This window comes from Aethalodelphis obliquidens, unplaced genomic scaffold, assembly GCF_003676395.1.
Source record: "Aethalodelphis obliquidens isolate GAN/ISIS:26980383/991018 unplaced genomic scaffold, ASM367639v1 scaffold23, whole genome shotgun sequence".
Classification (NCBI taxonomy): Eukaryota; Metazoa; Chordata; class Mammalia; order Artiodactyla; family Delphinidae; genus Aethalodelphis; species Aethalodelphis obliquidens.
This window is the reverse complement of record NW_020837967.1, coordinates 4,063,963-4,208,141: the sequence shown is the minus strand read 5'-3', so window position 1 is coordinate 4,208,141 and position 144,179 is coordinate 4,063,963. Positions and strand designations below refer to the sequence as shown.

The 144,179-nt window shown below is 39.5% G+C and overlaps 1 long non-coding RNA gene across 3 annotated transcripts; it reads left to right on the top strand.

Annotated features, from left to right (window-relative positions):
- Positions 1-69,980: 69,980 nt before the first annotated feature.
- Positions 69,981-141,822, top strand: LOC113628264 (uncharacterized). 3 transcript variants are annotated; one of them, XR_003435957.1, is made up of 6 exons: positions 69,981-70,202; positions 70,614-70,759; positions 74,151-74,280; positions 122,523-122,610; positions 123,434-123,543; positions 139,905-141,822. It is a non-coding gene; the product is annotated as an uncharacterized LOC113628264 (long non-coding RNA). The 3 variants fall into 3 exon arrangements; XR_003435958.1 differs by lacking the exons at positions 122,523-122,610; positions 123,434-123,543; positions 139,905-141,822 and adding exons at positions 74,680-74,681; positions 92,545-92,553; positions 93,048-93,058 and having other exon boundaries at positions 69,999-70,202; XR_003435956.1 differs by lacking the exons at positions 122,523-122,610; positions 123,434-123,543; positions 139,905-141,822 and adding an exon at positions 105,817-106,485 and having other exon boundaries at positions 70,001-70,202.
- The last annotated feature ends 2,357 nt before the right edge of the window (positions 141,823-144,179 follow it).

The window sequence follows — 144,179 nt, the reverse complement described above, 5'->3', positions numbered from 1 at the left end:
AGCAAAAGGTAAAGAGATACTTTCAATATTGCTGCAAAGCAGATGATAAAAGTATTCAGGGGAAAACAAGCCTTTATTTTAGGTCATTTGCAAGTTCCTTGAAGGCATGTGCTTTTTTAAAAAAAATGTTTTATTTTATATTGGAGTACAGTTGATTGGCAATGTTGTGATAGTTTCAGGTGTACAGCAAAGTGATTCAGTTATATATATACACGTATCCATTCTTTTTCAAATTCTTTTCCCATTTAAGTTGTTACATAACATTGAGCAGAGTTCCCTGCGCTATACAGCAGGTCCGTGTTGGTTGTCCATTTTAGATCTAGCAGTGTGTACGTGTGCTTTTTTAACGGTGGTTATAGAGTTCTTGATCTGTGCCGGACCGTTTGCATGAGCTCTTAAGTGTGTCCAAGGATTGGACAGAAGTTCGGGAAAGGGATGATGTGTTCACAAAATAAGCCCCCAAGTGTGTTAACTATTGATAATTATGTGCTACGAGCAACTGCAGTTCAACACGTCACTTTTGTCAGAACGTCTTCATTTGGACTGGTGGCAACATGGGACCAACTGTGCCCGACACCCGGAGTGGGTGACACTGACACACCTCCTGGCTGTACTTGTGCTCACTGCACCTCCTAGAAAATTAGGTTGTTCTTAGTTAACTAAGGAAAAAAATGTTTCTTTTTTGACAGTTGACAGACTTCCATACCCCCAAATACCAGTCAAAACGTATGCCTAATTATTTTATAAATTATGTTGTGCTGTCACAGACCCCTTCTGGGAGTCAAAACACTTCTACCTGTCTTCACTCCTCCCCTGCCTGGGGCTGAGGGAAACTCACCAACTGCTACCTGTCCTGTCTTGTTCATCTATCCTTGCTCCTGTGGGAGTTCTGTTTATCTTCCCATCAGCGGGTGGTCCCTCTCTAACTGCCTTGGATCGGTATAATGGGACACCCAGTTTACCTTCCACGATCTATGAAGGTATTTCTTAAAATGCCCTCTTCCTGGGAAGGTGTTCACCTTCATGGGTTTTCTGTTCTGCTCTCTTTCTGCCACAGCAACAGGGAAAATCATTCTTCAAACACCTGCAATTATTTTTTATTTTCAATATGAAATATTACAAGCAGTTTTGTGCACTGGCAATATGAGCTTCTGCTCGAGCCCTCGATGTAGAATTCATCCCTGAAAATTCTTAGCGCAGGGTAACACCTCTAGAACTGTCTGAAGAGCCCTCAACAAGTTCCACTCCCCACACACAGGGACACATACAGTCACTACACTGTCATCTTCCCTGTTCTGTTCTGATGCTTCAAATTCCTACGTCAGAGCACATGTATTTCATTCACAGAGGACGTAAAATACAGATGCTCTTGAAAGAGTTAATAATTGCCCTAAAATCATGCTGGAAACTAAATAGAGACTAATAGATCCTTCCTCTGATCACGTGTAACAGTTATCATGCTTTTGGCTGCAATTAACAGAAAACCTGACTCAGGGAGATTAAACAATATGGAAAATGTCTCAGCTCACACAAGGAGACATCCAGAGACACGGAGCTACCAGAGTTGGTAAAGCCGGTAGCTGAGCAGCGTTGATCAAGAGCACAATTCCCTCCACCCCGTTGCTCTGTGACCCTCACTTTGCCCCCTGTACCCTGGAGCTTGTCCTCTTGTCAACAGATAAATCCCTGCAGCCACTTACGTGGTCAAACAACACTTTCAAATTCAAGAAAGGGATATGAGGGCATATCCAGTCAGATTCCCACTTTAGGAGTGAAAAGAATTGTAGAACAGCCCTCTGGAGAATTGCCTCCGGATTTTACTCGCCAGAATTGTGTCATATGGGCCTCCTACACCAATAGTGGACAGGGAGAATGGAGTTGTTGTGGTTTTCTTAGACCAGTGGTTCTCAGACTTTGACTCTCATCACAGTACCTGGAGGGCTTATTACAGCGCAGATCGCCAGACTTCACCTCCTCAGGTGACTTAGTGAGTCCAAGATGAGGCTCAAGAATTTCCATCATGAGATGCTGGTGTTGCTGGTCTTGGGACCCACAGTTTGAGAACAAGTATCTAAGCTTATTGAAATGATGAAAGTGGACCAATTGAAATGGTATATAAGATAATAGATATTAAAATATACTGTGAATACTTAAGTATAAACTATTAGCAACATTCTAATCAAAATTTGTTCCCATTTCTCTGGTTAAGATGCAAGAATTAGGGAATTCTGGATCAAATAAAAATTCAGGTTGGTAACATTGTCTCAAATTGTATTCTTGGTTACCATCCTTTAAATAATAAGTGTACTATGAAATATACAACTTTAAAACTATTTTACACATCTACCGTAAAGGTATTTTCGGTATACTATTTCTTAAAGCAGATCACTTTATAAGGTATGCATATTCATGAATGCTGTGTAATACTGCATTTCACTTTGTCATTGAATTTCACTTTCAGACATATTCTTTTTAATTGCCATAGATAAGTATTCTTTTTTTTTTTTTTTTTGTGGTACGCGGGCCTCTCACCGCTGTGGCCTCTCCCGTTGCGGAGCACAGGCTCCGGACGCGCAGGCTCAGCGGCCATGGCTCACGGTCCCAGCCGCTCCGCGGCATGTGGGATCTTCCCGGACCGGGGCACGAACCCGTGTCCCCTGCATCGGCAGGCGGACTCTCAACCACTGCGCCACCAGGGAAGCCCATAAGTATTCTTTTATATGTATAAATGCTCCTCATGCTTCAGAACCAAGTAAAAATGAGGAAATTATATAGGTTATTTTTTAAAGTCACATAAACTTGAATTTTAATAACTTCTATACTCCACAATCCTTTAAAAGAATTTTTCTCCTCAGATTCCCTCGAGAATTGTTTTGTAAGATGGGCAAATCCAGACTTGAGAAAAACATTACAAGTACAAAGGTTTGTGCATCTCATTAAATGTTGACACTTCATCAAGAGCTCTCTATGTTCAGCTGCTGGAGGTATAAGAAAGTGAAGTGGAGACACAAGGCAATTCGTGAAACAAATCAAAGTTCCCCACAAATCATTTTCCATTGAATCTTTCTTTTAAAAGCCAAAAAATGATATCCCTCACTAAACGACATGGACAATTGTGACAATTCTTAATTCTATTTTTAACATAAACAGACACAAGTTATTGAATGCTGCATAGTCATTGAATGACAAGGGTCTTTGAAGCCAGAGCACCTCAGCCACCTTCACAACCCCACCAAGAATGTTCAGGTTTTCCATTAACCAAAGACACATGGGAAAATGTCTCTAAACACAAAATAGGAAGAAAGAAGTGGCAAGTATATATATTTTTTTACTTCCTTCTTCCCACTACAAAGTTTAGCTCTCCACCCTCACCTTGTGAATTCACTACAGAGAAGCTAAGTGATTATTTTATTGCATCTCTAGATCTGAAAGATGACAATGTGGTTGCAAACAATATATTCATAAAAAAAAAAAGCTTCTTTATAACAGCAAGTGTTTAACAGTGCTTCTCTGCATCAGTTACCCAGTTCCATGGGCACGCTCTCAGAATTACCTGCTTTTATTCTGGGGGTTTGGTATGTGGAGTTATTTTAATGTATTTTAAAAAAAATAACGTATAGGCCAAAGATAAGAAAAATTTAACCAGAAAGGCCAAAATCGCTTACAAATATTTTTAAAAGATGCTAAAATAAAGTTTTCTTTTTAAAGGACTGGTTTTATACCAAGTGCTTTCTTTTACTATTTTATTTTGGGGATAAACTTTGGCGTTTTTGAGACACTTAAATATTGGAAAATCCTATCAACATACTCTAGCAACTGCCCTCACATTCATATAAAATAGTTAACTGAAGAAGTGTCTCCTTAATGGAAATATTTCCTGTAACAGCTACTAAAACAGAAAAGAAAAAAACATAAAAATTTGATCCTCAAGTACAAGCTTTTTTCTGTGGCTTTCAAGACACTCTACTACATTAGAATAGTCTCTAAAACAAGTTTTATCTCCTACAAATCCTCTTCTGTTTCGGCCATACAATATCTTTAACATTCCTAATAAATTATCCTTCTTAAACAGCTGCTCTCTATTCTAACTGTACAGTCACCAGTGAATTTAGATACCGTACCACTTCCCTCCATAAATGCTTGCCTTTGATCACCTAGAAAAACAGAAATATAATGCAGGCCACATAGGTGATTTCAAATTTCTAGTAGCCACATTTTTTAAAGTTAAAAAAATAATAATAAAAATAATTTTCTATAATAGCTTTCTCAAGATATAATTTGCATACCATAACATTCACCTTTTTAAAGTGCACAGTTTGATCGTTTTTGGTCCATACACCAAGGTTTGTAACCACCACCCTGAGCTAATTTTAAAACATTTTCATCTCCCAGAAGAAACCCTGTATTCATTAGTGGTCACAGCTCAGTTCCTCCGCCCCCCCAAACTCTGGTAACAACTAGACTCTACTTTCTATCTCTATGGATTTGTCTATTCCAAAATATTTCATATAAATCAAATCATAAAATATGTGGCCTTTTGTGTCTGGCTTTCCAACATAATGTTTTCAAGGTTCATCCATGTTTCAGCATGTATCAGTCTTTCTTTCTTTTGTATTGATGAATAACATTTCATTTTATAGATAGACCCATTTTGTTTATCCATTTATTAATCTATGGATATTTGGATTGTCTCCACTTTTGACTATTATGAACAATGCTGCTATAAACATTTGTGTAGAAGTTTTTGTCTGGACATGCGTATTAGTCAACTTGGGCTACCATAACAAACTGCCAAAGTCTGGGTGACTTAAACAGCAGAAATTGACTCTCACTGTTCTGGAGGCTAGAAGTTCAAAACCAAGGTGCCAGCATGGTTGGTTTCTGCCGAAAGGTCTCTTCCTGGCTTGTAGATGGCCACCTTCTTGGAGTAGTCCTCACATGGCTGGGAGAAAGAAAGCAAGCTCTCAGGTAGCTCTTCTTATAAAGGCACTAATCCCATCAGGAGGGCTCTACTTTCATGACCTCATCTAAACCTAATCATCTCAAAAAGACCTCATTCAAAATACCATCACATGGGTGTTAAGTCTTCAACATATGAATTTGGGCAGGAGGACACAAATGCTCAGTCCATAGCAACATGCTTTCATTTGTCTTGAGTATATACCAAAGAGAAGAACTACTGTGTCATATGGTAACTCTGTTTAACATTTGAAGACTGACAGCCTCTTTTTCAAAGCAGCTGTGCCATTTTACATGTTCACTAGCAATGTATGAAGGTTCCAATTTCTCCATATTCTCAAAAACACTTGTAATTGTCTATGTTTTTTACTTTACCATCCTGGTGGGTGTGAAGTGGTATCAAATAGTGGTTTTGATTTGCTTTTCCCTAATATCTAACGGTATTGAGCATCTCCTCATGTGCTTGCCAGATATTTGCATGTCTTTTTTGGAGAAATACCTTTTTAAAACTTTGCCCACTTTTAGTTGGGTTATGTCTTTATCACTGGATTGAGTTGTAAGAGTACCTTATATATTCAGGATACAAGTTACTTACCAGACATATGATTTGCAAATATTTTCTCCCAACCTGTGGCTTGTCTTATTACTTTCTTGGTGGTGTTTTTCGAAGCACAAACATTTTTGCTTCTGAAGATGTCCAGTTTATGTATCTATTTTTGGATGTTTGTGTTTTGGGTGTCACATCTAAGAACGCATTGGGTAAAATTAATTTTAATAAATATCTTATTTAACACAATTTAATCAAAATATCATCATTCAATGTAAAATGAATAATTATAAAATATATAAATTTTAATTCAATATAAAATATAAATCAATATAAAAATTATTAATGGATACTTTTCTTTCTTTTTTTCATGCTAAGTCTTTAAAATCTGCTGTGTATTTGAAAAAACAGAAGCCAGTGTTATGTGGTGGCAGAAAAATTAGTGAAACTGCCACCCATAGTAACACAGAAGATGGAAAAAGCACCTCAAAACTTGTAGATTTGGCCAAGGAGATTCCAGAAAGGAATGTTGGAGGTGTAATTTATCTTCTTTCAACTGTGTATAAGGTAATTCTTATGTACTTCTTTTAACTGTATATATGAGAGAAATAAGATATGAACGATATAAAACTGTTTAGTTTTTAATGAGTTTAATGGAAATATAGAGTGCCCAGGGAAATGTCTCTAGTCAGCAAAATATCCTCAAAATTAAAAATGTTCTTAAGGAAAAAAGCAATTACAAGGCTGCCAATAGATCTTGCCCTCAGAGTCAGACTAATTCAAGAATTCTTTCAGGATCAAGGAAGTTTTCTGGTAAAGACCTCAGAATGACAGAAGTCAGTGAATCATAGGTTCTGCCATCTGAACAAAAGGGCTTCTAAGAGTCTTAAGGGCATTGTTTCATCCCATCCTACTCACAGGCCAAAGTAGAGAAAGACCTGTCTTGAAGAGGTCTGTAAGGATGGCTTTTCTTTAATGTATTTGACTATTATCTGATACACAGGAAACCCACAAAATTTTAAAGGAGATTTTAGCTGATAAACTAGGTAATTCCAAGATTCAATTAAAAAAAAAAGAGTATAAGAGAATTAAAAATTTCATGTGTGAACATTTTAACTTACCAAATTATCATAAAAGATAAAATCACATAGCCAAATTTGGAAGCATATTACAAATATATTTTTCCTTATGTTTAAGTTTGTAAAGAGCCTTCTGGCTCTTTTAAGGAATTAAATTTACTATGAACAACCTATGCATGTTTAACAGCTCTCTGCACATATCTATGTGTATTTATATGTATATGTGTACATATGTGTGTGATAGCTAAATTGGCCTGTCTGTTGTCATCATGAAGCTTCCCGTGCTTTGTATGATGGCAAGGAAAGTAACTGACCTAGTTAAAATGAAGATTTAATTTATCCAAAGCAACTGCTTTAGTAATCCCATGCTAGCAACTTACATTCATTGTCCTGTTTTTCTCTCTGATTGCCATAACTTGCTCTATAAGAGACAAAGCATCATTTAGAAGAGTATAGGTTTATACCAAGTAAACAGAAAGTAAGAAGTTGATATAAAGGTCATCCATTATGAACATTACCTGTTGAGCCCTTTGTGGTTTATACTTGACATTGTCAAAACATAGCTGGAATGTTATGCCTATAACATGATCCCTTATCTGTCATCTATTTCACATAGGCCCACTGATTTTAAATAATATCTTCAGCTTTACTAAAAAATAAATAAACCAAAAATTTCAATGACTGTGTCTAATTTTTTAAAAAATGGCATTTCTGTTTTATTTGACAATTCCCTTAATCTCATTGCTGCAGCTACAAAACAGCATTTAAAATTTCCAAGATGCAGACATACCTCCTTTGCTTTCACTTGCTTGTACACTCACGCCCACATTAAATGACATTATAAAGTATTTCCTTTCAATTCTTGTTATACATAAATACACGTTACATGGATGTGTTGGATTTTCTTTCGGATTCAATAACTGGAGGTTCATTTTTTGGTGACATCTTTAGGCATCCTTCCAAAAATAGCAGCACTGTTCAGCCTCTACAGATGTATGGCAGTCTGTGCGTTGTGGTTGGGGGCACTGTGTGTAAGTGTGCACACATTTGTGGAAAGAGAAAAGTGGTTGGGGGAATGAAGAAGAGATATTTTCTATTAGATGGTCATTATACTGTACCGATTTTGTAAGCTATTCCACACCATATTGGAACCAAATCAGCCCCAACTTTAGAGGTTCATCTTCGTCACTCATCTCCTTAGGGCACATTAAAGTGCCAAAATCTGGTAGATTCCTTTCTGTACGAGGCCACTGTTGCTGCCTTATAAGAATCTTCTTTCTTGTCAGAAACATTCAGTCGCCTAACTGGAACACCCTCTCATTCTAAGTCAACTAAAAATTCTCAGCTTATATTCCAATCCCACTTCTAGGCAAGCCTCTGCTAGCCCCTAGCTTCCTCCTCTTCTAGGAACACATGATTTTTTTCTTTCTGAAGCATGTGGCTGCCATTAGAGCTTGCCCCGCAGGGGAGGATAATTTGCTCATTGTGGATTAGTTGCCTTCAGCAGGTAAGTCTCACCTGGGTCACATCCTTTAAGGGTATATCCGTGGACAGGACTGCCTAAAAACTTTCACTGGAATGTGCGAAATTCTGCCCTGGCTTGTCTTGCTTTCTGTTGCACTATCCAGGGCTAACTTTTTCTCAAAAGCTAACACCATTATGACTGAATCAGTAACTTTTTCTGCATTTTATTGCATCCTTTTTTGGTTTTCCATGCTGCATGTCAGACAAGTTGTACCTGAAGGAATGCAAACTGGCATTCTGGAAATTTCTGACTCAGCTATTACACAAAACCTCTAAAGAAGTTTGCCTTAATCTATTCAGCCTAGTTTCTACATGAGTTGAATAAACTGATAGTTAGTAAATATATGTGTATGTTGGGGTAGGAGGAGTGTTCTTTTGCGGTACGCGGGACTCTCACTGCTGTGGCCTCTCCCGTTGCGGAGCACAGGCTCCGGACGCGCAGGCTCAGCGGCCATGGCTCACGGGCCCAGCCGCTCCGCGGCATGTGGCATCTTCCCGGACCGAGGCACGAACCCGGGTCCCCTGCATTGGCAGGCGGACTCTCACCAGTGCGCCACCAGGGAAGTCTAGGAGGAGTGTTCTTGATGTCACATACAGCATGTGCACCTAAAATAAGAAATTGGGACTGTCTGGCCAACAAAATATAAAATTCTTGATATCCCATAATCTGCTCTGTTTAATATCATGTATTTCATGTAAAGGCTAAATTTTGTTGTAAAGAATCTTATTGTATTCTTGCTCATTTTGACGCTGAAAAAATATCTCTCTGAACCAGCAGCATCATTAAGAAATGGGTGTTACCATAAACGACCCTCCTTACACTCAATTAATAATTTTAATCCTGTAGCCTATGGTATATTGAAGTTCAATTTATTCTACTTACAGCTTCAGGAGATCCACAAATTTCATGAATTGCATATATATGCATTCGGGAGGGAAAGAGTGGTCGTAACTTTTATGGTATTCTCAAAAGAAACGTACTCCTCCAAAAAAATGTTAGTAACTGGTGCTCTAGGTTAATTGATATTTTGGAAGATATTGAAAATACACGTGCAAGATGGTGGTTTAAATGATTAAAGATCATAGTGTTTTTAAAAATTATATTTACATGACTGTCTACAGCTTTCCCTCTGTATTAATTTCCCATACTCATTCATCATTCCATTATTCATCATCACATGGAACCCACATTCAACTGCATCTAATGTGCTGTGCTTTTTCAAGCACACTAAAAATGATGGTCATTGTCTTCTGGATGGAATAATTTGAAAGAGAATACAGAAGGGAAAAAAATTGTGCAACTATAGACTTTTTGCTGCGTGAGTTGGGAGTAGTTTGTAAATGATGGGGGAGTAAAAATAGTTTTTGACAGGAAAATACTTTACAATAAATTAAAACTAAGGAGTATATGAAAGAAGGAAACTTCTTTCTTAATAAATTTATTTATTTTATTTTATTTATTTTTGGCTGTGTTCGGTCTTCGTTGCTGTGCGCGGGTTTTCTCTAGCTGCGGTGAGCGAGGGCTACTCTTCCTTGCGATGCGCAGGCTTCTCATCGCGGTGGCTTCTCTTGTTGCGGAGCACGGGCTCTAGGCACGCAAGCTTCAGTAGTTGTGGCACCTGGCTCAGTAGTTGTGGCTTTCATGCTCTAGAGCGCAGGCTCAACAGTTGTGGTGCACGGGCTTAGTTGCTCCGCAGCATGTGGGATCTTCCCGGACCAGGGCTCGAACCCGTGTTCCCTGCATTGGCAGGCGGATTCTTAACCACTGCGCCACCAGGGAGGCCCAAGAAGGAAACTTTTAAAACTCACAGCAATAAATTAGAAGCAACAAATATGTGTGTGTAAATGAGCCAGATTAACTAATTTCTAAAATTCATTAATACTTTTCTTGATAGTTTTATTTCATATAGTGCTTATAACTCCTAACATCACAATATGTCTTTCTTGTGCCAGCTGTATCATTATGTTTCTTGCGTAGTTATGAAATTCCCATTATAAATCATGTAAAAAATACTGCATATACACTTACAAAGCTTTTTTTTTTTTCAAAATAGGAGGCAAGCTCATTTCAGCTGTAATCTTGTGATTGCTGTTTCGTTGGATGAATATTCACAATTTCTTTAAAAATGATAAAGAGAAAAAAGGGTTTTTTCCAAGACACTGTATGATAGCCATAATCCAAGATGTCCTCTGATGATCTCTGTCTCCTTGGATGCAAACACTTGTAGAAAGGATTCAAAGGATGAGAAGAACTGAATGGATCATGGCTGACTTGGAAGATAGAAGAAGCAGAATGTGGGCCAAAGAATTTGGGCAGCCTGTAGAATTTGTGAAGGGTTACCTGATAGCTAACAAGGAATCAGGAACAGCAGTCCTATAACCACAAAGAACTGAATTTGCCAACAACTTGAATAAGCAAAGAAATGGATTCTCCCCTATAGTCTTCAAAGAGGAGCACAGCTCTGCTGCTGTCTTGATCTCAGCTTTGTGTGACCCATGTCAGACTCCTGACCTACAGAATTGTATGATGAATTTGTGATATCCAGGCCCCTGAGTGTGTGGTAATTTATAATAGCAGTGACAGAAGACTAACACAGGTGCATTTTGCATGTGGGAGGGATGTGAATGATTGAGTACCAGAGGGTAGAGTGCGGTAACCAGCCTCCAAGATGGCCACCAATGACTACTGCCTCCTGAAATTCACATCCTGGTGTAATCCCCTCCCAGGGTGTGCCAGAGATAGCCCGTGTGACTGTTAAATATGGCAGAAGTGATGGTATATTACTGTGCTATTGCTTTATTGCCTCAACTTCACCTTTTTTGCCTGTTCAGTGAAGATGAGCCGTTCACATACTCTGCCTTTGCCACCTGACACTATGCTAAACTTTGTCAATAGAGGGTGCTGTAGAGGCTGCAGGAAGAAAAGGTTTTCCCTTCTGGTTCCAGTGGGCTCACCTGTCCAGCTCCTGAAGCACCTGCGGTTCTCTAGCTTCTGTTTCCTGCAATAACACCAGCTCCTCCAGCACAAGCTCCCAAGGAGCAGGTGGCTTCTAAGTGTCCTTAGTGAGACGCAACCCAGAACCTTCGAGGGCAGGTTTCCAGCAAGTTGCAGAAACCTGATTTCTGGCAAGGTCCACAGGTGCAACACCATGGAGATTCCTCCCACATTCAGTGAGTCACGGTCACACCTGCAACAGGGTGTGGCTCTCAGTCTTGGGGAGGGGTCTCTTCCTTGAGTGTTCTATCAGTCCTAGAGGTTCCTAATTTTTTCTATTCCTACATTCTTTAGAGTTTTTTTTACATATTAGCTAATCCTTCATTATTCCAACCCCCTGCTTGGTTAATGATTCTTTATAGTAAACTTTCCCTATCCAAGTTGCCATGTAGTTTCTCTCTCCTGATTGGACTCAGACCCAGTCGCTTCTGGATTTGGTTATAAAAGGCACAGTAGATTCTGTCTTGTCACACATTCTCTGCCCATGTGCTTTGGGGGGAGATAGCAGCCATGACGTACTCAGCAACTGGCGAGGTCCACGCAGTGAGGCTCTGAAGCTACTGGCCGGCAGCCACGTGAGGGAGCTTGGACGTGGACACTCCCGCACCATCAGGCCTTCGGGCGAGTCTGCAGCCTTGGCTGACATCGTGATTGTAGCCTTGAGAAACCCAGACCCAGAGCCACCTGGCTAAGCTGCTCACAGATTCCCTGCCTCAGAAACTAAGTGAGATAATAAAAGTTTGTGGTTTTAAGACACTAAGTTTTGAGATAATGTGTTAATGTAGCAATCAATAATGAATACACTTGGCTTAAAGTTTATTCTAAAAATTTGAATTATTTTTGTACAAAATCTTTACACTGAAACCTCTTTGTAATCAAGAATTTTGATCAGTCAATAGAACATTCTTATTCCACAAGATGCTAAAATCGATGCAGAAATCTTATGTAACGTAGTGTGAAGATCACAGGTTCTGTCAGCTGCCAAAGTATGACCGGGGGAACTATTGTACCTGCTGAGCATGAGTCTCTCAGAATATGACTAATAGCACCTGTTTCAAACAGCCATTGGTGTGAATTAAATGGGTGAGTGAATGCAAAAGACTTAATAAGGTGCTTGGCAAAGAGTAGACTCTGTTACAATTAATACAATAAAACTTAAATCCACATAGAGAATTAGAACAAGTCATAACAGTTTATTTAAAAATAATTTAATCTGAAGCATATATTTTTATGGACTCAGCTTCCAAGCATGCTATGCCAGAACCTCATCACTGTATTGTACTAACTGCTCATTTATTTCTCTACAATTTCCACTAGACTATAAGCTTCAGGAAGGCAGATATTATGTTCCTCTTTTTCATGATTGTAGCCACAATACCTGGGATAATATCTAATGTTATAGTCAAATAATAGTATCTGTTAAATAAAGAAGGGCTCAATGTCATACAATAAGATTTCTGAAGAAATTTTAGCTACAACTAAATCTTTGGTAGTGTTGTACTGAATTTAAAATATCTTAGCTTTTAAAATGATATTACTATTAAATGTTTGTGATAACATCAGATTCTTTAATAGCAAATGCCACTACAATTATGCTTTATAATCTTTATGGAAATAAAATGCAAGAATACTACATCCTTTAACAATATTTCAAACCTCTTCCCATAGTAATCAATAGTTTAAGAAAACTACACTGCTTATATTTTGTAATTCTTTAGCCCTTAATAACAAGATTGAAGTTTTTTACTAATAATTTTCATTGTAACAATTACTGATATTCTAGAACAATACTCTATTTTTGGTTGACAATTTCTCTCCTCACTACTAGCCAGTGATGTCACCTCTTTCATCATATGGAATTCAATACATTCCAAGTCAAGGACAACGTGTTCCATATTTACAATGAAATTATGGTTTCCTCATCAAAAGGCAAATCCTTCATTTCAAAAATTTGAATGATTCTTAAAATAGAATGCCAGATGGCTAAATTTAGGTTCTGAAGAAAGTCTAATTCAGGAACACTTTATGGCATCAGTCCCAAACATTTTCATTTGATTATGGATTGAATATATTTTCATTCATTTTAAACTCATGCGTCTCTGTATGTTGTTCTGAGATAGGAGAACGCATGTTGGTAGACAAATTGACCTAAAAAAAAAATGCCACTCTGCTTAAAGGACCTATTTCTGTTGACATATTGGAAAGATGGACTTATGCTTGGTGACAGGTTTTTCAGGTATCCAGGTCATATAGGTTAATGGTCAAATGTACATAGGTAGCATTCTGCTTCATAATGAATGGACATCGCTGAAATACAACAGGTAAACTGCAATCCACAGAGTTTGCAAAGGCTGGAAAATACAGACCACATAGAACTCTCTACTATGCCTTGATATGTTCCACTATTTTCATCTGTATTTTTTGTTTATTTGTTTGTTTGTTTTTGCAGTACGCGGGCCTCTCACCGCTGTGGCCTCTCCCATTGCGGAGCACAGGCTCTGGACGCGCAGGCTCAGCGGCCATGACTCACGGGCCTAGCCGCTCCGCGGCATGTGGGATCTTCCCGGACCGGGGCACGAACCCGTGTCCCCTGCATCGGCAGGCGGACTCTCAACCACTGCGCCACCAGGGAAGCCCTATTTGTTTTGTTTTTGTCACCTTTGTCTTACCTTTGTTAATCTTCCTTATGCAGCTTCATCCTAGCTTTAGGTTGAAAATAATTGTTAAAAGTGTATTTCTTTACTAATCATTATCATAAATTCATGAATTATTTCAGGTTGTATGCAGGCTTTTTAAAAAATTCATTGCTTCCCATTTTTGGATGAATTTTGGTTCCTTCGGTCGTTCTCCCTGCAATGCTCTTCCTGTTTAGGCCAATGCACTGTGGCATTCCCCTTGCTATAACTTAGCTATTGTAGTAAGCCAGAGGAGGTCAAGTACATCTGTTTGAGGTTCAACACCAGCTCTTACGGTGAATTTCCGAGCTGCACTTTGCACATCTGTAAAATTGTGTAATAACAACTGTCCCACTTATACCACTGTGTTGTGGTGAGAATTGTATGAGATAAGGCTTGTGAAAATGTTCCAGAAGCTGCAATGTCTTCTAAAGCCACGAGGGATACTCTGCTTATGTTTGCCCTCTTCCTTAGAATTGCATCTTTGTACATAAACATCCTCTCCCCAACCTGCTGCAACTGATTCATCCTTAAAGACCAACTCAGACTCAACTTTCTCCCAGTAACCCTCTCTCACCCCTCAAGTGAGTCTTCCAACTCTGAGCTTCTGTAACTTATTAATTGTATTCATTGATTTCAAATTTGTCATTATGTCCTACATTGTAGGATATTTTTACTCACTGGGGTTCCTCATGGTAAACCCCATACCCTCCTGATGATTGCATCTCCGGTCCACTTTTCGCTGGTCTCCTGCACACACCTGTGTGAGGTACGTTATAAGTTACATTTCATCTCACACAGCCTCTCCCTTTACATTGTCACTCATAGCTCATAATCCTCTTTCCTCTCTCCCTCTCCAAACCTCTTGGCCTGAGATGCTTCCATGAAAATATTGCAAAATGACTTCAGAAATTTAAATTTTCATTTAAATTTTATATTAAAATATTTACATTAAATTTTTCACTTTAGATTTTTAAGTTACAGTTTCAATTTTTATTTCTCAGACTTTGTCTATAGCTACTCAGGATGAATACCTCCCTCTAGCCAATGAACAGAAAAGAATAAAACTTGCCATACAATTGATTAACTGAATCATCTCTTTAAAAAATGCCATTCAACTGGAACAGCAAACCCCAACCCAAATTTAGATGCTGATTCTGCTTAGAATGATGCTTGTCAACAAATGCAATTAATTTTCCCCCAGGTACTTGTAAACATTTTTCAGGCCAAATATTTTGATTGACAGTGAAAGGGTATCTGGCTTACTCTGTCCTGTCTTTAGCATCATTGAGAGCTCCACTGAGACAAAAAGTAGATTGAGAAATTTGACAATGTTTTCCTAGGACTCATCTTCATTTACTGGCTTTTCAAAAATTACCTGGGAATGAGCCTAGGCACAGAGCATCATGAAAATTCAAGAACCTGTTGTTGAACTATTCATTATCTTCCAAGAATATATTTTGTAGCCAAAGAAAAATATGTTACAATATTTTTTATTCCCCTCGTAAATAGCTTATGAACAAGTATGTTGATTTTGACATTTAAGAATTGAATAGGCATCCTGTACCTCACCTTCCCATAATAAGACTTTTTGCTAAACAGAATATAATGCTAGGAGTTTTCTCATGGTAATTTATCTATCTGCTCTCCAAGTGATATGTTCTCAAAATATTCCATTAAACATAAGTTTTTTAAATGTGCCTTGTCTAAGTTTGTACAATCCAAGCAAAGTTCACAAAACACTTTGCAAACTTTGTTTAATTAAACACAATACCACACCTTTGCTTTAAATGTAATGATCATAATTTCTTACAGACAATTTTTAATGAGTTTGCTCTTTGCTATACCCCTCATATATTTTCTTCTCCTTCCAGCCACAGGTGATGAAATTGTGATCAACATTATGAAACTGGATCACAATTATTTCTTTAATCAAAACGAACCAAGCCTTTTGCCATAGGTGTGGAAAACCATATTGCTATGCTATCTAATTGCAGTCATATTTTGTAATCAGCACTTTTGGCCAAACACATGGTGTAAATTATGTGGAAAATGAGAAGGCATGTTCTGTCTCATGCCGTTGCCAGGTATGTTTCATATTTAGATATAAACAATGAGAGACATTCAAATTTCACAACAGTTGAGTCATTTCTGCCACTGTGGATGCTTGTAGCTTATTAATAGCAAAGCTGTTTTCTTGTTTGAGATTTTTTTTGCACTTAAATTAGTATGTTCCCACCATGCTACTCATGCTTATTTCATTAATTGCTAAGCAATAATTCAATAAAAGCTTCTCTCAGAGAGAAACTCAAACCTCAGATACTTATCAAATGCCCTTCATGCCTGAAGCAAGGAGTGGGCTGAGGAAAAAAATACACTATAAGACATAATCACAAGGTTGCTAATATCTCACGCACATCACATCTAAAATCTAGGATTCCTCCGAGTTAATACCCATGAAGTATACTTTAAATACTCCCAACAGAAACATCGTTTATAGCTTTTTTGCAGAGGTGTCTATGAAAAAAATCAGAAACAAGCCAAATTGTTTCTCCTTCCCTTACAATTATATTAAGGGGTTGAGATCTTTAAGATGGCCTTAGGATGGCACCTAGCTGAGTGGAAGAATTGCCTTACAGTCCAACAGAATTTTCTGATTTCCACGTAAAGTACTAGAACACATTGCAGAAAAGTCTCCACTTCCATACAATGAGAACAATATAGAGAAACTGCTTTAAGAATATATTCACCTTGGCCATTCCCAGTTTTTTAGCCTTTGTTTCAAACACTAATTTATTGCTCTCCAAATCTTTGAGAAAGACGAGTTCCATGAGATTAAATGATTGAATATCATAAAATAATGATCAACATTTTTATTCTGCATTTGCAGTTGAAATTCCAGTGTGAGTAAATACATACTCTGGACACCATTATAAAAGCAATGAATCAGGGGTACTCATAAAAAAGGCAGAAATTTTTTATGAGTATCTCTCCTGCCTTTTTCTCTAGCTCTTTTCTAGTCTAGAAAATATATCTATTACTGTACAATCTTTCAAATTACATTCTGATTTTAATAATAATCACAAATTAATGATGTGTGGTCACGTGTCCATTTTCTCAGAGGAAAATAGCCATATGCTTCAATAGCTAAAACTTCTATTTCCACAAACTAATTAAAAGGCCTTTTGGTACAGTAATCAGAAAAACAGGTGTTTCATTTAGTTTCTCTCCCTTCAAGGTTGAATAGTTGCAATTCAAACTTCCCTGCGATTCCTTCAAAGTCAAGGGATGTCACATAGCCCCACATCGCCTGTCACACAACAATATCCTTCTGTCCCACCCCAGGATTTTGACAGAATGCAAATCAAAGGAAGAAAACTGTTTTTAGAGTACAATATGCTAAATTATGAGTGGGATTTTTCACAATAGATTTTGGAGATTTTAACTCAGCAAAAGGAAAAAAGACTCGAATCCTGTTTACTTTTCTCTTTGATAGATTGAGTACATACACATATTTTTTCATCTTTGAAAAGATGAGACCCGCTATAGGAGAGCTATTCCATTCTTCTTTCTCCAAATGTAATCATCGTATCATAACCACATCTCTAGGACATGTTCTTGTGAGTACAGGGTGCATTACGTACGATTTTATAACACACACAGTAACTTTGGAAAGCTTCGGCCTTATTCCTGTTGTTAATTATTTGGACTCTGACATATTGCAATAAAACATTTCATCAAGCACTCCAGTCCAGGGAACGATAGGCATCAAAACTGTATTGGTAATGCAAAATAAATGGATCGGGGTTGAAAATAATGAGTTTGGTGGATTACATCTGTCACTGTGAATTATTATTGTTGAACATAATAGGGCAAAGCACTACAAAAATAAAGCTTGTCTTCTCCAGTTAAAGGTGAGACAACTACCTCTAATGAGATACAGAAATTCAAGTGTGAGTTATTAATGATACACACAAAAGGTGTATCTGCTTACCCAATCTTACATTTCTGTATGTATATCACTATAGAACAAAAAGTCCCCATTGCTAAAGCTGGTGATAGCTCACAGTGGCTCTTGCCAGAAAGTGGAGAAGACATTCCATTTGGCCACATTTGACCATGCAAGAGGGAAAAAACAAAGCAAAACTAGAACGCTTGAGTGAGCCATAGCAGATCCAGATTCTGGCACTGATGCTTCTAATTTGCTCTGTGATACACGTGACTTACCTCTGGAACTCAGGTTCATCATCTGTAAAAGTAGGGCCTTGAATGAAACGGTCTTTAAATTCAATTCTAGCTTCAAAACATTCCTTGATTCTTTATACATAAAATGGAATTTTTAAAAATTAAGTGAACCTGGTAGCTTTTTGCTTCTAGAGGCAGAAAGCTTGGCAGAGAACTTACTGGAAGAAGAATCCAAGTTGCCTCTCTTGGAATGCAAACATGAGGGAAGTGGATGCCCATTATTCAGGAGAAAGTGCGTAATAGAACACTTTATTACACTAGGCAACGTTGCCCAACCAGAGTAGGAGGAGAGAAAAGTTGGGATTGCGTCCATTTGCACAGAGGTTTCTGGAAAGGGAAGAATAATAACCCACAGGTTTCAATCCCACAGATTTTGAAATCATCCCAAGCTGGTTGAGTAGAGTTTAAGGATACCCTCTCCTAAGTTCCCCCGATGGAAATGGACACCAAAGTCCCTGGAGGGAGAGGGAGTCTGGGCGGCTGATCTGGGCTCAACATGCGTAAGTCTGTGGGGAGCTGGCTCCCTCAGACTGTCTTGACAGTGGTGGAGAGGAAGCCTCTCTGGACCTCTTCCTCCTGACTCCTTGCTGTGCTCTCGTCCACAGTCACCACCAGGAGAGGGGGAACTGCAAGAGGGCTTTCTGTACTACTGGGAGGAATGGAGACTGTGGAAGCATCACCTCAGCTGCTGTACAGCATCTCCCTGAGGGAGCTGGGTGAGTCTCAGAGTTGCATTCAAAAAATGGTCCCAGAGGACCACCCAGAACTTTCAGTTCTCTCCTCCACCAGACATGTGAAAGTGCACCAGCCTTTTTGAACCCAGTTGGGGTTTTAGAAGAGGCTGAGATAATGAACTTCCTGTTGGTAAGCTCAAGTGGCATTTCAAAAAGTTAATTGGAAAAAAAAATTTAATGTGAAGAATTTGTAACCAAAGTTGGTGAACGAAGTCAATTGGTTTCATTTTTTATTAACTTTTTTAGAAATACAAAGCAATGTATTTTCAGTGCATAAAACTTAGAGACCCTAGATAAATATTGAATAAATAGAAAAATCAACAGTAATGTCTCCATTCAGAAATAATGACTACTAGTTATAGAAAACAAACTTGTGGTTACTAAAGGGGAGAGGGACAAATTAGGGGTAAGGGATTAACAGATATAAACTACTATAGATAAAATAGATAAGCGACAAGGATTTACTGTATAGCACAGGGAATTATACCTAATACCTTGTAATAACCTATAATGGGATGTAATCTGTAAAGATATTGAATCACTATGCTGTAGTGCCTGAAACTAACACAACATATGCTGTATGCCTGAAACTAACACAACATTGTAAAGCAACTACACTTCAGTTTTACAAAAAGTCAGAGCTTAAATCTCCCATCAACAAGAAATAATGACTGCTAAAATTTTGAGTCATCCGTGCTAGACACAGCTATATCTTTTATAAAAATGGAATCAAATAGCTTTGTTTCCTTAGCAAAATATTGTAAACATTTTACCATGTACTTAACAATTCTGTGATATGACTTTAATGGGTATATGATTGGGTGAGCACATTTTATTGTTGAAATTCAAATGATTTCCAGTTTTTAAAATAATTCTAAAGTGAATATCCTTAAGCATGCCTCTTTATCGATATCTCTGATTATAAATACATAGGTGATAGAGCTCTGAAATATCTCATATTTCATTAATATGGAACTGTCGGATTAAGACATAATAGTTTATAACTTTTGACACAAAAATGTAGTCAATATTTTCTCTCTACTAATACGAGGCCCTGTGGCATAATGAATTTGCATTTTGAACCTACTCAAAGGGGCACTAGAAAAGTACAACAGCAATTGAAAAAAGAATATGGTCCCTTTGAAAGAAACCAGGGTGTGAAGCTTACAAGGAAAGCAGAGAGTATTTGAAGAGTTTATATATGAACCACAAATAACATCGAGGAGCTGTCAGCATGATAGAAGAAAATTTTTATAGGAAATAAGCATGGAGGTAAAAGAAGAAGTGATCATGTAGAAAGTAGAAATATTCACACCTTAGTAGAAAACGTCAAATGATGGAGATTTACATTGCTTACGTCTAATCTAAGAATGTAATATTTCTCTTTCTGCTTCTTCTCACAGAAGAAAAAGCATGAAAACAATTAAATTTAAGGAGTTAGAATGAAGGTCAATGTCATCATTTTTAAAAAACCTCAGACATCAAGCCTGGAAAGAGATTGCTGGTGATTGATATGAAGAGAAATTATTGGCATGTGAGAAAAGCTTTGGGGGAGAGTTTTTGATGCCACGGTTCTCTGAAGGAGCAAGGCCCTGTATGGCCTTATCCATTTCCCAATATGATGTGATACCAGATAACACGTGGTGTAATTTTTCTCAAATCACAGAGAAAAGCTGGACTCTATTAAGAATTAGTGGGCAAGTATAAAGTAGCAAGTAAACAATGTATCAATAATTGTATAATACCTCTGTCTACAATACCTCTGTCTACCTCTGTCTCTTTTCACGGTAAATTCCTTTTCTTCTTGGTGTACTTCTCAAAGTGGCTTTTCTATCCCTTTTACCTTGAGACTCTTTTCCTCTTGTCACCTGGAAAAAGTGACACATAGTATCTTTATTGTGTCTCCCGGGAGACCTATAGGGTCCTCAGACATATAGAGTCTCCCATGGCCTCACCTAATTTCCCAGAGTTCCTGAGTGGTATGCAAATTAGCACCCCTGCATGAAACTAATTATAACCCCTACCATATTTTGTTTTATGTCTTATTTCTCCCTCTCTCCAAACCAAATTATAAGTTACTTGAGGACAAGGCTATTTTCTTCCTTATAGCATCTATGCCCCTATGGGTTCTAAGTAAATGTTTGTTACTTGACTTTCAAGACTGAGGCAAAAAAATATCCAATATGTCAGCTTTTCACTATAAGGAATTTATAGATCTTTTGATATTACTTGCAGGTACTACCATATTTATTTTAACTGTTTATTTCAAAACATAAATAGTATTTTTTTGTGTGGTAAACATCCTTAAATGTTAATGAAATCAGGAGGTAAATAACGGCTGTAGGCTTTTCATCAGACACATTTTTCTCTTGAATAATATATATTTTGCTGAAGCTGTGGAAACAGAACTACGGGGACTCCTATGAGGCCAGGCTGAGATTCTTGGTTTTACACAGTGTTAGCAGACAGTGTCATCTACTTCCTGATATAGCATATGCAGTATCATACTGCCTTGTATCTAGAGAAATTGTTATTTGATTGCCAGGAATAGGTGTAATTTAAGGTACTTCTTATTCATAGGGGAAGACTGGTAAGTTCTCTTGGAACTCTGCCTTCTCAAGTGGCATGTCTAATTTCAACACTAATTTAATAACAAGCTATCCCCATTAATCACCTCTTTAGTTCTTGTAAAGTATCTTTTTCTAGATTTGGGCCAACGATTACATTAAATTTGCTACAAAGACAATCTACTCAGTGTACAACTGAAGACTAGAGAAGGAAAGAAGCCAATGCTTTTCTAGAAAGATTTATCACAAGAAAGATCAGCTCAGGGGTTTGACGTTAGGAACGTGCTGTGTTCTCTAGTGGGAAGGTTGCAATCATCAGTGAGGTCATGCATTTATTTAGAACTGCATACTTACCAAACGGTTTTCACATAGAGGATTTCATTCCATTAATTTGTGGAAAGGCCAAATGGAATCCAAATAGTCCTCCGGCTATGTGCATCTCACGTTCTTTATGTTCTGCATACGCACAAGACAGCTTTCCTGAGCCCCGCCTGCCGAAAAAGGGAAGTGAGCTGGCAGGTAAGAAACACAAAATTGACTTCAAGCCAGTTTCTCCTTAAAGATATCATTTCCCTCAAGTCATTATGTAAAATACCCCCAATAGGCCAGGCAACCCAATTATTCCCTTGGAATAAAGAGATCAATTATTGATTAATAAATGTATCTTTTCTCTTGACTACAAGGTGTTTGAATTAGAGACTCTATGGAACGATTCCACTTGGACACTCAACTCCACCAAAGGGCTCAACATTTATATTTTAAACAATTTTTATTAGGTTGTGTTTATGTAATTGTAGACACAGTACTTCACAAAGACTATTCCAGTCTTCAAGGAGCTTAGCTGCCATCGTTCTCAGAATAAATCTCTGTATTTCTTCACATATAATCATATATTTTAAAAAGATATGAAATTATTTATGTGTGTTTAACCTGTTAAATTCCAAGACTTTGGGAGGAGAAGTTTCCTGAATGACAAGATCTTTTTCAGAAAGTACTTATTTGCACTCCATGTTGAATGGAAAGTACCATCGAGAGAAATGCCACCAAGAATGTTCAGGCCAATTATTTATGCTATGAAGGAACACTATTTGGCGTACTGCATATTTACAGGGAGTTCTTCACTGGTGATGTAAAGGTGGGATTGCAAAATCGGCCCCCAGATGCTGGGCTCGGGCTTCAGGTCTGATGGAGGGGGAATATTATGTCAAATCCCTGTACTGAACATAGTCGTGAAACCACACATATGTGGCACAGTTGAGGTATTCTTTAAAAACAAAACAAAAAACTCTGAACACCAAGCCCCGTGGCACCTGGACAGTCTTCAGGTGCTCTGAGCCCCTCCCCTGGGTGTGCACCCCTGGCTTCGTGCCTCTCTGAGCTATCTCTTCATCTCCAGCTCATCTTTCATCAGCGCCTGTCAGTGGAATATCACAATTCCAGGTTGGGAAAACAATTCTGACGGGGTTAGGGAAACGAAAAAAGTTTCTGTTAATGGAAATCCCCTCCACTTTAAACCAATATTTTATTCATGTTTGGGAAATACCACTTCGTGCTGTTTCCATTTTAATCTGCTTCAGCATTTCCTGTTTTAATTCAGAAACCAAATGTGTGACACGCCAGGAGGGTCTTGGGCCAATTCCCGATCAATGAAATCAGAGAGGAATAGCCAACTCACCAAAGCTGCTGTTCTTGCCAGATTCTATGCAAAATTTTTAAAAGCGGATACAAGTTGCATAAGGTTATGGAACTCAGAGTTTCAGATATGATTGGTATAAAAATCAAGCAAAGAGAATCAGTGGTCAGCCACATTTCTTTCTGTAATGGTCAGCCACATTTAAATGTGATCTGAGGAAGAAACATGAGTGAAGCATAGAAAAATATCTCGTTGATTTTGTCACTTAAAAGATGAATTGCCTTTTGACTTACACATCCGATTTTCCTTTCCTTATTTCTTTCCCCTGCTTTGATTGTCAGCCTTTCATTAGTATACCCCGAAATTCATTCTGTACTTCAGATTCTGTATTTCTGTAATAATGATCATCACAGAGGATTTTGGAGATAGAAGGAAACTGAATCTAGCATTCGTTTATTCGGCACTTATTCTGAGGCACTAGGGTAACCCCATCTTACATACACATGACGTCAACGTGTAGATTTAATGACTGTCTGAACCGAGGTCACTCAGTCAATTAGTATCAGAACCCGGCTTACAGGTATCTGGGACTCTTGAATCCAAAGCAATTCTTTCCCTCTGGGCCGTGCTGGTTATTCCCCACACTTGCTGAGCCATATTGCACCCCCAGACAATGTGCCAACGAGACCACACGTTGTCTCCACTCGATACACAATTTGATATTCATTTCGGGAAAGTTTGTAAATAAATGAACAAATTGCCTAATTGCTAACCTGGACTAAGGACTAAACGAAATCTTAAAAAGAAAATTATGAACCACAAGCAATAAAAATGTTTTTTAAATGAAAACAAGGAAACATGACCCATTGAACTGTTAATCAAAGGAAAAAAATCATCACATCAAGTGACAAGATCTTTGTCTGCAAGCCACTATGGGGAAAAGGATGGAAGAGAAATTCTGATAAGTTTGTGGTCTTAAGGCAATTGATAAGTAGGCCCTCAAGTGATGAGAATTTTCAAAGGCTCTTTAAGGGAAATAGAATGCCCTTTTCATACCCTTCTTTAGATTCGTAAAGACCCCCAGCTTCTGATGAAGAGTCACAATATCACCAGTAATACACCAAATGCATTTCTGCAGAATGAATGTGTCAATAATTGCATTTAACTTTCCGGGAGGGGTACTGAATTTTGTTATTAAACATCTTAAGCATTTCTTATATTTCTATTTATAAATTACTTTCCCAAATAACATATCATGTTTCTCTTATTATTTTTTTCAAAACTCAGCATTACCATCTCATTTTTTCTCATTTTCAACAGTTAAAATTAAGAAAAGTTCATCAGTGGCAGAGGTTCTGCAATCTGTAGCAACCCACAGAGCCGTCCGCTGAGACAAATTGCCCCCCTTTAGTATCCTGGTGTGCACAGCAAGAAAAATAGAGTCAACATCCACTTCTCTCAATGGCTTAAATAATTTATCAATCACCTAAAAGCTAGTTTTTAACCCAAACCATATCTTCTACCATGCCTACTTTCCTTCTATCAGTTATATCTATTCAGAAATGCAAGCTCATGTTAATGTGTGTCCAATTATGAAAGGTAAATGAGTTACTAAAATCATCCTAATACATTTAAAGTCTAAGCGGAAAGTCTTTCTCTTTAATCATCCACAAAGATATTCCATTGATAGGCGTGGCTATTGAAGAATTTATTGAAGCATCAGAATACTCAGAACAAACTCATTGAATGCATCACAAATTACAGCAGTTTGGTAAAACATGGAGAATGGCAGTCAGATTTTGCCAATACAGATTTACCGTGGGGTTCCACATCTATATCTAATGACAGGGCAAGTTTCCGCAGATTAGTTTGAGGCATAGAAATGGGGAAAGAGAAGATGATGGTAATTAAATTATTTATGTGACTGCTTTCTGTATGTCTTTGTCTTCAACTGTCTTCAAACCCTTGAGCTGGTGACTGAACCATCCAATCTGGACACCAGGAACACTGCTGTTGTGGATCCCTACAACCACATCTTGAATTACGCCAACTAGCCTACAAGTGGCATAGCAGAATCCATTAGTCATAATAAAAATGCTGTTCTACCTTCAACTTTAGTAAAGTTAATTAACTCATTTTAATAATAATGTCTTGGCAAGCCCAGATGAAAAAATCTTATATTAATGCAGTCAACTACTTTTCTCCAGATAATTGCCATTTGGGCTGAGAAATTGAAAGCATGCCAACCTAAAATGCTTTTAAAGACTTCAATCAACATTCTCTCCAAAAAGGAAGAAATAAAAAGCCAGAGGGCAGAACCATGGGTCTCACACTCCATTCTTAACATTGCCCAGCAACACATATTTATATTACTGGGACTTGTCCTCCAAATTTGACCTGGGGTTGGCCTCTGAATTTGTACAGCAAAACGAAAGGACGGGGGCTGTATAGTCCTGGAAACTAGAAACAAACTGTCTTATTAAATTACCCATATTTGCGACCAAGCTTAAAATAACACAGATCTGCCAGTCTTCAGACCTAAGGTCTGTAGCTTTCTTTCAAATATAACAAAAGGACGCTATCGTTTTTGCCCCCATTTATTTTATTTCTCTGACTCTTTATGAACTTCCCAACAAATGGATAAAAGGTTTTAGTTCCTCTCTTAATTTGTTATAAAATCTTGTTTTAAAGCTAATGGATACTTCCCAGATAACAACGGGTAAAGATTTTCTTTTTAGAAGCAGTATTTGAATAGGTTCTACTCACTCATAGAAGAATTTTTAGTTATTAAAAAAAAAAAAACTAAGCATATATTTATTTTCAGGAATGAATTTTCAGGAAATTTTAAGTCTTTTGAATTATAAAATACAAAAGAGGTGTGGAGAGGTGAGGTTTCTCCATTTTCACCATAAGTAGCTTTAGTCTGTATTACTGCATCACTCAAGACCTGGGTATATGAATAGTCTAACTGAATTGGGTCATTCAGTTAAACAACATATAAAATATACATAGCTCGACAAATCTGTTCATTCCATATAAATATATCTTTATTCTGATTATTTTTGTTGAATCCATTACATCAGTCTTGTTAATATCTCTTATTACAAGGAGAGTGAGATCAAAGCTACATTACACTGGAGGCTTTGTATTATGCTGTCCAGGGTGCTTGGTGACCTTAAGTGGTAGAGAGTACACCTTTACACCTTAGATAGTAAAGAGTACATTTAATGACACCATTTTTGTACTTGAGAACTAAATCCCCTTGGATGAGGTCCAGCAGAGATGAACCTTAAGACAAGTTCCATTTTATGAAAAGTATAATAAAAAATATATTAGAAAAAAACTAGGGCTAAAAATGTTACTAGTAGATGCTATATAATAAAACCTTTTAACTGAATCACTTAATAATCACACATTATCTTTATTATCTTGTAATAATTGAATACTTCATAGAAATAAATATTTTGAACTGTGATTATGCTATTTGGCTCATATGTAGGAAGTTACCCTCAAGTTAAAAAAAATCATCTTAAAGCTATGTTATAACAAAATTTATGAAGAATCTTTTGGTCTGTAAAAAATGTGATCTCCTATTAAGAAGCCTAGGAGGGGAGAATTTTTCCCATTTTACAATCCCTGTGTTTAAGTAAACTTCTCAAGCTCACACAGCTAGCAAGAAAGTCTTTCCCAAGTTGTAGCTGTGTCTCTGTACTTTTGAGATCTGTTCTCATGATTATTTTTAAGTTTGGGGATAACTTTTAATGATCCTAAATGGTTTTCATTTCCATCTTTAGACATGCAAACACTTCAGTGATAGACACCCAATCAGAGGGGCTCACCCCCATCCCCACCCCCTGCCCAAGGCCAGCTCCCCGGCTTGCTTACCTGGGGAAATTACCTACTTTATCTGTGTTTCAGATTCCTCCTCTATAAACTGAAGCTAATAATAAAGCCTACTTTCTATGATAGATGCAAAAATTAAACCGGATAACATATATTAAGAACATAGTAAGTCAGTAAGGATTTTCTCCATTAGTAATGGAGTAAATAGTCAACTTCAAATTTTTCCAACTTCATCCAATTTATTCCTGGGCTAAGTAAGCCCCTTACTTGCTTTGCTTGTAGCACCTGCTAAGAGAAGTTACCCAAGGTTGACTTTGAGGTGTCCATTAGTTGATCCAGAAGTGGTAACTTTATTTAGGGACAGCCAATCCTTGAGGTGGGTTGGTGTCCAACGATGTAGTTTTGCTAGATCATAATGACATACTCTTTAGACCAACTGGACGCTGCAATTTTAATGACGAAATGGGGGTGAATAAGACAATGGAAGAGTGGACTATTGGAGATAAAATCATGGGTTTTCAAGTCAAAGAGACCCGCAATCAAATCTGGTTCTGCCCACCTGAGATCTTTGGGGAAATTGCTTCATTCAACTGAGACTCAGTTTCCTCTTTCATTCCCACATCCCCTGCCCTCGTTCAAACCATTCATTGCACACCCAACTGGTTTCCATGCCTCTTGCCTAAGTTCCCCCAAACCCACCATCCACGTGGTCACCAGGCTGGGGTTGCCAGCTAAAACAAACGAAAAAAAACAGTTAAGTTTGGGCTTCCCTGGTGGCGCAGTGGTTGAGAGTCCGCCTGCCAATGCAGGGGAAACGGGTTCGTGCCCCGGTCCGGGAAGATCCCACATGCTGCGGAGCAACTAAGGCCCGTGAGCTATGACCGCTGAGCCTGCGCGTCCGGAGCCTGTGCTCCGCAACGGGAGAGGCCACAGCAGTGAGAGGTCCGCGTACAACAACAACAACAAAAAAAAAAAACAGTTAAATTTGAATTTCAGATAAACAACAAATAATGTTTTAGTATAGTTATGTTCCATGCCAAAACACTATTCTCTGTTACCTAAAATTCAGGATTAACTGGGCTTCCTGCTCTTTTGTTTTTTCTCTAAGTTCGGCAACTGTACATCAGAGTCACTACCAAAACCATAAATCCCACCATGGTATCCCTGTCTTTAAATGGTCAAATGGCACCCTAAAGTGAAGTGTTTGGTTACAATGTTAATCCATTTTTAAATGTTTTCACAAGTCTTTTCATAATATAACTACTTTCGATCTCTCCAACATCATTTTCTACCACCTCCCACTGGGTTTCCTCTTCTTTTGTTTTTGTTTTTTTTTTCCCTAAGTCTGGCAACCATCTACCAGAGTTACTTACCAAAAACACAATCATATATACATACATATGTATCTAATGATGATAGAAATTTTCCGGAAAATGTTTTAGCAACGTTCAGCAAACAGTTGCCCTGTATTCATGCACAAAAGTCCTTCTGCATTTAGAAATCTCTTTGTGTTATTCAGTTGTTCCTTCAAAAATCAGTTATTCAGTGACTATAAGGCATTATATAACATGTGGGTGAGACAGAGTATGAATGTACAGCAGAGATGAAGCCATCTCTGTGTTCAGCTGGGCCAACAAAGTACCCAGAGCGTACTTCCTTCTCTACCCAATTCCCCTTTTTTCCAACACATGAGGTACTTTGGAGGAATCGCCCCTAGAAATGCCACAGCAGCATGCTGGTAGGAGATTGTCACTGAATTAAATTGTATTATAGTGACTACTATTTATCATTTGAGACTCATCAAAAAGGAGCATCATAAAGAAAGTTCTTGTTGAATTGGGACTCTCAGTGGGAACAGCTGGTAGAGAAGCATCAGTAAAGGATTCCTCAAGCTTTAATGCACACAAGGGACTGAGCCCAAGGTAACAGATGTGCACTGACCTACACCGAAAAGAGTGGGGGGCAGCACGAGTTACTGGAGAGCTGTTTAGACTCTAGGAAGATTCCTGCAGGTCCAAAGCTGATAGAATGAGAGTTAAAGTCGCATGATCCCCGTCCTTGGGCAGAATGTCTTCATTGGGCAGGAGTATCAATCTCCCCACCCCAGTGTCACCAGCATTCATTTTTAGAGAAGTAAAGCCGTCTGTGCTTACAGAGGGCCCCCCATTTTGAACCCTATTCTGAAGTACTCCTCCCTGGAGTGGTCTGTCATGAAATTTCATTATTCCTAGACACTGGTAGGTAGAGCTTCCTCTTCCATGGAGATTTGCATGATGACCAGGACACTTTGGACAAATCAAGAGAACTGGTCGTGGCTATGCGTTTGTATTTCTCAATGAATGTGCAATTCATATACAATATGTGTCCTAGAGTTAGTGCCCTCCTACGCCCCCAGCCTTACTTACAACGTGACTAAGTTCGCTGCGGTGCTTCATCCCACATGACTTCATTTTTGCTGCCCTGTCTTTCAGTGCTGCTGCCTGTTTCTGTCGTCGTCCGCAGACACTCCTGTCACTAGGCCAATTACCAGCATCTATTGAGCTTTTCCTCCTAATCCAATGGACTCCTTGTTCTCCACCGATGACAGTCTTAGAAGGTGACAGCCAAACTGGCCGTTAGCTTCTGACCTCTCTGTAGTCGATCTTATTATGGTAATTGCCAGGCTGGAAGGAGCAGACACTAGGCCAATTACACCTGTCCCTGTCCCAGTTCAGCCTGGGCTTAAATTCCTCCGCGAAAGCATGGTTTGCCTTTACTGAACAACAACTTTTTCTCTATTCTTGTGAAATTTGGAGACAGACATTCCTAATTATGCTTGTCAGTGGGACATAATGACCCAGTATTTCTTTAAATGGCATCATTCTTTATCAGGGAAGCCGATGCACTCCATTAATAGATAACTTGACTGGGGTATTTTTAAGCAAACAAATCTTTAAAATGTGACTCTTTGATATACAAGCAAGCGTAAACTGAAAACCACACAGCCGACCCTTCACGGTTATTTTAATATTAATGCTATACATAGATGTATGTGTGTGTTGAATATTAATTAGTCTATAAATATTTTATTTGTATGGACTTAAATCTATAAAACTATACATAGGTAATTCTATAAATGGATACCCGTGTGGCATATATACATAATTATATTAGAATATGTGCCCATTACGGCTACATGAATTCATTTTTTAACTGCATTATATAAAACATTAGGAGGAGGAACCTTTTACATTCATTTGAAAATTAAACGTTGCTCTTGTTGAGCACTCTAGAATGTATAATAATATGAATAATATTGTATGTATACAATATATGTATAATATGTACAATGTATAATAATATGCCCCTATAAATCTAAATTGAAATTAACTACACATTCTTTTTATTCGAGTTAATTATTAAAGAATGCCTTATTTACTTTCAAGTCTTATATTTCCAGAAGTGCTTACCTACTCATAAGAAATTATTCATGAAAAATAATTTAAGAAGGAAAAATATCAGAGTTCCCAACTGGTTTGGTAATTTGTGAGTTCTTATAGAAGTCTTTGAGGATGGACCTTGTTTGAAGCAAGTTCCTCCAAGCATAGAAATCCCTGAGACCCTACATCGAAAAGCTCCTCTGTCTTCAATCCCAGTGTCATTGTAGGTTCCCCCTTCAGTCTTTTTTTATTGGAAGCAGCCACTTAGGACACAGCAGGACTGGGCTCTATAGACAGCCTGCTGCCTGGAATGGAAGAGTTTATTCTGCATTTATTCTCTTCTCCATCATCCCCATGAGACATTAAAGGCAGTGTCCTTCTCTGGACTCCAGAAGCCTAACCAGGATAATTTACGGTCTCCCCAGCTCATACCATAAAGTGTCCTCATTCAATTCGTCATTCCCCCTTCACTGAATCCGGCATTGCTTTTACATCTACTGGAGGTCTGCTTTCCCCCAACAAGCCATAGTCGAAGATGTAAGCTGCAGGGCTCTGTTCCAGTAACCCCAGTACCGCTAATGAAATTGCTTCCTCTCTCTCAGCCTATTTCTTACACAGGGGTGATAATCACCACCAAAAAGAGGATATCGTGAGATTTACAATTCTCAGCTGGTTGCTTCACAGGTAGTGGGAATTTAGCCACGTTCATCTTCCAAGGGTGTGCGGTCAGCTCCCGTGTTTACAAACTGTAGAAACCTTGAGCCAGTCACTGACGTTCTCCAAGTGTGACTGCTCCACAGGATAATGTACACCAAGGTGTTAGCACTCTCTTGACTTGCCCCCCAAGATCTCATTGGTCCTTGAACTTTTCTTTCTTTTCTTTTCTCTTCCCTTTCATTCTTTCCGGGGATAACCAAGTCATAAATCTATACATTGCATAAGGACCACACATGGTCACATCATTGCATTTCGATTTCTCTGGAGGAGTATTAAATTCTTCCTATTTCTCCTGATTGGTCTTGCTCATGTGATGCCTTGGTCATCTCCTCTTTTTCCATGGCTGAGACCTCCAGTTTTGCAATTGCTGGCATCAGGGACTGATAGACAATCTTCTCCTCCCTCTGAGATCATTTCCACTCAGAATGTCTTCATTGAAGGATCCTATTGTCAGTCACTGGGGTTGATGCCCTTGCAGTGGCTATTGTACGAGGTCCCTGATGGAACCCCAAAGACACTGCAGAAAGTAACTGAGGTTCTGTCCCTGTGCTTTCCCTCAGATTCTTCAAAAGTAAACTGGTACCCACCCAAGGAATCATTTCCTTCAGAAACCCTCTTTGATCTCTTTCCCCAGCAAAAATTTCCAGGGTCTTTTTTTGTTGTTGTTAAAGTCCTAAGTTGTCTTACCTTGAAATTATAGAGACATCTTTCCAACTCCAATCAAACAACAATTTAGGAGAGTCTCTGCTTTGGGGTTTTTACACTAGTTGGCAGCAAATAGGGCTAACAACAGAGTTGCCTCAAAACCCTTTTGATAGTTGAGCACAGAAAGCAGAGATTCTCCAGTGGAATGTGCCTCAGTCATCTGCAGCGTTTGTGAAAGCCCAGGCTGTTGGTCCCCTCGGAGGTGCTGATTCCATTGGTCTGGGTTGGGGCCAGAGGATTTGCATTGCTAAGAAGTTCCCAAGTGATGCTTGTCCAGGAACCCATCTTTGAGAACGACTGATACAAAGCATAAGGGGCGTATGTGAACCCCTCTTCATCACAGTGTTTCTCGGCTGACCTTCCCCACTACCTTGGTGATTCATAAAGATCACTTCCTTGGTGAACATAAGGAAGGCCTTGAACCTTGTTGCTTCTAAAAAGGCTACTCCTTGGAGACTAATTGTTGCTGCTGTAAATGGCATTAGGTGAAGCCTGAGCCCTGGGGGTGTATATGGAAAGGAGGGAGAGGACAAGAAAAATTACAAAGTGTGCCTCCAATTTCATCATTCTTGGATAAGACCTCAGTGATAGCAACATCTACCCCAATCAAAGCTATTTTCTTAAACCCAGACTGAAATAAACACAAAGGATGTGGAGAGAGGGGAAAAGTCTTTTTTTTTTTTAACCCAATAAAGCACACTATCTTTTTCTCTCTCCGTTAGATGAACAAAATGGGGTTGCCTGGCTTGAGCTCGTCATCTGTGTTTATCTCATCTGGTTGTCTCTAATTAGATTGCAGGCCCCTTTGGGCAGTAGCTGTGCAGTTGTAATCCGATTTTGTACAGTGCCTGGCACAGTCTCTTAACCATAAAGAGGGTGCTCGATAAATATTTATTGGCGATGGTTATCTCTAATTCCTCAGGAAGTCTAGGCAATTCTAGGCCACTCCACTTAGCTGAATGATAATGGAAATTGATAAACTATCATAGGGGGAAACACACATATAGTAGGTTTTTCAAAACCAACCCACCATCAAATATTCAAAATGAGGATGTAGCCTTTAGTAGCCTATGGGTATTGAAGGTTGAACATATTACTTTGTGCCAAACTCATAGGAGTGATCCAGTGTAGCACTGGAAGAGGCAAGCTTTATAGACCAGTGAACCTTCTGACACTTTCCTTAGGTGATGCCGAAGTTTGTACTATGGTTTTTCTCTCCACCCACCACATTTTCTAATAAGTCACATAAATTGGTCTATAAAGTCAGCAGTATTTTAATTATTGGCAAGTGTATTCATCAACCCCCAGATGGTTTTTCTTTGCTAAAAATCATGGAACTGACATCACTGGAAACATGATACACGTTTTTGGCTGATATAGTCTCTTCCATCTACAAAATATTTCTAACCTCGACGGATAAAGCCTAACACAAGAAGTGAAGTAATTGGGGATTTTTTTTCCCCAACGTCTGAAAAAAAATATATTTACTCCGGAAATGCCTCCAAACACGTATGTCTAATGAAAGGCACACTTACAGCCAGAAAAAGAGCGGGTGCCGTGTCATTTATAGGGGAGAACGAGACAAGAAATTCCAGGACACAGGAAAACCTGGAGAGACTTTATTTCTAGGCATGCTTAGGTACAAAGAGAAGGCTGTGCCTCGATGGGGTGCTCGGGAATCTAATAGCTGCATCGGGTAATGCACCGCTGGCCGCCCAGCCACTCATGGTATTTGGCCGTCCTTCTCATACACTAACGGCAAGAATTTGGGGAAACCATAGACTTTGTGAGCCTTTCCCCTACACTTCCGTGCAAATATGAGGTTAAAGAAATGCATTGTGTAAGAGGTAAAAGGGTGAGCAGCAGAGACGGAAAACAAGGAGTTCAAGAAGAAAGCAGTGAGATCGCTCAACGTGAGTTTGTCCTTTGGGAACACTGTTTGAAGAAGACGTAACCCATTGTTTCTTGCGAATGATTTCTTTGGAATTCTTTTCTTGGCTTCTGAGACTTGTTCACCTTGTGACCTTAAATATTTTCCTTGCTGCCTGGTTCTTTCGCCTTTGTGTCTCCCTCCTCTCTTCTGTACAGGGAGCTTCTGTTGATTGAAAAATGGATAGAAAATAGATGGATTCTGCAGCCGCGCAGAGAATGAAGACACTTCACCCAGATCTCTCTCACCAGACCTAAGGTTAGAGCGTCTGTCACCTTTCATCTATTCAGCTCTGAGAAAGGTTGCCTCTTCATAGTTAGGGACGTGATTTTGGGGGTATTTTCTCTTGTTTTTGATCTGCAAAATGTTTGGGGTATGAGCAGTATAGTACATTTGGAAGTGGAGAGTCAAAAGTCCATTTCATGACTTACAAGGGATTGGAATTTTGGCTTTCAGACGCTGCCTTCAGTTTCTTGGAATTGGAGTTTCACATGCTAGAGGCTGAACTGCACTTTTCCTGGTATTTCCTACCGTATGAAAAAAGTAAGTAAAACCTGAGAATTTGTGTGTGTGTCACTGAAGATGACCAGAGAAAATGAGGTGGGGAATGATGTTGAGGGACTAGAAGAATATAGTTTCCTTCAAAGAAACTGCCCAGTGTTCAGAAACGTCATTTCCAACGGGAGCCCTTCTCAATGGAGTGAATTCCGTGCTGCTGAACAGGATGCCAGGGTGTTGATCATGGCCCTTAATCAATTCTATCTCCTTCTACTTGTCTCGGATTCTTAGTTGTCCCTTCTATATAATAAGCAATTTGGGGGAAATGACTGGTCCGACAGTTCAGAAAAGTAGTCCATGTTCATCAAGGTGCCCAACAGGAAAGATTCTTCTCCAAAGGTGTGTTTTAACCCCAGGGTCCCTGCTGACTAGCCGTGTAAATGTGGTCTTGGGCAAGTGTGTCATCTCTCTAAGCCCCAGTTTCCTCATCTTAAAAATGGGGATAATGATGGCTGTCTACCTGAATGCTTACTGAGGGGATTAACGAAGAAGACGCTGCTCATAGGGTGCTTGGCACAAAGTAAGGGCTAAGTAGTAACTCTCAGGCGTCCTCCTGCTGCTGTCGTCAGCACTGCGTTTATTCCAGGATCGCAGAAGCACATTATCAGAGAGTATTGTTAGTCGCAAGGGATTAAGAGCACAGCGTGTGGCCAGACTGCAGAGGGTGGGTCTCATATTGGTCACTGAGATGACCACACAACGCCTGGCATTCAATTCACAATTCCCATTACTAGATTGGTCTCTTATCTCTAAAGGTTCTGTTGCCCTTGAGGGTGAAGTCCGGGGCTTGGGTAATTTTCTTTTCACCTTTATGCTTTTCTGTGCATTCCAAATTTTCTACAATGAGTAGAAATTAATTTTAAAACAGAAAAAATTAAAAAAGCCCTTTTCTTGTGTGTTTTAAATATAATATCAAGATAAGGGTAGGGGATTAAGAGATACAAACTACTATGTATACACTGCAGCCATCACTTTTAATAACTTTAATTGTAGTATAATCTATAAAAATATTGAATCACTATGTTGTACACCTGAAACTAAAATAATGTAGTAAACCAACTATACTTAAATTTAAAAAAAAGAGAGATGATGAATGTAAAGTATTTAGCACAGTTCCTGGCATATAATAAACAATAAATATTGGCTATCATTATTTTCCAGAAAGAACTATATCCTATCAACCCGATCTTAGACTAACCATTCACGAATGCATAAACTGCTATCTTATGGGTACAAATCATTTCTTTGTTCAGAGTAAGTTTGCTTCATCCTCATTCAAATTGTTGTAATGGGGAGCGAGTCTGCCTTTATGAATCAGCCTGTCAGACATCCGCGGAAATATTCTGAAGACTCCAGGTTTCCAACTGTTTTCTCCCAGCAACCTGAAATTTCTCCCCAGAGCTTGATTGCTATAGGGTAAGACCTTGTGACACAGACGAACACAAACAAGTTTCTGGAATAGTCCACAGGGGGAGACTTTTAAAATTGTGAGTTCAGCAGGGACACAAAGAGACTCTGGGAAGGATGCGGTGACCGCAGAGACAACTGACCCTATTTGTGGCAAGGGCAAACTCCTCTTCCTGCCACAGAGGCAGGAAAAAGCCCTCAAATAATGCCTTTCTTCGCTCTAGATTATTAACTACAATGGAGGCTTCTTAGACAAGAAGGAAAAAAGAAAACATTAGGAAGATAGTCAGAAAGAAAACATTTTCAAGGGGATGAGGGAAGGAGTGTGGCGGGAATATATAACACAGTAAAATGGAAGAAGAAACAATTTCCTGTGATACTTATGAATAAGGAAGATAGTCATATGAATTTATACACGTACAACACTGCAGTTTATTAAAAATGTTGTGCTTATCAAGGCTTATCAAAGTTTCCCACTAACGTGTGACTACAGGCAAAGTGACCACGTGTGACCCTTGTGTGCATCGAGAGGCACGTGGCAAGAGAAGGAAGAACAGGCATAGCCTGTACTAGACCCCAGAAAGCTTGAAGTTTCTTTCAAGACCTGGGATTTAGTCTTAAAACGATATTGATTTCTCATTGCTCTAGAATAAAAGAATGGGACCAAACCCTGGTTGTCTGATTCTTGGGCCCACTATCTTTCTAATTTATCACACTGCCTCTTCTTCATGGCTAGCTGTAACACTCTGAAGAAATCCCATCCTTTGTTCCACTGAACACTCGACTCCACAGTTGCTAGCAATTATGAAAAAGGATGGAAAAAGTAGGACTGTAGGTGGTAACACCCTCCTGAGTGGATAGGGAGATAAATATAAATAGTTCTGAGAAGGAAATTGGGAGGACTGCTATCTTCCTGGGGCACGTATGCAAGCTGGGACTGAAAACCTGCCAGGAATAATCAGACAGTGATCACTCCCCAATTCTGCTGACTAAGGTAGGAACAAATGATATAGTCATTAAAGATCTGCAGTACACCTCGTAGGACTTTGAAGTTCAGGTCAGGAAACAGAGACCTGAGGGCACAGGTAGTATCTTTATTTGTCTTTCATCATTTGTCTGAGCCTGACCTCAGAAGCGAAGCTAGTTGTTAACCATCAGTTAAATCGATGGTAGAGCAATAATCAATATTTTGTTTTCTAAATTAAGCCCTTCTAACTTACTAAAATAAAAAATTCCAATATATATAGTAAGAGGGTCCTTTCCCATGTTAATGTTATGGGGGTTTTTCTGTTGTTTTTGTTGTTATGGTTTGATGATAGCATTCTGACTGGCAAGCGGAGTTTATTTTACAAAGAACAGGTGGGAAATGCCTTGCCAGTGGCTCAGAGATGCCATCCCCAAACAAATTTAAATTGAATTTGAGGAGTAGACAGTAAGAAATCCAGAAAAAAAAAACCCACAGGTTTTATGGACAATGTGACTGATTTGGATTAAAAAAACAACAACAAAGTGGAAAAGATGCTTCTAAAGAGATAATTATCTTAGGAAGATCGTTAGGAACAGTTTATGAATATGATATGTAGAATCAGAAAACAAAGTCAATACGGGTTTTTTTGTTTTTTCAAATGGAAACTAAATGATATTACTTGTTTAAAAGGAAACTATCTACCAGAACGAAAAGCATGGTGAGTTTATACATGATGAAGGTGTATACTTGTGTGGAAATTTACCATCTAGAAAGTGAAAGCATCATGAAGGCCATTGAGATTAGGATTAAAAATTATAGAAATATCACTGAGGGAGAATAATAGAGGCAACTCAGATCAATGAAGGCCCTGTATCGTGTTTTCTTTATTTTATTTTTAATTATGAGATCTTTGAAACATATGTAAGTGTATAAAATAAAGAAATCCTTTTAACCTATCACCCCAGTGAAAAAGATATTAACATTTTGCATGTTTGCATTAGCTTTCATTCTTTAATTACTTTCTTTTTAATTTTCTTCAGTTTTTTTAGATAAAAAAATTACAAACAATAGCAAAAGCCCCACATACCATGCATTTTCCTCTCTCTAAGTAGAAATAATCACAACAGAGGGCTATCTCTTCCATTCTTCAGATTTTTACCCAGGTGTAAATTCACAAACAGTACACTACGTGGTTTACTAGGTTAAAAAACTTATCTGAAAGCATCCCATCATATATATCTTTTTACAAAACTTGCTTTTTTTCACTTGACATAGTGTATTTTACAACTATCCCTATTAATTCACATAGATCTAGTGTAGTTATTTTAACCCTGTGTAGCAGTGCAAAGCAAAGCTTCCACCACTGATGGACAATTGGTGTTTCCACTTTTTTTTTTTTCTGCTATTACTTATAATTCTGTTACATACAAGATTTTACATATCTCCTCTGCACATTCCTAGAATTTCTCTTTGGGAGAAAACTAGCAGTAGAATTTGAGGTAAAAAAAAAAATACACATCTTCCATTTAACTAGGTAACAAAATTGTTCTCCAAAGTGGTTTCACCAATGTACGTTACATGCAAATATTTTTTCGCCACATACTCAGTAATACTTGGAGTCCTCAGATGTCTACAGGGTTGCCAAGGTAGTGTGTGTGTGAAAGAGCATCGTGTCGTTTTAGTTTACATTTTCCTGGTTAATATAGAGGTTGAGCATCATTTCACGTGTTTATTGCCCTTCCCTCTATGTTTACTCAGCTTCCCTCATCTTTAAATCATTGCTTATATTTTTAAATTGGTCACATGTAGAATGTTCCAAATGTTTCCATATTTAAAAAATTTTTTTGCTTGTTGAGTCTTGCTTGAGAAATTGTTCCTTCACAAAATATCATAAACATTTCCTAACCTAAGTTTTAAAAAAGCTTTGTTTTTCATATTTAGGTCTTTATATATGAAGTGGAGATTTTTCATCTATTTGGAGAGTTGATTATCCCAGAACTAGTTATTATTGATAACTAGTCTATCCATTCGTCAATAGTTTTTAATGGCCTTTGGGCCATATACCAAATATATATATATATTCGTATATATGTTATATATAGGCTATAACTTTTATATGTTGGCTTTATATATATATATATATATTACATATATGCGTGTGTGTGTATATATATGCACACACTGGTTCTAGCATCTCTTCTTTTTTACATTGATTATTAGTCTTTTTCTTATTTTTAACCTTTAACCACCTGCAATTAGTCATTATTCCTGTTATTGCTGCCGCTATGTTGTTGTTATCTTATGGTATTGTTATTATCATTATTGGCTTTATATAGTCAATGCTTATTTAAATTTACCCATCCAACCGCCAATTTCTTTGATCAAAACTACTTACTGCATGCCAACCCACAGCTACTTTTTCAGTTACATCTCCTCCCCAAATCATTCTTAACAGGTCTTCCAGGTGAGGCTGCATACAGTCTCTTAGCCAGAGAAAGTCCTTTCCCCCCCACTCTTGAATAATCCAACAGCCGGATATAGACTTTTCAACTAACAGTAATGTTCCCTCAACTTGACCAAGAGTTCATTCTGTTGTTTCTGGACTGGTGTTTTAAGATGTTTGCTGTCGGTACAATTGTCCCTTTTTTAGAGAAGTCTTTTCCCTCAAATTGCTTTTAAAATCTGGTTTTTTGGTGTTTTACAGCTTAACCTATAGATGGCTATAGGGGCATTTTATGTGTCTTTCTGGAAATTGATGTGTTCCTTTATTCTAACAATTTGTACCTCCCATCACTTTTGAAAAATCATCAGCCATTACCTGCTTTAATGTTTCCTCTTCTCCATTCTCTATTCTTCCTGTTTGAACTGTTTTCCTATAGACGTATGTCTGAGTTTTTTCTCTTCTCAGGTCTCAACTTCTTAAGATTTTCTAACTCTTTATGCTGCATTCTAGGTGATTTATTTATAATTTATTCTCTTCTAGTTATTTCCTTTCTTCAGCTGCATCTAAGTCACTGTTCATTGTGCCTATTGGGCATTCGTTTCTATGATGGTATATTTTGTTTTTCATTGCAAAATTCGACTTGGTTCTTCTTCAAATCTGCTTCTCTCCTTCAGTAACTTTCCTTTCCTTGTGCTTTCTTGTCTTCTTTGCTCTCTCCCCCTTTTCACTTTATGTATTTCTCTTTCTAGTTTGGACTCTTAGGCTCAGAGAATTGAATTAACCATATGTCTCAGATAATGCTAATAGCAGCTGCTGCGTGCTTGGGTTCCTGGGAAGCAGACAGTGACAGTCACAGGGCGAGCGCTGTGCACTTACCCCACACTCCTGTGAGACGGGGACTGTGGTGAATGGTCACTGAGAAATGAGGCACAGAGTGATGAAGAAACTTGCCTGACCAAAGTGACCTAGTCGACTAGGATGTAAATGAGGCCCTTGGGCTCCAAAGCCTGGGCACATCCTACTATGCTTCAGTGCCTTCGTTCATAACCTGCTGTCATATTCCCTTCACAAATCAGCCTGTTCCTATTTTATTTTATTGTTTTTTCTATCTTAATTCTCACTCCTGTTCCTCTCTCTATACATAAATGGTATTGTGTTAGAGAGATCACATTCATCTTATAATAGTTTTTAGTTCAACACTCTTTTTAAGGTCTATCAGTGTTAGTATATATGCCTCTACTTCATGTCTTTAACCTGCCTAATGACCCATCTCTTTAAAAATCTTTGTTTTAGAATCTCTTTCGGATTTGACTTTACTATGTCAAGTTCTGGGGGTAAAGCGGTAATAGTCTTGGTTGTTGAATGTGTAGACCCTGGACTGTGATGGATTTGTTCTTTGTGTCTCTTTCAATGTTCGATTGTGAGCTCATCTTCAGGATTTCATTCTGTGCTAAATACCTACTGCCTGGATTAGGGAAGGTTCCTCTGGACCTACGTTGGGTTCGATTCTTCCACGTGTCCCACGAATTCCTCCACTGGCTTTGGACCAATTTTATGCTAATTTCTCCACTGGAAATGCAAACTCCTACCCTATTTCAGGCATAAGACCAGCATTCTGATTCCTTATCAGAGAACTTGGCTCTGTCTAGGAACCAACAAGAAATAAGATTTTTTTTTGTCTCCTATGTTGGTGAGGAGATTTTTTTTCTAGTCCCCTTTTGCTATGTGTGTAGCCCTTCATAAATCTGGTTTTAAAACTGGGGTTTCTGTTGTAGCTCCCTCTTTACAAGGTCTTATCTGCCACTTAGGCATGGGCAGTAAAACCCAGCCCCGAGGCTGTGACCAGAAACAAACTCCTCACCTCTCAAGTTGCTCAAAAAGCTTTCACAGTACTCACATCTGGCCCCTAGGGAAGCCCTCTTTCCTGTTAGCTCAGCTGACATCTTTAAAATAATGTGTTACATTTCATTTAGCATTTCTCAATATTGTAACTGGAATGTTGGTCTATTAACACAGACCGTCATGTTGCGAAAAGAAACCCCCCTCCCCTGAATCACCTGTTCTTTCTGCCTGAGCTACAGAGGCTTCAAACTAGCTCTGCCCCGTCAAACCACCATTTTCAGAGTATAATTACTTATCATCTAATTCAGTCACAACATTTGCAGGGCAAATTTTATGATTCTTATTTGACCAATGATGCAACTTAGTCTAACAATGATTTCTTAGTGAAGAGATCTAACCAAAGTTATACCAATGCTAAGGGAAGCAGCCTGACCTCACAGCCAGGTCCTGATTCTAGGACACTTAGGGCCCCCCAGCCTCTTTCCCAGTACTAAGCATCGCTGTACCTGAGCTGTTTCAACTCCTGAATCTCATTAGAGTCTCTCTTACTTCAGGTCCTTCCAACCCTATTCCCACTCACTTTGCTTGTAACACTCTCTCCATTTTCTTGATTAGTATTTGACTTTCCACACAAGTTTTTGTTTAATCATGTGCAGTCTTGCGCTTTTTAACAGTCTTCTGCCAGGACGCCTCATCTGGATGAGGACCGCCCACAACTTTTGCACAATGCCAGAGAGGAATGCAATGATTACTGCTTGGTTGACTGATAGATTCTTCCCCTAGCTGCCTTTTAACCTTTATCCATAAGAGTTCCCTATAAAACACAAACACCATGTATTGTCTTATGTCAGAATAGTTTTACATTTCTATTCTTGCCACATTACAATATACTAGTACCTTGTATTATTGGATATGTCAGGATCTGGGGCCTTGAAACATACCACTTATCATTATTATGCATATATTTATATTTGGAAATCAAGAACTATGTATTTTTCCTCGATGCCTGTAATTTAGGGTAAAAGAAAAGGATGGTATTCTGACAACTAATCGTAGCTGCAGTTAAGGTATCTACTCTGAGTTCACTCTCAGCTTTGCCAACTCCTGGAATAGACAATTCTTGACTTTCTTTAATAAACTTCTTGTCCTGGTGTCCTTTGACAGTATCTTACATCTCACTGGAGTGTAAATCATAGGTGAAACTTCTCATTTCGTCAGTCACTGCTTTTCTATTAGTTTCTATAAGACTTTTATTTGTGCTAAGTGCACAAATCCTTTGGGGCTTTATTAGCTCCCTTTCACAAAAGCCCCATGAACTAGATAGCAAAGTTGATCAACCTTTTATAGATAATAAAAATAGTAAACTATTCATCTACCATCAAATTGCAATTAGAACTCACAGCTCCCAAAGCCTGTCCATTGTTCAATTTGTTATACTTTTATGCTATATGTGTTTTCTCCTTTTTTGACTGCCTTTTTGTTATCAGTATGCTATTTAAGGTTGGAATCTCCTCCCAAACAGTAACTAAAACATACATTCAAGAAATGCAGTGGAGTTCATTAAATATAAGTCACTACTAAATCTTTAAAACAGGTATAAGTTAAAAGTAATATAGGAATGTTGATTATTTCAGGAAGTTGATATCCTGAAATTCTGTGTAATATAATTGAGCTGTAACAGAATTTACTCATAGGCATTTCAAATGATGCAGAACATAAGGTCTGAGCTAGTTTATTCTCTGCTTTGAAATATGCAAAAAATCTTGAAACTGAGCCCATTTATTCTCTGCTTTGGAATATGAAAAAATCACCTGGACCTGCCATCACACCTGACACATTCTTGCTTATAGTATGGGCCAAATATCATCTGATTGATTGGCATACCAAATATAGGTACTACAAATACAGATAACTGCGTGAATGTTAAAAGGATGTTTCTAGTTAGTTGCTCAACTTCAGTTGAACAGTGACAATCATACGTTAACTTGAAAACTATTTTAAGATAATGCAACCTTTGTAGACAGCTATCTAATTTAAGTTACCTGATCACTGAATCTTAACTTTCAAATGGGTCCTTGGTTTCCCATTTTGTGTCACTTTAAAAAACTCCTTTCACTACCAAGACTTAATGGAGAAATCTCATGATGTTTTGATCTGTGGAAGATTTACAAGAAATGCTCAGAAACACCTGTGTTCACACACACACACACACACACACACACACACACACACACACACACACCCTCAATTCATCATTGTCTAATGATTGCCTCCAAGCAATTCTCTTACCCAAGAACTAATAGCATTAGTGTGTCAGGAGGAACTCATATCTTCACGAAACAGCTATGTTGCCTCCAGAATTTTAATTTAAAAAAAGTAGGCTTTGTGATTATGTGCATATTCAACAGGTGACATTGGAAAATGTGAAGCACTTTCGCCAAGGAAGTCCTTTGCAGTTAAGTCCCTTGGTTTTTTCCAGCTGCAAAAATACAAATGTTGTTCTGACTTGTCCGCATGTTGAGAAGCATCCTTTGGTACTTGTTCCAGCTGGGATTTTAACGCAACATTGAGCTGCTGAATCAGGTGACTCGATCTAGAACAGTGCCGCCCCATAGAAGCAGAATGCTAGCCTCAAGTGTGAGGAACGTGTGCGATTTAAAATTTTCTAGTATCTACATTTAAAAAGAAATATGACACTAGTTTCAATAACACATTTTATTTAATACGATATAGCCAAAATATTATCATCTCAACATGCAATAAATATAAAAATAATTGAAATATCTTCCATACTCGGTCTATGAAATTTTGCATGTAATAGAAACTTAAAACACATGTCAGTTCGGACCAGCCACATTTCACGTGTTCAGTGGCCGCCTGATGGTATTGGGTATCTCAGATCTAGAGATCATCCTTCTCTTATCATCCTTCCAAATGGCAGCCCCCAAAAGCACTCTCGGATTAAGACTGGCTTCATATTTAATTTGCCAACAGTTCGCATTGCAAAGAGATGCCCAGCCGTGAATCAATCTCAATACCAAACCAAAAGGTAAAAAAGAAAAAATGAAAAGAAACAAAAGAAAAAGAAAAATCTAGTCTCTCAGTTTGGTTTCAGTAGTAAGGCTTAATCTTCCATGCTAGCAAAAATACTCGGTTAAGGGCTTCCGTGGTGGCGCAGTGGTTAATAGTCCGCCTGACGATGCAGGGGACGCGGGTTCGTGCCCCGGTCTGGGAAGATCCCACGTGCCGCGGAGCGGCTGGGCCCGTGAGCCGTGGCCACTGAGCCTGCGCGTCCGGAGCCTGTGCTCCGCAACGGGAGAGGCCACAACAGTGAGAGGCCCGCGTACCACAAAAAAAAAAAAACTTAGTTAAAAGGATAGCCATCAAACTCTAATCATCAAATCACATTCCATCATTTCCTTCCCTCTCAAGCCAGTAAACAACAACAACAAAACCTAAGTTGTCTCGTAACCACGGCCTGGGTGTTTCCATATTGCTATAGAGACACATGTCAACAACTTAAATGATAGCCACACAGGAGAAATGGGAAGGAGTTGGGTGTGGCGCCTCTGTCTCAGCACCAACGGCAGAGACTGTGAACCCATGCCATGCACAAATGCAGAAATCATAATTGGAAGGTGGATGGAATTTACTGCAGTCCATGTGTTCTACTTTCCATCCTCTCCTGCATGGAAGCATTGCTCCCCAAATACGCCTAACACGCAATACAAGATTCTGTGCAGGGAAAAATACTTCCTGATTTCATGCTCCACAGCATTAAGATTGATAGGTCTGTAATTTTACCCAAAGTGCAGCAACCACAAATGTTCTCTTTTTCACACATAAATATTTAATCCCTGTTAAAAACATGCTATGCTACATGCCAGAGTAATATCTTAGTGTCGTGGGTTTCACAGATTAATTGTAAATTGGCAGGATTGCAGTAGAGCCGAGCTCATTAGGTTGTGGATATAAGACATCACCAAGAAAACCTGTTTTCTATACTCCTGAGCAAGGAGAAAATGAAAACCTTTGGAACAGAAGTATTTGGGAGGTTGTGAAGAGACACAGATTTGGGGTGTGGTACAGTTTTCACACAAGTGGGTAGCTTTATCTGATTTGAGTTAAAGTCTTAGACAAGTAATTTATCTTCACTCATCTCATCTCTCTAAACGTATAAGAGAGACAAGAGGAAGAGGAATTGGAGAAAGAAATTGGAAGAGAAACTTTTGAGTTAAAAAATCGGTCATACCCGATTGGAGGGCTAATAAAATGACATGGTGGAATTCGGTTTGTTCCTGTTGTTTTTGTACTTGTACTGATTTAGGAAAAAGCCCATTAGCTACTCTTCCTTGAGTGGCAATACATCTGTTTGTAGTCCATTCTGATGAAAAGTAGAAGTATAGTCTCAGATATTTTTGTAATATTAAAAAATGACCATAGTGTGCCCATACTTCCTTGAATAATGCAATAGTGCAATGCATAATGTTTAGGTGAAACTTTAGGTGATTTTAATTATATCTAAGCCTTTGATCCTTTTCATCTTAGTACAAGAGATGAAAACAAAACCAACTTTCATAGAGAAAGATGTCTTGATAAGTCTGAACTCAGAGTTGAGATACTTGGTTTGACAAAGGATTAGTCTCTGATTAGAAATGTATTTTGTGAAAACAGAACTGAAATTAGGATTGTTCTAGAAATAAGAGCAAACATTTATATAAGCACATGCATCAGGTACTGATTATTCTAAGTGATTTGCATTATATTGGCTTTGATTCTTACAACAACCATCTGATGTAGGTACCCTTGTTTTCTTTTAGAGATTAGAAAATGTAGGCACAGAGAGGTTAAGTAATTTGTTCAAGGTCACTCAGCTTGAAAGTTGGAGCTGGGGTATAAAATCCAGGCAGACTGGAACCAGAGCCTGACCCCAGCTATCTCTGTGATGTGTGATCAACATGCCCGTGGGTGGGCGGAACCGTGTTTCCACAAAGTCCTTACACTTAACATCCTATTGGACTTTAAAGTAACTTCCCCAATGCATCCCAAATTTCTGTCAATATAGAACCCCCCCAAAAAAATCCCCATAATTTTCAAGAGGCCCTAATTAAGTGCAAATATTATCAGAAAAACATAAAACCTATTATAGCTTACTTAGTAGCACAAAATGTTTGGCTGCTTTGATGACAATTTTTTTAAAATCCCTTAGCTATAAGGGATAGAATGGTGAAGAAACTGAACACAGGACAGATAAGAATTCCAGAAAAATATGAAATCAATGTGAGGTTATCTGAGAAGAAAAGGATAATGAAGAAATACAGCATGTAAGCAGACTTAAGATCTGTCATCTATATATTTAGCCAAACCCAGCAAGGCATTAAAAACTCAAACCTGGGCTTCCCTGGTGGTGCAGTGGTTGAGAGTCCGCCTGCCGATGCAGGGGACACGGGTTCGTGCCCTGGTCCGGGAAGATCCCACATGCCGCGGAGCGGCTAGGCCCGTGAGCCATGGCTGCTGAGCCTGCGCGTCCGGAGCCTGTGCTCCGCAACGGGAGAGGCCACAACAGTGAGAGGCCGGCGTACCGCAAAAAAAAAAAGAAAGTGAAAAGATAAGCCACAACACATACATTTGAGAGAGGACTTGTATCTATGGGGAAAAAAAGACAATTAAAAAAAAAGGACAACTAAAAAAAAAAAGATGACAATGGCACTCCATAAAAGGCCAATAAACATATGAAAAGGCACTCAACTCATTATGTATCAAGAAAATGCAACTTAAAACTATAATAACTACACTCCACCAGGATGTAGTGTAAAATTTAAAAGACTGTACTATATACCCTTTAGAATGGCTAAAATAAAAACCCTACATCATCAAAGATCTCATTCTAGGGCTTCCCTGGTGGCGCAGTGGTTGAGAGTCCGCCTGCCGATGCAGGGGACACGGGTTCGTGCCCCGGTCTGGGAAGATCCCACATGCCGCGGAGCAGCTAGGCCCGTGAGCCATGGTCGCTGAGCCTGCGTGTCCGGAGCCTGTGCTCCGCAACGGGAGAGGCCACAACAGTGAGAAGCCTGCGTATCGCAAAAAAATAAAAAATAAAAACTCAGACCTAATGAACATTAAACAAAAAGTGAAAGATAACTTCATCGAAGCATCTCAGTTTTGCATTTCTCAATTTTTTATTCAGCAGATATTATGATATAATCATGGCAAACTTTGAACATATATAGACAAAGCTCTGTTCCAAACATTGTGTTTGGATTATTTTATTGAATCCTCACATAAATCCTGTGCAAAACAGAGTATCATTATTCCCACTTTAGAGATGAGAAAGCTGAAGCACTTGATTTTATAGAGCATGCAAGCTGACTTTCTTAAGGTGAAACTTAGTAGACTCATCGAGTAAATAATAATGAAATTAAGTTGAGATCATTCAGATCTCCCATTTCTCTTCAATCCATCCAAAATTTGTTGCCTTTATGCAAGGGCCATTAACCTGCCCTTTTGACTATAGTATGATTTTAAAAATAAAGAATCCACATGTGTATGTATAGCTGATTCACTTTGTTATAAAGCAGGAACTACTAACACACCATTGTAAAGCAATTATATTCCAATAAAGGTGTTAAAAAAAAAGAGAACAGAAGTAAAAGAAAATAAAAAATCCCTGAATACAGTACATTTAATATTACTATATGAATAAATGCCATTATTCCATTCAAAAACTTTTGTTTTAATTTAAAAAATAAAGAATCCTTACATCAGAAAGTTTTATGGGATTGGAGAGGGGTAGGAGACATTTTTATATGTTTTGTCTTTCTACTATCCACTTTCTCCTTCCCCCTCCTTAAAAACTGACCGAGTCAGAAAGCACTTAAAAAGTTTTACTTTAAAGTGGAGTGTGAGAGTTAATTACCATTGAACACCCTGCAATTGGTTCGTGTGGGTGATCACAGACCACTCCACAGAATCTAATGCAGAGACAGACGCCCCCTCAGGCTCAGGGGGTGGGGATCACCTTGCAGTTCCTGCTCAAATAAGAGTTTTGAGGAGGAAGAAACTTCCCTTTTAAGTTTAGCTTCCTATGGAAATTAACTCCGAGTCTCCTTGAAAAATACTACTATTGCAACTCAGGATTAACTTTTTATAGACCAGCATGTTAAGATGTATCATCAATGGCTCTTAATCTTCTTGGTGTCGTGGAGAAGACAGAGAGAAAGCTCATGGAATTTAAGAAAAATCACCTCCTCAAAAAGGCACATATATACACATATGCAAATTTCAGGACTTTTTTTAGATGAAGGCTACCTGTGCTATGTCCTCTGTAAAATATCATATACACAGATCAAGACCCATTGAGTTAAACCAAAGGCTAGGCTAGGAGGTACTAAATGTAAGGGGGTGGGGAGGTATCTTTGGAACATCTAAATTCATGGAACAGGAGAGTTCCTCACTCCTAGTTGGATGTTGGACCATATCATGAGAAACGTTGATTTTTAAAACCTCCGAGAACAATGAAGAGGAATTCTCCTTCAAGCACCTCACTAACGGCCAACTCTTCATTTTGTGATGAAACGTCCTTTTTCAGTGACTCTCTCTCTTAGGAATATAGACAAGAGAATGAAACACGTTCACCAGTAATAGAAGGGGAAAGGGATGTTGCTAATTAAGAGCAGGGCAATTCAAACTTCTCCTTAGCCCTGGGGAGGAATACCCAGGTGTGCTGAGATAGATATGCCTGGAAAAAGAAAAAGAGACGCCCTATAGTAAACGCACCGCGCTCGGCCTTCTTTCGTGAATTGATTTTCCCACTGGGTGACATCTTGGCAATTTCTGTTACCCAACCAATGATATAACTAAGTAGATGAAGCTGAAAGCTGGGTCAGATAAAAAAAGACTGTTTACTCTAACAAAAGCAGCCTCAGTCTTTGCCATGAAGGGAAGCAGATTTAACAGGCAGTAGCAGATTAAATAGGAAGCTGAAACAGGGGAGAAAACTCATATTAAACCATTAAAAAATGAAGATAGTAGAATGTCACAATGCCAATTATTTGGAGCGAAAGCACAACACTACCGTAGAACTTTCAACAATAAGATAAATTATATCTGCTTTAGATGTACAGAAATAGGTCTTTTGTTCTCTGTATATATTTTAATTTAAATGCTATTGTTTAATTAATAGACTGTAACTTCCTGCGTTACAGAAAAGCGTGTAAGGTCATATGAGTATTTTAGGCCTCGGAGTCACTTTTGAATATCGAAAGCCGGGACAGCCAATGCGTTTCCAAGTTTGGAACATAAGTCCATATTTGAATTACCTGGGGTATTTTTTAAAATTCAGATTCTTAGGCCCCACTGAACCCGTTGAATCAGAAACATAAGGAGGAAGCTTGGGAATCCTCATTTTAGCAACCTCCTAGTAATTAACCTACTAAAATATGAGAACTATTCACTCACACCCTTACTTGGAATGCTTACTCCTGCCCTGTTCCGAGTCCCTACATTCACCCCACTCTTCACCCTACTGACAGCCCAGAGTGCAGCCAAGAGCACAGGTGAGGGTGGCCAGAACAGGGAGGGGGCGGGGAGAGCTCTTCCTCCCCGAATCTCACTACAGCTACTTCCACTTAACAAGATGCTCCGTCCTGACACCCCAGCCCAGCTCCCACACTCTCACAGCAGTGCTGCGTCTCACCCCCAACGTGGAAACGCCCAGATAAAGACACCAAAACAAAAAGGATGTTTTATGTCCAGAGACCCACCCATCTCTCCTCCACAAAGGCAGGCAAACGTTTACCACATCGATGTGGAAAAAGGAAAAGGGAAGGGGCAGCATCGTAGAAACAGATCTTTTGAAGATCCCTGTCTGCTTCACCATTATTAAGACTGTAGTCAAATTCCCAAGGGAAGGAAAAAAAGACTGTCGGGAGGCAACAGGATAGAAAAGAAAAGAAAAACAAGAAGTCCAAGTCTGTCCACTCCGAATAAAGAGGTGGCCTTAGAAGACAAGCTTGACCAGGAAGGGTCATCAGGGGTTCCATTGGGAAGAGGTCCCACCCTGCCCCACCCCCAATTTCGTGCTCCACAGTGCAAACCCTCAGTTCCAGCTAATCACGTTGCACCCGCACCATGCTGCACACTTCAGCTGGCAAGGTGACTTGGAAGAACCTGGAGACCGTCCAGCTCATTGCTCAGTGGGGAGTGGCAAGTTCAGAGTGGGCAGAAGCCTTCGACCAGGGTGGAAATATTCTGCTGTCACAAGAGGAATTCTGTGCCTTTTCTTGTACAGCCCCTCCCACCATCAGGATTCTAGAATTCCTAGAATTCTAGAATTAGTATTGTCACAGATCAGATGCAATCTGCGTTTTCAAGTCTTTGGTTAACCCGAAATAGAGCCATCACTGATTCCTTCACTCATTTAAATTACCTCTGTGAAATGAGTATCAGTTTTCTGAAGAATCGAACTGCTTTATCGTGACCAATTTTTGTGTGTCCAGCTGCCTCTAAACTCAGAGGTTAGTGGAGGTGTCGTGCAAACCAGTGGGCTTTGGATGCAAAGAAATCTGAGTTTCAATCAGAGTCTTGCCATGTACTAACTGCATGATTTAGAACAAGTTATTTAGTCTCACCAAGCTTAAGTTTTCACATCCATAAAATGAGGACGATAATATCTATCTGACATGGGTTCTTTTGAGCATTTAATTGACAAATATTTATTGAACTCTTCTATGTAGACTGTGCCACGGCGGGGCAGACCCACAGGCAATAAAAGTTATGTTACCATGTGCCCAGTGCTCTGATGGGGGCTGGGGGTGAATACAGAGCTACAGGACGCAGTGAGGAAGGTGGAGCATGGGTGGGAGAAATGGGTGAGCAGGGTCCAAAGGTACAAAATTCCTGTTATAAGATGAATACGTCCCGGGGATGTATGTACAGCGTGGTGACCATAGTTAACAGTAGCGTATTGTATATTTGACAGAGAGGAGATCTTAAAGTTCTCATCCCAAGAAAAAGTGGACCGATGTGTGACCATGGATGTTCACTAAACTTATTCCGGTAATCATTTTGCAATATGTCCAAATATCAAATCATTATGCTCTACACCTAAAACTAGTACAATGTGAGATGTCAATTATATCTCAAAGGAATAAAAGAGCTACAGGGACATGGGGAAGGAAAACCTCAACTGTTCTTCAAAAGAAGGAATGTACAGGGAAGACTTTGCAGAGGTGAGGGCGTCTAAAAAAGAAGTCTGCCTCAGGAAGGAGGGATGGGTCCAGGGAAGAGCAGAGAGGACATCAGAACATGGCAGGGAGGCAAGTCAGAACAGGGCACAGGGGTGGCTGGCAAGGGATCAGCAGACAGGAGAGAGGTCAGGGGTGAGGGTGGAGTGAGTGGGCGGGAGGAGACTGAGTTCCAGATGGTGGAGAGGTGAGAAGCATTCGGATCCAGGGGGGCATTTCCCACCAGGCTGAGTTAGGTTCATGTCCTGAAGACAATGAGAAGCCATGGAATGGTGACACCACCAGACTCTCCATTTAGGAGCGTGGCTCTATAGTGACGATCGGCTGTCCCGTAAAGTATCTGGCACATAGCAGCTTCCAGTAAGTGATGGCTGGTATTATTTCTGAAATCGTTTGGCCTTTTATTGATTAGAAAAACCCATGTGTTCTGTTTAGGGGGTATTTGTCATGTGAGTTCTTTCTCACTGAGGTATTATGTGTGTTGTTTTTAACTTGTCATAAATTACGTTATTGGCGTCCTACACATCGACAGGAACGGTGGAAGCAATTCTGCATAATATAACAATTTAACGTGGGAAAGACAGCTCTCCAACTATTGATGTTCTTCAAACACACCCAGGATTGAATGCACAGTGGTTTCTGGTTCTTGTACGTCTACCATTGTAAGAACCCCCTGCAATTCAGATTGATATTTTAAATACTTGACTGTTTTCAGTAACAGCCAGGAGAATTGACTGATCACCTCATTACTCATTATTGTAACCTAAACTTGTCCCTTCCTTCTGCCGTTCACAGGTGGAGTAAAACCTCAGGCGTAAGCCTTAAGCAGAACAAACCCACAGGCACCCAAGTGCAGGTGGAAACTGAAGGCTGAGAAATTCCAAAGCTATTTTCTCGTCTTCTTGCGATGCTGGGTAGTTTTGCTTTTGAGTCAAAACAGAATCACTTTGGGCTGTAACCTTTTTTAAAATGTTGAGTCTGAAATTGAAATCCATCTACAAGGTACCACTCATAGTATACACAGGGGAGAAGTGTGCTTAGGTCATTTATTTTGTCCAGTAAAGTTCTCAAGGGATGGGTTTGCATCATTGAGCATCTTGATCCTTGGGGAAATGTTTGAGAATCATCTATTAGCTTGGAAACATTAGTCACAAACTAGAATCACCCCAAGAGAGACATACGTGAGTCACTGACTAACTCCAATAGATAAGCCAGCTTATCAACGGAGTCCTACCTGTTTCCTGGTGAATCACTCCACGATGAAGTAACTGCTCGTTTGAAAAGACTGCAACGCTCAAAAATCACCCCTTCTCCCTCCCCACACCTATTGTTATTAATTTGCACAGGTCTGCCTCAATTTTTCAACTCATCAGTGTTCCAATACCAACCAGAAAGTTATACTGAAAATTCCCATTTTCTTTCTTTTTTTTTTTTTTTAGCTTTTATTTGAGTATAGCTGCTTTACAATGTTGTATTAGTTTCCACTGCACAGCAAAGTGAATCAGCTATATGTATACATATATCCCCTCCTTTTTGGATTTCCTTTCTATTTAGGTCACCACAGAGCATTGAGTAGAGTTCCCTGTTCTATACAGTAAGTTTTCAATTTTAGACATAGTATCAATAGTGTATATATGTCAATCCCCATCTCCCAATTCATCCCACCCACCCTTCCCCCCTTGGTATCCATACATTTGTCCTCTACTTCTGTGTCTCTATTTCTGCTTTGCCAATAAGATCATCTAAACCATTTTTTTAAGATTCCACATATATGTGTTAATATAGGATATTAGATTTTCTCTTTCAGACTTACTTTACTCTGTATGACAGACTCTAGGTCCATCCACGTCTCTACAAGTGACCCAATTTCATTCCTTTTTATGGCTGAGTAATATTCCATTGTATATATGTACCACATCTTCTTTATCCATTCCTCTGTTGATGGACATTTTGGCGGTCCAGTGGTTAAGACTCTGAACTTCCAATGCAGGGGATGTGGGTTCAATCCCTGGTCCGGGAACTAAGATCCCACATGCTGCATGGTGCAGCTAAAAGATTAAAAAAAGAAAGAGAAAAAATTCCCATTTTCTGTTTTTTTTTTTTTTTTTCTCTTACTTTGGTTACTCTTTGAGAGTAGCCACATTATTCACATGCATTTTGCAAATATGTAGCAAATGCTTTTTAAACTTTTAGCACTGTGTTAAGTAACATGGCTATACAGGCCATTGTAAATTAGTTTTTGAATAAGACAAAGAGACCTATGCACATTGAAAAGATCTAAAGAGATAAGGAAAGATTTGTGGGTTGTTTTGTTTACTCTCTTATTATTATATAGTTTCCTATATTCTTTTTTTTTTTGGCTAATAAGAATATTACCATTAGTGATGATGATGATACTAATAATATTTAAGGGGTGCTTTCAATGTCTCATGAATGCTTCACATTTACTATGTTGTTTCATCCTCCCAACTCATCTATGAAGTGGTCGGTATTATTAGCTGCAGTTTACAGATGAGGAAACTACAATGTTGAGAAATGAAATCACTTGTTCAAGACCACACAGTTAAAAAGTGTTGGATCCACTGACTTCCAGACTCCAGGTTCTGTTCTCTTAACCTTTACGCTGTGCCACGATAAATGCAAAAATAAATGAAATGTGTAAACCTGACTCAAAAAGAGAAAATTCTAGCTGTAGAGAGAAACATTTATACATAAAATATTGAATAATGATATGAAAAAATGCAAAAGCCCCAAAAAAGCAGATGCCCAGTGAATAGTAGAGTCATCAAAAATTCAAAGGGAGGCACGATTCCAGCAAACTGGAGAGGTCTGGGAATGTTTATGGCTTCGGAGACTTTGAGTTGGCTGGACGAGGATGAAAAGCAGGGAGGACACTGCAGATGATGCAGGAAAGGGGGCTGAGCAGGAGAAAGAATACGGGTAGAGAAGGGGAAATAAGGTAAGAATGAGGTTAGCTGGGGTCAGGCTATAAGAGGCGTCCAATGTCAGGGCGTTTGCCTTTAGCCAATGGGGAGCCTGAGCGGACACCAAAAGTGGCTTTCTGGTGTCACTGAAAGACCACGGGCTTCAGAGTCAAAGGTCATCAATCCCAGATACCACGGTGTGACCTCAGGCAAGTCACTTCATCTTTCTACCCTTCAGTTTCTGTAAAATGGAAATTAAAATTAAAGTATTCACCTTGTAAGGTATTTTCTAGATAAGAGATCATTTGCATGCAGCATAGAACAATGTACTTGGAATGTGGTAGCTTTCTAATAAACAACAGCTATCTTTATCCTAGTTTTAAGAAATTTGCGCAATGATGTTTCCATTGCCTAAAATAGTTTTGATCTTGCTTATAATTTCCCTCAGGCAGAGATTTGTATTAATTGCCAAAGGTAATGCTATATTATTTTTCTCTAAACGTGAATTGATTTTTTTCTAATAAATGTATAATAATTTGTTCATAATCCCATTGTTCTAATATTAACATTTTGGTGAGTTTTCTTTGATTGGTTTTTCCCCGAGTGTGATATTCTTTTATTTACCATGATCATGATATATATCTATATATAGAGAGAGAAAGATATAGATATATCTCCATTATTTTTTATTTATGTGTTACTTTTGCTAAACAATATTACAAAGATTGATCATTTATTTTACCAGACTCTATTCCAATACTTTTAATCTGTTTTCCAAAAGTAAAGTTTCACTCACAAGTTAGAGATTTTTCCATATTAATGCAGAAAACACTTAAAAAAATTCGATTAAAGTCCAATTCATTGTTCTATTCCTGAAAGGAAATTTCTAGACTAACAAGGTACAATTCCTGCCCTCACCCTCACAGAGCTTCCTAGGGCAGAATATATAAGGTTATAAATGGTATAAATGATGCACCACAGGATGTGAATGCAATTTCAGTGGGTGTCCAAAGCTATTTTTGCCCCACGTTGCACACTTTTGGATGTCTTGCAGGAAGCATCCCTGGGTTTTCTTAAGTGAGGGTTCCTACTCAACTGGATGGATAAATCCACGTGAATATGTGACCAGTGTTACCTTACTCTAGAGTCTTTCTTCGCCCAGGAGAAAATGTGTGCACTGCTCCACTCATCCACTTCGTCTGTCATTTCTGGTCATTCAAGTGAACATCCTGCGAAAGAAAGCAAGGCTTTGAAAACAGAACAGAGTTCTTTTTTGGGGGATATACCACACTGACAGAAATATACTCCAGAGAAATTGAATGAAGCTTTTTTTGGTTCCTGGCACAGCTTCTTTAGTGCATCAGTAAGTGAAAAATGAGCAGGAAAACTCCTGACAGTAGAACGGGGGCGAGGAGAGCCTTCGCCTCCAAGCCAGTGATTAGATTCTACTGTACAAACAGGGAACCGTCTATGAACTCCTCACCTTTGAAAGGTAAACACCGAGAAGGAAATACTCCTCCCACGTGCTTTGAAGCATTCACCTTGTAAAAGGAAAAAGGACCTCTTTAAAGAGTTCTTCATGCAGAGAGAAGAGGAAGTCCTTTGAAGTCCAGGATAATTTTGGGTCACCACGAAACCAACTGTGCTTCTATCTACAAGCCATCCTGACCTTTGGGACCCACGACAATAGAACCACAACCGGGTTATTTCTTTGCCAGTGTGAGCGAAACCAGAAAATAAAAACCTCCAGGAAAGATGCAAAAACTATAACCACCCAAGAGGCAGCTCTCTATACCCTCTCCCAGCTCCCTCTCATTCCTTAGCTAAAAAATAAACTATCCACCGTGCAGAGAGTAATCAATACATCGAGATTTTTTTTCTCATATAAAAAAATTATTATATGGTAGAAAAGATACACCTTTGTGGATTTAAGGGATCTAGATAATATAACATGTCTTGGCTTTCGATTAATTAAGTCCTCAAAGTCAGGACCCGACCCAAGAGTTAAGTACCCCTCTGATTTAAATTTAAATAGTAAATTAAATAACCGATTGAAAGATCTCTAGGAAGAGCTCCGTAAAGACAGCTGGAAAATTCCTGGGAGGATGGACCACTTGGGAAATCTTCTATTGATCCTTCTATTTGTCCAAATGGTTCTCAGGACCAGAGCCCCAAAGCCTACGTAGCTAATTCAATCTTTGATACTATCTCTCCTTCAGAGATTCTAAGCCACAGTGTATGGTCACCTTTCCTTTGCCCACTCACAGCAAGGAGAAGAGCGTCTTAAACCATCTCAAAGATCTATGCATGGGTTTAGATGCTTTGCACCAGAAACTGTGAAACAGAAATTTTAGAGAAATGGAAAAGCTAAATATTTGTATTTTAATTTCACATAATTATACAGCTACTGCTCTTGCTAGAAAGGGTAAGTTTTATTTTGACAAAGTATCCGTGTGGCCCCCAGTCCTCTCCAGCTTCTGAATGTCTGTGGCACTGCCAGTGGCTTTGTTGCCACTGAGATAAGGGGGACAAGGTCATGGAATTATTTGCCTCAGTGGCCAGAAAGCTTTGACTTGTGTGAAGTGATTATCAACACACAGTGCATCTCCTCATCCTGGCTAGGAGTCACCCAGTGTCCCGGGGATGGCAATAAAATGGGCAAATAGAACCAAATTAGACATGACATTTTTTTATCATACCATAGGGGCTTAGGACTTTATAAAGTCTATGATCATTCAATAAGTATCGTCTCTATTTTTAAAAATACCAAGCACTGTATGTAAATAAGTCAGGAGATATATGTAGCCTCTTGCTTGAGGACTTCAGAGAAAAATTCTCAAAACCTTCCTTAATGGCCAGTATGGCTTCAAATGATGTGGGTCACTTTTCTTATATCCTATTTCTAGGGAGAGTAGCCTAAATCCATACAAGGTGGTTATAGGACACATAAAAGTACACACTTTAGTTAGCAGATAGGACTTAGATCATTCCATCTCAAGATGTTGTTCAGGTTGTAGATATAAAGAGGTTCAAGAAGAGTTGTTTTTTTTTTAACAAATTCCACAAATATTTGGGATTGATTATTCGCCAGGCACTATCTTTTCACTCGTGGAAATTACAGATTAGGAATTCAGCTGAAAACATAGATGATCGATTCATAAAGGTTTACACAAGTGACGTGAGAAATACTCCACGGATATTTTCTGAGACTTTGAGAATAATAGAGGGATTTAATGAAGAGGCTGTTGCTCAAAATACTGACAGTGTGAGAGGTGGAATACCAGCTAAATGGAGTAATGGTTTAGTCTTATGTGACATTTTTATTAGTCTGTTTTATCTGTTACATCCAATTGTATTCCTACTGTTATGAATTTAAATCTTTATTTCTCACCTTTATATAGTGTCTTCTCTCATCTGAGCCCCATAACATCTTTGGGGATAGCTATGTATACCCACATTTTACAAAGGAGGGAACTGAGTCTCATAAATGCATAACAATTTTCTCAGAGTAAAAGTAGCTAATAATTTGTAGAAATAAAACTTTAGTCCAGTTAATCCAAATTCAAATCCTATCAATTCTCCTTTACATGCATTCTCCAAATGACAGATAGATCATATTCCAATACTTTGTTTTGGAATTTAAATCTGAATTTAATCTCTACAGAAACAATATTATAAATGACAGCTAAGTCCCTGTTTAGTTCAGGAAATTTATCCTGTACATTTATACAATTTATCCTGTAAAATGAAAATGAATCATTGTAAGCTTGTTAGGCAGAATTCTGGGATCTGGAAATAAGAGACTTGTGATGACAGCCCTTCAAACTACCAGAGGTATTTGCATTTTTACAAAAGATACTTAGTATTCCAGAATAAAGCTGTAATTGGTGAAATTACATGTAATATTTCAGAAGGAGGTGGAAAGCAAACAGCTGGTGTGGGGAGAAGATAGTTTAGGGCTTACTTAGAAATCTACCACCAAGGTCACTTCCACTTAAGATACTCCTGATTTTTTGTAGCTTCCTTCCTCCCACCACTTAAAAAAAAAAGTTAATTGCAAAATATAACACATATATAGAAAACACACAAAATACAAACATACCACTCAAGGAATTACCATAAATTGAAAAAACGTGTAAACTCTTTTTAATTTGTTGCTAAATGCTATAAGTTTCCCTCTAAATTCCAGTTGGCTCCATCTCACAAACTTATCCTGAGTTTTCATTTGAATTCAATTCAAAACATCTATTTTCTTTTTGATTACTCCATCGACTTGGAGGACAATCTTAAGTAGATCTATCTTGCTGTTTTATTGATGATGAATTATCCCCACTTTTGTCTGAAAATATGTTTTACTCCTGAAAGATACTTTCAGAGGGTATAGATGCCTGGGTTGCCAGTTATATTTTTTTCAGCACTTTAAATATATCATTCTATTGTCTTTCGGGTTTTTTTTCTATTGAGAACTCAGTTGTGAATCTAATTGTTATTCTTTTAAAGGCAACCTGTCTCCTTTCTGTCCCCTCTGGCTGCGACTGGCTGTAAGATTTTTATGATATACCTAAGTGAGGTTTTCCTTTTAGTTATCTTACTTCAAGTTCATAGGGCTTCTTGAATCTGCATCATGATCCTTTTTATCTTTTTTCAGCTGTATCTTACCACTATTTAACCTAAAAATAAGTTGCTATTAAAACCATATATGAGCATCTTCAGATACTTTAGTTTGAGTCTAGAATTTTTATTTGAATTCTTGCTACATTTCCCAGTTTTCTATCAAAGTTCTCAATTATCTTTTATCTCTTTGAACAAAGAAGGTAAAGCTCCACTAACGTCTACCTTTCAACACTCCAGGATCTGCAGCACCCACGGTTTATTTCTGTTATCTGATGCCTCTGCTGGTTTTCCTTCATGTTGTCTTATCTCCTCATGTTCGGATTGTTCTAGAAAAAACTTAAGACCAAGATTGATGTCATCTTTCTCCAGAAAGGATCTATTTGTTCAAGTCTGAAAGATGCCCAGAAGCACTAATACTCCAGGAAACTCTTAATCTGGTATTGTGGACTGAGATGGTACAAAGCTGAGCTTCTCTGGTTATAGAACCTACTCCTGATTCATCCATATTCCCAGGATGCAGCCCTCAGGATCTTCAATAGTGTAAGAGTTGTTCACAGGTGTCCATATCTGTTCATCAATTCCTGTTTCTGAGCCTCGCAAGACTGTCAAAAGTGTTACTTGCTCCCTTGATATTTGGGAGAGAAAGAAGGGAAAACAGTAGGGTTAAAAACAACCCCCAATATTGAGGTTATTACCCTAAATTTTCATCCTCTCCCAAATCCTGGCTTAGTAATCCATCTCCTATTTCTCTCTCCAGTGCATTCAAGCAGACTTTTAAAACTGTTTTTTCCAACTAGCAGGGGGGTTGGTTTGAACTATTTATCATTAGCAGAACAAAAAAATAACCCTTTTCGTACTTGCCTTTGTCTTTTTCTTTTCAGTTGCTGCTGTGGCAATGGAGACTAAGAACATTGGCAAACTAAGTTTGCGGCTGGGAGTGAACAATTGTAGGAATACAGTATCATTTATAATTTGAATGTGTGCTGTTTGGAACCTTCCCAAATAATTGAAGTCAGAGTTACTTCTTACTTTATCTTAATTTAAATAAAATAGGTCAACCCAAGCTCAAGATTGCTCTTTCTGAAATCCCAGTGACTCCTCTGAGAGACCTATTGAGCCCTTCCTTAAATGACTTAACATTGTATTTTAATTGTATTGTGTCTATAAGTACTTACTCTTTGAGTAATTTTCAAGGTACTCTAGGAGTGAGACTATACCCTAAAATTTTGTTCTATCTCCTTCTGGTACTTAAGACCATCCATGTTATTAAAACGATAGGCACTCTTTTAAAAGTTCACTGAATGAGGCTTGAATACCCTCCCTGGCTCTCGGGAAGAATCCCAAGCTGACTTTGTTGCCTTTCAAGATCTACATGTCTGCCAGCTCCACCCTCTTCACCTCCATCACAGACCTGCTTCGCCAGTACCTAGCAGCAGAGAGTCTCTGTTCTAATCCTACTGAACTGCCATGCCATGAGTCCCCAAACTCACTACATCCTCACAGCTTATCTTTGTAAATTTGATTCCCTCTGCCTAGAATCCCTTTCTGTCTGTCCTACTCTTTCTCTTCCTATCACTTTCCCTAACACCTACGAATTCCAGCTCAGCCATGAGAACTCAGTTTAGACACTACCTCCTCTGGGAAGCTTCCCTGATTTATTGGAGTAAATGCCTATTGTAGGTGTTCTGTCTTACTCACCCCTATTACACTGCTTCCAGCACTGTATTATAATAATCTCTTTATCCGTATGTCTCCTGCGCTTGACTATAAATTTCTCAAGGGGCTTATAAATTCATTGTTGATATATTTATTGCTTTCTCAGGTCCTAGATTCTCAATAAACATTGAGTAAGTGACTCAATAGAGTAATAGATGGAATGAATTAATATAGGCTGAATTAATAGTCAATTGTTGAAAATTACGCAAATGACAGATTGTAACAATATATGAACCAATGTTTTAGAATATGTTGTCGGACCTCAACTGGCCGTGATTTTTTTTTAAATGTATACATGTCAAGGAAACTACTTGAAGAAGAGAAAAAGGTAAATGCAAGTCCATTTTTAAAAGAAGGAGAAAGAAATATTGGTCAGCTTAAAACACAGTGCCAGGGGAGTTACTAAGATAAATCACCAAAATGATCAATTTGCAATCACCTAGGAGAACATAACGGACTGGGTAGCAACCACCATGGCTTTTAGAGGAACAAATCATGGCAAACCAATTTAATTTCCTTCTATGATAGAGTGACAGGCCTTGTAGATAAAAAGGATGCAATAGATGTAATCTCTCTAGACTTCTGTAAGCCTTTGATTCTGTCCTACCTGACATTCTCATCAACAAACTGGGGAGATCTAATCTAAACCACACAACTGTTCAGTGGGTGCACAGCTGACTGGACAGAGGCATCCAGAAAACATTCGTCAGTGGCTTAACATTAACCCAGAGAACAGTATTAGCAATAAGCCTTGCTGTGGGACCCGGGATCATTTGAAATTTTTACAGTTAAAATGAAAGGTAAAATTATAAATGTAGACAGGTAAAATTATAAATATAGGCATGTGTGTAACAAAGAATATGTTTACACAGGAACTTCTGCAAATGTATGTGGAGTGAAAAGAACGCTTCTGCATAGAATTACTTGGCATAGAACACATGGATCAGCAAACAAATAAATACTTTGCGAGTGACCTATCTTCAAGCTAAAGAGATTGCTTTAGAGATGAATTATAGTCCCAAATCTGTAACAGTAACCGCAGGTGTTATAACCCTACCACCACCACTGCCTAAATTACTTTCCCAAATGAAATCTCTGCTAATCAGTACCCTGACGTCTGCTTCTATCATCTGTTTGTTCTGTGTCTCCGTGGACTGCTGGTTCCATCTTTTATTCCTTTTCTCAGATTCCACACTGTTGAAATGATCATTTCAGCCCAATCTTTCTTCTTCTTGTTCTGTCTCATGATATCTGACCACTTGGTCTATCCATGTTTTCCTCCCTTGCCCAATAACTGGAAGGTGCAGGTAAATGAAATACAGGGAGTGGAAACTCATGGTAATAAAGAAGATCGGGAACAACACTGAAAGATGAGGTGATCATCAGAGTCATCTAAGATTTTTTTTAAAGGACAGTTTCAGTAGGTTTGGGGGTGGGTCCTGAAAAGTGATGGTTGAGAGAGTGGGCTAGATGGAGTGGGCAACTGAAAAGAATGAGCAGAAAATAGAATAATGTTAGGAATCCTGTTTTTGAATTAAGACAAGAACTGGCCAGCCACCATCATCAAAAAGACAAGCAATAACAAACAGTGGCATGGAAGTGGAGAAAAGGGAACGCTTGTGTATTGTTGGTGGGAATGTAAATTGGTGCAGCCACTATGGGAAACAGTATGGAGGTTCCTCAAAAAAATTAAAAACAGAACTACCCTATGATCCAGCAATTCCACTTCTGGGAATATATCCGAAGGATACAAAAACATTAACTTGAAAAGGTATCTGCACCCCTGTGTTCATAGCAGCACTATTTACAGTAGCCAAGATATGGAAACAGTCTAAGTGTCCATCTATGGATGAATGGATAAAGAAGTTGTGATATATATACATACAATGGAATTTTATTTAGTCATAATTGGGGGACAGATGACCTTCACACCTAGTCCCCAAATTCCTGTTCATTGCACATAAATTGAAATTATCTTGTCAAAATTGATTCTATTGAGCAGAGTTCTCTGTGCTATTTATTGAATTTGGTGAGTCTTGTTCTTTCTTCTTCCCTACCACTCCCCCTTTTTAAAAAATTACTTTGCTTAAAAAAATAAAATTAAAAGGATTTTACACATTTTCAGAGTTGACAGAAGTATCCACTTTGTTTCCAATATCCCTAACAAGAATAAGCTTTTAAAAACTTAAGAAGGAACATGATTAAGATCTTTCTTGTCTTGGTACAAGGTTCTCTGATATTGAAGTTTCCAAAATCTTGGATACAAACAGATTTCCTGAGTAGGGAGTTTCCACATCCTGTCCTCTGGTGGCCTTTCTGTCTGGATAAGACTACACCAACATTCAGAGAGGACAGTCCTTTAGGGGAGCGTGAAAGGCCTCCCAGCAGCTGTACTGCCACTATTTTTATGCAAACTCATGGACTAGAGATAAGGAGAGGTCTGCTCTCCTCTCTGGGGAAAGAATCTTCACTCTAAAATGGCCAATTAGATTGAACGTCCCTTCTGGAAAGAACAAACTAACAACTAAATGGAATTTATATTATGTAAAGAAGAACAAGTTAGATTTTGTTGAAGATAACTTCGGAATTCATTTATAGGACTCTTTCTTCCTGGAAATAGTTGAGCAAGACTCCAGAAGTAAATATTTCAGGTACTGATAGAACATAAGACCCGAAATAGAGAATTGAGGTTTTATTGAGAAAGTACAAGCCAAAAATATTTTTAAAGCACTCTGTCCTAGATATCTGATCAATATCTCAGTTGGTAGCATGACAGGAAAAAAAGGGGATGGGTGGGTAATTCATTCAGATCTTCAATTTGCTTTGTACATATAGATTACAGTAGATGGTCCTAATTGTACTTGTGATAGGCTTAGTCATTTGTGAGTTACAACATTTCACCCACATACTTTACGTTAATGAATTGTCACACTATTCCTATAAAGATACTAAAAGTGATATTATCACTTCTAGTATCATCAACACAAGGTCACCTAATTGAATATTGGGTGAACTGTACCTAAACCCAGGCCTGTGCTTCCTAAGAGAGAGCTCTCCCATATCGTAACAGTTTTTATAACTGTTGATATATGTTGAATATAAGTTCTCTGTAAAGGTTGTAAATATCATTCTCATGAGGCTGCCTTGTAAATCCTAAATGTGCATTGGTAATGAATTTGATATTTATATGCTCTTAACAATATAAATTTGAGGGTGTGGGAAAAAAGTGGCTCTCTGTCCTTCAATTAGATGACTCAACAAACCCATGGCTGGTAAAGTCTGAGCAAGTGAAGCCTGGAGATGGTGAAAAGGTGAGATGGGGCCTGAGGAGTTATGTAGATAAAGCCAGTGATCTGGAATTACTACCTATGAATTAACCTGCTTTGGAGAAAGAATTATGTTCCAAGTTGTAAAATATGGTGACAGTTTTACTCAAAGTGGCCTTTAAGTATTCCAGTTGAATTCAATTCACTTTATAGACCTGAATTAATTCATTTTAAACACATTCCACAATAAAGTGTTATTGTACCATTTTGCTCCAAGGAAAACTGAGTTTCAAAAAAGGTAAGTAGATTAAAATATAATGTAAAGAATTGGATTTTAAAATGTATGAATTATAGTTATTAATTGGTAACAGTATTCAAAAGACAGAAGCAAAGTTTAACTCTTGGCTTAAACTTTGGTTAAAGACACAAAGAGATTCTAACCTCAAAATAAACTAAGGAAAATATCTAATGAGGTTTCTTTTTCTTCACTTTATAAAAGAGGCGGGGGGACCTAACTTGGAGAAGAAAGAGGAAATAGCAGATATTGATGACGAAGAATAGATGAAGGAAAGTGATGGTAAAGCAATGTTAGTGGTTACCATTGTATTTCACACATTCAAAATTGAGCAGAAAAATCTCAGTTAAAGACAGGAAGTTAAAAACCTACCATCACCTTTGAATGCACTTTGATATTTTAAATTTCTTCTCCACCCCTGACATCCTCCCTGGTGCTTCCTTGGAATGCTGGCCACACTGGTAACGCTTGAAGGCGTCTACTGATTGCAAACTCAGCTCATTGCTTGGACCCAAACAGAAAACAGAGCATTGGAGTGGTGAGAGGTACCAGACCAAGGTGTTATAAAAATGCAAGTGTATTATACTGATGAGAAGGGAGGAAACGAGAAACTGGTGAAAGGAAAAACTGAACAGAGCTCAGACTCTTGATAGAAGGGAGAAAAAATGTTAAGCAGGAGACTGCATGGAGGATGCTGTCAGTATTTTAAAGGTTAAAGAAAAATAAAATTCAGGATACGAACTTGCAACTAGTAGATAAACAAGTTCTGGAGCTCTAATGCGCAACAAGACAATACAGTAACTATAAACTTCACAGTTGCTAAGAGAAGAAATCTTAATTGTTCTCACCACAAAAAAAAGAAATGGTAGGTGATGGAGGTGTTAGCTAATGCTAAGGTGGTAATCATGTTGCAATACATAAATGTACCAAATCAACATACCATACACCTTAACTTACACAATGTTGTCTGTCAATTATGTCTCAATTTTAAAAAAGAAGGAACATCACTTGGTCAAGAATCAATGAGGTTGTGAGAATGAGGCAGGGATGCCTTAACAAAACACTCATAATCACTAACAAGAATTTACTCAATGTCCAGCTCTGCACTGAGCCTTTTCCATGCGTTACCTCCATTCAATCTTCACCAGAAGCCCGTGTTTTTACAGCTTTGGTGCTGAGGAAAAAGAGGCCCAGAAGCATCACACAGCTATCCCAGAAGCACACAGCCACTCAACAGAAAACCCCTTCTGGAGGAAAAGGAGTAAAAATAGATAATAATCATAGCTAAAATTTATTGAACGCTACTACGTGCCAAGCATCATTCTAAGCATTTGATTGGTCTTATCTCATTTAGGACAACAACATGATGAGGCAGCCACTATTTTATCAATGGAGAGACTGAGGCACAGAGAGGGTGAGTTGCCCATGGTCTCCCAGCTGATGTACAGCTGAACCAGGGTTTACCCTGACTGAAGGCCCTTCAAATAGTTTTCGCTATAATACCAACCTCACAGACCTGTGAGTATCTCAATGATTTGACATATGTAAAATGTTTAGAAATGTGCCTAGCACATAATAAGCATTGAATAAATATTAACTAATTGTATTATTATGAGTAAGATCATACTCTGCTGCCTCTTCAAAATGCAGAATACAAAGCCGGTGATGAATAAAACCAGGACAAATCAATGTTCTAGAAAAAATTCATTAGAAGAGAATGGGCAACATCTATAAAAAAGTGGAATATTCAAGGATAATGCAATTGAGATTTGAGCACCAGAGGGTTTGAAAGCTCAGGAAAATGTATACAGTATACTGGAACATGAAATTAAAGAGACTGATTGGCCAGGAGGAAACTGAACCAAAAGTTGCTTGGGACAGAGCCTGTGGTTGGAAATCTAGCCTAGGAAGATCAGCTTATGCAAGGATGTTGGATTTTGAGGAAAGGAAAGCAGTGTAGCATATTCCTAGATCTCCCTTCTTCTCCATACCACAGGGTCCTCCTCATCTTGTCCTCTGAGTTCTCAGGAAAAAGAGACAGGAGACCTTCACTCTTTCCTTACCCTATTGTTACCAAGGAGGAAAATTCAAGCCATCCAGGGCGAAAAACCTAGAGGATGGACAGGAGGGTCAAATCTGTGTGTGCACACCTAGCTGGTCTCCTGCTCAAGTCCGTCTTAATAAATGTTGGCCATGATTTATCTTTCCTTTTGAATAATCAGTGTGTATTCCTGGTTTGGATTTTTGCAAGATAAAGGATGGTTGATCTCTCAGCCTAAGAGTCAAAGAGCAGAGAATTCCTATTTGATCTTTTGACCTTGCTTTGTTGTCCAAGATGAAATTGTGTTGACAGGAAAGCTACGGTCATGGGTTGGCAAAGCTGTACCTTCACCCCAGCCTCATGCTCAGAAGGACCCTGTGCTTGGTTACAGGCTCTGCTGTCGCTTTCTTGAAATCTTAATAATTTTGTCTTGGAAGGGGTGTTTTGTAAGTGGCATCCAATGAGACAATGGAGAATATATGTGAGCAGAGGTTTCCTCCATCCCTTGTCACCTCAAAAGGTAGCAAATTTGTGGCCCATGATGTATGGAATTCAGAGAGACTGAAGGAGAGTACAAGGTAAGCAAGTTATGTTGCTAGAATGTGTACGTGTCAAAAAGTAAAATAGAAACAGTAAGCTACATACGCATATGTGAGTGATGAAATATTCATTATGTAATTTGGTGCATACTGGTCAAATGCTCTTATACTTGCACTGAAAACTGGCATTGCACAATATAAAGACGAATGGTAAAATTCATGCTAATAATTTAAATTTTTTATGTTCTCTTTACCTAGAATGACATTAAATAGCAAATAACAACATGACCAGTGGAGAGAGAGAGTCTGTAGAAGAAAGGGAAAAAGCTTTATATTTTATGCCTTTAATGACACTTTTTTCCTGATTTTTGAACGAGGCTCTTCGTGTTTATTTTGCACTGGATCTGCCCAGTAGCAGCCCTAGTTGACAACTTGCACGTGCCCGAGAGCGAGAGGGTTTCTGAGGCATCCCCCTTTCTTTTCTTTTCTTTTCTTTTTTTTTTTTGCGGTACGCGGGCCTCTCACTGTTGTGGCCTCTCCCGTTGCGGAGCACAGGCTACGGACGCGCAGGCTCAGCGGCCGTGGCTCACAGGCCGAGCCGCTCCACGGCATGTGGGATCTTCCCGGACCAGGGCACAAACCCGTGTGCCCTGCATTGGCAGGCGGACTCTCAACCACTGCGCCGCCAGGGAAGCCCCCCCTTTCTTGTTTGAGTTCACTCCCATGTGTCCTGAGTCACACTCAGCCCAGGGAACTCCTGGTGTGTTTGGGAAAGCAAGACCAATTATCCTCCCACTGCTTTGAAGCAACTGGATCCATCATACCTGTTACTTCATTCCCTACACCTCCCTCACCTTGGCTGGACTAAATCACCTTCCTCTGTATTCCGGGAGTCCTCAGTGAGCTTCACTACATCACTTCTTATTCAACGTTGGCTTGGTTCCTGCATTTTCCCTTCCTCACTGGACCATTAGTAGCTCTTGGATGATGAAGTCGAGGAACTGGTGTCATTCATCTTGTCACGTCCAGACCCTGAACCTGGGGCCTTGCAGACGGCAGCCGATCACCGACATCAGTAAACTAATTTACATCTCGTCCTCCCAATGCCCACCTGCTCACCCACCTGCATGCACTTCCCCCAACATACATAATAAAACCTATTCTTCCTTAGTCCGTAATTGTAGAGGAGAGAACTATATTCTTGTCTTTTCCTTATTCTGTTGAACTAAATACAAGGGCAAATAATTTGATTCTACCTAAGAAACATGTCCTAGCAACAAACAACAAACCCCTTCTTCCTTCCCATGACACTTCTCAGTCTATCATGCCACTTATGTCAGAGGGAAATGGAAGACATAAATGACAGTATAGACTTCTACAGACCAGATTCCTAGATTGGCTTCTAGCAAATGCCTCTAGCCAAAGCACTCAAGTTTTCTGAGCCTCAGTTTCCTCCTTGTGTTAAATACATGTGATAATACTACCCCGCAGAGAGCGCATGGCGTTTCTATAATATTAGCCAATATTTTTTAGATTCATAATGAGTAACTGATATGTATTGCTATTCCTGTCTTCAAGGAGTTTATTAGTTTCCAAATCAGTGTTGCATCCTTTGACTGTCTAGTTAAGAGCACATAAAGACTAGAGAAGGCTGTTCCTTGAAGTGGCTAAGCGCTATGACTATCCACCTTGTTTCTCTTATTGAGAAGATTTCATGGAAGAGCTGGAGCCTGAAATAAGTTGTTCTAGTCTATGATGAGAAGTAAAGGGTGGACATTCAAGGCTGGGAGGAAGATGTAGGCAAAGTATGCACATGACAGTGTTCTTATTCACAGTTAAACCAATCTATGTGCGTAGAGTGGGCGGTGGGCAAAAGGGTGGGTAACCCAAGAGCATTTTGTGTTGGATGCTGGCCTAGACTGCTCCAGGCTCCTATTGCTTTGAAACTGTACGAACCAGTCACTCCTAAGCCTTGGCCAATGACTACTGCTCAATGTGCACATGAGTCAATAGAGAAATTGGCATATATTTACTTAGAATCTGTGGTCTGGGGCTTCCCTGGTGGCGCAGTGGTTGAGAGTCCGCCTGCTGATGCAGGGGACATGGGTTCGTGCCCCGGTCCGGGAGGATCCCACATGCCGCAGAGCGGCTGGGCCCGTGAGCCATGGCCACTGAGCCTGCGCGTCCGGAGCCTGTGCTCCGCAACGGGAGGGGCCACAGCAGTGAGAGGCCCGCGTACCGCCAAAAACAAAACAAAACAAAACAAAACAAAAAAAGAATCTGTGGTCTGCATCTGAACATAGGATATTTATAGGTAGGGACTGCATTTTCTTATTTATTGCATTTTTAAAAAATTCTATGTTTCCCTTCTAACAGGCCAAGAGCTGCTTGCCTGATTACATCAAGGAGTGGTAAGCATCAGCGTCCAGCAGCGCTCCTGAGACCCTGATGGCCAGGTACTCATTGTCTCTTAAAATTCTACTTCTCCGAGGAAGGCATTTCGGGGAAGAATCCTTTATTCCTCAATATTTAGTGAGCATCTACTTTGAGGCAGAAGGATCATAAGTCCATGTCCTGCCCTTAAGAAAACTCAGTCTTTCCTAGAATATCAGCCCAAGGTACCAATTTACAGTTCTTTCCTCCTCTAAGGGGAGGATGGGCTTCTTACACTCAGCCTTTGGATTCATGTTGCAAACTGTGTGAAATTAATATTTTAAGCTGTGTGTGTGTGTGTGTGTGTATGTGTGTGTGTGTGTTCATGAGAGCTGATGAGAGAAGAAGGAGCAGAGATTGGGAAGAGATAAGGTGACAGTGACCGTTAATGAGTCAGCAGCTGTTGGTGGCAATACCTTCAAGAACTGGATACAGAAGCAGATGCTATTTTTAGGTTACACTTTCTTTTATTGCCAACTCTTTGCAGAAAAGCATCAATTTTTCTTCACGAACCATGGGCCTTCTTTTCAGGCTTTTGTCTTCCTTATCTGTAAGTCATCTCTGGAACAACAAATATTTAAGACTCATCTCAAAATGTTTTCCAAGGTCTCACTTCGCTGTGATTGGTCTGCTCCTTATTTTATCAGTTATTTATTTGGTTTTCTTTCTTAGCCCTCTCCAGGACAGCTCTAAGAAGGACAGAGTATTCCTGAAGGCCTTTTTTGGCCATATGAAGAGAAACTTCTTGACAGACTCTGTTCTGTGTACACTCACCATTCCTATAATGGAATGCCAGCTATGTTGCCTGGAGCGACCTGACACATGCAACAATATGCGTATTCACTGGAATATGAAACAGTTCTACAGCCCAGGCTTTGTGGTCTCTTGATCCCAAGAACTTAGAGTCTACCTCCATCCCTCTCCCCACATCACCCTCTACTCCCGGAAAATGCATTTGATAGCGCATTTTGTGGCAAGATTTATGACAATTATCGCCCAAATCCGTAATTAGCAAGTGGTAACAGATAAGCAGATACATCCACTTATAGTGACATCTCTGACAGATTGACATTCCCCCCCCCCCAACCCCTTGAAAAACACCTGAAGGCTTCTCCTTTTCAATGTGACCCTGCTCAAACACAGGGCCGGCAAGCCTCGTCTCGTGCTCCTGGAGGGGGGAGGGGGCTATAAAAGCGACATGTTCTCACAAGCATGGCAGAGCCCATGCATAAACCATTTGGCTTTGCAATTAAAAACAGGTTTGGCTTCCCTCTGCATCAATAAGGCAACGTCAAAGCAACATTCATCCCGAAAATGTTCCCTTGTGAATTCAAATGAACTGTGAGTCTTGGGTTTCTCTTTGTTTTCATGTGCATGCCTTGAGAGTGAATTTTTGGGAGGGTTCGGTGTGTTTTGGTCCGGGGCGATGAGTGGATATGTATGCGTTGAATCACTGCTACCAGATTGGTCTCGGTGACACTTTCCATTTTGTGTCCTTGTCCACGACGTGGTTCGCATTTCGGATTCATTCCGTCAGGCTTATGACTACAGGTTAATTAGTTCTCCAAGTCCGACCCTTTCGCCTTGGGAAATGATCGCTTATTCTAAAGATCTGCCTGAGGAATTGACTCTCACAGACTGGACCTGAGTTTCAAAGATACTGAAAAATATAAATAGGTTTACTACTAGGAAGGGTAGTAAAGTTGGCTACAATGATGCCAAATTATATCTTTATCGTTGTCTTTCTCGTAGGATGCATTAAACTATTAGATCCCACGATGTTGGGAGAAATAACTGCTTTGCAGCTAAAATCCTTCCCCTCACCGTACAATGAAGAGCTTAGAAGGATCCTATGAAAGTCAATCCCAGCTGCAGTGAAATCATCCAATTTCTACAAGGTAGTTTGATTCAATTTTCCTTTTTGTCATTCTTTTCCCCGTTCGATTGAATGGAAAGAAATAGTGTCCTTATTTCAATGTTAACTGTTAAAAGGTAAGTTCCGAAGTTCTGCCACAGAAGAAATTGAAGAATAGTCAGACCTGAATCACTAGTCATGAGGCAAAAACTGTCAGAGTCCAGGCCACACTGACATGAAGAGGTCTTCGCAATAGAACAGGTCACCAGCACTCAGGCCCATCCCCTGATGTACAAGGAAAGTTCTGTAAAAGGTCACGTATTAGGAACGTCAATTTTTCAATAATAATGGTGATGATCAGTATTAATTAAAAGAGGAACAGACAAAAAAGAAAAATTCATCTCAGTGCGGTATCCTGGATCTAAAAGTCAACATAGAAGGATTCTGTCCCTATTTAATTTTAAAAAGTCTCACCAAACCTCACGTAAGAAATTTTACTTTATTCACGTTTCTTTGGATGAAATGATCTTATCTTACACTATTCCCCCAAAAGTCGTTCAAAAGAGAGTAATTACTAAAATATAGATTGACTTTTTATTGCATCATTTCAAATCCGTAACTTGAGGCAAATATAAAACAGTTTTTACAATGTGTAAAGTAAAAATATTATCAGTACGAAGTAAATAAATATATACTAATTTACATGACAGCACGTGTAGTAGCACTGAAAAATTCAAAAGTTTGTTTAACCTGTTTTGTCATATATTGTACCTTTATATAAGAATATGGATGCAGGCACATAATTTGATATTTCTCAAAAATATATGTCTTGCTTGCTTTTGATCTGTGCAGTCAGAGAAAGTACATTTTTCTAAATATGAATTTTTATTTTTGCCTTGATAAAGGAAATCAGTTCCCTCAGTTAACAAGTTATTAAGCATAAATAAACATTTTCCGTTTTCATTCATTCTAGGTATTGGGTATTTTTCAGTGACTTGGTCTCCCATTTGCTGGACTATGTGTTTTATAACCTTATACAGAAAAGGCAAAGCAGAAGGAACAACTTTAAGTTCAGTTCCACGAGGGCAGAAAGAAATTCAACTCTAAATGTCACAAAGTAGCACTACAGTTTTGTTTTAAAAACTCATACACATAAAAATAAAGTAAAAATATATATGCATGATAAAAATAATTTAGCAAATCTTTATGTAACTTGAGTCTTCCCCTCCCTTTGTCAAAATATGGCTTCTTATTGAAAACATTGTTTAATGAGCAAGGAACCGATTAATTTAAATATTGATTGGAGGGGGGAGAAAGTCTATGCTTTTTATAAGCTTATAAAGCTTATAAAAGAGAAGCTACTTCATATGAGTCTATTCTTTATTAATTCGGCCTTAATAGCTTTATTTCCTTACGGTTACGTATCTGAAGTGTTGTCAAAGAGAAAAAGGTACAAAGGGGGTTATTAGGTCTTTAAACTCAACTTTTCAAATGCCCAGTAAATGATGCAATTAAGCGATTAGCGGATGTTTTGAGTTAGAGAAGGGTTAAATAATGACATATTCGGAACTCATTTGGAACTGTGATAATTAGTTTTTGCGAGAGCTCCAGCGGGCCAAAGGTAAGGGATTGCTTCTAGAAGTGGGTTGAAGAATCAGAAAGTTATTAATGAAAAGTCTTAGATCTTAATCACGAGCTTACATTTCAGTAAATTAAACACCCTCCACGCAAAGAAAAGATGTATACAAATCATTATATCATTATACTAATTTGTCATGTGCCTGCACACAAAAATCCCAGTGCCCAATCTATTCTCAGCAACTAGAATTCCATAGTCATTTCTAAACAGTTTTGCAAAGTTTGTTGTTGTTTCATTTTGTTTTTTGAAGTCATGCAATCCTTCTTATGACTTGGAGAATTTACTTTCCCAGGTTTACCATAAACCGTATTTCTGAGGAGGCTTTCTGTATGGAAACAAAATGACATTAAAGCACCTGCATGTTGGAACCACATTACTTCGACAACTTATATAACCCCAAACAGGAAGAAACAGGCAAGGCCTCCTGTTTTCTCCCTGTGGTTTAGAGCCAGGAAAAAAGTGAAATGCTGTCTCTCCTCGTTGCATCTTTGGTTACACATCTCCTGCAAAAACATGGCTGAGAGCACAGACTTCGAACATGGGTGTGTTTTGGAAGTCGCTAGTAAAAATGATTTTAAAACACGCAGAAACTGACAAGCTCTGAGAAAATGCTTATTAAAGACTCATAAAATTGTGAAAATTGAGAAGAAAACAGCCAGTCAACTTTTTCTGTGCGCTTTAAGGAAGTCGGTTTAATCTCTCCACGTGGGCTTGGCTGTGGTGAACTTAGGCAGGAAAAACAAGCTTGGCCACGATTTCACAATAGAGGGCTAAGGAGAGAGAAACAGCAGCTCAGTATAGGTCACCCAGGAAGGCAGAGCCATTTCTATTCTTCACCGTAGTAATTCTAGATTTTCACAAGGGATTAAAAATTATGCAAACAAATCTCCCAGTGTCCATGCTTTTGATGATAAACTAAGCATAATAGTATCAAATAAAACTTAAAATCACCATTGAGTCTGTTTCTGCCAAGATGTCTGGACCGCGAGGCAAATGACTGAGGGAATTTGGTCATTTTAACATCCAGTCTGGGACTGTTTCGACTATAGTAACTGTAGGCAGAATCAGTTGTGTGGTTGTATAGTTCCTGATGCTGTCAGTGGATATCCTTCCAAGAACTTATGGTTTTGCAAAGATCAAAAGGAAAGAATTTTTTCCCCAATTTTATGACACGTGTAGAATGTTTAATTTTTTTATTTAAAAATTATTTTAAGCTAACTCAATTAATCAGCTAAATTCTGTGTGACTATCTCATTTCTGAGGATATAAGGACTCTGGTCTTTACTCAGTAGCACTGTTTTCAAACCTGCTTAAGCCTAAGAACCTCCTAGGATGCTTTTTAAAAATATATATTCCTGAGCACTGCCCTTAGACCTATGGAATCAAAATCTCTAAAGAAAACTCCTAAGCATAGGCATTTTTTAAGGTTTCCCAGGTGATGCTTATGTTGGGCAAGTTTGGGAAACCCAGCTTAATTTCAATAGATTTCATATTGAAAAACAAAATGTCCAAGAAGAATAGAGAGAGGAATCTGTACCATAGCACCCCCAAAACACGGTGATCCCTTTCCTTAGAAACCTTCTGAGGTCTGGTATATAGGTTTAGAGAACCAGTAGTTGGCGTCCAATTTGAATATACTCAAACATACATACAGCAATATTTTTAAAAATTATCTCAAAAGCTTTAGGGAGGTAGATAGGATCAAAATTTTCAAACGTAGCAGTCAAAAAATTGTTCAATAATGTGAAATGAAAGAGAAAAATTATTCAACACCTAACGGTATCTAATTATCCAGGAGCTCCTTGGCATTTTCTTAGAATCCATCCCAATGCAGTGAATTTAATATGTCATAAAGATGTGAACCTAAGAAGACTATGTCTTTGTGCAGCTATCCGGGTAGACATGCAAGAATACAACTTCTAAAGGTAAAAGCTGGTAATTTACTTTGAGTAAGATGGATTCGTGCAGTCACAAAAACATAGTGCTTTCTCTTCTTCTGTGCTGAAAATAATATTCATTTGAAGCCACAAAATGTCAATAAATATAGTAACATGAAAGTTGCGTTAGTTTTACCTTTTGATTGAGAAAACTGCACCCAACTTCCCCACACACCTCAATGGTTAATAACTCTGAGTTTTTATAGAGAATATGAAGTCATCCAGGCCGCCTATGTACTAGTTTAAAAAACAAACAAGTGGGGGGAAAAAAAGCGTTAGTTCAGTTGGGCCAGTTGATTCAAACTCTGTGTAATACAAGCTGCTCTAATGTAATAGAGGAGGTTTATTCCCATCCCCTGTCTCCACCAAGTACACCTAAAGTTGAAGTAGTGGGGTGGAGATAAACAAGCTTTTATCGCATCATGCAATTACTATTCTAAATATTTTTCCCAGCGTATTCTTCTGAATAAGTTGCTACTACCACTAATCATCATAAAACTCTGTTTTCTGCACCAAAAAGATAATAATATTAAATAAATCAGTGACTTCATATCACCTTATTACGAAGAAAGAAATTGAGGCACAGTTGGCCGACTTGCACATGCCCACGGGTGCTGGAAAAGGTTGTATAGGATCAGTGAGGCTGGTGGATAGCCCGGAAAGACCCAGTAGCCATCAGGGAGAGAAGAGTAATGACTATAATTATTAGTTTTATCTGTATATCCAATTAAATAATTGTCATTTCCATAAAACTGCACAAGTGAAAAGCCATAATGAATAATTTAATGCGAAAGTAACAAAATGAAATTTCCACCTCCAGAAATTTTAGTGACTTTGACTGCAGTGGCAATCGGTACCACAGATCTTTGCTTGCCCTTTCACTTAGCTTAAATGCCTCTAGGGGATCCTAATAGCTAGATGATATGTTTGCTTTGGAATCAGATACCTGGAACGGTTAGCAGATGACCTGAACACTCAGTGATAAATTCAACCTTGTCTGTTTGCTTATTCGTTAGCTCTGTGTTTGATTGAACATTCCCACTCAAAGATTGGCTTTAAAATTAAAAGCTAGAGTCTGGAAAATTGTCCGGATGGTGTGCATAGGTTGAAGTCAAGGGTAGTATCTTAATTCTGTTTCCAAAAAGAGATAAAAAGAAGCTGTAGTTGCCTCTCTAGCTTTTTTCTTTCCCTCTAGACAGAAAGAATACTTGAAGACCTCCAGAGAGCCTCAGTGTGAGAATAAGGTTTAACCCTCCAGCTATGTCTGCCTCTGTCTCATTTCCCCGGATTCGGCTGCAGGAGAGTGGGAAGCAGGTCAGACAGGAGCCCAAGGAGCTTAGTCTTCATCTGCTCACACTTGCCAATCCCCACCCCGACCAGGCCACTGGTGTGAGCCAGGCAATGTTGTAAAAGCCAGCGAGAATTTATAGGCAAGAACGTAATTTCTCCTGGACTCCCAAGTAAAACAAACTGGGAATTGCTCCGACTGTAAACAGTGCTGTCTACGGAGACATCACATCACTAGGACGAGAGAAGTTTGACTCAAACGGGGGACCCAGCATCTCACACCACTAGGAGAGAGGAGGGTTGAATCAGACTCAGCATCTCATCCTCCTTTTGTGGAGAACAGAAAAGTCCAGTAAGTGGCAACCATGCAGCCCCCAGAAAAGAACTCCATCCTGAGTTCAAACCCACACAAAAAAGGTCTAAATGTACCACCACTCAAGCATCAAACCCCATTGAGGACTGATCATTGTATGTAGGTGATTGCCAGGAGTACAAAAATCAGTATAAGGTACCACCCATCCTTCAAGGTGTTTAAAATCTCCATGAACAGATGAGATTTCAAATGAGACTTTGAGAAAGACTCACCAAAAAAAGTGACACATGAAAGGTCTACAATTTAAGTGTAACTAAAATGATAAGTACATCCTGCAGGATTCTGAGAAAAGTGAGATCACAGGCTCCTGAGATCGCTGGGAAAGAAAGAAATCATAGCTTGTGAGCATTTGAAGATCTGAAGGACTTTGGAGGTGGGACAATAATTATTTCTGATGTTAAGAATTTACCCAGCATCTTTTTGCTCCTGACTCTCCTTAATTCATTTAAAATACTCTCTAACCAATGAAAAGCTTTCGAGATGAGGTCATCACCATAGAGGAAGTGGCAACAGAAACAAACATTAAAAGGTGTTTATTTTTCCTTTTGTTGGGTTTTTAATTTGTTTAGTTTGATTTACTCCTTTCCTGTAAAAATGTTTGGGGATGAATTTGCTGACTTCTATCTGAAGCATAAGGCGGGGGTGTTTAAGAAATCTCTGAGCACACTGAATAATTATGCTCTGTTTTTCTTTGTATACCATTCCCATATTACCGTAATGGTAGTTCTAACAAGTCAGTGCAGATTCGCAAAAACAAAGCTAATGAAGAAGTGAAGACTACATTCGACCTGTCATTTTTTTTTAAACTTCCTTTGTTATGTCTAGCCATTTTAGCCCAAACTTTCTGCACAATTCGACGCTTGTTATAACACTGATTTAATGTGTTCCGACAATTTATCCGCCATACGTTTTTCACAATTCGGTGCTGACAGGAATGTCTCTTTAATCCTGCAGCAGATAGAAACCTATGCTTTTGGAGCTGCCTACAATGCATGGGTTACCAAGGTCGTTTCTGCGGCCTTCACCAATGCAGGAGAGCAGACTTCCCATGATAAAAACAGGAACAAGAGAAAAGGAGGGACAAAGCAGTGAAGGATGGAGAGAGAAAGAGAGGGTGAGGGAGAGGGCGGGAAGGAGGAAGGAAAGAAAAAGAGAGAAAGAGAGAGAGAGAAAAGAACAATAAGCACGTATTGTTTCAGAGCTCTATCTTGGCTTGTCCCAGAGCTCTTTCCCTTCACTGAAATAATAGTGCAATAAAGTTAGAACACCAGTTACTTCACAAGCTTCCCACCCACACAACCTTGCCACTCAAATGCCTTGCTCATTTTTCTTGTTACATTATGATGGTCGGTCTCTGAGTTAAGTCTCCATTTGACTAACCTATTGCCATAGGCTACTAGCTGGTCAACCTCCATCCCACTGAACAAAAGCAATGAAATGGCCCTGACCACTCCGGTGGCTTTCACTGCTCTCCCAGGCTCCGCCAGGCAAGCCAGCTGATTGGCTCTCTGAGACTGAGGGGCCCTGTAGGACCACGAACACTTTTTCTTTAGTCCTTGGATGATGAAAGTGCTGCTTGGGATATGTTCTCAATTTAGCATTCCATCTCTTAAGACATGTATGAAAATATATGTTATTTTTTTCCTTCTTCACATTTACATTTGGAAGCAGGACATTCCAGTAACTTGTAAAGAAATGAGGAACCAAAACTGTGACTGAAAATAAAAATAGTAATAACTGACCTTAATATTTTGCTTACTATATGTCAAGCACAGTTCTGAGAATCTCGCCCAGATGGACTTGTCATAAATCCATAAGCTGGGTGCTATAATTACTCCCATTTTATAGAACAGTACATTAAGGCACAGAAAAGTTTATTGTTTTGCCCAAGGTCACACAGCAGGTAAGTGGCAAAGTCAGAATTGGGATCCAGGCAGCTTGATTCCAGCTCTACATTCTTAATTCCTATTGTTCCACTGAAAACAATACAGGAGCATTGCTTAATAAAGTCCCATTCAGTCAACACACTTGTAAAATCTGGTCCAGGTAAAAAGTGTAAATACAAAGAGTTATGGAAAAGGTGGCAGATTGAGTTGAGGAGTGATTTCCCAAAATCCATAATTAAAGTCTGCGAATGTAAATTCATGGATCGAATTTTGTACATCTGAAGCCACCTATGAATAACTATGCTATATATCCAAGAAGTATGGAGAGCCCCAGTTTCCTCATCCACGTCATGGAAATAGCTACCCTGCCTTGTAGGGTTGTTGTGAGGATTAAGATAATGGTGTAAAACTCCTGGCACAGAGGCCGATACAGGATAGATGATGGATAAGGGGAAGCTACTATTTATAACTGTTATTGGGTATTTTCCCTGTCTTCCTTACTATCAGATCTATCTTGCCCTTAGATATCTACTCTCACTTCAGAAAGGAAATCCAAGTTCCCACTCACCCATCAAAACAAACCACGATGCTATGACATGATACCTTGAACAGAACTCCAGATGAGAAATAGCAAATGCATAAACTAATACTCCCTGGACATAATCATCAGCTTTCAAAGGAAGTATTTATGGGTGATGGTGAAAGTTGTTTTAGAAAGATCTGTTAGAGCAGATACAAAGATGGAAACTCGGATAGGCACGCTCATTGAAAGAAGAAAGTTACAGCCATGTAGCTATAATTAGATAAGGCCCATCCAAATACATTTACGATTCAGTAACCTAAGTCCGTGTGTCTTGAGAACGTTGAGAGCACATTTTACTGTGTATTCTTCCTCTCATCCTCTCTCCCCTCCCCCCCCCCCCCCCTCCCCCCCCGTCAGAGAAGGAATGTGGTTACAAGATTTGCATAGACAGAAGCTGGGGGTAGGGCAACCGCTCACTCTCCAGGTGTTTGTCTCATTGCTCTGGCCCTTAGTTTCTCTGTGCTGCTCCTGAAACAAAGCTGGAGTTCTGCTCTGCATGATCACAGAGGTCACTGGCTTCCAGGAGCAATCCTAGAGGCTGGTATTTCTCATACCATGGTATGGAGAATGCAAATGGTAAAGGGTTACACCTGACCTAATTCATACATCCTGATTTCTGACTACTACTACCATTTCTAACACTGAGAGCAATGAGTTTCACTGAGTAGTTGTGACCAACATAGAATTAATAGGTAGGGCATACACATGTGTGTCTTTGTCTTTATTTGTGTATTTGTTTGTCTAAATTTGTATGTGTCTGTATATGCATGTGTCCAAATATATGTGTCCATCTGTAGGTATGTCAGTGTCTGTCAGAGGATGTATCTATCTGAGGATGTGTCTGTCTATACCTATAGGTCTGTGTAGCTCTTCATAAGTTGTGTCTGTATGTGTCCATGTATGTGGCACAATGTGACTCTGTCCGTGTCTGTATGTTTGTGTGTTGGCATGCTTGAACGGATCTGTGTGTCTGTACATGCATGCGTGTCTGTGGGGCATGCATAGGAGTTATAAGGAAATGAACACAAACGCATTCTAGAAGGCAATGTTTCCTTTTAAGGAACCAGCCCCTGATGCACATTTGAACCGTGTGTTGGGTGCAAATGTCACCTGAACAAGGTAGAAAAAGAGGGGAAAGAAGAGTAAATGGGCCACAAATGAAACAACCAAGGACCGGTTCTCTAATGCTCCTGTGACTGTGCGTGATCTAGGCTACTACCAGCCACACTGAATCGACCACTTTTTTGCAAACTTTTGAAGTGATGGGCAAAAGAGAGCATATCACTGGGGCCACAGGAGTTCCCATTTAAGAAAGGCAATATACTCCAGCAGGACAGAAGAAAATCTTTCCGTCTCCCTCCTATAACATATAATATATGACAGCCCATAAGCCCAAAAAAAGAACTATATGCATTAATTCACTAGGTGATTTCAATAGATGTTTCACTGACCTTTTTATCCCCGAAGCTGGTATGGTTTGCTTAATCAGACTAACATTTTCTAATACAAACAATGATATTTGAGACCAGAAATACCAAACACGAGTCCTGCATACATCCTAAAACTGACCAAAGAAATATTCTACTGGAAACCCTGGCAAAATTTTAACACTATTAAATGAAAAGTAAATGCACAATGCAAATGCAAATATTGATTTGACAGAATGACACCTTGCAGAGTTGCTAACTTAAGTGTAATTTTCTTCAAGAGTGGTAACCATCCTATGCAATAAGGATCTTCCAAGCTATGAATAAAAGCTCCTAAAGAAATGTGAATGGTGGTTAACTGCCAGTTACTCTGACAAATAAGCTTTAACCTGGCACAATAAGCCTGATGACACATACGACACCGCTGACCATCTCGGAGGAGGAAGACGACCCTGAATACTGCCTTTCGTTTTGGGAATGTGATCAAAGAAATAAGGTGACATCTTGAGAGACTTCTGATCAAGCTCTGGGAAAGACTGGAAGAGTTTAATTAGCTGCTGATTGACTTTGGGTTGGAAAGAACTTCTTAAAAAATATTTGAATTTACTAGCTTGATGAAAACTTTTACAGGCTGATTTTGGTCCCTCGTGAAACTGATACTCAGGGTGGTTTCTCCAGTTTTGTTTTTTTTTTTCTTCCAAAGTTTTGTTTTTTTTTTTTCTTCCCTAATCATTATCCTCAGGGTAATTCTGCCAAAGAGCAGAGTCCTAAACAGCCCAAATCCCTATCCCAGCCCTACACCCGCGCTGAGAATTATCACAGGATGATATGAAGAGGGGATGAGGGAAAAGAAAGCAGTGATATGAAAAAGCACCCTGGAAAGATCTGTAAGCCAGCATGACCATGTGTGTGTGTGTGTGTGTGTGTGTGTGTGTGTGTCTGTGTGTGTGTGTGTGTGTGTGTGTAGTTACACGTAGTTACACTTGACTTAGATATCCGGGCACAGTGTACACACCCCGTGCTGATATCCGAAGACCCTAATCCTAATCTTTTCCCTTCGCTGATTTCCTGATTGAGCTCAGACCAGTCACTTCAAGTGTCCCCATCATCTCAAGGGCTCTTCTTGGCCAAGTTGCATTGACTTGAATCCTTTCTCAATCACTTAATAGCTGTGTAACTTTGGGCAAGTTACTTAACCTTCTTACCTTTGTATTCTTATCTGGAAAAGGAGGATAATCATAGTTTCAGGTTCATAGGACTATGGTGAAAGATAAGAATGTAAAATACTGTTTGGACCATAGGAAGTCCTCCATAAATATGAACCATTGTTATTAGCTCTGATTCACTGTTTCCTCGTGTAGAACAGGAGAGGGTCAGAGGAGGTGACCTAATGAATTCTTTCAGTACATCCTCAGGAAAACCATCATTTAGGGTGCAGCTAATAACCCAGCCTCCCCAAATCTCTGTAGCTACAAAGAGTCCCCGTCAGAACTTATTTTCATCCACCCTGCTGCTGGTCAGTCACTTGGGCCTTATTGCTTTCTATTTTACATGCAGTTCTAACAACCATGTTTATCTGATTTCTCAGAGTACAGCAAGTTGGAAGCCCAAATTAGGAAGGAGAAAGAATATTGGCAGAAAAACACCTTGTATGCAAGGGTGATTGCAAACAATCTGACATCAGGAGTAAACCATTATATGGGGCTTCCCTGGTGGCGCAGTGGTTGGGAGTCCGCCAGCTGATGCAAGGGCCGCGGGTTCGTGCCCCGGTCCGGGAAGATCCCACATGCCGCGGAGCGGCTGGGCTCGTGAGCCATGGCCGCTGAGCCTGCAGGTCCGGAGCCTGTGCTCCGCAACGGGAGAGGCCACAGCAGTGAGAGGCCCGCGTACCGCAAAAAAAAAAAAAAAAGAAGAGTAAACCATTATGATCACAGAATGAAGTACACTAACGCCACCAAGATTTCAAGTCATTTAAAATGTTTGGATCACATTTAGTGAACTGGTCAAGGTAGCCACCAATTTTAGAACTATTTCTAGCCAAATTATTAGCATTTTCCAGGCTTGGGGATGAGCAGTTTTCTGATCATTTTCCTTCTGGGCAGAAGGTCACTGGTTATCGTTGAAGCCTTGCCCCAGCTTTTCTGGCCCTCTTGCATCTCTCCTGGTCTGGCAGCTCCAGAACCACGGTGGAGGTGGTATGGCTGTCCAGAACTGTTTTTGTCTCCCAACGGGGAGTTGGACTAAGGGTGAGAGCGTTTGGGGCCAGGTGATCAGCACAAGCTTTCCTGTGAAGCCTGACTTCAAACTCCAGTCACATGTGCTTTCCTACATTTTCATCTACAGTAGTGATTTCTTCCCTTGGCTCTCACATCCTCTGGCTCTTTTTCCAACCAAGAAAGTAATGGGTTCAGAAATTAGGACTCAAGCAGACCTCAATGAGGTTTCAATCCTGCCTCTGCCACCTGCCAGCTATGCAACTTTGGGCAAAACATTTTCACTTCTCTGCACATCTTCATCAAATCTATAAAATGTGAAGAATAATAAGAACCCCAGGGATGTTGAAGAGAATAAGTGAGGTCCTAGAGGCAGAGCACAGGACCTGGTACAGCTTGAGGTGCGTCAGCCATTCTGATGCCCGTTTCAACTGCATCTAGGACTTTAATGGCTCTTACTCAACCATAATTTATCACATCCCATTGGAGCATAATAGGTGAAGTATAGGTTTGGAGCCAGAGAGACCTGGATTGGAATCCCCTTCCCTCATCTGCCATCTGTGTGACCGTGGGTGGATTATGAAGGCTTTCCAAGGTTTGCCTCCCCTGCCCTGACCTATATATTGGGGATACCACCACTTACCCACAAGATTTTTTGATGAGATTCAGATAACATATTTAATTATATTATCTTACTTCATAATGGCCCCAAAGCCCAAGAGTAGCAATGTTGGCAATTTGGATATGCCAAAGAGAAGCTGGAAAGTGTTTCCTTTAAGTGAAAAGATGAAAGCTCTCAATAAGGAAAGAAAAATATACACTGAGGTCAACCATAAGAATGAATCTTCTATCTGTGAAATTGTGAAAAGGGAAAGAGAAATTTCTGTTGGTTTTGCCATCCCATCCCAAACTGCAAAAGTTATGACCACAGGGCATGATGCGCTTAGTAAATAGGAAAAAGGCATTACATTTGTACACGAAGATATTTTGAGAGAGAGACCACATTTACATAATTTTATTACAGTGTGTTGTTATACTCGTTCTATTTTATTATGTTACTGTTGTTCATGTCTTACTGTGCCTAATTTATAAATTTAACTTTATCATAGGTATATATGTAAGAAAGAAACATAGTATATAAAGGATTTGGTACTACCCACAGTCTCAGGCATCCACGGAGTCTTGGAACTTACCCCTACCGTGGAGAAGGGGGGGGCCACTGCACATGAAAATATGCTTAGAACTTATCCCCACAGCCAATAAAGATTCATCATATTATCAACATATCAAGAAATAAATGTCTTTCTTCAGAATTACTACTTGCCAGCTACAGTCGAAAGACTTTATATAACTCAAGTCAAAAATCTTTTATTACCCTGTATTATGTGACCCAGATCTGTTAGAAGAAAAAAAAATAGAGTAGTGTTTTAAAGGAACAATTCCTCAAATTGGCTATTCTCAGATTTTAATTTCACTTCATGCTGGAGTTGAAAGAAATCCTTCCTTCTTTAGAGTCTGCCTGTGTTCTGGAAGTGGAAATTACCTCTTCCATGGAGTCAAAAGGATCGGACATTTATACATATGGCTGCCTCTTTGACTCCATTTACTTGCAAAAGAGCACCTGACTCAGTTTCGTCGAGTGATAGGGAAACCTTTGTCTCGCTGGGAAGTGTTTTCCTTTCAAAGAAGTACCACCAGCCACGACCGCTCCCGTGGACCCACGAACTGTGTTTCCTGATGCACATCTCAGGACCCAGGACAGATAACGCATTTTCCTTTTCACTGCTCAGAACTCATTCATCAGGATTAGATGTTTTGGGTACATCTTGAACATTACATAATCATGTGTCAGTACAGAAGCTTTTAGCTTCTCGTCACCATTCACGCTAAGCCATCCTCAATGTTGTAATATCATTGATATCACTAAGAGATAACGCAAAGGTGTCTACTGGCTATATAATTTGCCAGACGTTAATAGAGACTGGAGTGATCAGTAAACATGTACAGCATTTTTTGTCATCTTTTCCTGATAGTGGTTTCGATAAGATTTTAAATAACTTCAGGCTTAGATTCCTTAAATACTGGTGTTTGTTTATGGGTTTGTTTCTTAGTTTGTTTTAAACAAGTGACTTAAGCTGCTGGGTGTGCTAAGTTTCTGTAGCTAGATGCCAAAGTCTTCCTAAGCTTTGTGACTTTATGGTCAGCTTTTGACATTTGCTTTCCCTTGATGGAAAAGTTGCCAATTTCAATGTATTGCTCCTTGGTCCCAGTGAGTGTAAGGAGAGCTAACCTCAAGGAAATTCTCAGGGAAGTCCCAAGAAAAGTCTGAAGTCTGTGCCTCCATTAGCAGATAAAATAGTTTCCAAACATCTTCGGTAAATTGCTTTTTGAAAACCTTAGTGATAATAGAAACTAGCACATCCATTCAATAGTAAACTTTCATTGGTACTTAAAGGAAGTTGATCTCACCCAGAACCTGAAGGTTTTCCCAAACTGTGATTAGGAAAGTGAACCAAAGTGACCAATTTGACCAAATTAATCAATTAGTGCAGTGGCATTTCAGAAGTCTTTCACTGAATTGAACGGCTAATTTTTAAACTAGGCTGATAAAATAATTCAGGGAAAAAAAACTTTATTGACTCTCTTAGATGGATATTTCAAAAGCCACTACCATCTGGCCCACTTGACCTCTACAAGGTTTTCAACATGGCATTGTTGTATAAACCACCTATTCCCGCCAACCTGGTCCACTGACTGCCAAGAATGTCTTCCCCTTCCCCACCCTTTGCCTTTGTCTCCACTGTGTCCTGGCCCGAGGTGCTATCCCTTTTCTCTCTGCTCACCTCCTAAGCTAAATTTAAGTCATGCTTCCTCCATGGCGTTTTTACAAGTGGCTTCTTCTCCGAAGCCCCCCAGAGATCTGATCATTCATTCCACACGTTTTAAAATCTCTTGGATTACTGCAATTACTGTGTATCTCTATTACTACTTAATTGACCTGGCATTTCTATTTTATATGTCTCAAGTAGGTTTCCAGTTTCCAGAGATGTCCTCTGTGTCTTTATGTCTGTCCAGTGCCTTACGTGTTGCCTTGCATGTGATCGATGTTGATTGTACTAGGTAATCTGGATCGTTTCACTGATCTACTGAAATCATTTAATCTGAATACACAGATAGAGGCAGGGACTGTTAGGGAGTAGTTGTAAAGATTATAATCAGGGACTTCCCTGGTGGTGCAGTGGTTAAGAGTCCTGCCAATGCAGGGGACACGGGTTCGAGCCCTGGTCCGGGAAGATCCCACATGCCGCGGAGCAACTAAGCCCGTGTGCCACAACTACTGAAGCCGGTGTACCTAGAGGCCGTGCTCCGCAACAAGAGAAGCCACCGCAATGAGAAGCCCACGCACCGCAACGAAGAGTAGCCCCAGCTCACCGCAGCTAGAGAAAGCCCGCGTGCAACAATGAAGACCCAACGCAGCCAAAAATTAATTAACTAATTAATTTTTTAAAAAGATTATAATCATATTTGTGACCCAGTCACCTGAAATTGATCTCTAAATCTGCCACGTACTTGTCTAAGACAAGTCACTTCACCTACCTTAGCTTCAGTTGTCTCATGTGTAAAACTGAAAGAATAATAACAACTCTCTTACCTATTTCACTAGATTGACTGTGAGAGTCAAATGATGTAACATCTTTCAAGGTGTTTGTACAAAGGTAATTACCTTATGAATATGAATGTCCATTGTTAGGCAAAGGAAACACGACCTTTGGAAATCCCATATCAAATCTAGTGAAGAAGTCCTAAAATGATCAAGACTGCTGTTCTTTTAAGGTAGTTTGTGATCCATGTTAAACAGTGCTGTAGATCAGATGGTTTTTCTCACTTTACAGATGAAAGTTGGAAGTTACCTAGAAGCTAACGATTGAAGTGAAATTAATGACAGCACCAAAATGGAATGCCTTCACTGTTCTAGTCAGTAGGTTTGGGCCTGATGTTCGCTACTACTTCCTTTTAAATTTTTCCTTAAGCGCCACTAACACTCTGATTCTTAGGGATTCACATAAAACAACACACTGAAAATATTAAGCTCTCTCCTCCATAGCTCCTGCATGAGCATAAATAACATCTCTGAATCCATAATTTGGTTCCATATCTCTTCCAAGTTTTCCCATATCCTTCCCATAGTCCGCAAAGCCATGTGCCTTTTTTTCATAACTTGAGATCTTTACTGTCTTAATTGCTAACTTTTTTTTTTGAGACAGTTCCATTCGGATGGCCCCTAAGAATCTCAGGTTTCAGAAAACCAAAACTAAACTTGTCATCTCTTCCTTTCTCATGCCTCCCATCCTGAAACCTACAACTCTTCCCATGTTGTCTATCTCAGGATGTGTGTGACCATCCACACGGTGGCCAAAACCCAAAACCTGGAAGTCACCCTTGGCCTCACTCTTCCACAAGATGAACTACTTCCTGCTAATTCTGTCTCCTTTCCATCTCATTGAACCATGCACCTCCATACCCAAGACCTTGAGTTAGCCCACCCATTGCTTAGATGACTTCCACAGTCTTTTAACTACGCTGCCCAAATTCAGTTCTGCGTCGCTCCAATTCATGGTCCATTCTGCAACCAGAGTAATTTCTTTAAGATGCAAAGTTAATGCTATCCCTCCCTGGTTTACAATCTTTCACCGACTCCCCGTTTCCATCTGCAAGGAAGATGTAAGATGAACCACACATACAAACCCCTTCCCACGGCAGCCAGGGCCTCCCTCACCTAGGTCACCCCCTCTGCTGCCTTCAAGCCTCAACTTAGAATAAGGTCTCCTGAGAGAATTCCCTATTTACTCTCTTCTGAAAAGTGGTTAGCACCCTACACTTAGCCCGATTGAACCTTCTCCCACTCTCTTGTAATTGCCTTCTGCTTGCCTGTACACTCCTGTAGCTTGAAATCTCCTTCAGGAAAGGACCAATTTTTCATCATGGTGTCTCAGTTACCCCTGCTTCCAAGTACCATCTATGGTGCCTGGTATATAATATGCACTCAATAAATTGAAAAAAAAAAAAAACCAACTACCTTTCCCTTCCTCTGTGCATACTTTTCTTCATCCTGAAGTATTTGCCCCTTCTGCTATGTTGGATATTATGAATCATGTTTATTTCAGGAAATCTTCCTAAGGGAATCTACTCTGGGCAGTCCTTACTCTGCATCCCTTCTCAATGTAGTTGTTAAATGGATGTGCAATAGTTTCACTTTTGGGAATGTTGTAGATAAATATTGTGAAGTTGAGGCATGTGTATATACTGTCTCCCAACTTCAGCTCTGAACTCCTTGGGTAAGCACTGCTCTTCTTAAATCTTCAATTACCCCTGACCCTTGTGCATTCACTAGCAGTCAAATGATGCTCAAAAAGTCTACGTAGGATGTATCATCATCTCTCCAGTGTTCACATCCTAACCTCCTGTGAATTATGGTTCATTATGCATCTTTCTCCCTTCACTCTCATGTAACAGGGACAGACTGTCATTATATTTCCATCTAGCAAGGAGCTGGAATGTTTACTGACAGGAAGCAGAGTGGAATATGCCCTACCAAGAACCAATCAGGACTTTATGACCAAAGATGTTCTGGCTCCCTAATCTGGGGCTCCTTCTTTTAAGTGGGACGAGTCATTTTCAACACTTTAGTTTTTTCATCTCTTAGGAGAAGGACTTGAAAGATTCCTACTAGCTCCATACAAGGGTGTATTACAAAAGTAATTATCGACAAAACAGATGACTAATCTGACAGTCAGTCATGAGCGTCAAAATGGATTGCACCAGAATAGACAAAAATCTCTTTAATATGTTTGAAACAAGTTTTGAAAGAAAGAGGATAAAAAGGATAGAGCTAGAGCATCAGATATTTCAGTTTTAGATTCATACAGCCTGTGGCCCTTAGCATGAATTTTCTTAGGTAATGTCATTCCAATGCTTCCTACATAGAAGAAATTTGAATGGCACTCACCAAACTAGCACAGTCTTCCAAGAAAGAGGAAGGACCTAGAATCAAATAGAAAACAAATATTCAAGCAATCATGAAAACTTTTGAAGAAAATATATGACATTGTCCTATTTGGATTAAAATACATATTCAATTAATTTGTTTAAACTATTCTACACAAAATCTCTGGTCACTGAGGTAACATATGTATGAGAAAAGAGGTAGTAAGAAGATAAGGAAGTTGATCTGAAAAATCTATAATGTTAACTCCATTTTCGTTTGATTTCATACAGATAGTCACTTCCTTCACCACAACATCAGATGGTGTGGTTTGTGTTCCAAATGTTCTTTTGTTCAAACAGAGCTATCTACGTTAACATCAGAATTGTCATTGCCACAAAGAGATTGTTTATCTTACTTTAGTAATAATATTTGAGTATAATGCGGCTAATAAAAATGTGTGGGGATACCTATAAATATAAATATAATTTAGGGAAAGAACTTTTCAGGATATATTTCTTTAATTACAAGCTGAAGTATTTACAAATTTTAAAAATCACTAGAACCTTACCAATCCTCAATCACTTTGATCGCCCTTATTTTCATACATTTGTAAGTAACAACGGTCCTGTTATCTTCATTTTTAACCTACGTAGTATTCATTTATTCTGTAATATTGTAGTTAACTTACAAATTTCCTAATTTGAAGGTTTTTTGGATAAGGTCGTATATATAGTGCTGCTATGAATATCTCTACTCAAATTTCTCTTTTGTGTACATGCCTGACAATCAGACGACTGGCTCTAGGTCTAGAAAAACGTATATCTCTTATTACATCATTTCAGGTTTGTGGCCAGCAAGATTAATGCAATTTATAAATGCCACCAATGGCCGTCATATAATCATGTACCTTTCCCTGTAGTCCAGGCTTCACTGATTTTTTAAAATTATATTCCTCTGTTTGCCTGGGTTAATTGGCATATGACAATATCTAAAATTTGGATAATATTCACGTATTTTTCTATTGATGAGACTGTATATCGTTCACCGTGATCCTTTACTGCTTCATCCATGCAATGGAACTCTACAGACCATAGCTGTGTGCCAAGTGCTGTGTCAAGACTGAAGCTCATGAAGCTGAACAGAATGCCGTCTGTGCTCTCAGCACAGATCGTAACGAGGGACACGAATCTAAACATAAAGCCACGGCAAAAAAATATGTTATATCCATACAATGGAATACTATCTAGCAATAAAAAGAAATGTACTATTGACACAGTTCAAAAGCTTGACGTGAGGTGAACGAAGGCAGACTCAAAAAGCTGTATACTGTATGATTCCATTTATGTGATATTCTGGAAAAGGCAAAACTATATTAACCAAAACACATCAGTGGTCACCAGGGAGTGGAGGAGAAGAAGAGATTATCTAGAAGGTGCTAGGCGATAGAATTCTTCTGTATCTTGACTATGGGGATGATTGCATGACTCCATATATTTTCAACGCAAAAGGAGCTATACACCTAAGAAGGATGACTTTTACCAAACATAAATGACAGTTTCAATGGTGATAAGTAAAGCAATTTAATTTGATAAGAGTGAAGGTTCTCAGGTCAGGCTGCTGGAGTTTGTATTTCTTCCACCTTCCTTCCTTATTACATCACTCTAGGCAATTATTTAAACTCTCTGTGCTGCAACTTTCTGATCTTTAAAATGGGTGTGTTTTAGCGCCTACTTCCTGAGGTTGTTAGGAAAGATAATGCAAAGTCTCTGGAATATCATAAGAGCTCAATAGATTTTGTGGTTTTTGTCCTATTTGAGTGCTGCAATACACATCGTGCCATGGAAAATGGGAAAATGGGGGGAAAAAAGCCAATTCATGAAACAAGGGATACAAATGCTCACTAGTCATAGAAAGATAACTTTGGCTTAACTACTAGTCTGAAAAATAAATATTAAATATAAACATCATTTTTGTTTACAAAATAAGCAAAATTTTTCTTTTTCTATCTTTATTTTTTTAAGTGAGACCCAGAGTTGAGGCAGATCTCTTGAAGCAAGTACTGTTATGTTACTAGTAGACAAGGAAATGTCATTATAGAAAGCAACTTTATAGAAAGCAATTTGACATACGTAGCAAGGGTAGGAAAGTATTAAAACCCTTCAAGCCAATCATTTTACTTTAAAAATTATGTCCTAAAAAAGTATCAGTAAAGCAAAGAAGGATTCATGTACAAGGTCAATTATTGTGATATATTTACAAAAGGAAAAAAATAGCAACTTCCCATTAGAGAAAAGGTTAAATAAAGTTTGATATATGTATACTGTTAAGTAACCACAGAAAGTATGATTGGGGAAATTACTACATGGGCATAGAAACAAATGCAGCCAAAACACACAGTTTTTGGAAGGGTCAGAATCTGGCTCTTGAGGAAAAATAGAAGTTTCTCAGATGGGAAAAATGGGGAATTACATTCCAAGCAGAAGGAATATAATGTGTGGAGAGGCTAAAAGCTTAAAAACACTTATTGTGGCCTGGAAAAGCCAAATACTTCAGAATGATTAGAGCATAGAGTTTGAAGGAAGAAATGATAAGATACAAAACAAAAAACCAGCCACTACCAGTCTTTACAAGATCTATATAAGAATGTCTACATGTGTATAACTGAGTCGCTTTGCTGTACAGCAGAGATTGCCACCACACTGTAAATCTATACTTCAATTAAAAAAATAAAATTAAGATCTATACGTCATGCTAATAAGCCCAGACTCTATTTTGCAACTGCAAACCATTAGAGCTTTTTTAAGAGAAGCCTTAACACAACTGTTTTACTTTAGAAAACCAACTCTGGTTAGTAGGACCATCTCACTTTTCTCTTTTGGATATTTACCAAATGGAATAAGATATTTTAAAATTAGCTTATTTAAAAATGAATACCAGGGGATGTCTCCCAAGTTCAGTACCCTATATAGGTTATTATAAGTACAGCAAGGTTCACAGTGATTTAAAACCTCTCCCTGTGGACTCCCAAGTGCTCGTTGAATCCATTATTTTCATAGGAAGACAAGTCCTTATTGCCATCATTGTTTTTTGTTGTTTGGGTTGGACTGTTTTCTAACAAAGGCTGCTTCCCTCTACTTGGATCTGTTTTTCTACCTTCTGATCTGCTTTTCCCCTCTTTTGGAATGCAGTTTAGTTCCTGGGTATTTTTAAATCTTGTTTTTATTATTATTTTTTTAACTCTTAATAGGGTAATCAGCTAAAGCTTGTGCCATCTGGAGTCCTAAACCAACATTCCAGTTATGATGAGCCATTCCCCTTGGCTTTTCAATCTGTGAATCATCATTTTGCAAGATAGCAGCCGCTGCTTCTAAATCGTAATCAAGGCGCAGAGTGGTTACACCCTGAACAAAATATCGTCTCCTTGGCCCAATTTTTGTCAGGAGGCGTTGCAGAAGCTCATTAAGACACTTGAGTCAAAGATCCAGCTGAATCATTCTGAACCTCCACCCAGTTCACCTTTTCCCTCTGGTAACAGTTAATTACATTTTTCTCTTTTCCCACTCCCACCTCCACCAACATCCAATCACGTGTTCTACACGGCCACACACACTCACTCTGATTTTACAAGCTCATCTAAGCTTCGCTTGGTTGGCACTCAGAGGAGAGAGATAAGAAATAAAATATCTATAGCTTTTCTACTGAGTACCTGGAAGCAGAAAAAAAAAAAAAAGAAACCTAAAACTAAAAAAGTAGTCCCCAAAGTCATGTAGCTTAATCTTAAACAGCATTCGCTCTTCGATTTCATATTTTACTTCTTAATAAAAAGAATGTAAGGCAAATACTTTACAGGACAATATTCAAGGGATAGTGTGCGACCTTATTAATGATTCAAGTAATTAACATAGCTTGCATTATGAGATCCAGTCTAAGTGTAGAATCAGTGAATCTTAGAACGGCAAGGGTATGCACAGAAAGTGCCTGGGCTCTGCAGTTCATCAGACTGGGTTTGAAGCCAACTCTCTCACCAGCTGTGTGGCGTGAAATAAGTTACTCAACCTTGCAGAACCACGATTTCATCTATTGGACTAAAACCTATCTCAGAGGGCTGCTGTCTGGATTCACTGTGATAATATACTCCATGCTAAGCAGAATGACACTACTTGGGAGGTAATAAGGCAGCGTTAACAAACAGCCTGATAACACTTACCATTCTAGGCATTCCCTCTAAATCAGCTCACTTAATCCTCTCAACGACCTCAAAGTGACATACTACCATTATGCCTACTTTACAGTCAGGGAAACTGAGGCACAGAAAGGTGAATTTCTTTATGCAGCATCATGACAATAAGAAGTGGTTATAAATTGGATTTGAACCCAGAATCCATGCATTTAACCGTCAGGACTCTGACACAATTCCCTTATCTCCTTAAAGATTAAGAAGAGGGTTAACTGACAAAAATTCAGAGCCAGCTTGAAGGTTAGTAATTGAGTCGCAAGCTAGGACCTGTAAACCTGTCTCCCAATTGCATTCTGGTGTAATTTCCCTAAGAAACAAAACACAGAATAAACCACTGGACAAATACAGATTGTGGGTTTTGAGAAAGAAACTAGAATGTTTCACTACTGCTTTGTGATAATGTCCAGTTAAGTGACTAATTAGCTAGTAATGCCCTGTTTTGAAACAGTCATGTCAGGGCCTTACCTGCTTAAGGGTCAGATTCATAAATGCTCTAGAAAGGTCCTGTCCTGGGAGCTCTTAGGAGGAAATCAGCTTTGCTGCTAACACTTTGGTCTACCTTCTCTTCACCGTATGCCACATCCCCTTCTTTCTTCCTGGTGTCCCCTCCTCCTAGACCCCAGTCCCCTCAGGCACACTCTCTGCTGATGAAGTAATGAATTCCTAAAGGAAGAATGACAGTCAATCAAGTTGGTATGGCCCAGATGGACACCCTAAAAGTCACCTCTTAGAAACAGCTTCCCACCCCTCTCCCATAAGCCAGCCCACTTCCTTCGGTGTAATTTGCAGACCCAAGCAAAGCCTTCTAAGCCTCCTAGCCTTTTGGGGTCATGAACAGACTTACCGAGCCATGCTTCAGTCTCCAAATCCACAGGGATTTTCCCACACCCACCCAAACCATGGAGCTCAAAGCCAGGGGCAGAGAGGCTAGAGCCAGCAGTAACTGAAGAGATGGGAGGTGTAGATTCGTTATCTGTGTCTCACCAGCTCCTGACCCAAGGAAACCATTCCAGCTCTGATAAGGGAAGGGGCAAGGCAGGCTGAGGAGATGCGCGAAGACCGCTTTCCTTAACTGGACTCATCAGTGGTGGGCCTACTAGGTGTTAGAAGATCAATTAATATCTATCATAAGTAGCATGATAAGGGTAATATTTAACAAACATTTGTTTGAGCACTTACCATGTACCAGACATTCTTCTAAACTCCTTCATGGAGTATCTCATTTAAGAGCTCAGTCCTCTGAGGACTGAGTTGGTACTCAGTTGGTACTATCATTCCCATTTTACAGATGTGGAAAGTGAGGTGAGGAAGAGTCAAACCATCTTTTCCCGGCTTGCACAGCAAGTAAGGGATACAAACCGAGCAGCCTGAAGTCAAAGCCCTTGCTCTAAATTCCTTTATCACGAATAATCAAAAAGCAGAGTTGGCAAGTTTTGTACGTGAAGATCCAGATAATAACTTTTATTTATTTCATTCGGGTTTTTCCACAAGATCTTACAGAAAAACCCGAATGGGCTTTTTGGCCAACCCAATAGTTTCTGCCACAGCAACTCAGCTCTGCCGTTCTAACCCCAAAGCAGCTTAGACAACACCTAAACCAATGGGCTTTGCTGTGTTCCAGCCAAACTGTATTTATGGACACCGAAATTTGCATTTCATACTATTTTCATGAGTCATAAAACATTCTTCTTTTGATTTTGTTTTCTCCCAACCATTTAAAAATGTACAAACCATTCTTATGTCACAGGCCATATGAAAACAGGCTGCAGGTCAGATCTGGCCCATCAATGCCTTGCTAACCCTCGATCAAAGAGATGAAAAACAATTAAAACAAAGACATTTGGAAAGAAATTGGAATCGTGATGTTATTTTTTCGGCCATTTTCACATTGTATTTATTTCAGTCTCAAAAGCACTGTCTGTCGTTCGTCTTTATATCACTTGAATGAAATGTAGTTCAGCTCCAGAATCTAGTTCAGCCTCCGTGTTGAGCAAGCTGTGTGGCCTTGGGCAGTTCACTCAACCCTAAGCCACAGCTTCCTCATTGTAATAACAGTAGTTATCTCACAGGGTTGGTGCTGTAGGCATTCAGTCAACTAATGCATGCTAAGCAATTACCCCAACTCCCAGCACACTGTAAACTCTCAATAAATGTTCACTCTTAGGACTACTGGCATTATTATTATTATTAACACTGCTATTATCCACAACACCATCACCCCAGGTAAAAACATTAAAATACCACATCTCCTAAAGTTCACCTCTGCAATTCTCTATGGACTGACTCTCTACCTCAGAGGTGAATTAAAAGCCCTTTAAATACCCTCCCCACTCTCCTCACTATACTATCACCCTCCCCACTCTCCCCACTATACTATCACGCTATTGATTCCACACACAGCCCCCAGAAAAAAAATTTCCACCTTACTCCATATTCTTACCGTTCCAGAAAACAGAAGATCTCATATGCACAGCACCTAACAGAATTCTTGCTGTCCCTCTCCAGAACGCTCTCCTACGGTACCTTGGTACATTCTAATCTGCAGTAGGCACCGATAAGTCACTCGCCGTCTTTAGCATTTTGGTGATTGTTTGCAATACTTCTTCTGTGGGTCACAAGAAGAGCAAGGAGATAGTAAAACCTTCATAAAGAACCTCTGTGAATTAGAACAACCCCACGTTTATCTTATTTAATCAGGTCATATGTATGTGGAATGTCACTTAGCTTTTCTGCTTTATTTATTTATTTTTAATTTATTTTATTGAGGTATAGTTGGTTTACAATGTTGTGTTTGTTTCTGGTGTACAGCAAAGTGATTCAGTTTTATATATATATACACATATATATATTCTTTTTCATGTTCTTTTCCATTATGGCTTATTACAGGATATTAAATATAGTTCCCTGTGTTATACAGTAGGACCTTGTTGTTTATCCATCCTATATATAATAATTTGCAGAGAGACTTTCAAGATGGCAGAAGAATAAGACGTGGAGATCACCTCTTTCCCCACAAAGACATCAGAAATACATGTACATGTGGAACAACTCCTACAGGACACCTACTGAACGCTGGCAGAAGAACTCAGACGTCCCAAAAGGCAAGAAACTCCCCACGTACCTGGGTACGGCAAAAGAAAAAAGAAAAAACAGAGACGAAAGAATGGGGACGGGACCTGCACCAGTGGGAGGGAGCTGTGAAGGAGGAAAGGTTTCCACACACTAGGAAGCCCCTTCGCAGGCGGAGACTGCGGGTGGTGGAGGCGGGGGGAGCTTCGGAGCCGCGGAGGAGTGCACAGCAACAGGGGTGCGGAGGGCAAAGCGGAGAGATTCCCGCACAGACGATCGAAGCCGACCGGCACTCACCAGCCCGAGAGGCTTGTCTGCTCACCCGCCGGAGTGGGCGGGGCTGGGAGCTGAGGCTCGGGCTTCAGTCGGATCCCAGGGAGAGGACTGGGGTTGGCTGCGTGAACACAGCCTGAAGGGGGCTAGTGCGCCACACCCGGAGGGAGTCCGGGAGAAAGTCTGGAGCTGCCAAAAAGGCAAGAGACTTTTTCTTCCCTCTTTGTTTTGTGGTGCACGAGGAGAGGGGATTAACAGCGCTGCTTAAAGGAGCTCCAGAGATGGGCGCGAGCCATGGCTCTCAGCGGGGACCCCAGAGATGAGACCTTAAGGCTGCTGCTGCCGCCCCCAAGAAGCCTGTGTGCAAGCACAGGTCACTCTCCACACCTCCCCTCCGGGGGGGCCTGTGCAGCCTGCCACCACCAGGGTCCTGTGATCCAGGGACAACTTACCCGGGAGAACGCACAGCGCTCCTCAGGCTGGAGCAACGTCACACCGGCCTCTGCCGCCGCACGCTCGCCCCGCACTCCGTGCCCCTCCCTCCCCCCACCTGAGTGAGCCACAGCCCCCGAATCAGCTGCTACTTTAACCCCGTCCTGTCTGAGTGAAGAACAGACGCCCTCAGGTGACCTACACGCAGAGGCGGGGCCAAATCCAAAGGTGAACCCCAGGAGCTGTGCGAACAAAGAAGAGAAAGGGAAATCTCTCCCAGCAGCCTCAGAAGCAGCGGATTAAATCTCCACAATCAACTTGATGTACCCTGCATCTGTGGAATACTTGAATAGACAACGAATCATCCCAAATTGAGGAGGTGGACTTTGGGAGAAACAATATATATATATATTCTTCCCTTTTTCTCTTTTTGTGAGTGTGTATGTGTGTGCTTCTTTGTGTGATTTTGTCTGTATAGCTTTTTTTTTACCATTTCTCCTAGGGTTCTGTCTGTCGTTTTGTTGTTGTTGTTGTTTCTTTCTTTTTAGTATAGTTTTTAGCGCTTGTTATCATTGGTGGATTTGTTTTGTGGTTTGGTTGCTCTCTTCTTTCTTTTTTTATTACTTTTTTATTTTTAATAATTAGTTTTATTTTTATTTTAATAACTTTATTTTATTTTTTTCTTTCTTTCTTTTTTTCCTCCCTTTTCTTCTGAGCCGTGTGGCTGACAGGGTCTTAGTGCTCTGGCAGGGTGTCAGACCTGAGCCCATGTGGTTGGAGAGCTGAGCTCAGGACATTGGTCCACCAGAGACCTCCCAGCTCCACATAATATCACACGATGTAAGCTTTCCCAGAGATCTCCATCTCAATGCTAAGTAAGACCCAACTCCACTCAACGACCAGCAAGCTACAGTGCTGGACACCCTATGCCAAACAACTAGCAGACAGGAACACAACCCCACCCATTAGCAGAGAGGCTGCCTAAAATCATAATAAGGCCACAGACACCCCAAAACAACCACCAGACGTGGACCTGCCCACCAGAAAGACAAGATCCAGCCTCATCCACCAGAACAGAGGCACTAGTCCCCTCCACCAGGAAGCCTACACACCCACTGAATCAACCTTAGCCACTGGGGGAAGACACCAAAAACAATGGGAACTACAAACCTGCAGCCTGCGAAAAGGAGACCCCAAAGACAGTAAGATAAGCAAAATGAGAAGACAGAGAAACATACAGCAGATGAAGGAGCAAGGTAAAAACCCACCAGACCAAACAAATGAAGAGGAAATAGGCAGTCTACCTGAAAACAGAATTCAGAATAATGATAGTAAAGATGATCCAAAATCTTGGAAATAGAATGGAGAAAATAAAAGAAACGTTTAACAAGGACCTAGAAGAACTAAAGAGCAAACAAACAGCGATGAACAACACAATAAATGAAATTAAAACTTCTCTAGAAGGACTCAGTAGCAGAATAACTGAGGCAGAAGAACGGATAAGGGACCTGGAAGATAAAATAGTGGAAATAACTACTGCAGAGCAGAAAAAAGAAAGAAAAGAATTGAGGACAGTCTCAGAGACCTCTGGGACAACATTAAATGCACCAACATTCGAATTATAGGGGTCCCTGAAGAAGAGAAAAATAAAGGGACTGAGAAAATACTTGAAGAGATTATAATTGGAAACTTCCCTAATATGGGGAAGGAAATAGTTAATCAAGTCCAGGAAGCAGAGAGTCCCATACAGGATAAATCCAAGGAGAAACACTCCAAGACACATATTAATCAAACTATCAAAAATTAAATACAAAGAAAAAAATATTAAAAGCAGCAGGGGGAAAATTACATACAAGGGAATCCCCATAAGGTTAATAGCTGATCTTTCAGCAGAAACTCTGCAAGCCAGAAGGCAGTGGTAGGACATATTTAAAGCGATGAAAGGGAAAAACCTACAACCAAGATTACTTTACCCAGCAAGGATCTCATTCAGATTCGATGGAGAAATTAAAACCTTTACAGACAAGCAAAAGCTAAGAGAATTCAGCACCACCAAACCAGCTTTACAACAAATGCTAAAGAAACTTCTCTAGGCAGGAAACACAAGAGAAGGAAAAGACCTACAATGACAAACCCAAAACAATTAAGAAAACGGTAATAGGAACATATATATCAATAATTACCTTAAATATAAATGGCTTAAATGCTCCAACTAAAAGACACAGGCTCACTGAATGGATACAAAAACAAGACCCATATATATGCTGTCTACAAGAGACCCACTTCACACCTAGGGACACATACAGACTGAAAGTGAGGGGATCGAAAAAGATATTCCATGCAGATGGAAATCAAAAGAAAGCTGGAGTAGCAATTCTCATATCAGACAAAATATACTTTAAAATAAAGACTATTACAAGAGACAAAGAAGGACACTACATAATGATCAAGGGATCAATTCAAGAAGAAGATATAACAATTGTAAATATTTATGCATCCAACATAGGAGCACCTCAATACATAAGGCAAATGCTAACAGCCATAAAAGGGGAAATCGACAGTAACATGATCGTAGTAGGGGACTTTAACACCCCACTTTCACCAATGGACAGATCATCCAAAATGAAAATAAATAAGGAAACACAAACTTTAAAAGATACACTAAAGAAGATGGACTTAATTGATATTTATAAGACATTCCCCAAAACAACAGATTACACTTTCTTCTCAAGTGCTCATGGAACATTCTCCAGGGGATAGATCATATCTGGGTCACAAATCAGCCTAGGGAAATTTAAGAAAATTGAAATCGCATCAAGTATCTTTTCTGACCACAACACTATGAGACTAGATACCAATTACAGGAAAAAATCTGTAAAAAATACAAACACATGGAGGCTAAACAATACACTACTTAATAACCAAGAAATCACTGAAGAAATCAAAGAGGAAATCAAAAAATACCTAAAAACAAATGACAATGAAAACACAATGACCCAAAGCCTATGGGATGCAGCAAAAGCAGTTCTAAGAGGGAAGTTTATAGCAACACAATCCTACCTCAAGAAACAAGAAACATCTCAAATAAACAACCTAACCTTACACCTAAAACACTTAGAGAAAGAAGAACAAAACACCCCCCAAAGTTAGCAGAAGGAAAGAAATCATAAAGATCAGATCAGAAATAAATGAAAATGAAATGAAGGAAACAATAGCAAAGATCAATAAAACTAAAAGCTGGTTCTTTGAGAAGATAAACAAAACTGATCAACCATTAGCCAGACTCCTCAAGAAAAAGTGGGAGAAGACTCAAATCGATAGAAAAGAAAAAGAAGTAACAACTGACACTGCAGAAATACAAAGGATCATGAGAGATTACGACAAGCAACTCTATGCCAATAAAATGGACAGCCTGGAAGAAATGGACAATTTCTTAGAAAAGCACAACCTTCCGAGACTGAATCAGGAAGAAATAGAAAATATAAACAGACCAATCACAAGCACTGAAATTGAGACTGTGATTAAAAATCTTCCAACAAACAAAAGCCCACGACAAGACGGCTTCACAGGTGAATTCTATCAAACATTTAGAGAAGAGCTAACACCTATCCTTCTCAAACTCTTCCAAAATATAGCAGAGGGAGGAACACTCCCAAACTCATTCTATAGGATCACTATCACCCTTATACCAAAACCAGACAAACATGTCACAAAGAAAGAAAACTACAGGTCAATATCACTGATGAACATAGATGCAAAAATGCTCAACAAAATACTAACAAACAGAATCCAACAGCACATTAAAAGGATCATACAGCATGATCAAGTGGCATTTATCCCAGGAATGCAAGGATTCCTCAATATATGCAAATCAATCAACGTGATAAATCATATTAACAAATTGAAGGAGAAAAACCATATGATCCTCTCAATAGATGCAGAAAAAGCTTTCAACAAAATTCAACACCCATTTATGATAAAAACCCTCCAGAAAGTAGACATAGTGGGAACTTACCTCAATGTAATAAAGGCCAAATATGACAAACCCACAGCCAACATCATTCTCAATGGTGAAAAACTGAAACCATTTCCACTAAGATCAGAAACAAGAAAAGGTTGCCCACTCTCACTGCTATTATTCAACTTATTTTTGGAAGTTTTAGCCACAGCAATCAGAGGAGAAAAAGAAATAAAAGGAATCCAAATCAGAAAAGAAGAAGTAAAGCTGTCGCTGTTTGCAGATGACATGATACTATACATAGAGAATCCTAAAGACTCTACCAGAAAACTACTAGAGCTAATCAATGAATTTGATAAGTAGCAGGATACAAAATTAATGCACAGAAATCTCTTGCATTCCTATAAACTAATGATAAAAAATCTGAAAGAGAAATTAAGGAAACACTCCCATTTACCACTGCAACAAAAAGAATAAAATAGCTAGGAATAAACCTACCTAAGGAGACAAAAGACCTGTATGCAGAAAGCTATAAGACACTGATGAAAGAAATTAAAGATGATACAAACAGATGGAATGATATACCATGTTCTTGGATTGGAAGTATCAACATTGTGAAAATGACTATACTACACAAAGCAATCTACAGATTCAATGCAATCCCTATCAAACTACCAATGGCATTTTTCACAGAACTAGAACAAAAAATTGCACAATTTGTGTGGAAACACAAAAGTCCCCGAATAGCCAAAGCAATCTTGAGAAAGAAAAATGGAGCTGGAGGAATCAGGCTCCCTGACTTCAGACTATACTGCAAAGCTACAGTAATCAAGACAGTATGGTACTGGCACAAAAATAGAAATATAGATCAATGGAACAGGATAGAAAGCCCAGAGATAAACCCACGCAGATATGGTCACCTTATTTTTGATAAAGGAGGCAAGAATATACAATGGAGAAAAGACAGCCTCTTTTCCAGAAAACTGGACAGCTACATGTAAAAGAATGAAATTAGAACACTCCCTAACACCATACACAAAAATAAACTCAAAATAAACTTTAAATACATTTAAAGACTTAAATGTAAGGCCAGACACTATAAAACTCTTAGAGGAAAACATAGGCAGAACACTCTATGACATACATCACAGCAAGAGCTTTTATGACCCACCTCCTAGAGAAATGGAAATAAAAACAAAAATAAACAAATGGGACCTAATGAAACTTAAAAGCTTTTGCACAGGAAAGGAAACCATAAACAAGACGAAAAGACAACCCTCAAAATGGGAGAAAATATTTGCAAATGAAGCAACAGACAAAGGATTTATCTCCAAAATTTACAAGCAGCTCATGCAGCTCAATATCAAAAAACCAAAAAACCCAATCAAAAAAATGGGCAGAAGACCTAAATAGACATTTCTCCAAAGAAGATATACAGATCACCAACAAACACATGAAAGGATGTTCAACTTCACTAATCATTAGAGAAATGCAAATCAAAACTACAATGAGGTATCACCTCACACTGGTAACACTGGCCATCATAAAAAAATGTACAAACGATAAATGCTGGAAAGGGTGTGGCGAAAAGGGAACCGTCTTGCACGGTTGGTGGGAATGTAAATTGATACAGCCACTATGGAGAACAGAATGGAGTTTCCTTAAAAAAACTAATAATAGAACTACCATACAACCTAGCAATCCCACTACTGGGCATATACCCTGAGAAAACCATAATTCAAAAAGAATCATGTACCACAATGTTCACTGCAGCTCTATTTACAATAGCCAGGACATGGAAGCAACCTAAGTGTCCATTGACAGATGAATGGATAAAGAAGATGTGGCACATGTATACAATGGAATATTACTCAGCCATAAAAAGAAACAAAATTGAGTTATTTGTAGTGAGGTGGATGGACCTATAGACTGTCATACAGAGTGAAGTAAGTCAGAAAGAGAAAAACAAATACCGTATGTTAACACATATACATGGAATCTGAAAACAATATGGTTATGAAGAACCTAGGGGCAGGACAGGAATAAAGAAGCAGACGTAGAGATGGACTTGAGGACACGGGGAGGGGGAAGGGTAACCTGGGACGAAGTGAGAGAGTGGCATGTACTTATATATACTAGCAAATGTAAAATAGATTGCTAGTGGGAAGCAGCCGCATAGCACAGGGAGATCAGCTCGGTACTTTTTGACCACCTAGCGGAGTGGGATAGGGAGAGTGGGAGGGAGACGCAACAGGGAGGCGATATGGAGATATATGTCTATGTATAGGTGACTCACTTTGTTATAAAGCAGAAACTAACACACCATTGTAAAGCAATTATACTCCAATAAAAATGTTTAAAAAAAAAAACAGTTTGCATGTGCTAACCCCAAACTCCCAATCCATCCCTCCCCCACTTGCCCTCCCCCTTGGCAACCACAAGTCTGTTTTCTGTCTATGAGTCTCTTTCTGTTTCATAGATAAGTTCATTTGTGTCATATTTTAGTGGAATGCCTCTTTGGCACGGTAATTAAGGCAACAGGTCTAGTGAAGCGTGTTGCTTAAACCACTGAGAAGAGTCATGATCACCGTCGTGAGCCACATTCTCTAGTACTGATTGAAAATTGACTGCATTTCTGGCATTGCACAGTTCTCTAGTCATTTCTGTTATAGCAGCATTTGCTGTGTCAGATGAAATGTACACATAGGATGCTGATGAAGACCCGGAAGTCACCGTTATCGCCGCGCAGGCCAAGGAAAAGCGTGACTCTGATGTACATCCTCATTATCTCAGGCTCTGGCCGTTTTGTTCTCAAAAGAATTGTGGGCAGGTAGCCTCGGTGAAGTTCATCACTTATCAGCTGGCAAATCAGCTTAGCATAACTTGGTTATCTGATTCTCTGTTTCAGAGGACTGATGGGTTACTTTCTCAGAAGGGCATGACAATTCATCAGGTAAAGGAGTGAAGGTTCCCAGAAAATGCCTTGCTTGTCCTCCTGAGGTTTCCCTATCACTGGAGCCAAATGTTAGCCCAAGTGGTCTTGACTAACAAGAAGGGTCCTGGCCCTTTGGGGGAAAGAAATAGGCTCTTTGTAATTTTTAAAGTGTGCTGATAGGATATCAAATAATTATAGCCCAGATCATTTTAACAATCAAGTGTCTCATTTGGAAATGTTTGCAGCCAGTTCTGAGTTTTCCATTAGGAGACAAATGCCCAGATTCCTTGGTAGGGTAGGACCCTGTCATTTCAAATGTCTTCGCTACACTTCGTTTCATGGTTAGTTAGGTAAGAGCTTTTCCTGTTTCCCAAACCAGTTAGTACATATGGGACAACTCTATTGATTAAATATCTAAAAATTTTTTTCTACAGCCACAAAATTACTCAATGAATTGAAGACCTACTGGTCCAGCTAATTTCTTGATTTGGTTGTAAAACTAAGCACTCTAAGACTGAAAAGCAAGATCACTGGACACAGAATTCTGTCTCCTTTTACCCCAGGAAATCGATCTTAGGCAAAAATGTGAAGTAAGCATGGCTTACCTCAGCACACAGCAGCCTCTAAGCTTCCAATACAATTGTTCCCTTTTCTCCTCTCCATATAGCTACTTCCTTAGATTTGCTTTCATGCCCCTAAACAAGAATAGGAGAATGCTGGAGTATGCATGCTCTTTTCCAGTACAATGTGATGTTTTAGTTTTTAAATTATTTATAAGCATGCTTGATGCAAAGCAACCAATATCTAATAGCATCTCACACATTTATATACAAGGCAGTGGGGATAAAATTTGCTCTTAGGATCCTTCCAAGGTTCTCTCCCCTCAAACCAATAAGCAGCCCCCCTCCTCACTTACCTTACTGAAACACCATTCGGCTATAGGTTCACAAGCCACTACCCAATTTGGGGGCATAATAAGAGAGCTTAGTGCTTGCTGTAAACAAGGCTTTCTGAAATCTTCAAAGGAATTAACAGAGAGTAGAAATGCAATTCACCATTCCCTGCTGGAAGATACAGGGGATCTGTGAGAAAGTCTTCTCTCTCTCTCTCTCTCTCTCTCTCTCTCTCTCTTTCTATCTCTCACATACACACACACTTTAAGAAAGAATAATAGGAATAGAGAATGCTGGTGTATAAAGGCAGCAAATGTGAATCTTTTTTGTTCAGAAACATCCTTCTCTCTTACTTCATTATCAAAAATAGTACCTAAAGTATGGCTGGCACACAGTAGTCACTCAAAATATTTGTTAAATGACTGAAAAAGTGATTATCAAGTATTTGGATGCAGTCTGAAGACACTTTTTTTAATTGAAATATAGCTGATTTACAGTGCTGTGTTAATGTCTGTTGTACAGCAGAGTGATTCAGCTATACCTATATATACATTATTTCTTAAATATTCTTTTCCATTACAAGGTTTATCTTAGGATATTGAATATAGTTCCCTGTGCTATATGATAGGACCTTGTTGTTTATCCATTCTATATGTAATAGTTTGCATCTGCTAACCCCAAAATCCCACTCCATCCCTCCCCCACCCCCTGCCCCCTTGGCAACCACAAGTCTGTTCTCTGTCTGTGAGTCTATTTTGTAGATAAGTTCATTTGTGTCACATTTAAGATTCCGCATATAAGTGACATCATACAGTATTTGTCATTCTCTTTCTGACTTACTTCACTTAGTATGATAATATCTAGTTCCATCCACGTTGCTGCAAATGGCATTATTTCATTCTTCTTTATGGCTGAGTAGTATTCCATTGTATATATATGTACCACATCTCCTTTATCCATTCATCAAGACACAGTGTTTTGTTTTGTTTTGTTTTGTTTGTGGTATGCGGGCCTCTCACTGTTGTGGCCTCTCCCGTTGCGGAACACAGGCTCCGGACATGCAGGCTCAGTGGCCATGGCTCACGGGCCCAGCCGCTCCGCAGCATGTGGGATCTTCCCAGACCGGAGCACGAATCCGTGTCCTCTGCATCGGCAGGCGGACTCTCAACCACTGCGCCACCAGGGAAGCCCCAAGACACAGTGTTTTTTGATCTGGTGGACTTGTGAGTTAAGGTCTAAAGACATTCTTATTCAAAAAGTTTAAGTATTAGGAGTCAATAATAATTTCTCATTACTGTTTGAAGTGACATATCCATCCTTATTTTCTCACCTAAAAAAATTTTTTTTAAGTGTCACCCCAGCCAAGATAAATGAAAACTTACGTTCACACAAAGAGCTGTACGCAGACGTTTATAGTGGCTTTATTTGCACTCACCAAAAACTAAAAACAATCTAAATGTCCCTCAGACACAGAAGGGATAGACTAACTGTGGTACATCCCTACCCTGGAACACTACTCAGCAACAAAAATGAGTATATTAATATACTAACACACACACAACACGGATGCATACAAAAGCATTACCCTAAGTGAAAAGAGCCAGAGTTAAAAGGCTGTATGTTATATGATTCTATTTGACATTCTTGCCAAGACAAAACTCTAGGGACAGCATTGCCTATGGCTGAGTACAGGAGGAGGGGTGGCAGGGAATTGGTAGGTGTGATTGACTTGTTTTATGTCTTGATGGTGATGGTGGTTATTCAACTGTCTGCATTTGTGGAAACTCGCACAGATGGGTGCACTAAAAACGGTGAATTACACTGTATGTAAATTACACCTTAATTGTTTTTTTAATTAAAGGAAAACTATAACACTGCTTGCAGCTCAGTGAGGTAGATAGGTATTTTACAGGTATTCAGTGTTTGGTCTTTCCAAAATACATGTTTTGTTTGTTTGTTTGTTTGTTTTGAGGTTTAAATTTGGAATCAACTAAGGCAGCATCTGCTTTGGGAGAGGAACACAATGGAGGTTACCGCTGAAGAGATTCCTGTTTGGAGGCATTATTGAGGGGCCTGAGGGTCTAGTACTGCAAGGACTTTGAGATTTCCTAATCTTCTAATTCACCATGATTGTAACTTTTACCTGGCAAGAGTGTCATAAGGATGAATTAGTCAATGCATGCAAAGAACTTTGAAGATGCAAAGCACCGGATGAGTTCTGGAGTGCCATGGTTAATGCTCAGACTGGACTGAAGACAAAAGCATTTTCAAGCCAGTACCTGGGCAGGTTTTGCTATCACTCCATGTCAACTGGCTCCTTGCACAGTGATTACACAGCTCTGCATCTTTGTACTGAAGCATGGAGCTTCGAGTGAAAGAAGAAAGGCCCTGTGCAAGTGTTATAAAAACAATGGTGAAGCGGCAGCTTGGCTGATCGGACATTTCAAAGCCGAGAATTTCAAATCCAAGAACAAAGGTGTGAAAGTAGATACCTTAGAAGTAAATAAACCAAAACACATTACTGATGACCGACCATCTAACCCTATGGAACAGATGTATGTTTCAAAGTATATTTCGTACAAAGAATTATTCTACGGAGAATTTATTTTGGATAAGTAAAGAATCTCTTTATATTAAGGAATCACATCTGAAAGAATATGATGGTTATAAGGGTTAGGTACAGATTAAGTCTAGACTAAGTGATGGTTAAGAATTGTATAGATTCAATTTTCTTTTTTCAACATCTTCATTGGAGTATAATTGCTTTACAATGGTGTGTTAGCTTCTCCTGTATAACAAAGTGAATCAGCTATACATATACATATATCCCCATATCCCCTTTCTCTTGCGTCTCCATCCCTCCCTCCCTCCCTCCCTATCCCTAAATTTTCTTACAGAAAGCCAAGGTCTTTACCAGTAAGGTCTGCAGCTCAAGATTGATGCAGCCAGGTTTTGAATTTTAAAAAACATTATATCTAGATAAAGAAGAAGTGGTATATATATATATATATATATATATACACAATGGAATACCACTCAGCCATAACAGAGAATGAAATTTTGCCACCTGCAGCAACATGGATGGACTTGGAGGGCATTATGCTAAGTAAAATAAGACAGACAGAGAAAGATCAATACTGTATGATATCACTTACATGTGGAATCTTAAAAGTACAACAAACTAGTGAATAAAGCAAAAAAGAGGCAGACTCATAGAAATGGAGAACAAACTAGTGGTTAACAGTGGGGAGGGGCAAGCTAGGGAGAGAGGGGTAAAAGGGTTATTATGGGATTATATGAAATCATGTGTGTGAACCTTTTGAAAATTGTAAAGCACTATAGAATTGAAAGAATCTGTCGTTCAATAAAAAGAAGAAAAAGATAAAGAAAAATAAACAAATAATTCAAAGATAAAAATTTTAAAAAATAAAAACATTGTATCAACATTTTCTATCTTCTCCCTCTCTCTTAACTCAAAACTCTCATGCATGTTTATTTCCTTGTGTGTCTTGCCCTATTTCCGACATGTGACGCAATTCTTAAGAACTGTAGAAATAACCCTGGCTCTTCCAACCCATCAATTCAGCCTGAATGGGTGAATCAATTCACACTGTGTTCTCTCTTCCTATTTCCACTTCTGTTCAGCTCGTGATTCCCTCAGTTATAGTTCCTACTCTCACCTTCTAAGGCTTTTCGGTTCAAAGGAATATTCTAAGGGATGCTAGCAGTTCTCACTAGTCCTGACACAAATAACTCCCGCTGCAGTGCCCTTTACAAACACGAAATGCAAAGTGCAGGGTCTCTTTCTCCACGTGGAGCGTGGCATGTTCATGTCACTGGCACCGTCTGCCATGCTCTGGCATGGCAAACAGTTAATGTGCTAAATGTGGCAGCACGTTAGCAACATAAATAAAAGTCAAATCCCAACAAATCTCTTTCAATGGAATCCCTTGGGAGCATCTTTCTGTAGAAGAGAGTCCAGGACTTTTTCCTTTAAGGAAACCCATGTATTGTGCACTTTCCTTCTTCCAATATTCGAAATGAAGCCCCTCCAAATGGCTTACACACCGAAGTTTATAACCTCAGCTTACACAAGCCCAGTGCATAAAGATCTACAGCCCGCAGGCAGAGCGAGGAAGCTTTTTAAAGATGAATCATTTTCATAAATGAGTGCAGAGGAAGGTCAGGCCAGGGGACAAGGAAGGTTACATGTGTGCCCGAGATAAGGCCCCATCCATCCTCCTCTTACTGTCAGGGCTTGATGGGTGAACACTGCCTTGAGCTTCCATAAAACATGTTGTTTGCAGAAAACTTGCAGGTGGTTCATAAAAAAGTCCAAACTGTTACCATGAAATTTATCTCCCACTGCGGGATCTGTTTATAATAGAAACGAAGGATCTCAAGTAGAAATTAAGTATCTCAGACTGACTTATATTGGCTGGGAGGACTGAAAAATTCAACCTGCTTCTCAATCGTTGCACTAAAAACATCAAAGTACTTGTACTGATGACATCTTGACAAGATACAAGTACGTTCAAAAGAAAAATAATGTCCATTGTATGCACAACCCTTTATCCCTGAGGGAAGGATAGGCTAGGTGAGATTTTATTGGGAGAATTTAATCAGAAGACTGAACTCTTCATCACATTTTATTTCTGAAGAGGGTCTAGCATCCATTACTTACAACTTTCCCATCTGTATGGTCAAAGTGAAAAGGGCATCTCAATTTTTTTAAGTTGTTAGGAGATGTTTATTATCTTGAAGCTTAAAAGAGATTGGGGGCAATGGTAATGTTGGCCATAATTTGATTTATCTCCATATAGAAATTGAAGGGAAATGCTGAGGCAATTCGTGTAGATAATTCAGACCCTAAAACCACGGGTACTTGAAATCAAGAGATAAGTGAGGAAGACGTGCTGAATTCTGTTTGGGTTTGTTTTTCCCATGTTGTGCTGGTAATTGGCTCCATTTCTCACATCACATACCCGTATACCTGGACAGTGGTTGTAAATGGCTGGAAATACTTAGATCATACATTTAAATCAAACTGACGAACATAGCACATCTCCAAGGCAGAATGTTGTGCTGAGTTTACAGAATCCATGCATGTTCTAGCTGGAAGGGATTGCAGCCCAGGGTTCCAGCCCCCGAGCACAGGCATAGAAGACGAAACCTCTACAAAAATAGAGTCATGTGTTCTCTCTACCTTGACAGTAGCAATGGTCCAGGTCTTTATCCCACCCATATGTACACCCAAACCTCTCCTCCATTCTTTCACTCAAGATGGTTGGAGGTGTAGGGTCTGAGTATAAGGTGGGCTGAGAAACACTGTATCTAATCCAACACCTTTATCTGAATTATGAGAGTCATGAGACGTGGCTTTCAGCAATAGTGAGAAACCAAAGATGTTTTACTTCAATACCTTCTCAGTCCTCTTGTGTCTATTTTGACCTGCCTCCAACCTCTGCCATCCAAGGCACACTGAGTCACTGTGGCCTCCCCTCCTAACGAGTCCTGTGTCTTCCACCCAAATAGTCTCCCACTCCTCCCAATTTCATGTAAAAGTAACGTTTTCCCCATGCCATGTTATCCTGTCTCCCTGCTAGGAAAATGCACCTAAGGTCTTAACAGTTCTAGGATTTAAGGTTTCCCTCATTTTTTTTTTTTTTTTTCTTTTTGCAGTACTCGGACCTCCCACTGCCTTGACCTCTCCCGTTGCGGAGCACAGGGTCCGGACGCGCAGGCCCAGCGGCCATGGCTCACGGGCCCAGTGGCCATGGCTCACGGGCCCAGCCGCTCTGCGGCATGTGGAATCCTCCCGGACCGGGGCACGTACCCGTGTCCCCTGCATCGGCAGGTGGACTCTCAACCACTGCGCCATCAGGGAAGCCCCCCCTCTTTTTAATAATAGCAAATTGAAAGGGGAAAGATAAGTCTGGTCAAATATGTTGTCCCAAAAGAATGGATGTATAACTATGAAGTTCTAGACATTATGGCAACAAGAAGAGGAGTGTATCTGGAAATAAGGTGCCTTCTCAGCACTTTAAGCAACCATCTATATTTTTTTACACATTATTTTTGCCAGTTTTTGTCTTATGTTTTAATATTGATGGCAAGTTGGAGCCTGCTGTGCTGTTTGGAATGTTAAGTTGTAGTAATCTAGCAAGTGTCATGCCCCCAAAGGGATTTAATCGATATTCTCCGAAGCAGATAACTTGGGTATGAGGAATATGCCAGGAGGCAGCATTGTCTACATGGTGGAATGACTGATATTTGCAATTTTAAAATCATGAACTAGATATGACTTCGCCTGCCCTCTCATCTTCTCTTGGCCTTCTAACAGGATTCTATCTAAGATGACGCAAGTGAGTTCCTATGCTAATCCTAAAGGTCTCAGTGACAAAAGTCCTCCTGAATCTCTCTCTCATTTAAGTGTTTAATGTCCTCACTGTCATGGGATGCTTTCCAGTATAAGCCCCTCCATGACAAGACACGAGGGAGGGCCTAGCCTCACTTATTTTGTCAACAAATACAGTTTGAGCACTTCCAACACACAAATAAAGCCCCAAATCAAACTCGGATAAAAGGAAAATGTAAATATTTTGTAAGTCATGATATAATAATAATAATAGAACTTATATAATGCTTACTAGCATAACAAAAAGTACTGTGCTAAGAATTTAATTCAAAATAACTAATTTACTCCTACAAAAACACTCTGGAGTATTATTATTCCCATTTTACAGATGAGAAAATTGAGGCTTAGGTTAAGTTAAGGCTCTAGTTATCTAGCTTATCTAGTTATCCAGCTAGAGAGGCAGAGCTAGGAGTTTGTTTTTTCTAAGTTTTCTATTTTCCACTTCCATGACCTCAAGGTCCCCATTAATAACCTTTACTTAAAAGAAATATGAATCTACTCTGCATTTCAATGTACCAAGCAAGCACCTCCATTTGTTATCAACTCACCTTGGTCTTAGCTCAGCTTCCATAATGGTAGATCTCAAAGGATTTGGTAATGAAGGACACTAAACTGGACTATAATACCTCTATACCAGTCATCTTGGTATTTTATCAATTGAAGCTTGGTGTTGAATTGCTAATTTAGTACTCTGTGTTGATCCAAAAGGAAACCATCAAAAACAATCTCACAAGACTCTATTCTCCCCTGCTCAACACAATGGGCCATGAGTTCTGTTTGTTCCCATAGTCACAAGTAGGCACAAGATAAAACATTCCTGAATTTTTTTGATTCATTTAGAACTATTTTGATAAAAAGTGATTTAAGTGATTCCTTGTCCTAATTTACTCATCCATTCTCCAAGCTTTTATTGACACCTGTGATTAACTGCAAAGCATGTCGGAAAATAGAAATATAAGCCAATGCCAACCCTGTCCTCAAACTGTCTTATAGTCAGTGAAGGAGATAAGATATATAAACATAAGTAAAAATAACATAAGGTAAAAAGTGAGAGAGTCCATGAGAAAAGAAAACCCAATTTGGAGGTGATCAAATTTGGCTTTGTGGTAAAGAAGAGTTTGAGTTAGAATTTGAAGGAGAAAGTCTAGCAAAGCACTGTATCAAAGTCTAGCAAAGCAAAGAGAATATTCAGTGTATCAGAAGAACAAAAACACTTTTTAGTTTAACAAAAAATGTAGGCTGTATAAGATCTTGTGAGTGTCATAAAAAGAAGTTTGAATTTTATTCTCTTAGAGGGAGGAATTTATTAGGGTTTTTGAACAGGAAGGAGGCAGACAATAAAGCTTTGCTTTAATACTATTGGTCCATCCCAAGCCAGCTCTCAACACTTCCTAGAGCAAAGAATATAAACACATATTTGATGACTTGTCCAATATGCACAGGTATTGGAAATAGAAACTATTAGAGCAGTCAATGAATATTTTATTAGAACCTAAACTAAGAAGTGTAAATACAGAGGGAAGAACAGTTGAGAGAGATTTTATAGAAATACACTTGCTATAATTAAACATCAGATATCAGGGGATGGAGAGAGACACGAAAGAATCAAATATGAATCCACCATTACAGGTAGGATTGTAGTAACATTATCCAATAGTACAAAATATTAGAAATATGATTTCTTTTTACCCAAAGCGTGTATCACTTTTGTAAATGTTGGTCTGAACCTTCTTAGCCCACAGTTTGCACATTCTATCTGCAATAAAACATCTTATGATACAACAAGACACAGTAGAGGCAAACATGTCAGTTTATATTTTGCCCAGGACATTTGCAGATCAGTGTCAAAACTCTACAATGATAAAGGACAATAGCTGGGGGAATGAAGAAGAGAAAAACCTGCAGAACAGTGAACTCATTATTCAGAAGAATCATTCTACTCTAGCAAGGTTGGAACTATTCTCTTGGAAAAAAAAAAAGTTAAAAAGATAATAACATTGAGAGGAGATTGGGTAAGTAGAAGACTTAATTCTAGCCATACATTTGAGGAGAAACATGGGAAATATAATTTCAAATAAAGAGAATCCAACCAAGAGGTAATAATGGTGACCAAATTTCCCTCCCACCTGAAACTGGTGACTGGCCCACAAATCCGTATTAAAATAATAACCTCTATAATTTGGCATGACGTAGGTGCCCAGGACACAAAAATATGATCTTTAAGACCATGTATGTCAGACAATGAAGGACAGTCATCCTTAAAAGATGAGAAGCAAACACTGAGCCTTCTAACAGCCTAGCTTACTGTCTTGGGAGGTTTCCAGCCCACAAGACTTGAAGGGGTAACTCAGGTGGAGCTTGGCATGGAGATGGAGTTGAGGCTCTGGAGAAACCAAGGCAGCCCTGTTCTAAGGACAAAGTATCAGAAAAGAGAGAGCTGCTCAGAGAGAGAATGACAGATATTCTGCATGGAAACCCCCTCTGGTATTTAACTTAGTACTGATCAGCTCATGCATGTGAGGAAACTACTAAGGCTAGAAAAAGAACCATCCAAAAGGATTTAGAGGAAGAGTGCCCAGTACTCACAAAAAGTTGGGAATAGTTCCCAAAAGTCAGATTGGAAAGCCTCGAGATTCACAGGTCATTGGGTAGAGAGTTTCATAATGAGGAAACTCAGTAGTGGGGAATAATTAGCCCTAGAATGAGCATTGATCCGATGCACCTAACAAATCTTAACAGCAAGACCTGGAAGGACCAAACTGCTTCTAAGTACTCGACGGCACCCCACAACAAAGTTCAGGAACACTTCTGAGAATAAAATATATCCAGCGCCCAATAATGTAAGTTTCACATCTGACATCTAATCAGGCAAGCAAAGAAGACAGAAAATATGATCTAAAATGAAGAGAAAAATGTATCAATCAAAACATACCCAGAACAGACACAGATACTAGAATTAGCTGACAAGGACATTACAATCATTACTATAAATATATTCCCTTTGTTCAAAAAGTTAAGTAGAATGATGGCAGATATAAAAAAAGACCCACATCCCACTTCTAGAGGTGAAAACATCAATGTGTGAAATGGAAAACTCACTAGATGGGATTAGTGTCAGATTAAATATTATAGGAGAAAAAATTAATAAACTTGAAGACATAGCAATAGAAACTACCCAAAATGAAACACAGAGAGAAAAGAGACTCAAAAAGAATAGTTCATCCTTGAGCTGTGAGAAAATGTCAAGCAGCCAATACATGTAATTGGAGTCTCCACATGAGAGGAGGAGGGGGGAAAATTATGTGAAGAAAAATGGTTGAAAGTATTGAAAATCTGATGAAAACTGTAAACCAATAGATACAGGAAGTTCTACAAATCCCATCTCTAGAAACATGAAGAAAATAACACCGGGACACATTATAACCAAATTCTTCAACACCAGTGATACAGAGAAAATCTTAAAAACAGAGGAAAAAGATAAACTCCATATCTTAATATATGAAAAAGGATCAGAGATAAAGAATCAAAGATGAAGAAACAAAGATGAAGATCACAGCAGGTTTCTGCTCAGAAGCAACTCAGTGAGGAGACGGAAGAGAAAATCTTTGAAGAAAAATAGACAAATCTATATAAAGGCAATCATGTATAGTTAGTAACATGTATTTAGAAAAGAAACTAAATTATTTAAATACAGCAAATTGTGTTGGATGCTAAGGAGACTACAAAAACCTTACACCCCTCAGCTGCATTGCAAAAGGCTTATATAAATAATCACTACTTATTCTTCTAACTCTAGCTTTTATGGCTTTATTTGTTTTAACTGGTCCACAAATCCATATTAAAATAATAACAATAAATTCTATAATTTGGTGTGACCCAGGTATCCAGGGCACAAAATAAAAAGTACCAGATTCCTGGGCTTGGGAAATACACAAATCTACCTTAAATCTTTTTTTTGGATCTGGGTGTCTGTAAATAAATAACAATGAATAGTACAGGCCACATGGTAAGTACTAGAACAGAGGCATGTTTTACCTGGGGAGATAAAACTACACAGATGAGGTGGCACTTGAACACTGAGGTTAAGGAGATCCCTCCACCCTGCAAAGGATACAGGCAGGGATGCAGTGCAGGCTGTGCCAGGACACAGGTGCCAAAGAGCCTTCAAATCTCTATGGTGAATGCAAACGTCAAGAGTGCATCTTGGAAACTGGTATCCAAGGAAGCTTGACCTTCCAACAGGTCACCGATTCAATTATGAAGGGATTTCCATGTCATGTAAACAGACTGCTTTCCAATCTGTAGGAAGCAAGGAACAATGAAAGGATTTACTTGTATAAAAAGAATTTGTGTTTTTATATAAAAATATGAAGGATAATGCAATAGCTTCCCCTGACTCATCCATCCAAATTTTCTCGTCTTATGACATGATTTTAAGTAGAGGAGTAATAAGTAAATGATCATGTTAGCGTTCTGAACATATCACAAGGGTAGCAATATGTGTGGATGATTGGAAGATGGAAGATAAGGAATAACATTTTGCAACATTGCAGAGAAGAACATCCCCTAGGACTTCCCTGGTGGTGCAGTGGTTAAGAATCCACCTGCCAATGCAGGGGACACGGGTTCGAGCCCTGGTCTTGGAAGATCCCACATACGGCGGAGCAACTAAGCCCGTGCACCACAACTACTGAGCCTGCGCTCTAGAGCCCGTGAGCCACAACTACTGAAGCCCACGTGCCACAACTACTGAAGCCCATGCGCCTAGAGCCCGTGCTCCACAACAAGAGAAGCCACCACAAGGACAACCCTGCACACTGCAATGAAGAGTAGTCCCCGCTCGCAGCAACTACAGAAAGCCGGAGGGCAGCAACGAAGACCCAATGCAGCCAAAAACAAATAAATAAAGAAATAAGTTTATTTAAAAAAAAATACTCATTAAAAAAACAAAGAAATCATCCCCTAAACTAAAGCAATGGCAATGGGGGTATATAGGGGCATCCAAGCTAGGTATACTTAGGATTGTAAAATTGAAAGAGGACTTCCCTGGCAGTCCAGTGGTTAAGGCTCCACACTTCCACTGCAGGGGGATGCAGGTTCGATCCCTGGTCGGGGAACTAAGATCCCACATGCTGTGCCGTGCTTCTTTTGGGGGAAATCAAAGATTTTTTTTTCAATATCAGAATGTTATTCAAGATGGGCTCAAATGCTGAGGTGGGGGAAAAAATATTTTAGTTGGAAGGACTTGGATAAGAAATGGTACAGAATCAGGAAGGGCCACATAACATCTCAAAAACAGCAACCACCCTAGTGGGACTTAAAAAAAGTGTCCTCACCAGGGAGGAAAAAGAAGGAGAAAGAGGCTGATGTGGACGAAGGGCTTTAAACTGCCAGCCAAGATTTGGGGAATCATTGGCAGTGTCTGAACGGGAGACAGGGTGTATGGTTTAGGATGGATGAGAGGGAAGAGGCAGGGAGCTTGGTTACTAAACTGTCACAATTGTCCATCTGATGGGTAATAAATAAAGGACCTGGCATGGTAGCAGTTGGAGCAGACAGATGCGAGAGACATCACAGAAGCAACATGTTAGGGAGGGAAAAAATGTTGTAGGATTTCTGGAAAGCCAGAAAGCCTCAGGCTCTAAATTATTAGGTCCTCTTCAAGTTTCCTCTTGTTATCCATGAACTCCAGCCTGGAGTTAGTAATCTGGGCCTATTCATGCCAGCATGTCCCAAAAAGATATATAAGGAGATACAGAAGTTCACAAATAGGCATGTACATAGATATAAAGATACACAGATAGACTGATACCAAGCTACATCGACTGATCCAGGCACAGCGCATAATTGGAAGGATACCTGTTTGTTATCCCAGAATTCAAACATACCTTACAAGGAGGGAGAAAATGTTGCAAATGTTGGCTCCAGATTCTTCTAAAAAACTGAGTGATAGGTCAGAACGTGAGTGGGATGAACAAGGGTTCAAGCTTTTCCAAACCAGTTCTTCTATCTCTCCATGACAGAGCATTACCAGTATAACAGGCTTGCCTGCTGATGGAACATAAAGACATACCTACTCCTTCCCAAATGCCCTGAGTCCATTTATGTGCACACAGAAACCCAGTCCTAAGCTCTCTTCCTAAACACACACCAATGGTACTGTGAGCGACGTTCCATTGTGCGGTCAACCATGCTAGGGCTTCGAGCCTCTGGGAAGTTCCAGGCGTTTCCAAGCCTCCGGCTCAGGACACTACACTACCTCTAAGACTTTCATGGGAGCTATAATCCCCCGCTAAAGGCAAGCAACAGCAATCTGATGGCGAAGGCAGTTTGCATATTTCATCAGTGCAATGATCCCACTCTCAGGCGCCAGGTTCTTTGTTATGGAAGCACTCTCGAATTACGAGGTAGCTAAGTTGGGTTTATTAGTTCATGCTTATGATAACATAGTAACAGCAATTAATTCAATCACGTTCAAAGGAAATAGCATAAGGATCCTACACTGTGATTTAGAAGGCAGAGGTAATTACAGCTCTACCCGATAATTGTATGGTGGATCTATCTCTGTAAGCCTGCCACTGGACGATGCTATGTAGCTTTCATTGGGGAACCTGGGAGCCAAGGCAAACTTCAGGGGCATTAACCCATAAAAACCTGAACTTCTGCTGGAAAAACAAAGTGAAGATCACATCTCTGGTGATTTTAACGAGAAGGACAAAAAGGATTTAAAAGGAAGAAGATGAATACGGCAGGTAATGGGAACTCATCTAGGAAGAAAATTCTTAGTTCCTCCTAATTGATTTTGAATTGAGTGAACAGCATCTTGTTAAGACTTCCTCTATGGGGAGGTAGTCTCTGGCCCCTTGTATCTGGCTACCTGCCAAAATAACTCCCCTTGACCTGTTCTGCTGTCTCACACGAGAATAAAACAGCTTGGCATTAGAGTCACAACCTGGGTTTGAATATTGCCTGCTTGCCAGCGAATGATTTTAGATAAATTACCTGCCCTGTCAATGTCAGTTTTCTCATCTCTAAATTGGAACAAATAACTAACTTCAATTATTAATGAGGTAGCATGTAAAAATGCTAAGCGAACTCTAAATACCAAAAAAATCATTCTACCATATACTTGTTACCTGCTACACTATGATCATAGGAAAGCAACAGTATTATATCAGAAACACTGAAATGTTTTTAATCAGAAGTTTATGAAAACTAGTATGTATTACTTTCTAAACAATCATATTTAAAATTTTTGCTATCATCCCTGTTACAGGAGCTCCATTTCAGCTGGTTATTAATGAAGACGCTATGTAAGAAGGCTATATGAAGAAATAGTTGCATAGCTAAGTACAAAAATATTATGTAGTCAACCATGGTTACTGCCTAGATGATGAAACAAAGTGTGCCTGAACTGAAATATAAACACTCTAACATTGTGGTCTACAATAAACTTTCATGTCTCAGGAGAGGAGGTTAGATGGGATTCTCTCACTAGTCTTAAAATATTTGTCTATTAGATTAGCATATTTGTAATAACGTGTGGAACACTAATATCATTTCCTGTTATAAAGAAACAAAACTAACTAGGTCTTGATGTTCATTTCCCCAAAATATCTGACCCCCAAAGAAGATGTTTTCAGTTTATGAAAGGGGACATGAAATGAGAATGGGCAAGAAAGAAACTAATAAGCGATGTCTGGGGTTAAGACTCTTTAGAAATTTTCTTAGGGCTTTGGAACCAGACAAGTGTCTGCTCAAACCTGACACCAAACTTAACCTCCCCCAGTCCCCAGCCAATTTGGATGAAAATCAGCTTTGCTTTAGGCTTAGCTATATAAGAATCTGTATTGTCATTCCTAGACCTGTTTAAGCCCTTTTAATAGATCAAGTCAGGATGGTACCTTCATAATTTAGTGTTGTGAATAGTGCAAATAAAGCCTTCAATGGCATCTAATCAGAACATTTTCTTTTCTCTTCCCTAAGACCATTATTCCATAGAGGTCCAGATTTCCCCAGCCTGTCAGTCATTACAACTACAAGCTGCCCAAGCTCATTTGAAAGCCATCAAGTGGCTAATTTGCCAAGATGGATTCAAAAGACATGAGACAGCTTACGGTTGTGGTCTCTCTGACCCCTCCCACACAAAGCAGCGTTCTGAAGCCCGCGGGGAATTTCTTTTGCTGATGGCGGGCTATTGTTTAAACACTGATTGCCTCTTTTTTCTGTCATTCACTTTTTTCCCCTTCCCTGAACTCCGCCACCATCAGTCACAGACTTCATTCATAGCCCACCGGCTGAAAGTTCCGTGCTCAACACACTGACAAAATAAGCCATTTATAGGTCAGAGCTAGAGGAGAAAAAAATCACACTCGTAGATATTAATGAAGCCTTGAGTGAATTTTTCTTATCGACTCAAAAGACTTATGTGCTTTTTATGCCAATGAACTCTGGCATATACAACAGAAAATGAGGCAATTCATGTTAAAGTAATTTCATAATGCCAAAAAAAAGAACTATACAGATACAAGGTATTTGAGAAGTATATGGTATATTTCATTAGGGTCTAAAGAGACCCTGGACCATTTTCCCCAGCCTACTTTGCACAGAGCAAGTACTAGTGATTGGTGGTCCAGACAAGGGACAGAGATTTTAGAATCAGACCTAGGTGTGTGAATTGTGAGTTGATCCCTTATTCGTGATCCTGGAAAACTTACTTAATTTCCCTGGGCCTCAATTCCCTATTCGAATAAAAGGGGGGTAACATTACCTACCTCGCGGTGTTGCTGGGAGTGATAATGAACTAATTTACATAAAATATTTCACAATCTCTGGCAGGTCACGAACTATCAGTGAATAGTAGCTATTACTGTTACTGTTTTATTGTTACTATTTCTTTCTATTCTGTGCAGTAGAAGCTATTTTTCTCATAGAAGGTAACACAGAAGAGTAATAAGAATAATAAACACATCTGTGATATTAACTATGTGCCATACATAGTTAATGGATCATTCTATAAAGAAACTGAGGCATGGAGAGGGAAAGTAAGGTGCCCAAAGTTACATAATTAGTAAGTGGGGAAGCTGGAATTGAACCCAAGCAGTCTGGCTGCATTACTCTCTGAAATAAATTTATTCTAAATGCAGGTAGGTATCTGCCACACTGGCGGTGCTTACAGTTCTAAGAAACAGAAACACACTGAAACAAACATGAAATCAAAGAGTTGATTGTAAGCCCAACAGAGACCCTTGAGACCATGAAACTCAGGTTCCTAGTCATGACATCCGAGAGCTAGAACCAGAGACTAGTTCTGACTTCAAGGCATTTCAGAAGCAACAGTTGTACCCACACTGTGCAGCTTCTCCCGTTTCCATCTTCAGAACCAAGCCCCTACTTGCTCCAATAAATCTTTCAATTCTGTTCCCCTGCAGTTCAGTTCCTCCATAATCCAACTGGATATTCCAAGGAAAGGAATCATCATGATGCAGTTTAAGGGGTGATGTCTGTCGCTGGACCAATCAGCTCTGCCTCAAGAATCAGGGTCCACACCACATACATCACTGCCAATATTCTCTTAGAAGCTTAAGGGAAAAGAACTATCTACAGGTACCTTGAAATAGATCTTTCCCACCATTACCTTGCTATCCTCTTATCTTCCCCATTTTGAGGTGGTGAGAAACATAGAAATTGAATAAATCTTTGGAGTTAGTGAGATTAAAAAAGAAACTCTGCCTCTGCCATCACTGGCCATGAGAAATTAGGCAAGTTATCAAATCTCTCTAGGGCTGTCTTCCCAAGTGTAAAACAAGGATAGTAATCATGACTGCCTCATAGGTTTGCTTTGAGTATTAAGTGAGGTGGTATAGATAAAATACTTTGGCATAAATCTTGGCTCTCAGTAAGTGTTCAGTGAATGTTACCTATATTTTTATCAAAATTCCCAGTTCAAGAGCCTTCATAAATATACTTCAGCCTTTAGAGTTTTGAGACTTCTAAACTCCTGTGTCCTCTTTCCTCCCAAATCTTCTTCTTTAACAGCCAAATAGTCAAGGCATCCAAGGAATCAGAAAGGGCCAAGATTAGATACAAGATTAAACAGAGAGAGGCAGAAAGTAGATGAATGTTGTGTGGTAGAATCTACTGATAGATTCTGATCTATCTGTAGATTCTACCACCTGTCTGATCTCTTTTCCTTAGTAACAGAATCTCAATTTTATTTATGTTGAATGGCACACAGCTAACATACTGCATTTCCAGCCTCCCTTGCAGCTAGATATGGCCTTGTGACTAAAGTCTGACCAATGAGATGTAAAGCAGAGTTTTGTGGATTTCCAGAAATACATTATGCAATGCTTCTATTTCATGTGACAGAAATGAACTCTATCTTGCTTAAGCCAGTTGTTTTAGGATATTTGTATCAGAATGTACAGAATATAATCCTAATTTATATAATCAATCTGGAAGTCTTCAATTAATTGTCTAATCATTAAAATAGTAGAGAGAGGTGCATTAATCAGAAGAGAATGGATAGGTAGAAAGGAGAAATAAAAGAAAGAAAGATGGATAAGATACTTACAATTGAAAATCATCTTCCTCAGAAGAAAAACCACATACTAGAACAAAATTTTAGGTAATATATCTAATGTGATTAACCTAAAGGGAAATTATGATGATTTGGTACTCCATGCCTAGATACACATTTAGGTATTTTGATGCCTACTTGATCCACTAAACTGTTTAATGCAGTGAATAAATGACTTGGACTTTCTCTGTCTTGATCCCTGTCTTTTTAATGGTCATCATAAAACTTACCTTACAGAGATAATTTGAGAATTATTTAAGACATCACCAAAAATATTTTACTAACATCCTTCCACACTTTCTTGCATCTCTTGTCAACCAATGATTTTTAGACAAAACTATCACCTCTCATGTCCTGACTCCAAAGTCACAAATTCCCATAAAGATAGGCAGAAAAACTCAAAGCTCCAAAATGTTTTTAAGGTCCAGCCTGCCATACCTTATGATCCATGCTTACTTGACTGATGGAAGAAAGTTGTGGCTATAGAATCCTTACTCAGTTCCAAAATTATTTAGCTTCTATGAGCCTCTGTTTTCTCATTGGTAAGATGTTGCACTTTTTTTCCTCCAAAGTGCCTTCCAGAATTTAGAAGATATTCATTCATTTATTCATTCATTCAATACACATTTAGTAGGTACCTACTATATTCCAGGTTCTCCTCAGTCTTTGGGATCCAGAAATAAAACAAAATTCATGTCTTTATGGAGTTTATTGCTAGTGGGGGAGACAGAAAAGAGAGTTGCAAGCTTTATTAAGTTATCATCTTTCCGCTTCTATACGCCACTTTACCATGATGGGGCTGGGACCCTGCAGTCTTTCTGGGCTTGGCCAGCTGCTCTACTAGGTTCGGCCAACAGAGGGCACTGGAGGGAGCCTGCAGTGGTTGGGCAGGAAGATGGAAACTGCTGCTTCCCATTTGCTTCCTCTCTCCTGCCATCAATGCCCCTGCTATGGCTCTGCACCCTCAAAGCAACAGTTGATTCCAGAAGCAGCCAGTGGTTCCAATTTGCAGGTTTTCCACACTGCAAGAACCAGCTTCACTGTACCCCTCACTCTGGGGAAGGGGCACTGCTTGAGGTATGCCCACCCCAGAGAGGCAGTGCCCCTTCTTCAGAAGATGGAATTTCAGCCAAGGGAGCCCCACCTCCATGCCTCTAAATTTTAATAAATTCAACCTCCTCCTGTTGTTCTTCCAGCCTGTATTAGTCCACTCGGGCTGCCATACAAAGTGCCCTAGACTTAGAGGCTTACACACATAAATTTATTTTCTCCCAGTTCTGGAGGCTGGACGTCCAGGATCAAGGTGTGGACAGAGTTGTTTCTCCTGAGGCCTCTCTCCTTGTCTTGTAGACATCCGTCCCCTCCTTGTGTCCTCACATCAGACCTATTGGATTAGGGTCCACCTTGATGATGCCATTTTAATTTAATTGTCTCTTTGAAGACCCCATCTCTAAATACAGCCACATTCAGAGGTACTGGGATTTAGGACTTCAACATATGAATTTTAGGGAAGACACAATTCAACCCCAAAACACAGCTCTAGCTGCTTCCTATGGTTACCATCACCGTGAAACTTCAGTTCCTTTTTTTTTCTTTTCAGTTTTCTAATGCTTGGTTAAGATTCTTTTATATTAAATTCTCTCTGTTAATTTAATTATGTGGTTTCTGTCTCTTGAAGGGATCCTGGCTGATACAGAATGTCAGATGGTGATAGTATGATGGAGAAAAAAATAATAGAGCAGAGAAAGGGGACAGGAAGTGCTGAGGTAAGAATGAGTTTCAACTCACATAGGAGGGTTAGGAAAGACTTCTCCAGAAGGTAACATTTGGGCAGAAACCTGGAGGTGAAGGAACAAGCCATGAGGCTTTCTTGGGGCAAAAGCATCTTCTGGCAGAAGAGGTATCGTGGTAATAAAAGGCACTGAAGTTCTTATTGAACATTGTGTAATCCACTGAGACAAGTCACTGCAGAGAAAAGAGCTCCTCAATAATCCTTGCTCTGATGGATTGTTTTCCATTGCCTGCGTATCAGTAATAGCCAGTGGGCAATTCTCACATTAAAATTATAATAATCAAGAATTTGGGGGCTGTCAAGGATCTTGTAGTTCAGCAGTCCCCAACATTTGTGGCACCAGGGACAAGTTTCATGGAAGACAATTTTTCCACGGACTGGGGAGAGTGGGGAGGGGATGGTTTCAGAATGATTCGAGCACATTACATTTATTGTGTGCTTTATTTCTATTATTATTACATTGTAATATATAATGAAGTAATTATACAACTCACCATAATGCTGACAAAAGGCAGAGCTCAGGCAGTAATATGAGTGATGGGGAGCGGCTGTAAATACAGATGAAGCTTCGCTTGCTTGCCCTCTGCTCACCTCCTGCTACGCAGCCCAGTTCCTAACAGGCCATGGACAGCTGCCGGTCTGTGGCCTGGGGGTTGGGGACCCCTGTTGTAGTTCATCTAATCCACCTTTCACATGTTGTAGACCTAAACCCAGAGAGGTGAATTCATTGGACTTAGGGCCACAGAGATGACAGACTGTGGAATTTGAACTCTATCTCCTGATTCCTTACAATTCAGGAATCTCTCCACAGCACAATGGTGTGCTTTCCACATCAATAATCACAAGTATTAAGTTGACGGAGGCAGATAACCAGGGATGTACACCACCAAGAATGCCCATTTCTCAGGTGAGAACATAAAACCTTATTGTTCAACCATATCTTTGGCAGGGGGTGGGGGACAGTGTGTGCTATCAAGTGTTTGATACATAAACCTAAAGGCAAGGGCAGTAGTCTGAAGCCTTAATAAAGAAGTAGCAGTAATACCAATGAATACTCTATATTATGGTTTTTAGGTTTCTTGGTCCCTATTGCAGGGATATGCCTTTAGATTCTCTTACTGGTGGAGACCCAACCTCAGCTGTTTCCCTGGCCTCTCCAAACACGCCTGAGAATAGCCCTGTGGAGGTGGCATTCCGCCCCTTGGAGCAGTAACATCTTCCATGTTACTTCATTCTCATTAGGCCACAAGAAACCTCGAGGCAGCATTGCCAACTTGTAGAAACCAAAATCCTGGCAACTGATAGAACTCAAATGACAAAGACAATGGCGTGAAGAAAGGTCACGGCATAAACCACTCTGTTAAGAGTGTTCAGACCCTTATCCTACAAGGCTCTAGGTAGGAGTAGTATGTTTTCATGCCATGAAGACAAAGGCATTTGTTTTCATCTTAGAGAAAATTGTAATATCATTTCCATGCTTATTGGCTCTGCTTTGAGCCCTGGAGCCCCATGTAGCTGTTGTACATGAACTCCTGACGGTGAGCCCAGAGAAGTAATATGGTTGTCTTGGGAAGCACAGCAGTGCGTCCAAAGATTTGACACATGCTGCTTGCCCTCCTAAGCCATAAGTTTCCGTGGTGTGTTTGGCATAAATGGGAACTTCACATATATTATATTTTTCTATATTTACTGACGATTCATTTCATTACAAATGTTATTAGCAACATTATCAAACATTTATTGATGTTGACTTACATACAAGGCACTGGGACAGCTAATGGTGATTACAAGGCATAAAATTCCCTTTTTTTATATTGAAGTATAGTTGATTTACAATGTTGTGATAGTTTCAGGTGTAGAGCAAAATGAATCAGTTATATATATATGTATATATATATGAGTATATATATTCTTTTTCATTATAGGTTATTAAAAGATATTGAATATGGTTACCTGTGCTATACAGTAGGTCCTTGTTGATTATCTATTTTATATATAACAGTGTGTATATTTTAACCCCAAACTCCTAATTTATCCCTCCCTCCCTTCCTCTTTGGTAACCATAAGTTTGTTTTCAAAGTCTGTGAGTCTATTTCCATTTTGTAAATAAGTTCATTTACATCATTTTTTTAGATTCCACATATAAGTGATATCATATGATATTTTTCTTTCTCTGACTTACTTTCCTCAGTATGATAATCTCTAAGTCCATCCATGCTGCTGCAAGTGGCATTATTTCATTCTTCTTTATGGTTGAGTAATATTCCATTATATATATACCCACCTGCCATAGTAGCTTTAGTCAAATAGTTAGCTACATTTATCTATTAAATATATACTATTGCTCATATTGTTGCTTTATTTATTATATTAGTTCCCTAAATATTAAATGTTGCATAGTAAAAGTTATTACACACTGGACTTTATAAGCACAGAAAATTCACACCTTTTGCGTAAGTACGGTGTCCCGTAGCCATGGGAACACATCCAGAACAAGCCGTCAACGCCTCACGCAGTTCAGTCCATCTCGTTAACTTTCCCTCTGATCTGACACCCCTCTGGAACCAACAGACATCTCCCCAGCACACAGAAAGAGCCAATGTAACAATCGTTCATGCTTTACATCTCATAAGCCAAAATAGATATCACAACTGGTAGCAGAGATACAAATTAAATAGAGAAGAGGTTTACTTTCTGCACCTTATAAAATTCCAGTACTGTCACTTCTCTTTCTGTTCATTCAGTGGTTCCCCTCAATCTGGTCCCTCCCTGCCATCCAGGAAATCACTCTGGCGATATAAAGTCTCCCATACGTTCCCAGCTTCCATCTGGGGGAGCCCATGGCTCAGCTGAGGGTTTATCTGCCCACTGTTTCATTTTGGATCTTGCCTCCCAGAGTCTCCTGTGCTAAGCATTTACTGTTACCATGATTCTTCTCTCCTCTTTCTGTAAACATAATACCAAGTCCTGATTTCTTATTTGCACCTGCAAGGCTGAAGCTGCAGGTGTTTATCTGTATAGAAGTCACCAGAAGTCAGTGTAAATCAGGGCAGTTCCCCGAGCAACAAAAATTAATATGTAGGAGAGTTCCAGGCTCAGGTAGTGTTTCTTTCCAATTATATTTACTCATTTTCATGAGGTGTTATTTAATTCCTGAGGTTTCCTGATAAATGGTACAAATGCCATTCCTTTTTCCAATGCAATTTGTGATTCCGTTACGTGAAAAGACACTATATTAAATAAAAATTAGTCTTAATATTAGGTCCCTCTGTTCTCGAAGCAGGAAGCTCATTGCAAAGCAATTCTCATTTACAGCCATACATCTTTGCTTTGAAAACCGTGATAGCAGAAAAGTGCGCAAAGAAGAAGGAAACTGCTTCAAAATGTCAAACAACATCTGTTTCCCATTTCTGAGAATTACTGAGCGTTCTGCGCCCTTTAACCCTTTAGCCCACATTGTATCTGTCCCTTCATAGTTTATGAGCTTTATCTTCAGAAGTCTTTCAGTAAATGAAACCTGATACAGAGAGTGAATCTCTGCTTAAGGTTCTCTCCAAGGATTAGGGATGAGATTTATTAGAACAACACCACTCACGCTATGATACTTTTAAGGTCGTGTCAACATTTCAATTAGAAACCTGTGCTTCCAGGGGGACAGACACAGTCTGCTTAAAAAATAATAATAATTCTCCAGCTTCAAACTGGGAAAGTGGGATAGTCATTGGAGGATCCATGTTTTGGATGATTGAAATTTTTAAAAGCTTCCCGTGATTGACCTTTCTGAAGGGTAAAGAATTATATCCCACAGACTCTGGGATTTTGTACTTCAAGACTGTATCCCACAGTCAAAGCAAAAATGATGCTAGATTAAATAATTAGAGCAAAAAATCTAAATATGATCGTTCTGGAAAACTGCAAATGAGTCAGTATTTGAACATTTATTTTGAGGACAAGGCAGAAGGCATTTTGTCACATGCAGTAATAAGTCATTCTTCTAACTATAACTTTAGGTCAACCAGGCAGTGGTGGTTTCTTCTCAGTGATCTGCAGCAAATCTCTATGCCATCTAAACGAACAGTGACTGAGAGGTCTGACAGAAAAGCATGAGGGGATCAAGGTCAACCAAAAACAAAGCAGTGAATGTATGAGTTCATCTTTGGTGCCCTTCTCCGGATGCTCTGCACTCTCTGTCTTCCCCTCCTGAAGCCCATGATCCTGAATCATGAATGTAAGAGTTAATCCTTTCGCCTTCCTTACCAACTGACACCATCCTTCAGTCAAAACCAACCTGCTACCAACTTGATTCATTGAGAGCCACCTATGAAGTTAGAAAGGATCCACTAGGTTTCTACTGATTTGCTGACAGTCACTACGTCTTAAATGGTTGTCTGTCTCAAAGATGTTTGTGTTTTGTAAGGAGCAAAGCTGGTGGAATTTAGGGCATCTCTACAGGGGCAATGGAAAGGGATTTTTAAGTAAGGAATTTAAAAGCACTCTTCAGATAGCATCGCATAGGCAACAGTATATTTCTCCTGTAATTAAGAGGTTTAATTAATAGTTCCATTGTTCTATAATGTTCCATTGTTCTATTCTCTAGAGAGAATTGGTCATAAAATATAAGTTCCATGAGAGCAGAGTTTGGTTGTTTTGTTCCCTATGACTTAAAACATTGTAGGTTATAAATATCTGGTGAATGAAGGAATAAAAAAGTTATTGAACATATCAATACCTCTTTATCAGTTCTGAAGTCTTAGTTATAAGTAACCTGCAAACACATTTCCTCAACGCAGAAAAAATAAATCTATTACTGTAAATAAATGGTTATCTATATATTGGCTTCTAGGGTGGGGTGATGCAGAAAAGAATCACATACAAAATGAGTAACTAAGAGAAATATCTAAGAGCAATGTTTGCTCTTTTTTTCTGACTTTTAAATACCACCCAAACCTTTACAATGGAGAGTTTGAAACTGAAAGAGAGATGAACTTTTCTGTCCCACCTCCGTGTCTCCTGTTTCTCAAGTAAGAAAAATACCTCCAAAAGACATTTGTATTTTAAAAATATACACTACTTTGCCCATGGAGCCAACCAGATTGTAAGTGCCTTGAAGGTAGGCAGGAACAATGCCGTATTCATTTTTTTTTATACCCACAAAGCTTCTGGATGGTGGGCTGCACACAGCATGTGTTTCATAGAAATTTGTTAGGTTGGGTAGCTTCTTAAAAATTGAGACTCTCCACTGCAGCAGGTACTTTATCTAAACTGCTCAGGACCATCAGTGTCTGCTTTCAATTTCATCTACTCTCTCTTCCTCTGGCAAGCCTCTGACAGCGTGAGAAGAAGAGATGAAAGGAAATGAGACAAAAAGAGGAAGAGTCTAACTGTAAGGTCTTCTAGGGACTTCAATGCTATGAGTGTTTGAGGAATCTTCAAGTATTGCTTGTCTATATATAATCATGTTTCTACAGTAGAAGTATTCCCTTTCTGAAAACAACAATGTATTCCTTTGTGAATAAAGTCTCACGCCATTATTAGCCAAGGAAATCCACTCGGCCACTTAACCACTCTTGGTTGGTCCCTTCCCTTGTACCTTTCAATAGCTATACCAGCTGGTCTCAAAACTATTTTGTGCTACTACAGCCATCTTCTGTTATTTCTATGTGGCTTTTCTGGAGAACTAAAAATGCACTCATGTTCTACAGAAATCCTTTCATTCTATTTCAGTTAGCCTACAGAGTTCTAGGCCTTTTCATGGGATAGAAGGGTGCCAGTCTCTTGGAAGTTGCAATCTTCTGGGCCATTGGAAAGAGGGAGACCCTGCATAGAATCCAGAATAAATACATAAACAAATGTGTCGTGACCCTAAGTGTTTATGTCCTTAGTCTTAAGAGCAGTTTCTTCAGGAGAATAAGAAAAAGAAAAAAATCTCTACACACTGGCATAATCATAGTCTGATGTCATTCCAGCAACTTACAACAACAAAGGCATGGCTGTTTTTCTTGTTTGTTTGTTTGTTTAATTAAATTCTTTCAAGCCATGTGGAGCAATACTGCTGGGTAGATCTTGTTAGAAGAGATAATTAAAACACAAACAAACTAGTTCTTTCATTTGCACTAGCAACCACAGCACGTGCTCAGGACGATACCCTCACCAAATCCCCAAGGATCCTTAGTATGCAAACCAAGTCTCCTTTAGAAATAGGTTCAGAGGTTTGTTAGAGAGCTGGAAACCCCTTCACACTGAGAAGGAGATCAGGAAAGTCTGATCTCTGGCAGAGATCTCTGGAAAGTCAGACTTTTCCTGAGACATCGCCCATGGAGCCCAGCAGATGAAATGATGCCTTCGCGATAGGCTCTCAACAGACTTAGGGGTCTCAGAAAAAGGGCCTTCTCACTCCGCAGTCTCTTGACTTGAGGCAATCAGGAGTCTCTAGGTTTTCCCAAAGAGGATGAAAGTGGAAAAAAGAAATATATTTGTGTATATGTATGTTTCCCAAAATGCCAGTAGATCCTGTGTTCAGATTCCACGTCATGTGATCTGATCTGGAGTGAAACATCAGTCCCACCACACTGTTTATGATGTTTCTAGGGGAATGGTACGTATACTTGGCAACCTTACTAAATGCAGTAAGATATGTTGACCTGTGTGGATCCTCCGTGACGGCTTTGAGACAACGTAGCTTTTGGAGTGAGATAAACCTAAACTGGAATCCCGTCTTCCTATGTGATCCTGAGAAAGTCATGGTCCTTTCTGAGCATCAATCTTCTCAATCTTGAAACTGGGGAGGATGAGACTTGGACCTGGAACAGGTGTTTGTCGTGCTAATTCCCGAGGCCCATCTGTTGTTAGCATAGCTGTGATGGGCAGTTGTAGGCACATTTCTTTCTTTTTTTTTTTTTTTTTTAATTAATTTTTGTTGGAGTATAGTTGATTTACATGGTTGTGTTAGTTTCTACTGTGCAGCAAAATGAATCAGCTCTACGTACACATATCTCCTCTCTTCTCTGGATTTCCTTCCCATAGGCACGTTTCAAGGTGTCCCACCTGGGGCATAAGCGCTGGTGTCTGCAGCTTTTCTGCCTCTTGGCTTTCTCTGAGGACCTTGGAAAGCACTGTGTACGTGCACCAGCCCAGTCTAAAAGTACGGGGCAATTACCATCCCACCTGGGCTCCTCCCTGGCAGTCTTGAACCAGTGGGGCACAGGGGTCACTGCACAAATGCCCAGCCTCCCAGGTCTCTGGTAGGACAGCTCAGAAGTAGTCTTTTATGGCCTTTCTCTTATCCTGTCCCATCCCATACAAGTCCATATTTCAGGGTAGAGGAACCTAAACTAAGACCTTTCTTATTCTTTTTCTCCACATTTGTGGCACAGCTCAAATAAGATAACATATGGAAAGATTTCTTTGTAAACTCTAAGCATATGGGCAAATGTCAGTTACAAATATGAAAATGTTACTCGCCATCATTTTGATCTATGTGTACATTGAAAACATTGAAATTATATTATTATTTTACATATTTCTCCTATTATGAACGTGTTGTATCTGTTAGGTTTATAATAAACGTGTTCAGGAGACGAAAGCTATATGCAGCACTAGGAAAACATAAATAAGTGAGCAACCTTGGTGGAGGGAATTTACCCTCATCCTACCAGATCCCTGTAATTTTACTCTTGTGTGTTCTCTCTTTAGAAAGTCTCTCCTAATCTCATCTTCCCATCTAGTTCCTCCTTACCCTTCAATACTCAGCTCATTCATCCACCCACCCATTCATTCACAGTGTTTATGGGACGTTGCCATAAGCCAAAGTTAAGTTTACTCTAACACCTTCCATCTCAAAAATGCCAAATCCTGATCGCATCTCCTTCTCAGGCTCCTGCCCTGGCTCCCTCCTCCCCTTCACAGCCGAATGTCTCAAAACAGTCCATATAAACTTTCTTAACATGCTCATCTTCCATGCCTCCAGTTAACCTAAAACTTCTCTTGCTAAGGTCATGAATTGTTACTATATTAATAAACTCCAATAGACAATGGTTTTCATTTTACTTGACTTCTCAGCAACTTTTCACACTCTTGGCCCCTTATGATTCGGTTTTATGTGACTTCTACTTTCATGGTTTCCTCTTACATTTGTAGCCAGTAGTAGAATTTTCTTTTCATTTCTAAATTTTTTTATTTTCAGTACCTTGCTAGTTTCTCCTTCCCTAAATCAGTTAGAGCTCTGAGCTACAAGCAGCTATAGCCAAAGATGGATGACAAATAATTCAAATTAAGTATTATGAGTAGCTTGTAGAGTCGGAGGGAGGCTCAGAAGTATGGAACTAAGACAAATACCAGAAATCATCCCAAAGGACTGACTGGTTCTTAGAGGCAGGAAACTTTGGCAGGAAAACAAGCACTGGTCACTGTGGCTAGTAGCACAGTGATGGTTTAGGTGCCTGGCAGCCAAAAATAATGGCAATTAGCCATTACTTTTCCACATCAAATCGTGTCTTAAGCTTTCTCTAAATTGACATTTCCTCTGGTGAAATCTCATCAGCTCCCATGACCTCGAAACTCTCTTATGTATCAGTGTCTCTCAAATCTTGACTTCTAACTTGGACCTCTTTTCCGAGGTTCAGATTCATGTATCCAAACACATGCTTGGCAGCTCCATTTATTAGATGTCTTGTATCAATAGTATTTTAAATTTAAGAGATGCAGATCTGAACTCATTCTCTTCACGCCCCTTCTGCCTGTCTTCTTCATCTAAGTAAATAGCAATTCCATCCATACATTTCCTTGTTCCCAAAACCTGGTAGTCATCCCTGACATCTACCTCTTTTTAACTTGCTCATCCAATTCCCTACCAACTCTTGTCCATTCTGCCTCCAAAATACATTTGCAATTTGCCCCCTTCTCCACTGTCACCATCCTACATTAACCTACCATCTTGTCATCTTCCACAACGGCGATAGCTTCGTGATTGTCTTCTTGCCTCCATTCTTGACACATCCAATTTACCCCATCACAGCAACCAGTATAATTTGATAAAGCTTAAATTGGATGATGTCACTTCCTTAATCAGAATGCTGGAACAGCCTTGCGTTTGAAAATAAATTTTCAACATGGCCCTTGGGATCTAGTGCCTGCTGACTGCTCCAAGCTCACCTTGAGCCATTTTTCTTCTATCACCGTTGCTCTGAACTGAACTAAGCTGAGCTTTTAGTGCACTATCCTCAAATTATTTGGGGTCAATATCAAAATCCACTAAAAAATTTCGAGGTACAAAATACAACCTCACTAGTAGACTGAAATGAAAGTAAGTTTGAAGCCAAAATCTGCCATACATACCGTTATTTATTCATTACATTTTTATTTTTACCAGCAAGTGTATTTATTTGCTAGGGCTGCCATAACAAAATATCACAGACTGGATAAGTTAAATAACAAACATTTACTTTGTCATGGTTCTGGAGGCTAGAAGTCCAAGATCCAAAAATATTTTTGGAACCTTGAGGACTGAGACGTGCAATGCAGTCTTACTAGGTCTGCATGTAGAGAAGAAAAAGAAAATCCACAAGAAAATCTTCCTGGAGACATTTGAAGTTTCTCTCATTACTTTCCCAGTTATAATAAACAGCTGATAATCTCAAAGTAAACTGCTTCTGATGTCTGTCACTTAATACTAAGCCACTATATTTAGCATTCCTAGATAAATAAATTCATTCCTGGCCAATCCTGGAATTAAAGAACCCAAAAGAGCTTTAGGAAATTCCCCTAGGTAATTGATACTTTTAACTGAGTCAGTGTTGGATTAAATACCTGAAATGAAATGTGGAGATGGGAGGTAACACCTAACAGCCAACCATCCATGGCCAAAAAAGAATCATCTGGATGGCTTACTCCCTCAGAAAATCAACTATCAAATATCCTATTCAAACTGCATCTTGAAGCATGAAGATGAAAGCTGAGTATAAACTCACTAAGATGATTTGGAAAGGAGTTACCTCGATGTCTTTAGAGAACCTGACCTTGATTCTGTTTCCTCCTCTGCCTATCAAGTGGGAACCTAGTTTTCCTGGTCTTTCCATGAATATATTTTCTCCTTCCCTTGCAGAACAGAGCCAGCCAGGATGAGCCCCGAATGGTGGGTCAAGTGGGTTTATTTAGTACTTTGTCTTCTCCAGCTGGGGCCGTGCCTTTCAGCCCAGACGTCCTTTGTACATGGTGCTGTCTGACATTGTTTAACAGGATGATGGCCACACTGACAGTAGACATTCCATGTGGATCGGAAATGTGGAACACAATCATTTCCTAGTCACTTCTACACCATCAGCCTCTGTCAATTATTAAATGCTTATTTCAATGATACCCCACAATAAAGCAATAAAGTTTTAAGTTTTCTGTTCTCAAAAAAGTATCTGTGCAGAAGATCTAGATTTTGAGAAAACTATATGCATGCATATCTGTTCTGCTCAAATTTAAGGAATCAGGCTCAAAAATCATATTTCTGTATCATAAAAGCTTTGGTCAGGCCTTACTTTTATTTGTTACTTAAGCAAATAGCATGGCCTTGAGAATAGAAAAGGTAACATATACATTAATATTAGTGACACACAGCAATCTGAGACTAAGCTGTCACAACTGTGGATGGATTCAGTAAGACCAAGATGATCCAATCTGCTCATTTGTTATCTGCTTTTCACTGAATGTTTGTATTGCCCTGAACTTTATATGTTGAAATCCTAACCCCCAGTGTGATGGCTGGTAGGTGTGATGGTTGGGAGATGATGAGGTCATGCGGGTGGAGCCCTTGTGAATGGGACTAGTGCCCTCATAAAAGGGACCCCAGGGAGCTCCCTCCCAACCTTCCACCATGTGAGGACACAGCAAGAACATGGCTGTCTATGAACCAGGAGGTGGGTCCTCACCAGACACAGAATCTGCCGGTGCCTTGATCTTGGACTTCCCAGCCTCCAGAACTGTGAGAAATAAATACTTGTTGTTTAAACTACTCAGTCAATGATATTGTTATGACAACCCAAACAGACAAAGACAAAATCGTGTTGCAGGTCTTATGCTTCTAGGTGTCTACTAGGCACTTTGAACACATTTAAACTAGTCCCAAATTAGATCACTTAGTTTTTCAGTCAAGTTTGATTTGACTATAGCTGAATGGAAATTATTCCTTATTTACCCAAATCATCATTTCTAATAAAATTCATAATTTCACTTTTCTGTACACTTCATTAAGCAAATTGAGGCAACAACCCACTTAGAAATAACATCATAGGACTCTAAGTGATAAGACCAGTCTGTTCCAAAAGAAAAATATAAAAGATATTTTCCTCCAGGTCCCAAGATCTTTTCCTTATGCTTTTAACCCAAATGAGTCCTACTTTCCATTCCAGCACCCAAGTCACCCCCTCACACCTTCCCGCCCCTGCCCCACTTCACCCTCTGATGCTTTCATATTATTCCAACCGTTTCCACTCATAAGGAAAGAAAACAATTTAACAATCCAAGGTTATTTCAGACTAAGATGAAGGTATCTGTGCTGTAATACATCACTTCCTCTAGAATGTTTGGAGTTTAAAACATCTTGGAACCCGCTGACCACCTTTTGGTGGAGAGTGGAGAAGATATACAGATACACAAATACCCCACTGTGTGACAGACACTCGTAGAGCTGTTTTCACAAGGATTGTTTCATCTAATCCTCACAACAACCTTTTTCTGTAAGCCTAAAATATCCCTTTTTAGAGGTTAAATAAATCCCCTAAGATCGCAAAGCTAATAAATGCTAGTTTCAGGATTCCAGCCCAAGTCTGTCTGACTCTTTCTCTACAGCTTATGGGCTTTTCACTCTGCCAAACCCAACCCAAATGAACCTCCAATGGGACATTTTAGCGCTGGGGGATTTTAACACCGGCCCATGAAGGTGAGTGATATCGTTGATCAATAAAGCCCCTCAAGTAGCAGGAAGTAACCACATACTCCATCTCTGTGTCAGATTTTCTTTCCCTACCTGTGTTTTTTTTCTTTGCCACATTCTAGCTTCAATGCCTCTCCATTCCAAACTAGCCTTGCATTTTTAAAAAATCAGTTATTATTCATTCAGTTTTTAGACTGAAAATCCTCTAAGGACCTCAAGGCACCGTATAGAAAAATATTGCATAATGAGTGATAAACATTGGGATTACCAGGAGGATACAACTGAGAACTCTGCATTCTTACTTTTTTCTAGTTCTGGGGAAAGTGGAAGTTTTTATCAAATTGAAATGGGCTCTTTACCCCATACCTCTAGCCAGTCTTCTCACTCTTGCTGAATATGAAGCCTTGATTAGACAGATTTTCTCATTTGATCCTCACTGCCATATTCCTAAAATGTAGATATATTGCTTCACCAACATCCAGCAAATACTCCCTCCCCAAATCATCCGTCTTCACTGCCTCTCCAGAATGATTTAAATCATCAAGGAAACAAGACCTAAGACCTCCAGCAGACATTTACAATTAATGCATCCAGTTGAGCATGAGCCGTCTGATGCAGTCTATCTATGGCCTCGATGACTCTAGCTCCACTGGAGGCAGAGGGAGAAGTGAGATGACAGACAATGGGAGGCGGTATGTACAGACACGGGCAAGAAGATGAGCAAAGAGGTCAACAGGGACTGTCCTTCTAAGGCTTCTCCAGGTACCAGGTGTTATGGTTGATCTGTGTCCCTCCCTCCCCAGAAAAAAGATATCTTAAAGTCCTAACTCCTAGGGCTTCCCTGGTGGCACGGTGGTTGAGAGTCCGTCTGCCGATGCAGGGGACACGGGTTCGTGCCCCGGTCTGGGAGGATCCCACATACAGCGGAGCGGATGGGCCCGTGAGCCATGGCCGCTGAGCCTGCGGGTCCGGAGCCTGTGCTCCGCAACGGGAGAGGCCACAGCAGTGAGAGGCCCCCGTAACACAAAAAAAAAAAAAAAAAAAAAAAAAAAAGTCCTAACCCCTACAATCTCAGAGAGGAGAGAGGGTCTTTACATGGGTCGTCAAGTTAAAGTGAGGTCATTAAGGCGAGCCCTAATCCAATATGACTAGTGTCCTTCTATAAAGGGAAAGTGTGGACACAAAGGCAGACAGGCATTGAGGGAAGACAATGTGAAGAGACACTGGAGAAGACAGCCGTCTACAAGCCAAGGAGAAAGGCCTGGAAGCCATCTTTCCCTCACAGCCCTGCTCTGAAGGAGCCAACCCCTGCTGGCCGCTTCATGTTGGACTTCCAGCCTCCAGAACTGTGAGACAGGACATTTCTGTTGTTTAAACCACTCAGTCCGAGCTATTTTGTTATGGCAGTTTTAGCAAACCAATGCACTGGCCTAGGTAGGGCGCTGTGGAATCTCCACCTCCATCTCCACGTTGCTTTCTCATCTGTGTGGGTCTCCATCTCATCTTTCCCTGCTTCTGTCATAAAGAAACACACGATTTGGGTGCATGTATCCTTTTGGACCAGGTTTTTCTCTGGACACACGCCCAGGAGTGGGATTGCAGGATCATATGGTAGCTCTATTTTTAGCTTCTTAAAGAACCTCCATACTGTTCTCCACAGTGGCTGCAGCAACATGGATGGACCTAAAGTTTGTCATACTGAGTGAAGTAAGTCAGACAGAGAAAGAGAAATATTGTATGATATCGCTTACACGTGGAATCTAAAAAAAACAAAAAAATGATACAAATGAACTTATTTACAAAACAGAAACAGACTCACAGACTTAGAGAAGGAACTTATGGTTACCAGGGGAGAAGGGAAGGGGAAGGGATAGTTAGGGAGTTTGGGACTGACATGTACACACGGCTATATTTAAAATGGATAACCAACCAGGTTATAGCACAGAGAGCTCTGCTCAATATTCTGTAACAACCTAGTTGGGAAAAGAATTTGAAAAAGAATAGATACATGTATATGTATAACTGAATCACTTTGTTGTACACCTGACACTAACACAACATTGTTAATCAACTACACTCCAACGTTAAACAAAAAATTTTTTTAAAAAAAGAAACACATGATTGCATTTAGAGCTCACCTGGCTCATCCGGTATAAACTCCTCCTCTCAAGATCCTTCACTTAATCACATCTTTTGCAATAGAAGGTCACATTCATTCTTTGGCCATGTTCACAGGTTCCAGGGATCAGGAAGTAAATACATGGGCTGGGGGGAAGATTTTTCTTTTTTTTCTGCCTAACCACAGGCCCAAACCACAAAGCCACTTAGGTTTACGTTTGGAAGCCTGTCTCTTAGAGATCACCACCGCTCCCTAACGAGGAATACTCATTTCAATTCAAGTCCCAGACCCCACATAAAACTGATCTAAGCCTGTGAGATTAAGATTTAAATGTTGACTTGAGTCATAACCTACCTTTTCTCCCCTCTATTTATAACACCTAGGCAGCGAGTTATCAAAACGTGAAAAAGTTGGTTCTCAATCATTCTCAGCTCTGATAAGAGTAAAAAGAGAAACCGTTTTCAACCGTCATTTATACTTTTTATTCCAGGACCCAGGGTCCTAGTCAGGTATACGAAAACGACTATAAAAGCCCCCCACTCTCTTAATCTCAGAAAATGTGTGCAAAGCTGTGTGTTTTTCTCCTAGGTTGTCAGAATTATAACAGCTCCACATATGCATGCAGTTTTTACATCTCCACACCCTGGAGAGCTTTAATATTCAAACACTACTTTTCTCTAAGAACGTATAAGAGTACAAACTTTTCTCTCTTTTACTATTTCTTTCTTGGCCTGAACCACCCAAATCCTTTTCTCTCTAGGATCACATAGCACAGAAGAATAAACTGAAGGTGAGTTAGAACTCCTAAAAGTACTCTGGAAAAAAATAGAAATAACGATAAATTTTATAATTTCCCAAAAGGGGATTTTGGGGGAATTTGTAGTTAATTGGCCTAATAGTTGGATAAAGGAAAGATCTGGGGTTGAGCATCATTTAGGACTTGCCAAAGACTAAAGATAGACGTATAATGATGTTTTAAGTATTTTATAAATATATAAAATATTTAGAAGTGCTGTTTGAGATGGGGAATTATTTGCTACACTTCGAGTAGTGAGGCTTTAGAAATTCAGTGATGCTTGACCCTAGCTGTACATTAAAATCTTCTTTAAAAAACCCCAAAATACCAATGCCTGGGCCACACCCCCAAAACCCCCAAATCGGAATTTCTCCCGAGATTCTAAATACAGAGCTAATGTTGAGAATCACAAGAGTGGAGGCTTGTTTTACTGATGAGGAATCAAAACCCACGGAGCGAGGTGGCCTGCCTACTAGCTGCCTGTGTGTGACCAGGAACACAAAAAGAAAAGTCTGGAAATAGGGAGCAAGAAATAGTAAGAAACTTGCAATGATTGTAAAGGGAAGCAAGGGGAGTTGCCCGCAGCAGAAGAAATGTGGTAACGGCTGCCAGGGATGAGGATGGAGAAAAGATGGTGGTGGTGAGGTCCCCCATAAAAATGTAAATCCTACTTAACCCTTTATCACCCTGCTGTGAGTACACCAGGGCACTTTGGAAAAATATATCTGCGGAACTTCTTACTAAAAGTTTAAAGTTTGAGGGAAGCCGGGCAGAAGAGCAAACTCTGAAATTCCAGAACTGGACAGTTAAGAAAATCCCGCGGAGGTAAAAGTGAGGGACTAGCCATAGATAGTAGTTTCACCAAGTTCACCACGTTTGTGTAAGATTCTGTTGTCCGTTGGCTATACTCTTACAAGAGTTGGTGAGTTGAAATTTGCTGTTACAACAAATTTGCTACCATCATTTTCTATACATTTACCGTCATCAATCCTGCCAATAAAAGAAACTAAAACTTATTCCAGGCTAATTAACAGCAATTTTGTTAGGTGACGTTTTTGGCTCAGATGTAGCAGATCACCTGGATATTACTTGATTAATATCAAAAAGAAACCCTGTAAACTCCAGTGTCTATTTCTTTTCCCAGGTTCCTCCCCCTGGCCTATGATTCCCACGAATTCTTATCCAAGGTTTTGATGTGCTAATTTGCTCATCTGTACACACCAGCCTTGCTTGGTTTAATGAATAAATATTTAGTTTTGACAAAGGCAGGGTAAACAGAAATCTAATTCATGAATTTGATCATTGTTTATCCCCCCACAGTGACCCTCACTTGAAATTGGCCTTGAGTCTTATCAGCCTGCTCCTTTTTATGCCTTTGCATTTCATTTGCATATCAAATATATCATTTTAAACAGGCTCCGCACGGCCTTGCTTGCAGGCGGTTACAGAACCAGTTGCCCACTGGAGCTGCAGAGAAACATCTGTAAACCCACTGTGATTACAGGAGAAGAATGGGGGACAGGGGATTATCCTCGTCTCCTATTCAGATTCGCTCCTCCAGAAATCAAGATCTTTCCTGTGTCCTGTTTTCATGGGTTTAATTGATTGATTGATTCAATCTTTAATGTAAGTGTTTACTCTCCTAAAATTAGAATGACAACACAGGATTCTCCAACATTGAAACTTTGAGTTTCCTGTATCACCAAAACCTCACTTGACCACTAAGGATCCTCAACAGATTCTCAAGTGACTCCACTGAAATGCATTATCGTTACAGAGAATTAGGGTGCACTGGAAAATTGGCTTCAGTGTATTGTCCTTCCCTTGAAATAATTTCTCCCTAAATTAAGGACAGGGAGATGGTGGCTACCGATTCAAATCAAGTTCCACTGTTCTTTAATATTCAGGAATTTGGATTTCCAGTATTATGAGAGCTACCGTCATTCTATTCATATCACTTTGTAATTTGTCCTGCCTGCATTTACCAATCCACCCCCTACCCAGAATTCACCTTTTATCGTTAAAATGACAATGACACCCTTTGTTTGCTAGATAGTCTAGTGTCATATTCAAACGTCTGGTCGGGTTAAAAATATTTCAGAGATTTTAGAATCATGTTTCAAAGCTGTTTCATTTGTATGACCCACTTCTCTAAAGAGCGCTTTAGAGATGTGACCTCTAGGCACTTGAGAGTAGGATAACCAACCAAGTTCCAGCCCTGAGCCTGATGTCTGACTTTTACGAGCTCCAGAAGCAGGAATGAGAGGAAAATCACACCATCATAAGCTGCTGCGGTGATTATGCACCTTGAAGTAACACTGCCTGCTTTTTAAAAAACTAAAATATTATGATGTAAAGCTACATGTCAGTTCAAGTCAATGTACCAAATAAATGAGGCAGGAATATTGGAAAATAATACTATGGTTCCTTACCTAGGGCACCATTACATGGTGTATCGTGGCCAGAGCGCTGGATCTGAAAGCAAAGGCCTGAGTCTTATCCCATCTCTGTCTGCGGTGAGAGCAAGTTCCATCCTACCGGTGCGTATCCACGTCCCCATCCAAGAAAGGAGACAGTTGGATTGTATTCATAGGTGTTAAACTGTGCACCTCAGAAGTGTTATTAAGTGTTTCTTGAAAGACTTGTGCGGTCAAATAATCTGGGGGTATCACTGAATTTCACACGCACACACAGAGCACATTCTTAGAGATTTGCAATATGCGTTCACGTATCAAATGCCTCCTTGAGACGCTCTGAAAAACGTTTACAACAAATAAATCGATTTAGTAATGTTTCCCAAACATATTTCCCCAAGAACACTATGTGTGTTCAAATAGTTCAGGTAGCGCTGGACAAAAGTTTTCAAAGGGCCTTCCAACTACCATCAGGCCCGCCCACGTCAGGTTAGCCAGGCTCGTTACTGGCGTCAGAGGCTAGTGGCTAAATCTGGGGCCTAAGAAACAGACGACCTGGGCTCAGACCCATAGCTTCTCTGCTTCCTTGCTTTGTGACCTCAGTTCTGTTATTTAACTTCTCTGTACTTGGTTCCTTCACTGTAAAACTGAGATAATAATATCATCTGTTTCTTAGGGTCGTTATGAGGATTGAATGAGTTAACAAAATATATCAAACTCTTAGCAGATTACCTAAGCCCTCGTAAGTGCTATAGACGTGTTAGCCTTATTGTTCAATATCATAAACCCTTGTCAGATGCAATGATCTAAGAGAAGGAAGATTAGGTGAAGGAAATTGATGTTTACAGAGCATCTACTGTACGTCCGTGATGTACATACGTAATCTCATAAACCGTCATAATAAAACTGAGATCAAAATATAATTATTTCATTTTACAGTGAGTAAAATAAAACTCTGAGACGCTAAGGAATTTGCCTTTTATTACCCAGATATTAAGATGAAAAATTAACCCCCAAATTCAGGTATCCCTGACTTCAAAACTCAAGTTCTTTCCACCACATTATACTGCTATAAAGGGTGAAAAGGAATAAACTTTCCATCATTTAATAGATGAAGAAATAAGGTAGACAAACTAAAATAGATCCTAGGATCATGAGGTAAGATTCAAATTGAAAAGCTATCCATATTCTGTCAACCAGCCCTATAACGTATTCATTACTGGACCCTAAAAGTAGAAGGAACTGTGAAAAGGAAAGAAGGAACTATCTCTAATTTTGATCTGGTTACAATTTTTTTAATTAAGGATACTTTATCTCTTAATTCAGTACCTACTGTATGGATTATGTCCCATTTTAGCAGAGATTTGGCTCTCCCCTACCTAACTCAGATTATGTTTTTAGAGACGCATAGGTTTGAAGTAGACATTTAAAGGTCAAATTAATTCTACTGCCTCCAGAAAGGATTGGATCAAAATAATTCTCAAACGATAATCCTTCACCCTATTCTACTTTTACATATTCAGAGAGGAAAATTCCGTGACTTTGATTTTAAAAAATCAAATATTAATAATATATTTAAAATTTCATAACATGCAAAGACCTTTGAGACATTTGTGAAAATAAAAACACATTCATCAAAAATAATGAGAAAAATAAAATAAGAAGATGAATTGATTTTCCTTGATGGAGTACAGTATTGCGCATTAAGAACTGAAATTCAGGACGCAGGGCTTGGGGAAGTAATTTATTGGATATTAATCTTCCCTTTTCGCCAGCAAGGCACAACTTTACTTAGATATGTCTGTTGCATCCAAAGTTTTAAAATATGGGTCAAGAATATAGCTGTGCCACGTATCCCAGACTGCTATTCTGCTTGGTTCATCTAATCACTAAAACTGGTTTTTTTATAGCAATGTCAAAGATGATAGAGCTTAGGGACTTCCCTGGTGGCACAGTGGTTAAGAATCCACCTGCCAGTGCAGGGGACACGGGTTCGAGCCCTGGTCTGGGAAGATCCCACATGTCACAGAGCACCTAAGCCCGTGAGCCACAACTACTGAGCCCGCAAGCCACAACTACTGAGCCCGTGGGCCACAACAACTGAGCCCACGGGCCACAACTACTGAGCCTGCGGGCCACAACAACTGAGCCCATGGGCCACAACTACTGAGGCCTTCGTGCCTAGAGCCCATGGTCTGCAACAAGAGAGGCCACCGCAATGAGAAGCCCGCACCCCACAGCGAAGAGTAGCCCCTGCTTGCCGCAAGTAGAGAAAGCCCACGTGCAGCAACAAAGACCCAATGCAGCCAAAAATAAATTTAAATAAATAAATAAATAAATATTTTTTAAAAAAGATGATAGAGCTTAGAGAGATTTCTATGCAAGTTTAAAAGGTCAGACAGGTGGGACTTAGCCTGCAGTGTACTTAGGTGGAACTGCCAGCTGGTTGGGTTCCATCGTCAGAGCTTGTCCTGGGACCACAGGGCATCTGATTGAATAGGCAATACAGTGTTGGGGGGGGGGGGGGGGGGGTATATCTCAGCATCTGAAAATCTGAAATTCTCCACTTAGTGAGTGAGAGAAGGGATGAGGATAGGTACTCTGATGTGGAGGAGAGACAAAGTCTCTGTCTTTGGTAGTTGATGATGATGATGAGAAATTCACACAGTGGTTGACCTAGGACTTACTTTAACCTACGTAGCAGATAGACCGGCTATCTATCTGCATGACATAACTAGTACCTCTCTCCAACAATTTGAATTTGCAGGAGTACAGCTTCATGAGGGTATTCTTTGCCAGTCTTATTCCATCCCCTTTCTTTGCTTTCAGATATAAATTCACTGGAATGAGTGAGTTTTCCCTTGGAATTGCAGAATGCCGCGCCAACCTCAAAAAATGAAAATGTTTTGCTCAAATTTGTCCTTTGGATGTTATTTCCCCATTCTCAGAGAACCAGTACATGTTGAGGCTTTTTCCTTCAGGACTAAAAGAGATAAACATCGATATTGGTCCCTGTGGGTGTGGCAGAAGCTACCTTACCAGAATGTAAAAAAATAAATGGAAAATTCCTAAGATCTTAAGATTTTTGTGATGCAAATGCAAAAGAATTCTTAGCCCTGGCAATTCCTGCCTTTCTACCTAAGGTTATAATTAAAGGCAATGTAAAACAAAGTGGTGGTTGTTGGGAGAACAATTTACACGGACATTCTGTAATCTTGTTGACTTTATATAACGTCAGGATCTTTCCAAAAGCTGACCTTCAAAGGTACAATTGAATGAGAGCAAAGGGAACTGGAGTTCTGCTTGAATTTCCCCACGAGCTTATTGCTTACCAGCCTTATCTATGGTGTAAAATGGCCAAATCCATCATTGGAGAGAAATACTCCTTATTTGTCTGAGCAAGGACTATCTCATATTTACAAATTGCCAAACAGAAATGACCATTATGAATCTCTCACGAGCACTGTAGAGGAGGATAAGCCAAGAGCATTTATTTCCTAGGCTCTATTCTTTAAGAAAATCTAGCGTTGCTTGTTTTGTTTGTTGTCATAATCTGAGGTCCCGAAACACCCGTTGTGCCCCTAAGATTGTTCACTTCACTTTTTTCAACTTTGAACATTCTAATAAGATTCCTAAGCATAAACCCTTCTACTCTTAGGATACTACTTCCATTTAAGGAGAATCCCTGACTCCTCTTACTAAAATGAAATTTTATGCAGAAAATTGAATGCAAAAGCCATTCAAAAAGTGACAGTCTTAAAGGAAGCCTCATGTGTTAATATAATCTTCTATGTGTGTGTACAAGAACCAGACTTTTGAGAGGCTTGTCAGTTAAATTGTGCCATTTCAGAGACCAGAAAAAAAAATCCACTTTCCCTAAATAACTTTCCAGTTTCACAAATACTTATGCAATGGAGAAGTTTCTAGAAGCTCCCTTTCACAGGTAAATATGTTTCTACCCAAGAGATACTACTCGTTAGCCCAGGTTAGTTCATCAGATTAGCAGAGCATAGCCCTGAGGAAAAGAAACACAGGACAGGTAAATGTAACAGGGCTCCTCTCCTCAGGGAATGGGGAAGGCAGACCAAAAGCATTCTTCTAGGCTGGAAGCTATCGGTCCAGAAATCCAAGTCACCAGAGAATCACATGGCTGTCAGGCTCTCTTTCCCAGCTGCTAGCCCTAGGCTCACTCTGAAGCTAGGGACCTGAGTCTAGCGTCCAAAAGCAAAACTCTACCGGTGAATTTTGGTTCTACCCTTCCTAAATTAACCTTTCTGTGCCTCAGTTTCCTCACTTA